Source organism: Hypanus sabinus, chromosome 6, assembly GCF_030144855.1.
Source record: "Hypanus sabinus isolate sHypSab1 chromosome 6, sHypSab1.hap1, whole genome shotgun sequence".
Taxonomy (NCBI): Eukaryota; Metazoa; Chordata; class Chondrichthyes; order Myliobatiformes; family Dasyatidae; genus Hypanus; species Hypanus sabinus.
This window is the reverse complement of record NC_082711.1, coordinates 57,398,926-57,521,206: the sequence shown is the minus strand read 5'-3', so window position 1 is coordinate 57,521,206 and position 122,281 is coordinate 57,398,926. Positions and strand designations below refer to the sequence as shown.

The 122,281-nt window shown below is 41.6% G+C and overlaps 2 protein-coding genes across 8 annotated transcripts; both read right to left on the bottom strand.

The window, feature by feature from the left end:
• Positions 1 to 18,810: 18,810 nt before the first annotated feature.
• LOC132395495 (metalloreductase STEAP2-like) lies at positions 18,811 to 74,479 on the bottom strand. Of its 4 annotated transcripts, none has more exons than XM_059972199.1 (6): positions 74,382 to 74,479; positions 54,182 to 54,235; positions 51,007 to 51,500; positions 36,984 to 37,511; positions 25,875 to 26,039; positions 18,811 to 20,175 (listed from the first exon to the last, which is right to left on the bottom strand). In XM_059972199.1, exons 3-6 carry the CDS (start codon positions 51,496 to 51,498, stop codon positions 19,891 to 19,893), a joined length of 1,470 nt encoding a protein of 489 aa, XP_059828182.1. In that variant the 5' UTR covers positions 51,499 to 51,500; positions 54,182 to 54,235; positions 74,382 to 74,479; the 3' UTR covers positions 18,811 to 19,890. The 4 variants fall into 4 exon arrangements, with proteins under 4 accessions (XP_059828182.1, XP_059828181.1, XP_059828183.1 ...); XM_059972198.1 differs by having other exon boundaries at positions 74,270 to 74,461; XM_059972200.1 differs by lacking the exon at positions 54,182 to 54,235 and having other exon boundaries at positions 74,270 to 74,461.
• A 13,329-nt stretch (positions 74,480 to 87,808) lies between these two features.
• On the bottom strand, positions 87,809 to 106,214 carry LOC132395494 (metalloreductase STEAP1-like). Of its 4 annotated transcripts, none has more exons than XM_059972195.1 (5): positions 106,096 to 106,214; positions 105,238 to 105,338; positions 97,702 to 98,193; positions 92,240 to 92,404; positions 87,809 to 91,586 (listed from the first exon to the last, which is right to left on the bottom strand). In XM_059972195.1, exons 2-5 carry the CDS (start codon positions 105,319 to 105,321, stop codon positions 91,272 to 91,274), a joined length of 1,056 nt encoding a protein of 351 aa, XP_059828178.1. In that variant the 5' UTR covers positions 105,322 to 105,338; positions 106,096 to 106,214; the 3' UTR covers positions 87,809 to 91,271. The 4 variants fall into 4 exon arrangements, with proteins under 4 accessions (XP_059828178.1, XP_059828176.1, XP_059828177.1 ...); XM_059972193.1 differs by lacking the exon at positions 106,096 to 106,214 and adding an exon at positions 105,799 to 105,884; XM_059972194.1 differs by lacking the exon at positions 106,096 to 106,214 and adding an exon at positions 105,691 to 105,774.
• Positions 106,215 to 122,281: the final 16,067 nt, after the last annotated feature.

Here is a 122,281-nt window from a genome sequence, read left to right as displayed (position 1 = left end):
GTTTCTCAGTTTCTTCACCTCTGCTATATCTGTTCACATGACCAAGATTTGTTCCAGGACATCAGAGATAGAGATGTGTTGAAGATGTGTTGGCTGATGGGGTGGTAGGCAAGGACAAGAGGGACTGTTAAGGCGGCAGGAAGATGAGAAAAGTGCAGATGTTCTGGAAATGGAAGAGGTGTGGATGAGGGCGGCATCAATAGTAACAAAGATTTTTACTCCTCATGTATGTGAAGAATGTAAGAAATAAAGTCAATTCAATTCACTTCAACCAATAAGATTCAAGACCTGTACTCAATACCTCCTTGTGCAACTAGATCCTCGATTTCATCACTTAGAGATCCCAGTCAGTTCAGACAACATCTTCTCCACAACCAGCATCAGCATAGATACACCATAAGACTTTGTGTTTATCCCCTGCTCTACTCACTTTATTTATAAGTGTGAGGCTAAGCACAGCTCCAATGCCATACTTAAATTTGCCGATGACACCAGTGCCATTGACTGAATCAAAGGTGGTGAAGAAGATTAAAAATCTGGCTGAGTGGTGCTGAACCAATATCTCACTCAATGTCTGCAAGATCATGGAGCTGATTATTGATTTAAGGAGGAGGAAACAAGAGGTCCATGAGCCACTCCTCATCTGGAGATCAGAGGTGGAGAGGGTCAGCAACTTTAAATTGCTCAGTGTTAACATTTCAGAGGATCTGTTGTGGGTCTACCATATAAGTGTCATTGTGAAGAAAGCACAGCAGTGCCTCTAGAAATTTGTGAACATTTGACGTCATCTAAAACTTTGACAAACATCTGTGGATGGATGATGCAAAGTATATTGAATGCTTGTGTCATGGCGGGCATGGAAAGACCAATGTCCTTCAATGGAAGAGCCTACAAAAATTAAGCCCAGTCTATCACGGGTAAATTCCTCCCCACCATCGAGCACATCTACACAGAGTGCTGTCATAGGAAAGCAAAATCCATCATCACGGACCCCACCATCCTGGACATGCTTTCTTCTCACTGCTGCCATCAGGAAGAAGCAACAGAAACCTTAGGACCTTAAACCCCAGGTTCAGGAATGGTTATTACCCCTCAACCATCAGTCTCTTGAACTAAAGGAAGTAAGTTCACACTCCCCATCACTGAAGTGTTCCTATAATCTGTGGACTCATTTTCAAGGACTCTTCATCTCATGTTCTCAATATTTATTGCTAATTTACAGTATTATCATTTTTTTGTTTTTGTATTTGCAGATTGTCGTCTATTGCTCATTGATTGGGGGCAGTCTATCATTGATTTAATTGTTTCTTATATTCGCTGTTTGAATGCTCACAAGAAAATGAATTTTAGGTTTGTACTTAGTGATGTATATGTACTTTGATAGTAAATTTACTATGAACCTTGATCTTTCAAACTTGTTAGTGTGGCAAAGTGGTACTGATATCAAAGTTTAGCCATAATATTATTGAATGGCCGAACAGGCATGAGGGGTAAATATTGATGCAAAGTACTTGTTTAGGACCTCACACTCATCCACTTTTAAGCACATGTCCCCTCCTTTATCTTTGAGTCATCCTATCCACTCCCCAGTTATTCTCTTGCTCCTAATGATTATATGTATTGCCATGGAATTATCTTTAATCCTCCTTGCCAAGGACTGTCATGTATGGTTCTTGTTTTCATAATTCCCTTATTCAGTTCTTTTCTGACTTTTTATCCTTAAGGGCTCTGTTAGCTTCCTAAACCTTTATGTACACTCAGTGGCCACTATATTTGTTACTTCTTGTACTTAATAAAGTGGCCACTGAGTGCATGTTTATGGTGTTCTGCTGCTGTAGCCCATCCACTTCAGGTTTGACATGTTGTGCATTTAAAGATGCACCCCTGCACTCCACTGTATTAATGTGCTGTTATTTGAGTTACTGTCACCTTTCTTTCAGCTTGAGCTAGTCTGGCTATTCTCCTCTGATCTCTCTCATTAACAAGGTATTGTCACTCACAGAACTGACCTCTCCATGATGTTTTATTTTGCATGATTCTCTGTAAACTCTGGGGAATGCTGTGTGTGAACATCACAGGAGATCAGCACTTTCTGAAACATTCACACCACCCCATCTGGCCCCAACAATCATTCCACAATCAAAGTCACTTAAATCCTGATTCTAATGTTTGGTCTAAACATCAAGTGAGTCTCTTGATCATGCCTGCATGCTTTTATGCATTGATTTGCTATCACATGTCTGGCTGATTAGATATTTGCATTAATGAACAGGTGTAGCTAATAAATTGGCCACGGAGTGTACATTTCCTTGTTCTTCACTAAATTCAATTCTCAACATCCAAGTTTCCCTTACTTTGCCATTTTGTCTGTCCTTCTTACTGTAACATGTCTGTCCTGTTCTTTGTGCAATTGATCTATAAACACCTTTCTCATATCAGATGTGGACTTGCCCAAAAAGAGCTGTTCCAATTAACCCTCAGTTGTTGGCTAATATTCTTGTATTTTACCCTATTCCAATTTAATGCTCTCCCACAAGGTCCATACTAATCTTAAAACTGGAGTTGGTAATCACAGTTTCATAGAATCGCAGATTGTTCTTTAATATATCTTTATCATTATTTTTTGAATGTTTCAAAATTTATTTAGTGTTTCTTATCAGCCGATTTAATTTTCAGATTTATGTCTCATATGGTTCACAGGTTTTAGCTCTTTGCAACACCTTGACTTGGGAGTATCCTGACAGAGGATCTAAATCTAAAACATAAATTTTTCTTTCACAAATGTGTTGGACCTTTTATAATACATATCAACATTTTCTGGAAGGCTATAAGAGTCTGGTCCTAAGACAAATGTTACTATACAAAGTGTTGGAATGCCTTTTCGGTCAACAGAAAAATATTAAAACAATCAAACAATCTCCTTCAGTACAGAAAGGTCATTATGACTTTAGGGATTTTTTTTTTGGTAGCCAATATCACCCTGCAATGAATTACAATGCAAATTCTGTTATTTTCCAACCGGCTTCTAATGAATTAGTCATTGGCTGCTAGATTTATGTTATTTTGTTGTGCTCAGTGACTGAGTCTTATCTTAGCTGATATTGACATTGAATGAATAAAAGAATAAGGATTATAATGTTATTGTTGATTTCTATTTTAAATTACATTTCATTGTAAATCACATAATCTATTCCGTCATCCAGTGTGTTAGTCATTCAGTCACATGCTATTTGATCTTAACTGTACTAGGACAACTGATTAAATTAAAAATATTATTTATGTGTTTCATGTGCTTTCTGGTGATACTCATCCTGTACAATATCTGGCTCATGCATTTTTATTGCCAATTTCCTTTGAACTTCAACTTTTCATGCAGAGACAAGCAAGTATTTTAAAGAATGTAGCTACTACTGGAACAAAGAAAATGTTGGATGTTCAGAGATCTTATAGTGATCTATATTGCTATAAATTCAAACATTTATACATATTTATCACATGACTCATTAGTCTGCTATATTCTATGAAGAAAGCTTACATCTTCCTCTTGATAGCATGTAGCCTGTAACATAAAAAATAAACATGATGTAAAGCACTGATATGTCTTAAGATCTCAATCACAAAAATGATAGATAGGAAGTCATTCAGCCTGTTGACCTCATAAGGCTTTGTGTAGAGCAATCCAGCTAGTTCTACTCCACTGTCTGCTCCTCATAACCATAATTTCCTTTCCAAGACTTATCCAATGCCCTTTTGAACTCCCATGAATCTCTCTCAAGGTGACAGCCTGACCAGACCTTGACAGAATATGTTGTACATATGTGTGTCCAGTTTGGATTAGGTATTAAAAGATTATAAGCCCTTGCCCTTGATTCAGGTTCAGCTTAGTTTTTAATTTCATACTGAACTGGAGCTCAACTCTTGGCAGTATTTCACAGACTGTCTCAACTCTGGATTTGAATCCCAAGCCCCCTTTGTTTATCAACATTTGTAAGTATCCTGCCATTTACTTTATTTGCATCCTACGCCTATTTGACTGCCCAAAATCCATCGCTTGCACCCCTTGTTGGGATTAAATTCTATTTGACAATTCTCTGCCCTAGTACAAGATGGCAAACCAATAGCATTTGTAATCAAAGTATACACAGGGGTAGGAAGAAAATAAACTAACATGGAAGGAGAACTATTAACCAAATTATGGATGTAAAACATACCCCAAATTCAAATTCGTGATGGACAATTATCATTGATCTACAGAATAAAGTTGTATAAAAAGGTTCTATCTAGAACAAGGTTATTCCCAATGCTTCAAAGTTACGATTTCACTCTGAAATATGTACAAACAACAAACCTCAGGATTTCCACGTTATGTGCAAAATGAGACATTTTAGAGAAATTTGTGTGTGGCAACAGAAGACTTAGAAAAAATTTAGAGAGTTTTCTAAGTGATAAAAGTTCACCATTATGACCCTATCTAGATGACAAGGTTTCATAGAAGGACATTCTCAAACAATCAAGAGGATCCCTATCAGATGCAAAGAAGTGAAGAAACATACAAACTTGCCTTATTGTCTCTCTGTCTCTCTGGTCTGTCTCTTAACACCAACATAAAAATCACAGCTGTGTTACCAAATTGCATAAAATATGGTACATGGTAACTTTGCCAACCAAAAATTAGAACAATGGCTGACTGATATATAAGTGCTAGAAGCCAATAACCATAACCATGCTAAGTTATTAGACCATAAGACCATAAGCCACAGGAGAAGAATTAGTCCATTCAGCCCATTAAGTCTGCTCTGCCATTCCATCGTGGTTGATCCCAGATCCCACTCAATCCCATACACCTGCCTTCTTACCATATCCATTGATGCCCTGACCAGTCAGGAAACAATCAACTTCCGCCTTAAGTATATGCACAGACTTGGCCTCCACTGCAGTCTGTGGCAGAGCATTCCACAGATTTACTACACTCTGGTTAAAAAAATTCCTCCTTACCTGTGTTCTAAAGAGTTGCCCCTCAATTTTGAGGCTGTTCCCTCTAGTTCTAGATAACCCCACCATAGGAAACATCTCTACATCCACCCTATCTAGTCCTTTCAACATTGGATAGGTTTTAACACTCTCTGTGTTACTGAGAAGCCAAGCAGTGAATGCACAGGGGACAACTTTGAAAATCTGGAATCCAGTCAAAGTTATGAATTAGGTTGCTATCGTACGATGAAGGGATCATTAAGGCTTAAATGGACAAGCTGAGCAAATCTCTTTCTGGTCAACGCCTGATTTGATAAATACAGTATCAATATCAAATCATCAGCAACGACAGCAACATCAAGTGTAACTTTTACAGTAATGAGATTAATAGGCAGCAACTTACTAATACAATGCAAGTATAGTGTTATTGTGCAGTGTGTTGAAACTCTGACTAAACATCAAGTTAACCCGGAGCCAATGAAGACAGAGTTGCAGTTAGATTAACCGTTTACTGTTCACTCTTCCACATTATTGTATGGTGAGAACTGTTGATAAAATAATACAAAATATATACAGTATCTATTTCATTCTTGAGACCATACACACTCTTTTCATTTAGTGTCTTCAGCCACTCAGGGGAGGGAGGGGCTCTTGTCAAACCGCCACTGGGCTCGAGCTGACCCCGTGTTTGAAATTGAAAATCCGCCAAGCACGCTGCTCCAACCGCCGCTTCCTTTAACAGAATCCACATTCATATTTTTGCTTCAAATACTGTTACATGAACTTACGGCGTTGCTTCTCTAATGTTTCTTTGTGGGTAGACACGGAGCTCTTCACAATCATGCTGCACACACGAACCCACCTTTCCACCTTCTCCGAACCGGAACTTACCCACAAGATGCAGCGAAACCAGGGGTGACGTCATTACATGCTGCGATATACCATAGACAATGAACTTTATCTTTAACTAGAAAATAGTTACAAACAAATTATTTAAAGTGAAATCCAACAAAGCTAAACAAATGCCTCAAGGGCAACACAGCAAGAACTCATTACTGAAAGAGTTGTCCATGTTTAATCAGAATCAGGTTTAATATCACTGACATACATTGTGAAATTTGTTAACTTAGCTGTAGCAGTACATTACAATACATGATAATTATAGAAAAGAGAATAGCTGTTAGTTGGCATCTATCTGTCTCAAAGGACAATGGGTGGTGATGATGATCATCACAAGCCTGGGCGGTAAGGTATGGAGATTCTGAGATGCCCAGTGGGCAAGATCCCCCTCTCGGCTTCAGCAGGGAAAGCTAATGAAGCAATACATTTGGCACCAACTTAGCTGCAGGAGCTTCCGGAAGGATGTTCAATGACGTCCAGCCAACTCAGGGGCTCCACTCCAGATTTGCTGTCTGGGTTTACTCCCACACCCTTCATCTCTCCCAAGGCTGCCCACAAGGCATGGGGCTATTTACCATAGCTGGGCATCTTTTTCACGAGCACCAGGGCATGTCCACACACTGGTGGGCCTTCATCTAGCTTGTACAGGAGCCAGACCTTCTCCTCGTTCTCTTTAGTTCAGCCTGAGTCTGAAAGGAGTTCAGTTTCTGTGTGGTGCCAATGAGGAGAGGCTACATACTGGCAGGGAGAGGCTTGCTGTTGGAGAGGTTATGTACTAGCAGGGAGAGATTTACACATTCATTTCTCCTTTCTGCAAGACTGCTAGCCAGCAGTGGAAGCTGAAAGTGAGAGCGACAAGCTCTAACTACTACACTACCACACTAGACACATCACAACAACCATTTTGACACCAGAAAAAAAAAGAGAATAAATATATAAATAATTGTGTGTGTGAACTCTGAGTTAATGTACATGGGTTCAATGTCCATTTAGGAATCAGATGACTGGGGGAGAAACTGTTCCTGAGTCACTGAGTGTATGCCTACAGGCTTCTGTACCTCCTTCCTGACTAACAATGAGAAGAGGGCATGTCGTGGGTGATGTGGGTCCTTAATGATGGACACTGCCTTTCTGAGGCATTTTCTGTAGCTTCTTTTGACCCTGTGCAGTAGTCCCTTCATACCAGACAGTGATACAGCCAATTAGAAGGCTCTCCATGGTACATATGTTGAAGTTTTTGAGTGTTTTAGGTGACAAACCAAATCTCCCAAACCCCTAATGAAATATAGCCACTTTCAAGTCGGTGAAATGGAGATACAACCACCTGAACGATACCAGAATAAGACCTTAAAACATGTAATAAAGGAGTTTAAGATTTAAAAACAGATCTTTGAAGATTAAATATTTAAAGGGAAGGCTATATTATAGAATAGTAAGAATGAATAACTGTATGTAATTTAAGTACAGTATATTTATACACTGCATACAGCATTCATATTTATATTACTCACTAATGTACCATATATATCCTTGACTCTACATGATCTAGACTTTTAAAAATAAACTTGATTTGACTCAGCTGAGGGAATACCGGCACATAACATTCTTGTGATCAAGTGAATATAAGGATAATATTACTAATTCCTATATAGTATTGTAATAGAAGCTCAATTTCCCACAAACTGTACACGTATGATGCACTGAGGAGAATGCCCAAAGTTTCCGTCTAACATTATGTCACTCTTTTGCTCATTTGTATGGTAATACATTTCTGAACCTGAATGTTGGTTTGTTCAAACATGCTGATTCCATGCTGTCTACAGTTTGATTTCAATACAAATCACATCTGAGATGTCAACTTTCCTAGATTCATAGAACTGCACGGCATAGAAAGCGGCTCTTTGGCTCTCCATATCTATGTTAACCTTTATGTTTATCAATATTCATCCTACTTGTCAGCATTAATTTCAAATCCCTCTATGGCCTGCCTAATTTAAGTCCCTGTCCAGATGTCCCTTAGATGTTTTTACTGTTCCTGTCTCAACCACCTTCTCTGGCAGTTAATTCTAGATACCAGATATTTTTTGTATGAAAAATTTAGCCCTCAGGTCCTTTTTAAACCTCCTGTATCTCACCTTATACCTATGCCCCTAGTTCTAGAGATGCTCACCATGAGAATCAGACTTTGGGTATCTACCCTATACTTGCCTCTCATAATTTTATATACATTTATCATTCACATCTCAGCTTCCTTTGCTCCATGGGAAACAGATCCCAAAGAATCCAGTATCTCTGTACAACTCTAGCTCTTCAATCCAGGCACTATTTGAGAATCTTTTCTCCACCCTCCAGTTTAGTCACAGCTTTCCTGTAGTCTGGAATCCAGAACTGCACAAAATACACAAAATATAGCCTAGCAAGTTATTTTACAACTAATATGATGTCCCAATTCTTGTACTCTATACCTTGGTGAATTAAAGTACGAATGCCATTCTCCTGCTTCACCGCCCTGTCTTTTCAGACCACCATGTACAATATTTGTTACTCAAGCTCTCGGTTTAATAACACCCTCATGCCATTCACTGTGCATGTTCTGCCCTTGTTTATCTTCCCAAAATCCATCAATTTGCACTTGTCTGAGTTAAATTCCATCTGCTAATCCGTTGCCTGCTTTTCTTTGATCTATATGCTGATGAAGCCTCAGCCAACCTTCTTTATAATCCATTATGCCACCAATTTTTGTTTTCATCTTCAAACTTACCATGCCATCTCCGTTCACACCAAGTCATTAATATAGATCCCAAAAAAGAACAGGTCTGTACAGCACACCACAGGTCATAATCCACCAATCTGATAACCAACCCTTTACAATCTCCTGCTGATTCTTACCACCACATTAATTTTGTATCCGATTGGCTAATTCTGTATTTCACGTGTTCTAACCTTTCAGACAATCCTCAAAAGCCTTGCTAAACTCCACATAGACATCATCTACCACCCTATCCTCATTGATCCTCCCAGTCACCTCTTTAGAATCACAATCAAATCCATGTGACATGATTTCACATGCAGAAAGCCATGTTGACTGTTTGTACAACACACACTAAATGCTGGAGGAACTTAGCATCTATGGAAAAGAGTAAACAGTAAATGTTTTGGTCCAAGGCCCTTCGTCAGGACTGGAGAAATAAGTGGTGAAGTCAGAGTGAGAAGGTGGGGGGGGGGGGGGAGGGGAGGAAGAAATGCAAGGTAGTAGGTGATAGGTGAAACTGGAAGGTGGGACACGGGTGAAGTAAAGAGCTGCAAAGTCAATTGGTGAAAGAGATAAAGGGCTGGAGAAGGGAGAATCTAACAGGAAAGGACAGAAGGCCATGGGAGAAAGGAAAGGGAGAAGAACATTTGAGGGAGGTGATGGGCAGGTAAGGGTATAGGTTGAGAGAAGGAAATGGGAATGGGTATGGTGAGGTGAGTTGGAAGGGGGATATTAACAGAAATCTGAGAAATTGATGTTCATGCCATCAGGTTGGAGGCTACCCAGCTGGAATACAAGGTGTGGCTCCACTAGCCTGACTGTGGCCTCATCAGGGCAGTATAGGATGCCATGGGCTGATATGTTGGAATGGGAATGGGAAGTAGAATTAAAATGGGTGGCCACTGGGAGTTCCCGCTTTTTCTGGCAAAAGACGCGAAACAGAATCCCAAGCTATGTCGGGCCTCACCAATATACAGGAAGCCACACTGGGAGCACTGGATACAGTAGATAACCCTAACAGATTCACTGGTGGATTGGTGTTGTCGGCAAATTTAATTAGCAGGTTAGAGCAGTGGGTGGCAACACAGTCATGGGTATACAAGGAGTGAAGGATGGGACACCGTACGCAGCCATGAGGGGCTCCTGTATTGAGGGGTGGAGGTGAGGGAGCCCACTCTTACCATTTGCTGGCAATCTGACAAGATGTCCAGGATCTAGCTGCACAAGGTAGGGTCAAGGTTGAGGTCTCTGAGCTTCTTGTCGAGCCTGGATGGAACTATGGTGTAATCCAAGAACAGCATTCTCACATAATTTGTGTGTGCTGCTTGGATTTCCAGCATATGCAGATTTTTTCTTGTTTGTGACCTGACTACTCATAGTAGTTTTTACCTTTCTGAATTTTAAATCTAAATCCTGTTTCTCAGAATCCCTTCCAATAATTTTCTCACTGACATAAAGCTATTAGCCTGTAGTTCCCAGCTTTATCCCTTCTGCTATTATTAAATTGAAGCACAGCATTAGTCATTCTCCAATCTTCTGATACCTTCATCTTTGGCCAAAGAAGATACAATATCTGCCTGGGCCCCACTAGTGTCCAATATTGTTTCTCACAGTGCACCAGCATTCTTCTGGTCAGATCCTGGGGATTTATTCACCTTTTGTGCATTTCATGGCATCCACAACCTTCTCTTTTTTATGTTGATATACTCCAGGATATTACTGTTCCCTCACTTGAATCCACCAATTTTTATGTACTTCTCCATTCAAAGTACTGATGAGAAGTAATCATTTGAGACCTCACCCACTTCCCATGCCTTACACATATAGTCAGTGGCCATTTCATTAGATACCTCCTGTATCTAAAAAGTGACCACTGAGGGTAAGTTCAGGTTACACACACAAAATGCTGGTGGAACACAGCAGGCCAGGCAGCATCTATAGGGAGAAGCACTGACGCTGTTTCGGGCCGAGACCCTTCGTCAGGATAGATGCTGCCTGGCCTGCTGTGTTCCACCAGCATTTTGTGTATGTTGTTTGAATTTCCAGCATCTGCAGATTTCCTCGTGTAGGTTCAGGTTCATGGTTTTCTGCTGCTGTAGTACATCCACATCAAGGTTCAATGTGTTGTCCATTCAGGGATGCTGTTCTGCACACCACTGTTGTAACATGTGGCTATTTGAGTTACTGTTGCCTTCCTGTCAACTTAAGCCAGTCTGGCTATTCTTCTCTGAGTTCTCACATTAACAAGGCATTTTCATCCACAGAACTGCCTCTTCCTGATTTTTTTTTTGTTTTTTGCACTTTTTTGTTATAAATTTTGGAGAATGTTGTGTGAGAAAATCCCAAGAGATTAGGAGTTTCTGAGATGCACCAATAATATTCCACCGTCAAAGTTACTTAAATCAAAAGTCTTCCCCATTCTGATGTTTGGTCTGAACAACAATTAAACCTCTTGACCATGCCATCATGCTTTTATGCATTGAACTGCTGCCACATTAGATATGCTGATTAGATATTTGCTTCAAAGTTCAAAGTAAATTTATTATCGTACATACAGAATTTGTCTCCACATTCAACTCTGATATTCACTTTCTTGTGGGCAATAACAGTAAATACACAAAACACAATAGATTCAATGAGAGACTGCACCTAACAGGACAGTCAAACAGCCAGAGTGCAAAAGACAATAAACAAAATGCAAAAAGAAAGAAAAGTAATAATAAAAAAAAATAATAATAATAATAATACCAGACTGAGGTGCAAGCAGTCACTATACTCTGCACCGCCCATCTATAGATGTTTGCCGAAGTTTTAGCTAACATGCTAAATCTTTGCAAACTTCGAAGATAGTAGAGGCTTTTTTCTCAATGGCGTAACCAGCAGATGTACAGGTGTACCTAATAAAGTGAACGCTGAATGTTGATTACCACACTGTTTCTTATGTGGAGTTACTCGCTCCCTAGCCTCCCGTATATACTTAATATAGAGCCTAGAAGAAATGTAAATATACATATTGCAGATGTAGCCTAAATGTATTTGCTGTCTGTTTACATGAACTTTTCAGCTGTTATGTTGATCTTAAGCCCAAAATCACAGTTCACTAATGATCATTGCAATACTTTTTCTCAACCATATATTAGCTCTTGAAAAGAAAGCATGGAAGAGAGTTGTTTTTCAAAATTGCCAGAATGTTCAAACATTCTTCTTAAATATAAGAAGTACATTGTTATATAGCATGCACCCCCCCACCCTCACCCCAAAATATCTGTCTGGTTGTCTTTAGTTTCTGCAGAAATCATCATAACATATGCTAAACTTCCAAGCAAGTCAAAACAACCTGGCTCATGACACGCATTTCTCATTTCCATCTATTAGCTGAAAGAAATTTCTGAAAGCAGCATAACTAAAGTAAATAAAAAGTCAGAAATGAATTCTAACAAGGGTGTAGTTGACTGCTTCCTTTATACCACAGGTATTCATTGCTTTGTGACTCATTTGTTCAATGTGCAATTTAACTTTGCATTAACACAAGACCATAAATGGCAATCAAGTGTGAAACCGTATTCAAAAGAGGAACAGTTAATTTAGTGCATTAATCAATTGTAATGCATAAACCTGTCCTTCATTGTTACTTCAACATAAAAATGTCAATAAATCTTTATTTTCTTCTTTGAATTACAGATTAACAAATTCCATTTGATTTTACAGTATACATCCATAGGAGTACTACTGGCAAGATCAGGATTTAGAGCCTGTATAAAATTGCCTGTGCGAAGGCAGCAACAACTAGTCTTAATACACACCGAGTAAGGGCAATGTTTTGATGGGATTGAGGTGCACACATTTGTTGTCACTGCACGTTCCTAGGCATATGGAAGATATTCCATTATGCTGTCTATCTGTGCCTTGTAAATATTGAGCCAAATTACGGGAATAACTTGAGTCATTTACTGCAGATTACTTAGCTCTTCATTTTTTTTGTTCTAATTGTGTTCCTTGTTTCATTCACGATTTTTTTTGTAAATGGTACTTATATGATGCTATGTGCTTCTAATGTTGCTGTAAATAAATTTTTCTTTGCAGTTGTGCCTACTGTATGACAATGAACTTGACTTATGCCTTTCTATATTCAACCAAGGAATGCTGGCTTTGCATGCTAAGCCAATATTTAATTGTCCATCCCTTGAATGAGAGTAAGTAGCTTTCTTAAATTTCTGCTGTCCTTGAGGTACGGATATATCTACAGTGCTAAAAGGGAGGGGTTTCAAGGAGTTTGACTTAGCAATATTGAAGGAATGATGATATTTTTTCAAATCAGGATGTTGTGTCAATTTCCAGTCAGTGGTGTTTCCATGCTTTTTCTGTCCTTCTTCTTCTAATTGGTAAGGGGCCATGTCTTTGGAAGGCGCTGTCTAAGGAGTCTTGATGAGTTGCTGCATTGCATCCTGTAGATGGTACAAACTGCTGTTGCTGTGTGTTAGTGGTGTACTGGGTGAATGATTGTGGATGAGATGCTATGTAACAAATGGCATTGAACTTCCTGAGTATTGCTAAAGTGCACACATCCAGGGAAGTGAAAAACATTCAAACACACTCCTTTTCTCACTGTTACCATCAGGTAGGAGGTACAGAAGCCTAAAGACGCACACTCAACAATTCAGGAACAGCTTCTTACCCTCTGCCATCCGATTCCTAAATGGACATTGAACCTATCAACACTACCTTACTTTTTAAATATATCCTATTTCTGTTTTTGCATGATTTTTAATCTATTCATTATATGTATACTGTATTTGATTGATTGACTTATTATTATTTTTCTTCTTCTATATTATGTATTGCTTTGAAATGCTGCTGTTAAGTTAATGAATTTCACGACACTCACTGGTGATAATAACCTAATCCTGATTCTGAATCTGATTCTTGAGTATTGTAGATGGTGGACAGGTTTTGGGGAGTTAAGTGTGTTAATTGGCACATGATTCCACAACTTTGTTCCTCCAGGTCAGTTTCTGGTCAATGGTAACCTCTAGGACATAAACTCTGGGGTTTCAGTATCAAATAGTGCCGGGGTGAAAGCTGGATTTTCTCTCATTGGTCATTGTGGTTACCTGCCACTTGTGTAGAGTATATGTTGCTCACTACATGCCAGGCATGGATATTGTCCAGATCTTCCGACATTTGGTTGTGGGATTGTTCCATTTTCTGAGGAGTGATGAATGGTGCTGAACATTATGCAGTCATCAGCAAACATCCCAACGTCTGACCTTACAGTTAAAGGAATGTCATCGATAAAGCAGCTAAAAATGGTTCTGTCTAGGACACCGCTCTGAGAAATTCTTCTCAGAGATGTCTTGTGGCTGAAATAATAGGCCTCCAACCACCAGAACTATATTCCATTGTTAGGAATGTATGTGCTATGTATGACTCCAACCAGTGGCAGTTTCTCCCTGACTTTTCATTGACTTCAGTTTAGCCAGGATTCTTTGATGCAATACTTGATCAAGTGCTGCCTTGATGTCAAGGGCTTTCATGCCAGCTGTAGAATTTAGCACTTTTGTCCATATTTGGACCAAGGTTGTAATGAAGGAAGGAGATGAGTAAAGGAGATGATCAGACTGAGCTTCTGTAAACAGGGTGTTGCTAGGCGAGTGCACACCCTTGTACCATTGATCATCCCTTTCAACACTGCTGATGATGAAGTGTAGACTAATTGGCCAATAACTGACCATGTGAAATTTGTCCCGCTTCCTGTAGAGTGGACATAACCTGGACAATTCTCCACATTGTCAGGTAGACATCTGTGCACAGGTGTAGTACAACAGTTTGACCAAGAGCACAGCAAGTTCTGGAGCTCAACTCTTCAGTATTATTGTTGGGATGTTGTCATATTGCATACAATGCCTTTAGCCATTTAGACCTTAAGACATAGGAGCAGAAATTGAGGCTCCACCATTCCCTCATGGCTGACTTGTTATCTCTCTCATCCTCCCCCATTCTCCTGCCTTCTCTCTATATCCTTTGACACCTTTACTAATCAAGATCTGTTCAACCTCCACTTTAAGTATACCCAATGACTTTGCCTCCACAGCTGGTGATGGGCCAAATGGACTAATTCTGCTGCTTTGTCTTATGGTCAATGAATTCCACAGATTTACCACCCTCTGGCTAAAGAAATTTCTCATCTCTGTCCTAAAGGGAACTCCTATTCTGAGGCTGTGTCCTCTGGTCCTAGATTCCCCCATTATAGGAAATGTGCTCCACATCCATTCTGTCTAATCCTTTCAATTTTCAACAGGTTTTAATGAGATTCTCCCTTTCCCTTCCTTCTTTTAAACTCCAGCAAGTACAGGCTTAGAGCCTCAAATGCTCCTCAGGCATTAACCCTTTCATTCCTGGGGTAATTCTCCTGAACCTCCTATAGACCCCTTCCAATGCCAGCATATGCTTTCTTAGATAAGGAGCCCAAAGCCGCTCATGATACTTCAAGTGCAGTCTGACCAATGCTTTATAAAGCCTTTGTATGAAATCCTTCCTTTTATATTCTAGTCCTCTTGCTAGCATTGCACTTGTCTTCCTTACCACCGATATCATGTGGATTGAATCTATTTGGCTAAAGACAGGCACCTACCATTCTGGGGACCAATGGAGGAGTCCGAAATGGATCACCAATTTGACACTTACGGTCGACGATTCTTTCAGATGCTACATATTTGGGTTTTTTTGCACAGGGAATGGGGATATTGCAGTAGCCTACTCCTCCAGTGAGATGTTTAATTGTCCACCACCATTTACAATTGGATTTGGTAGGACTGTAACATCAGACCTGATCGGTTGGTTATGGGATCACCTAGATCTGTCTTTAAATGTGTTTTATATCAATTGACATGCTAGTAATTCCATTTTGTAGCTTCACCAGGTTGACTCCTCATTCCGAGGTATTGCCTGCACATTTCATTGAACCAGTTTTGATCACCCAGTCAATGGAGTTGTTAGAGCAGGGGATATGCCAGGCCACAAGTTTGCAGATTGTGGTTAAGAATATTGCTGCTGCTGCTGATAACCCATGGCACCTCATGGAAGCCCAGTCCTGGGCTGTTAGATCTGTTCATAATTTGCTCCATTTAGAATGGTAGTGGTAGCATATGATACAGTGAAGTGTATGTTGTCTGTGATTATGGGATTTTGACTTTACAAGGACTGTGCTGTGGATGGTGCTACTGATACCATCATGGCAGATTTATTTGCTCCCAAAAGATTGATGAGGCTAGGATCAAATAAGCTGTGAACACAAGAGATTCTACAGATGATTACTGATGAAGGGTCAAGGACCAAAACATTGTCTATTTATTACCCTCCATGGAAACTGCCTGATTTGCTGAGTTCTTCCAGTATTTTCTGTGTGCTGATTAAGTGGGTTGTCTCATTTTGTTGTATGACATCAGGATCACTCTGCTTTCTGAAGACCATTGTGTGATCACCATTAGATATCTCCAGGCTCCAACCATCTTATTAGAGATAGACACTAACATAAACACAAGAGATTCTGCAGATGCTGAAAATATAGAGCATCTGCTCTTTATGAGATCTACAGTGCCTAAAACTTTTCACCATGAATATTGCTTTCCAACATGGTTCTATTCCTGAAAACGTAGACGGTAAATGGTGCTTAACAACACTGTTGACAACCATCTCAGTCACTTTGCTGATGATTGAAAATAAGCCAAGAGTCCAGTTATCATCAGGATTGCAATTATCTTTCTACTTGCGGATAGCTGACACCTGAACAATGTTCTACTTCTATTCCTGATGAAGGGTTTCGGCCCAAAACGTCATCACACTCCTGATGAAGGGTTTTGACCCAAAACGTCGCCACTACCTCCTCCCATAGATGCTGTCTGGCCTGCTAAGTTCTGCCAGCATTTTGTGTTTTTTGTTCTACTTTGTGTTGGGTAGATGCCAATGTTGCAGTTGTGTTTAAGTATTTCTTGTGGTGTATATCTGGCATTTTTTGGAACTTCAAGTTGCTTATCACTTCAGTTCTCCATCCATTTTCCACTCAGATCTATGAATCTTTGCACCCCCCCTCCCCTCCGCTGCACTGCTCTGAAGAGGTCCCATACTCTGTCTGGTCATGTTGCTGCCTTCAGGTTTATCCTTTGTGACAGAACTGACCAGTTTTGCTGCAAGGTTGTCCATCTATAATATTAATTGATTTTCTCTCTCCGTGAATGTGGGCGGAGATGCTGGACTTTTCCCAGCATCCTTCCTTTGACTTCAGGATCAGAAAACAATCTGCCCTGCAATATACAGCTTTACGTTTCCCTTGGTACATTACTGTTTCCAGTAACCCTAACTGATCAGAAGGTGGATTCGAAAATGTTGGAACCACCTGGGCACCGCTCTCCTTACCCTACCAGGAATATTCTCTCTGTCCTATTAATCCCCTCCCCTCGCCACATTCTCTTTGCAACACATTTGTTTTTACATCTTTCTCAGTTTTGGAGAAGGGACATTTGATGTGAAAGGTAAACTGCTTGTCTTTCTGCAGATGCAGTTTTTAACCTGCTGACAGTTTCCAGCATTCTTAGCCTTTATTTCAGCTTCTGAAACAAGGTCCACTTTGCGAAATGAGAAATACTGCGTTTGAAAGTATTTTTGTGAAGTAGTAAAATTATGCATCATTCAAAAAGTCAAAGTACATTGCAGCAGATACATTTAATAGGAAGCTATCATGTAATAGGTAGAGTCCTTTGGCCCATAAAATCCAGGCCAATTTATGTACACCAATCCAACACTAATCCCATTTTAATCACCTCACATGCCCATTGGCTACTCCTAGTTTCTACCACTCACCCACATACCAGGAGTAATTACAGCAGTCATTTAATTTACAATCTGTATGGTTTTTGGGATGAGGGAGGAAAATGAAGTACTTGGAGGAAACCCAGAGGCTATAGGCAGAATAAGCAAACTCCTCACAGATAGCACCCAAAGTGAGGATCACTGGAGCCAAGAGGCAGCAGCCCCACTCTGCTCTCAGTTTCCTTGGGGATTCTACAAATACAATTACAAGACAAAAATAGGACTTTTGGGATTTTGTTAGTGCTAATGCAGCAGATTCTCCAGACAATGGAGGTTACTCCTATTAATACCCAAGAAAACACTCATTTCAATTTTTCTTAACATATTGTAGCTCAAGTTCAATTCAAGTTGAATTGTCATTCTACCGTACACATGACTACAGTCAAACGAAACAGTGTTCGTCTGGGGTCAAGGTGGGGAACCATCTATCACACACACCATATATATCACATGTAATTATGATAGCAAAAACATACAATTACAAAAAAATTAATATAACCCATATCCCTGAGGGTCATGTCCTATAGATTAATGGTGTGTGGCTATTGTCCTGGATCAAGGGCATCACTGATGGGTGGGGCCAGCCCCTCACCCAGTGTGCAAGCCAGTGTCACACAGCCAGCTTCTGCGTCTCCTTCCTCGGCAGCTGCAACAAGCGACCCCAAGGCGTGAATGAGAGCCTGGTCCGGGGCCACGCAGCTCCCCCGCTGCTGGTCTCACCAATGAGCCAGCGAATTGGACTCTCAGTATTCTACATTACCAAAGTCCAAAAGAGTCTTTCAATCACAACAAAAATGTCCCAAGACAATCACCTGCAGCGTCCATGGGATTGCGCTCTGAGTTTGTGGCTGAAGTTGCACAGAAATCCACCTCCACACTATCCAGCAATTCACTTCTGGGACAGACCTGCAATACTTGATGTTCTTCAAAATCAGCAACGTCTCACAACTGTGACAAAAAAGTGAAGGATGAGCAATTATACCTTTGGTATAATTACAAAATCTTACAAAATCAGTCGTACACTAAATATTCCAGTGAACCCAATAAATATACAAGTGCAAACATACTTCTGTTCCTGGCCCTTGGTGTTTTGAGAAAATACCCAGCCCACAGACCAAACCTGGCCCCTTCAGCACTCTGAGCACCTGCTTCCAGCTGTTCACCCTGTTTGTGGTTGAACCTCATCTCTGATTCTTGAATAATCAGTGATCCAGATGTTGGACCATCAGGATTTCTAAACAATTGGATGCTGGATCACTGAAATTTTACTAGACAAAGATTACATGCGAAAGTAATCTTTTAAATACCAATGAGAAAGTATATACTGCAGATTCTTTTTAATAGTAATACATTTAAAAGTTAAATACAAGTTTGGAAAGGAAGTAATCTTTATTGCAGTAACTAAATAGTTAGTCTATTGGACCATCAAGTTAGTCAAGGACAAATGTAAAATTATAACATTGATAGACAATAAAAAAAAACAGCCTACAGCTTGTTACACTTGAACAGAAACAACCATACAAGTTAACAACATGTGAAATTTAACCATAGCAAAGATAGGGGATAAGCTAGTTTTAACAATGTAGTGATATGTCATGGTAAACAACAACTTAGAAAATTTAAGCTTAAGTTTTTGATATAAACTGTAAAATTATTTCCACAGGCTTTACTTTCAGTGACATACACTCTTATTCCTCAGAAAACAACAAAAAAGGAAAAAATAATCAATGTACTTAATTATAATACCAGTTGCACAAATATTCTGTTAAAATTTATTCAGTGTGAGTATCACCCATATGACTGATACCACAGATTTCAGAGTAATTTCAAATTAAAGCATGCTGATATTTAGACAAATAATCATCCTAATTTACCAAATTAAAAAAAAATACAGATCAGGGCTCAAAGCCAGGACTTCAAAATATATACAGCACAGTACAATAATGAATCTTAAAAACGGATCCAGTTTCTTCAACCATTTTAAAAGTTATTGCTAAAAGCTTTAAGTGTGTTACTCTACATACATGTTGGGGTATTTTGGTGTCTGTGGTCTTGATTGTAAAGCAATATTCTTGGCAACATCAGATAAAGAACAAGTTCATCATCCTTTGCATTACTACAGACACGATCACTTAAAAGATTCTTCTTAAAGAATCTCGACATTAAATTGGTAAAATAACTTTAATCATATAGTTCAAAATAACTTTAAAATATCACAGTCACCTGAAACAAAACCATCATACATTGTTTACTATTATGTACAATATATATTCTCATCATTAAACACGAAGAATACAAGGAACTAAAATTTCTAAAATGCTTAACCTAATTACATCAAATTAACTCAACTGTCCCCTCATAATGCTGAATTCTTTAAATGGAAGGCAATTTCTGACAAAATCTCACATAACAGTAACACTTTCTGGAGATGCTTGAAGAACTACAGTTGAAAAGTCATCTGTGAATTGACTTTTTTCCCAACCTTTGCGTATTTTTCTCAATCTCGTCTTAATGCATGGAAGCAGCAAAATAATTTTCCCAAGGATGACAATGAAAGGTAGAATTAGTGCAAGGACAAAGGTTGGTGGTGTGTAAAACCTGTAGTACTGCTCCTCAAAAGCTCGTTTCCATCCGTAAATCAGGACATGAAAAGCACTGATCAACAGAGCCACAAAACCAAGAGTAGACTAGAAGAGAAAAGAATGGATATACTTAGTAACATCGATTTCCAATTCCTTACAATATTAAATAGTGCATAGATATTCCAATAATATATGCCCTTCCCTTAACTTCCTTTGTCAGCCATGGTCACGTAACCATGCTATTTGAGAACAACAACTTCTGTAGGGCATACCTATCCTGTGCCTTGTGAACTATTCACAGAAACTTCGGTCATCTCTGCACTTCCGGCAATCCACCTGGGCAAGCTCCTCTCTCATGCCACTGTAATTCCTATTATTCTGTTGCAGTATTGATACATCTGACTTATGTTTCTCCCTCTCAAATTGTAGTATGAATTCAATCATATTATAATTACTGCCTCCTAAGGGTTCCTTTACATTGCTCCCTAATAAGATCTGGGTTATTGCACAACACCCAATCTACGATAGCCTTTCCCCAAATAGGCTCAAGCACAAGCTGTTCTAAAAAGCCAGGCGTGCAACAAATTCCCTCTCTTGTGATCCGACACCAACCAGAGTTTCCCTATCCCCTTGCATATTGAAGTCCCCATTACAATTGTGACATTACTCTCATTATATGTCTTTTCCAGCTCTATTTGCAATCTCAAGTCTACATCTTGGCTACCATTTGAAGACCTATATATGATCCCATAATGTTTTTTTTAAAACTACATAACTGCACATGAAATCATTAACTGTAGTATTTAAAGAGTACAAAGTTCATTATTGCTACCAGTTTTCTACTGGTTAAGAATACAATGATGGGGAAGTCATCAATGTAAAGATGACTGAAAAAGGGAGGTGTATTTAGTTAAAATCTACTTATGCTACCAAGGTAGCTATTGTAGATTTCATCACTCTCATTACAAGGAGATGAATGTTAACATAATGTCATGATATGAAGCACTTACGACATTATTATTTGCTTTTTGTTACTATTCTAAACAGAAGAGCAAAACTTTGAACCCTTAGCCATCAGTCCTTAAGTTTCAATTAACCATTTTCCCCCTTGCCTGTTAGAGATCACAGGAACCACCAGGATCTAGTTGCAAACCACCTGCATTTATTAGAATTATGGCTGCTTTCATTCACAGACGGGATTTCTGAGAGGAAAAGGAAGTGTGTACTTATGTATATACAATTGCTGAAGTGCATATGGAAACTACCAAAGGCATTTGCTTGTTTCAACATTCTTTTGACAGAGAAGTAGCAAAAAAAATTGATCATGGTATTGATGAATTGAAAATGCAGGGTTGTGACCGTCTCTGTCCGAGAGGATAGTACTGCATGGTTTAGTACAGTTGTATCATTAATAGTCATGACAAACTTTGCATCAATACTGGTATTCAGGATCCTTCTTAATTTATGACTGTGTAAGGAAATATTTGTATGGTGTAATTTCTTTTTGCAAAGAAGATTCATAAACATTTCTGCTGGAAATCATTAACAAGCAGTAGTTTTAAATTGTTCTAAATGTTACAAAACATTCTTTGTCTTGTAAAGGCTAAGTACTGTCCAAATCAGTGTAAAATTAAGAAATCCAGCAATAAATCTTTAAAAGCAAGAATGTGAGTCATGAACAAACACGAGGAAACATATTAATTCTCTGTGACTTCCGCCACCTCCAAAGGGATCCCACTACCAAGCACATTTTTCCCTCCCTCCCTTTCTGCCTTTCACAGGGATTGCTCCCTACGCGACTCCCTTGTCCACTCGTCCCCCCCACCATCCCTTCCCACTGATCTCCCTCCTGGCACTTATCCTTGTAAACAGAACAAGTGCTACACCTGCCCTTACATTTCCTCCCTCACCACCATTCAAGGCCCCAGGCAGTCCTTCCAGGTGAGGGGATACTTCACCTGTGAGTCGGCTGGTGTGGTATACTTTTATATATTGTTGACTGGGAGACCGTTTCGCCGAACACCTATGCTTGGTCCACCAGAAACAGCAGGATCTCCCAGTGGCCACGCATTTCAATTCCACGTCCCATTCCCATATGTCTATCCATGGCCTCCTCTACTGTCAAAATGAATTCAAACTCAGGTTGGAGGAACAACACCTTATATACCTGCTGGGTTGCTTCCAACCTGATGGCATGAACATTGACTTCTCTAACCTGTTAATGCCCCTCCTCCCCTTCATCCCTGACATATTTAGTTGTTTGCCTGTTCTCCATCTCCCTCTGGTGCTTCCCCCCCCCTTCCTTTCTTTCTCCCGAGGCCTCCAGTCCCATGATCCTTCACCTTCTCCAGCTCTGTATCACTTTCGCCAATCACCTTTCCAGCTCTTAGCTTCATCCCACCCCCTCCTGTCTTATCCTATCATTTCACATTTCCCCCACCCCCCACTACTTTCAAATCCCTTACTATCTTTCCTTTCAGTTAGTCCTGACGAAGGGTCTCGGCCTGAAATGTCAACAGTGCTTCTCCCTATAGATGTTGCCTGGCCTGCTGTGTTCCACCAGCATTTTGTGTGTGTTGTTGTTATGTGAGTCATGAGAATGACTCTCCATTCTAGCATCTATTTTATACCAACGCCAAGGCATCTAGACTGCATAATAAAGGAGTAATGCTAAAGTAAATTCAATTTATCTTTTAATGATAGTGGTGAACAAAGTTAATAATAAAATTATCTTGGATGAACATCAGGCATCTGATCTAAATGAACATTTAATGCACATTATATTCATGAGCAATGCAGCTCCATTTTGATATCAAATGAGTATTTTGACTTCAGAGATGTCTTTAGCTGACATGTGATCTTTGTACAGAATACCTTGCTAATATTTTCTTTATTATAAACTTGTTAATCTTTTCCTTTCCCATCCTCCAAATAAAGGGCCATGATCATTCGCTTAGAAATAATGTGCAGTGATATGAAGCATAGATCATTACCTTTTCACATATGAAAAATATGTTTTCATAGAAAACATAGAAAGATAGAAACCCTACAGCACAATACAAACCATTTGACCCACAAAGTTGTACCGAACATGTACTTACTTAAGAAGTTACCACTGGTTACCCATAGCCCTCTATTTTTCTAAGCTCCATGTACCTATCTAAAAGTCTCTTAAAAGATCCTATCATACCTGGCTTCACCACTGTTGCTGGCAGCCCATTCCACGAACTCACCATTCTTTGAGTAAAAAATTTACCCGTGACATCTCCTCTGTTCCCAATCATCATAAACCTGTGCCCTCGTGTGGCAGCCATTTCAGCCCTGGGAAAAAGCCTCTGACTATCCCCACGATCAATGCCTCTCATCATCTTATGCACCTCTATCAGGTCACCTCTCATCCTCCGATGCTCCAAGGAGAAAAGGCTGAGTTCACTCAACCCATTTTCATAAGGCATGCTTCCCAATCCAGGCAACATCCTTGTAAATCTTTGCACCCTTCCTACATTTTCCACATCCTTCCTGTAATGAGGTGACCAGAACTGAGCACAATACTCCAAGTGGGGTCCAACCAGAGTCCTATATAGTGGCAACATTACCTCTTGAAATCAATTCCACGGTTGATGAAGGCCAATGCACCATATACTTTCTTAACCACAGAGTCAACCTGCACAGCAGTTTTGAGTGTCCTATGGACTCGGACCCCAGGATCCCTCTGATCCTCCACTCTGCCAACAGTCTTACCATTAATACTGTATTCTGTTGTCATATTTGACCTACCAAAATAAACAAACTCACACTTATCTGGGTTGAACTCCATCTGCCACTTCCCAGCCAAGCTGTGCATCCTATCAGTTTCCCGCTGTAACCTCTGACAGCCCTCCACACTATCCACGATACCTCTAACCTTCGTGTCATCAGCAAATTTACTAACCCAGCCATCCAGTTTCTCATCCCGGTCAATTATGAAAATCTCAAAGAGAAGGGGACCCGGAACAGATCCCTGAGGCACAACCACTCTTTGTCTTCTGTGTACAAATCAGTTCTGGATCCACAAAGCAATGTCCCCTTGGATCCCATGCCTCCTTACTTTCTCAATAAGCCTTGCATGGGGTACCTTCTCAAATGCCTTGCTGAAATCCATATACACTGCTCTACCTTCATCAATGTGTTTAGTCCCATATTCAAAAAATTCTATCAGGCTCGTAAGACATGACCTGCCTTTCACAAAGCCATACTGACTATTCCTAATCATATTATGCCTCTCCAAATGTTCATAAATCCTGCCTCTCAGGATCTTTTCCATCAACTTACCAACCACTGAGGTAAGACTCACTGGTCTGTAATTTCCTGGGTTATCTCTACACTCTTTCTTGAATAAGGGAACAGCATCTGCAACCCTCCAATCCTCCAGAATCTCTCCCATCCCCATTGATGATGTAAAGATCATTGCCAGAGGCTCAGCAATCTTCTCACTCGCCTCCCACTGTAGCCTGGGGTAGATCTTTCCAAGTCCCAGTGACTTACCCAACTTGATGCTTTCCAAACGCTCCAACACATCATCTTCCTTAATGTCTACATGCTCAAGCATTTCAGTCCACTGTAAGTCATCCCTACAATCACCAAGGTGTTTTTCCGTAGTGAATACTAAAACAAAGTACTCATTAAGTATCTCTGCTATCCCCTCTGGTTCCATACACACTTTTCCACTGTCACACTTGATTAATCCTATTCTCTCACATCTTATCCTCTTGCTTTTCACATATTTGTAGAATACCTTGGGGTTTCCCTTAATCCTGCTCGCCAAGGCCTTGTCATGGCCCCTTCTGCTCTCCTAATTTCATTCTTAAGCTCCTTCCTCCTAGCCTTATAATTTTCTAGATCGCTACCATTACCTAGTTTTCTGAACCTTTCGTAAGCTTTTCTTTTCTTCTTGACTAGATTTTCAACTGCCTTTGTACACCATGTTTCCTGTACCCTACCATCTTTTCCATCTCATAGGAACGTACCTATGCAGAACGCCATGCAATTATCCCCTGACCATTTGCCGCATTCCTGCTGTACATTTCCCTGAGAACATCTGTTCCCAATTTATGCTCCAAGTCCCTGCCTGATAGCTTCATATTTCCCCTTACTCCAATTAAATGCTTTCCTAACTTGTCTGTTCCTATCCCTCTCCAATGCTATGGTAAATGAGCTAAAATTGTGATCACTATCTCCAAAATGCTTGACCAGGTTCTTTTCCCTATACCAGATCAAGTACAGCCTCTCCCCTTGTAGGCTTATCTACATAGGTGTGTTCAGGAAAGAGGAGCTTGCTGAAGGCAAGAAATGCTCCAATTTTGAATATATATGGTGGGTTCAGACACTTAAAAATGGATGTTCCTGGCTCTTCCTTCTTCCTGGTTCTTGTCCTGTTAATGACAGGACTGGATACGCCAACTCAAAAGAGCCTCAGTCGTGGATTAAATTATGTTTATAGTTTACTGCTTCTGATCTTTAGCATGCATGTAATCCTGTTAAATAGTTTCAGGTCAATACACCATTTTCAGATGTGTGCCTGGTTCAGGTCCTCTAACCTCTCACCATATGTTCAATATAGTTATTGTCTTTAGCCTCCTGATAGGAATGAATTCTTGGTGACAACAAATAAAAGATTTTGATTAGAACCATGTTAAATGGAAAAATATTGTACACTATTCCATTGAAACTGACTCTAATGTAATACATCAGACAAAAATAACCAAAATAGGACGCTGAAGGTTAAACACTACACATTATTTGTGGATATCAAGGGGAAAACATACATGAATAAAGCTGAATTCCCTCCAATTCACTGAATTACTGACTGATGGTATTGAAGTCACCGCTAGGAGCGACAGTAAGCCTAGGCTCATTATCCCAAAGGATATATACATTTCCATTCTCCACACCTCTTCTTCATTCCAGGAATTTTCATTATTGAGATGTACCTAAGAAAAAACACAAACGTTTTTGACAAGAATTTGAGGCCATTAGCAAGACACTTAGATGACACACAAAAAAATAACTTCAGGCATTCCAAGGCTTAAATGAAGAAATTATGGCTCAGTTAAGAACGTACTTTGACACACAACAAAGCAGTCAAGAGAGTGTGGTATGCGGAAGAAGTGTTATCACTTGTGGTTTGTCTTCAGGGCCCTATATGAAATGAGTGAGTAGTCTGAGTTTAAGACCTTTGGTGTATTCAAAACAAGAAAATGCACTTCTTGATTTGGAACTACCGTGGGTTCCAGTTAATTGGACTCATTGAGACCAGTACATTTTGGTCCAATTAAGCAGGAGGCCCAATAAGCTGAAATTTCATGGAAATGGTTAACAAGGTCTAAAAAAAGACAAACAGCTTAACTGAGTAACAAACAAAGTATTTAAATGAAATACAAAACAAATTAGAACACCACCAATATTACTACAGCTCTATAAAACTGTATTAGTTCTTAATGGTCATCAACGGAGGAACTCATTGAGTTTCCACTGCTATATCCTATTGATTGAATGTAATTGAACAAAACCAGCACAGGCACCTAGTGCAGATAATGGACTGCCTTCATAGCCTTCCTACATGAATTAATGTCATTATTCAACAATAAACTTCCTGGCATCCTGTGTAGTCACTAGCCCAGGTTCAATGTCATCCTTATCACTATTCTTGTCGTCATATTCCTTTCCTTAGTGTTTTAATGCAATTCTTTCAACAATTGCGTCCTTTTGGAAGAAAGAAATCTATGGCTGTATTCCATTAGAAAAAATTACTTATAATTTAAGAGATAAATATTGAACATTTCTGAAAATTTGGAGCCCTTATTTACAAAAGACAGGATTAAATATATAGATGCTCTGAAGATGAAACAATTGGTTATTAGGGGAAAGAAATAAATATACATATTAAAGTTATTACGAATTCCATGGAGCATGTGGAGATCTTCCAACAACCAGGCATTCTTTCTTTCTTTCTTTTTTTTTCTTTCTTTCTCTTTTTTTTCTATAGGGCAGTTGGGGGGAGGGGTTAAGGGGAGGGGTTAAGGGTTATATACATTTTTTTTCATACTTTACTTTGTAACTATTTAAAAATGCAATAAAAAAAGTTTTCAAAAAAAACAATTGCATCCTTTAAATTTTCACTTTTACTGTAACATTCAAGATGATTGTTGATACCTTTAAATTCTTCATAGTTCCTAACTTGTTGAAGTAATGAAATAGCTTCATTTTCATTCATGGCTGTTTCCTTCACTTACAAGCCAGAATGCTTGAAACCATAGTGAACAAAACGGTTCTGAGTTGTCTTGCTGCTTGCTTATCACTAGCTCATTGACGATCTGTACTGCCTGTAAAAGGTTAACCGTTGCACTCACTTCCTTGGATGTTGAAGAAGAGGTCAGTAGACATGCTTCAATTGCTATGAGAATGTGGTTTAATGAACTTTCCATAATAGCTTTAATTTTTTTTAATGATTCCCATATGCATTGGCTGCCCCAAAATTGTTGTATTGGCAGGCAGAAATTCCAGCTGGATGTTTCTCAAACATATGGAGTGCTGCACCATTGTCAACAAACGGAAGAATTTTGCTTGATTTCCACAGTAGGTCCATATCCCAAACCATCAGTCATTTCTTAAAAATTTCAGAAGCCACCCATGCATTCTTGATAGCATAGTACTCTACTGGTAAACTACTCATTCTAAGCCACTTAAAGCTTTGAGATTTAATGTTTTTCCCAATAATCCACAATTTCATTTTATCAGTTCCTGACATATTTGAACAACACAATTATTTTATCTACTGCTTTTTTTTTTAACCTGAGTGTTGCGTGCTTGTAGCAAATTGAATGATATGGCCAGCATGGAACAACAAAAAGGTCTGTTTCATTAGCATTGTAGATATGAGGGGTAATTGATAAGTTCGTGGCCTAAGGTAGAAGGAGATGACTTGTGCAGGTCAACTCCTTGAGTGCAAATGCAGAAAGTTTGAAGTTAATAACGTTAGGCCATAAACTTATCAATCACATCATGCTATGGATCACTTCTGGAGGTCCAAGACGCCGACTTCTACAAAGAAGGGATCCATAAGCTCCACAACCGCTGGACTAAGTGTGCAAATGTATGAAAAACAAATGTGCTAGGTTTTCTAAAATCGACTCCTTCTACCTTAGGCCACAAACTTATCAATCACCCCTCGTACATCTGCACAAAGTTTTTGAAGCAAGCCATGGAGTTTTGTAAATCTCCATGCGTCTGTACTCCCTTTCTTGAATTTCATGTGGTGCCCACATTTCCATCAAGCCACCAACAGTCTGTTGCATTCAAGTTTTCATGCCGTGGCAACTCAGCTAGCCCAACTGACTTGTTTTTTTTTTAAAAAAAGACATTGGTCCACTGACACACACGCTCACCTCATCCAGTTACAATGAAAAACCGTTGACAGAGGGCCTCTTCAACATCTGGTAGGTGGCTTTTAACATGATCCAGTAGGCCAGTGTCAGATCTTTTCACGGCATCTTGGCAAGGTCTCAGAACTTTTTTTAAAGTCAAATTTTAAAAAAAAAGTAGCTGCCTTTTGATTCGACACCCATTGGCCCAAATGGATAATAACATAAGCACATACAAATGATGCAAATGTTCACTCCAAGCACAATGTAGTGTCCAGTAGCCACACAAGTGCAAATGACTGACAGTCTCCTACCCCAATAAAGCAGCGCAGTGTCCCAAATAAACAAAGGACCTCCTGCTACGTTCTTGATTCGTTTTTTCGTTAAGAGTTGTCCAAAATAAGTGGCTGCCCTGATTAAACAATAGACCAATTAACCAGAATCCACTATAACTGCAAATCTCTTCGAAGTCAATGATTGTTGTGGAAAACAAAAAATGCATTAAGGTTAGGTTGACTATGCATTAAGCTGCTGAGACTAGAGAGCAGCATTCTTGATTCTGTATCCAAATAGGGAATAGTTGCCATCAATAAAGATGACATGGCTCCCTAAAATGGAAAACTATCATTCCTCTGAGAGAATAATTTTCCAACTTCACAATCACATAAAAGCAACATGAAACTTTAATAATACTGTACTCTTGTTTACCATTGTATTTTTAGAGTTCCTGATCAGCTCATAGGAAAAACAAGTCTGCAGGAAGTCTAATTAAACAGATTGGAAAACATAGGCCATGAGTTAAGCAGGTAAATAACGTAGATAGGAACTCAGATGGGAAATTGGCCTTTATTATTCAGGACATCAAATATGGAAGTGGGTAGACTATGCTCCCTTTTTTAAACCATGGTAAACTTCAGCTGGAGTACTGTGAGCAGTACTGGTTATTGAAGCAGAGAAAGGGTGTAATAGCACTGGAGAGGGTGCAGAGGAGATTTACCAGAATATTGTTTAGAATAGATCAGTTCAGTTAGAAAGGAGCGGAAAATAATTGTTGAACCGGAATCAGGTCAGCCATTCGGCCCATCTAGTCTGCTCCACCATTTAATCATGGGCTGATCCAATTCTTCCAATCATCCCCACCCCCCTGCTTTCACCCCATTTTGTGTGTTCCCAGAGTAGAGAGATTTGGGTACTTGGGTTGGGGTCTGTCCGTGCTGTGAAATTGGTACGGGGGCCAGGTTGCCGAGCCATTCGCGTAGTCTGTCCAGGACTGCTGCTGGTTCTTCCTCTTGCCCCCTTGGGGCTGGTATGAACTCTCCTGGGATGGCCAGGGGTGCACCGTGCAGGTTTGCAAAGTCCTGTATGTGCGGCACGGGGTAGCAGTCTGGAGTTGTAGCCTCGTTCAGTCTGCGGTAGTCGCTGCATGGTCTCCAAACCCCAGCTGCTTTGGGCACCATGTACAGGGGGGAGGCCCCTGGGCTGTCGGACCCAATTCCTCCATCCCCTTGAACTCCTCCTTCGCCAAGCGGAGCTTTTCCGGGGGGGGGGGCCTTCGTGCGCGGGCGTGGAGGGGTGGTCTCTGGGTCGGAATGTGGTGCTGTACTGAGTGTCTGGGCATGGCTGCCGTGAACCGTGGTGCCAGAATTGATGAGAAGTCCTCCAGGATTCTTGTGAATTCGTTGTCAGACATCGTGATGGAGTCCAGGTGTGGGGCCGGCAACTTGGCTTCACCCAGGGAGAAAGTCTGGAAAGACTCGGCATGTACCAGTCTTTTCCCTTGCAAGTCGACCGCAAGCTGTGAGCTCGCAAGAAGTCCGCCCCCAGGAGTGGTTGGGCCACGGCGGCCAGTGTGAAGTCCCACGTGAACCGGCTGGTGCCGAACTGCAGCTGCACTGTGCGGGTGCCATAGGTCCATATCATGCTGCCATTTACGGCCCTCAGGGTGGGTCCTGGCTTCCTGTTGCGGGTGTCGTACCCCGTTGGGGGCAAGACGCTGATTTCTGCTCCGGTGTCGACCAAGAAGCGGCGTCCCAACTGTTTGTCCCAGACGTACAAGAGGCGGTCCTGGTGGCCAGCCGCCATAGTCATTAGAGGCAGCTGGCCCTGGCCCTTGCAGGGCAGGCGACAACGGCAGGCTTTAGTACCCCACTGCTGCTGGTAGAAACACCACTGTTCATTGTCCTCTTCACTCCTGCCTCTGTGTTGTGTGCACCCCCCTGCTGGGCCTGGTCTGGTCCGCTGTTGGGCATGTGGCCTGGTAATCTGACTGACGGACGCCACACTCTCCCTCTTGGCTTTCCACAGCACGTCTGCCCGGGCCGCCACTTTCTTGGGGGGGGGGGCGGGGGAGGGTCGCTGAAATCTGCGTCGGCCAGCAGCAGATGTATGTCCTTGGGCAGTTGCTCTAGGAACGCTTGCTCCAACATGAGGCAGGGCTTCTGTCCATCAGCCAGGGCCAGCATCTCCTTCATCAATGCTGACGGCAGTCTGTCTCCCAAACTGTCCAGGTGAAGCAGGTGGGCACCCCGCTCATGCTGTGAGAGGTCAAAGGTCTCAATGAGCAGCACTTTGAATGCTTCATATTTGCCTTCTTCCGCGGGTGACTATATGAAATCCGCAACCTGGTCAAGGGCACTCACCACGTGGTAGTAACGTGTGGAATCAGAGGATATCTGCCGAATCTGGAACTGGGCTTCTGCTTGGCTAAACCACATGCGTGGTCGCAGCGTCCAGAAAGTCGGCAGTTTTAGCGAAACTGCGTGAACAGATGAAGAGTTGGTCATCTTTGGTCCAAATCCCGTTTGGACTGTCGGGGTCACCAATGTAGCGATGTGCTACACACAGCGCTGAAATAACGATATGCAGTCGGTAAGTCATTTCGACACTAGTTTATTCAAACTTCGCGGCGCTGGCATTTAATCCCTAGCCCCCGCTCTCTCCGGGCGGAAATGACATCAGAGGTGCATTACCATAGTCTCCCCCGTGCGCGGGCTATTTGTAATCTGGTTCACCTGCACAGAAAGTGGGTCGCCACAACGTAATATTTATTAGAATGCCGAAATTTAGGTTAAAATAAAAGCAGATAAATAAAAAGGCCAAAAACCACAGATGTTGAAATCTTTGGCTGGAACCATGAACTCAGCTTCTCTTTCCACAAAAGCTGTGGCAAGTTGTTCAGCAAATTTTGATGTTATATCAGATTTACAGAATTAACTCCACTGCCCCCCCCCCCAAAACACTTTATCATTCACAGATGGTGGAAAACCTGAAATACACAGAAACTCTTGAAATTACTCGAGGCCACACAACATTGACAGAGAGAAAAAACATTGACTTTACAAATAGATGAGTTTGGTTATTTAAAGTTGTTGAATTCAGTGTCGAGTGCCAAGATGTGTAACATGCCTTGTTACAAAGTGCTCTGTTCTGTGCTTCATCAGCAGGTTTCATTTGGTTAACTTAGATATTACAGCTGACCTTGTTCCCCTGAAGCAAGGCTCAAAAACTATAATTACAGTTTTACAGGTTTGTTCTTGGTGCAGAGTTGGTCCTTCTGGAAAGTGATCATGCGCATTTTTCAGCTGAAAAAATCAACAGAGTTTGGGCAGGAACTGGCATCTCTGTTGTTGCTCTGCCCAGACAGAGAAGGAGGTGAGAGAAGAGATATAGAAAATAGATGAAATGCAGTTAATGACTTTGTCCACTAAAGTAGAGAGTTCAATGTCCAGACTCAAATATTTCAACTTTGGATAACTTACCTTTACTTTATTTCTAGCTCTAACAGAATCAGCCAGTTCTGTCCGTCACCATTTTGGCTTTTTATTACCATTTTCAATTTGTATACAGTCGGCCCTCCTTATCCGCGAGGGATTGGTTCCGGGACCCCTCGCGGATACCAATATTCGCAGATGCTCAAGTCTCTTTTTCAACCTGTCTCAATATGGTGGACCTTAGGACCCAGCGGAACCCAAGACCTTAATTAACCTGTCTCAGTGTGGCGGACATTAGGACCCAGTGGCAGAGATCTGAATCTGCAGTGTTTCTGTTCACAAAAATACTCAATAACGATTGAAAATAAAGTGAAAATAATGAAGGGATCGGAAAGAGGTGAAACGCCATCGGTCACTGGAAAAGTGTTAGGCTACGTCAGTCAACGATCGGAACAATTTTAAAGGATAAAGTGAGAAAGGCTGTGCCCCAATGAAAGCTACAATTATTACTAAGCAACGCAGTGGTTTAATTATTGGGTTTTGGGTTTTTGATCCTCCACATCAACCTGGCACAGTGGAGAGTGCGCTCGGAAGTGGTCTGTCACTGGATCGAACTCGGGAACTTCCCGAGCCCGGTGCTGAAACATACGTTCTTAAGTGTTTTATATGCATAGAAAGGTAAAATATATACCTTATACGAATGCAAACGTTTGACTAACTGATACTAAATAATACCAGATGTAGTTGTTCTGACTTACATAGTAAGAGAACTTCCGATTTTTTTCAATCCCGATGCACAATAACCCACGCACGTCCTCCCGTATACTTTAAATCATCTCTAGATTACTTATAATACCCAATACAATGTAAATGCTATGTAAAATAGTTGTTATACTGCATTGTTTAGAGAATAATGACAAGAAAAAAAGTCTGTACATGCTCGAACAACAAGTGCTGGAAGAGCACTTCCGGGTCTTTGCGATTTGGGGTTGGTTGAATTTGCGGATAAAGAGGGCTGACTGTAGTGTGGCCTGCTGGGCATGTTCCACAGCCTTGTCATTTACACATTAAATAGTTAGAGCCACATGCCACATAACTGGAATTTTAATTGATATCCTAATCACTCCATTAATCCAATTGGTCTCCTATCGAACAATCCCTTTGTTCTAGCCATCACTTCCCCAACTTCTTTGCTACTGAAATCCAACACGTTTTCCCTCTTTTCTAGAGTGACAAACAGAAACATTAATTCTTTTGTATTCCACAGATGCTGTGTCCTTATCTATTGTTTTCCATTGTAACTTATATACATCCAGAAGAGGTTCACCAGGAAGTTGCCTGGATTAGGGAGTTATTAGATGCCAAAGGAGGCTGGAGAAACTTTAACAGTTTTCTCTGAAGTGTAGGAGGCTGAGGAGGCCTGATGGGAGTTATATACAGGCTTCCAAATAACAGTCAGAATGTGGGGTACATATTACAATGAGAGATAGACAAGTCATCTAAAAAGGGCATGCTACATAGTTTCAGGGGATTTCTGGTTAGAGAAAATCAGGTTAGTGCTGGATCCCAAGGGAGGGAATTTGTAGAATATTTATGAGCTGTCTTTTTAGAGCAGCTTGTGCTTGAGGCCACTAGCAAAAAGGTAATTTTCAATTACATGTTGTGTAATGAACCAGATTTGATTAGGGAACTTATGATAAAAGGAACCCTTAAGAGCCAGTGACCATAGCATGATATGGTTCTCCCTGCAGATTGAGAGGGAGAAGCTAAAATCAGATATATTAGTGTTACAGTTGTTTAAGGGAACTACAGAGGCATTAGAAGAGAACTGGCCAAAATTAGTTCAAAGGGGACATCCAGCTGGGATGAAGGCAGAACAGCAGTGGCTGGAGTTTCTGGGAGCAAGCCAGAAGGTGCAGGACGATTAAACCCAAAGAAGTTGCAGTATTCTAAACAGAGGATGAGGCAGTTGCGGCTGACAAAGGAAGTCAAAGACAACACAAAAGCATAAGAGAGGGCATATAATATAGCAAAAATTAGTGAGAAGCTTTTAAAAAAACAACACAAAAAACTAAAAAAAGCAATAAGGTTAGAAAAGAAGAATCAGGTTTATTATCATCTGCATGTGTTGTGAAATTTGTTAACTTAGCAGCAGTAGTTCAATGCAAAACATAATACAGAAGAAAAAATAAAATAATATAACCATGTAACAATTACAGCACGGAAACAGGCCATCTCGGCCCTTCTAGTCTGTGACGAACGCTTATTCTCACCGAGTCCCACTGACCCGCACTCAGCCCATAACCCTCCATTCCTTTCCTGTCCATATACCTACCCAATTTTACTTTAAATGACAATATCAAACCTGCCTCTACCACTTCTACTGGAAGCTCATTCCACACAGCTATCACTCAATGAGTAAAGAAGTTCCCCCTTGTGTTACCCCTAAACTTTTGCCCCTTAACTCTCAACTCATGTACTCTTGTTTAAATCTCCCCTACTCTCAATAGAAAAAGCCTATCCACGTCAACTCTGTCTCTCCCCCTCATAACTTTAAGAATCTCTATCAAGTCCCCACTCAACCTTCTACGCTCCAAAGAATAAAGACCTAACTCGTTCAACCTTTCTCTGTAACTTAGGTGCTGAAACCCAGGTAACATTCTAGTAAATCTCCTCTGTACTCTCGCTATTCTGTTGACATCTTTATCTTAATCTCCCTAATCAAATCTGATTCATGACCCAGCACCCAATCCGAACATGAGGAAATCTGTAGATGCTGGAAATTCAAGCAGCACACACAAAATGCTGGTGGACAAAATGCCAGTCCTGACAAAGGGTCTCGGCCTGAAACGTCAAAAGTGCTTCTTTCCTATAGATGCTGCCTGGCCTGCTGTGTTCCACCAGAATTTTGTGTGTTACGCAATCCAAAATTGCCTTTCCCGTTTTGGATTCAAACACAAGCTGCTCTAAAAAGCCATCTTGTAGGCTTCCTACAAGTTCCCTTCCTTGGGATCCAGCACCAACCTTATTTTCCCAGTCTACAAGCATATAATTATTTAACAATTACAGCACGGAAGCAGGCCATCTCGGCCCTTCTAGTCTGTGCTGAACACTTACTCTCACCTAGTCCCATAACCCTCCATTCCTTTCCTGTCCATATACCTATCCAATTTTACTTTAAATGACGACACCGAACCTGCCTCTACCATTTCTACTGGAAGCTCATTCCACACAGCTACCACTCTCTGAGTAAAGAAATACCCCCTCGTGTTACCCTGAAACTTTTGCCCCCTAACTCTCAACTCATGTCCTCTTGTTTGAATTTCCCCTGCTCTCAATGGAAAAAAACCTATCCACATTAACTCTAATAAATTAACTCTATCCCCCTCATAATTTTAAATACCTCTATCAAGTCCCCCCTCAACCTTCTAAGCTCCAAAGAATAAAAACCTAACTTGTTCAACCTCTCTCTGTTACTTAGGTGCTGAAACCCAGGTAACGTTCTAGTAAATCTCCTCTGTACTCTCGCTATTCTGTTGACATCTTTCCTATAATTCGGTGACCAGAAATGTACACAATACTCCAAATTTGGCCTCACTAATGCCTGGTACAATTTTAATATTACATCCCAACTCTTATACTCAATGCTCTGATTTATAAAGGCCAACATACCAAAAGCTTTCTTCACCACCCTATTAATAATAAAGTAATCAATTACAGTATACCTATATTGAATAGATTAAAAAATGGTGCAAAAAAAAAGCAAAAATAATATGTTTAAAAAGTGAGGTAGTGCTTAAGGATTCAATGTCCATTTAGGAATTGGATGGCAGAGGGGAAGAAACTGTTCCTGAATTGCTGGGTGTGTGCCTTCAGGCTTCTGTACCTCCTACCTGATGGCAACAGTGAGAAAAGGGCATGCCCTGGGTGTTGGAGGTCCTTAATAATGGATACTGCCTTTCTGAGACACTGCTCCTTGAAGATATCCTGGGTACTTTGTAGGCTAGTGCCCAAGATGGAGTTGAATAAATTTACAACCCTCTGCAGTTTCTTTTGGTCCTGTGCATTAGCCCCTCCATACTAGACAGTGATGCAGTCTGTCAGAATGCTCTCTGTGGTACATCTATAGAAGTTTTGGAGTGTATTTGTTGACATACCAAATCTCTTAGAACTCCCAATGAAGTATAGAAATATTGAGGTAAGCTAGTAAATAATATAAAAGAGAATACCAAAAGTTCTATTAAAGAGTGAAAAAGCAGAGAGTGGATATTGGACCACTGGACAATGATGCTGGAGATGTCATAATGGGGGATAAAGAACTGGTGGACAGACTCAATAAATTGTGGAAAACCCCAGCAGTATGCCAGAAATTTGAGTGTGTCAGGGGGCAAAAGTCAATGTAAATTAATAGCACCTGGCCCATGCTCCAGATGAGGTGGTGGAAGAAAATATTGCAGCAACTTTCAATAGGTGTTTCGACAGACACATGAAAAGGCAGGGAATTGAAGGATAGAACATGACTAGTTTAAACTGGCATTACAGTCAGCACAGACATTATGGGCTGAATGGCTTGTTCCCCTGGCATTTTGTGTTCTGGACAGTGTGGGGTCTGTGGCTCAAGCAATAATATCAACAAAGCAGGAGTAAGATAAATACCTCATCCAGTTTATCTCAGTTTATCATGGACTTCAAAGGCACATGTGCAACGGTGGCAGGTTAACTATCTCAGCAATAAATAATTTCAACAACAAATTGATTTTAAAAAAAGAGAGCAAAGTTCAAATGTCACTTATTAAAAAATTACCTGCTGGTAAGCCATGTTGAGGTAGAAATATCGTTCTGAACGTCGCATTGGAAGGCAAAGACTGTATACTGCATGAACAGAGGCAAAAAAGAAGCTCAAGAGCCCAAGCTGCTTCCGACATTGCAGCCAATGTTCCAGCCAGACAGGAAACCGACGATATTTAGTTCCAGAATTCAACTGAAAAGCAGCTGCTAGCAATCCAGCCAGGTACACAAGTGAAAGGAGAGTAATAGCAACAACAGGCAAAGTCTTGTTCACTATTTCGATTGGAATTTTATAGAAGTTGCTTTGTTTGTTCTTCACATAGGGGTGTACAATGTCACGGATGAACGAGTATATGTAGAAGAATATGGCTAGGCCAATAGCCACAAGCACAGGGCCTCTCCAGTGGGTGAAGAGATGTAGGGGCATATTTTCTATTTCCTTAGCTGAAGACAATGTTCCCATGTCAACAGGAATAAAGCCCAGCTGCCGAGTGAGTTCAATTATCAGTTGTCGGGCTTCCACCACATTGCTGCAAATGTATATCTGATAGATAACAGAAAACAAAGCAAGTGTGAGCAAATCCCAAACTATTTTCCATTAAAGACATCATGTTAAAGATGCAATCAAATATCATCTCAAAAACAAAATAAAATATTTTTTCTATTACATACAATGAATCTTAGTATCAAATCACTTTGCAGACAAAACATTAAGAAAGCAGACAATGAGGTATTGCATGTTAATTCTTAAATTTATGAGTAGATTTTCCTATGAGTAGGCTCCTTAAGGTTGTTACAGTTGGAAGGTAATGGTGGTAAGCTCCCACTACCTATTAAATGCTCCCAACGGCATGTACCTCAGATAGCCTCTGACAACCAAGTCCAGCTCCTGGCCTTCACGTTTGGCTTAGCTACTAAGCCCGGTGGAACCATTTCGACTGACAGGAGAAGGGGCAAAGGTGGGTTACAGCTGCCTTAAAACCAGTCGCTTTAGGCAGATGGGGTTCATCAGCCATGGTTGGCAGCTCGTCTAGCAGAAGGAAAACTGATTTCAAGCCTCCGCTGCCTTGTGGATATACCTGCTCATGGGGAAGGGTTCAGGAATAAACCCCGAGGGAAAAATCCAGAGCTGGAGTCCCTAGGGCAGCCCTACATTGAGTTCGATGTTGGCATGCAACTCCTGCAACACTGCTGGTACCAAACAGTATCGATCACTGCCGTTCCTTTGGGTTCATCAGCTGCATGGAGAGGGGAGCTTGCTCTCCATATCGTACTGCCCAGACAGCTAGGATGCAATATCCATGGTCAACTCTGACTGACAGAGGCCCTCACCTCACGCGAGTAGATTTTCCATCACACGCTGAAAAGTCAAATGATTATAAAACAAGGCTAAAATTAAGAAATAGAGAAGAAATAATCTTATTTTTAAAATTTGAATTTTAAACATACAATTAAAAAGTCAAAATGTTGTGGCTCAGAACTACTTTCATACTACTTAAGTAAGCACTTAAGTCTGCATTATGCACATTGACACCGCTACCCTGATATTGTTGCCATGTTTTTTAAGACCACAACAGAGATAATAATTAAAAAATGCTGTAGGCCTAGGTGAGGCCTCACTTGGAGTATTGTGAGTAGTTTTGGGCCTCTCATCCCAGAAAGGATATATTGACACTGGAGAGGGTTCAAAGGATGTTCACGAAAATGGTTCCAGGATTGAACAGCTTGTCTTGTGAACAGCATTTGATGGCTCTGGTCCTGTGTTCACTGCAATTCAGAAGAATGAGGGGTGAATTAATTGAAACCTATCAAATGGTGAAAGGCCTTGAAAGAGTGGATGTGGTGAGGATGTTTCCCATGGTGGGAGTGTCTAAGACCAGAGGACACAGCTTCAGAATGGAGGGCGGGGGGTGGGGGGGATGTCCTTATAGAAAAGATGAGGAAGAATTTCTTTAGCCAGTGAGAGGTGAATCTGTGGAATTCATTGCCACAGTCTGCTGTGGTGGCCAACTTTTTATGTATTTTTAAGGCAGAGGTTGATAGATTCTTGATTGGTCAGGGCATGAAGGAATACAGGGGGCGGGGGGCAGGGGGGAAGGAAAGCCTGAGTTTGATGTTGAGAGGAAAAATGCTTCAGCCATCATGAAATGGTGGAACAGGTTTGAAGGCTCAAATGGCTTAATTTCTGCTCCTATATTTTAATTACTACAATGTACATTTTTTAAAATTATTATAGTTTGGGAGTAAGAATTGACTTTAAGAAATCTAACAATAAAAAGGGAATTACTTACACATTGAAGGCAGGTGGGGTAAAAATAAACTGATTAAATGGTACTTAAAATGAAATTTAATAAGAACTGTAAATGGTAAAAATATGAATTAAAATACAAAATGCTGGATTCAGTTCACAGTCAAGCAGCATGTGTGGAAAGAAAAACTGAGTTAACATTTCAAATGTGAGAATGTTGTCTCTCCTTCACAATTCTGTCAAGTTAGTTTTAAGATGCAGAGAGAGAGAGATGAATAGGACAAAAAAGATTTTCTCTTGAAGGGTATACCCAGGGTGACTGCAGCAATAAACTGTTGAAGTCACTTATTTCATAAACTAATGGTAGCAGTTAGAAAATACAGAAAAGGGACACAAAAGCTATGATAAACAGGTCTTAAAGAAAATGCTCAGCCTGTCTGGCTGTACTAGTGGAGAGAATACAAAACCAATATTACTGATAAATTACTACAGCAGAAATGGTTAGTCCTAACATGGAGAAAGTTAGACATGGTTGTTGAATTGGATACCAAATCCTGAATGCTGGAAATGGGATACAATTGATAAAAGTGTGGGAAATTGAAGGAATGCAACCAGGTGCTCTGAAAATCATTGCGGCTGGGCAGTCACAGTTCAGAAGCAGGAAGACGCTTCAGGAGCAAAATGCTGGGGAAACTCAGCAGGTCCGGCAATATATGTGAAGAGGAATAAAGAGAGTCAATATTTGGGGTCATGACCCTTCATCAGGAGCACCCATGTTACAAGTCAACACAGATTCAAAGGAGACAAGAACTGGAAGAATTAATGGAGAAGGTAGAGTTGGAGAAAGTACAGTGAAGCTAGCTATGGCAGTCTACCTGCATTCAGTCCAGACGGTGGCACAAAGCCTCCAGACGCCTGCCACTTTAATTTTCCATCCCAGTTCCAATCTGACTTGATGTCTGAAGTCCATTGTAGGCTTAAAGAACCATTCTTATCTCCTATTTTGGAAAATTGCGTCCTGGACTCAATCAAATTTGATTACTTTTTAGGTAATCCAATTTCTTCTTTTATTTCAGAAGAAATCAGTTCTGGTTTAATATTGGTTCAACTGGTCTTATCCTATTAGAAATATTCACTATCCGTCACTCCCTTCAACCTTTACACATTTAAAACTAAATTGTCCTCTCTGCTTCCCAGTCTCTTTGACCAGAAAAGAGAACTTTCTCTTGCTAAAATTGCCTGACCAGCTTTGCTTCCATTACTTTGTTTCAAATGGAAAGTTGATATTTCAGCTATATACTGCCCTTGAAGCTAAGGCTATCAATTATTCCCCCCCCAACAAAAAAAATAAATTACATCATGGCTTGAAAAAGGGGCACCTTATAAAAGGAGGGAGTGGGATGAGCACAGTGGAAATGAGACTGAATGGGATTGCTGTGTGCTGAATAGTCTGAGAAAGCAACCATTTGTCCGAGTTAAAGGCTATACATACCTCCAAGATTACACTTGAAAAGTTTAGAGCAAATTAGATGAGTTTATTTTGTAACTGGCTATTCAATGTTTTAAATGTACATGTGTTTAAAAGGGTCTCTTATTGGAAGGATGGTACAGTGGTGCATGCATTATGTATTTTACTGATCCAGCAGTAAAACACCTCATTCTAATAAATCTCATGCATCCCGTGATTCAGTAGCTAATATGCTGAGAATATACGAGATGAATGTTTGGGTGCAGTTATAGCTGCTTGTAACTGCTTACTTACGAGATGACAAATGGTTGGAAAGATACAAGGCAATTGTATTTTTCCCTTAACATTTTAAAAGTGAAAATGCTACCAGTCATATATATTTATTCCCTAATGGCTTGTCATTTACAAATTACCATAACTCATTGCCTTGATATTTAAAAAAAGCTCTACTACTAAGGATTTGGTACTGCTCCTTTGATTCTCCACATTCAGATAATTGTTGCATGTTAGCTCTTGCTGCTGGGAATTCCATACATTTGTTTATTTACCTTTGGTGCTGACTATTTACCATTTTTAAATGACACAGATCGAGGTGACAAAATAAGAGTAAATGCTGTCTAAAGCATGGGCAAAAGCTGAGATCAGCTGAGAAAAGAGTACAACTGGATCTACGGTGCAAGAATCTGGCTTGGTTTGTAATGTACTGTGACAGCTTCTATTGCAGAGAACAGGCTGTACTTTGCTAATTGAATGCAACATATTCTCGTTATTTGTTTATAAACTTTAAGCTATAATTTCATATTGGAAACCAGGCGCCAGATTCTGAGTGGTTAGAAGTACCATGTTTTTTCCTCAAGATTTTCCTATGTGGGGTGGGACAGGATGAGGGCTGGACAGAGTTAAATATATTCTCAAGTTAAATAGTGACACAACTACCTAATAGTGGGGATAATAAAATCAAACTATATCATTGCAATATGCCAAAAATCTGAAAGTAAAAACATTACAAAGAAACACAAACATCTAAAAAAGTATAATATTTATGACATTATATATAGACAAAAGACTGCATGTACTGAAATCTGGAGCAAAAAAATCTGCTAGAGGAACTCACAAGGTCAGGAAGCATCTATGAAGAGATACGCACAACTGGTGAGACCCTTCATCTGGATACACAAGATAGTAAAAAGACCAAGCTGCTGAGATCAGATGTGAAACAAGGGGTTAACACTTTCGTAATCCTTTGAGGTGTTAGTGCCCTGGAATAGGCGTCTGATAATGTTAATGAGTATAAAGAGTAATGATGTTTACAAGTTCACATTTTTGCCACATGATTAATAACATGACAGGAAGTTGTATAGTGTTATATTTTTAATTAATGTCAATACATTCTTGAAGGAATATCAGTGATTTGCTGTAAGCTTATAATAGTATGATTTGGAAGTCATAATTAACCAAATCACCCAGCTGAGAAGTTTAAATACTAATGCCATTTATGTCCAACTGAATCGAACTTGTTAATTTGTGGCCAATAATCAATGTTATTCCTGCCAGAATGGTATAAGGGATATTGTTAATGGATAAATAACATTTCAAAAGTCAACGTTAATTTATTCCAACTCAGAATCTAATGAAAATGTTAATCAGTTATATTTAGTCCCTAATTGTTTATCATTTTACAAATTGCTCCACCTTAACCACAATAGATTTTGCAGACGCCGGAAGTCCAGAGCAACACATAAAATGCTGGAGGGACTCAGCAGGTCAGGCAGGGTTAAAGGAAATGAAAAAAATAATCGGCATTTTAGGCCCAGAATCTTCATCAGGGCTAGAAAGGAAGTCAAGCGAGATGATAGGTGAAGCCAATTGGGTGGGAAAGGTAAAGGGCTGGAGAGCAAGGAATCTGATAGGAGAGGAGAGTAGACCATGGAAGAAAAGAAAGAGGAAGGGGTATCAGGGGAAGGTGATAGGTAGGTGAGGTAAGAGGCTAGAGTGACAAATGGGAGGGGAAAAGAACTTGATGTTCATGCCATCAGGTTGGAGGCTACCTACACAGAATATAACACTTTGCTCCTCCACACTGAGAATTGCCTCATTGTAGCAGAAGAGGAGTCCATGGACTGACATGTCGGACTGAAATGGGATAGGAATTTAAATGATTGGCTACTGGGAAGTTCTGCTTTTGGCAGACGGCATTGAGGTGCTCGGCAAACTGATCTCCCAACTTACTTTGGGTCTTAGTGGTGTGGGAGCCATGCTGGGAGCACTTGAAACAATAGACAACACCAACAGATTTGCAGTTGATGAACTGCTTTGCCTAGAAAGACTATTTGGGACCGTGAATGAGGTAAGGGAGGGTGAGAATGGGCAGGTGCAGCATTTCTCTTGCTTGCAGGGATATGGGCCGGGAGGGAGATTGGTAGAGAGGGACAAATGATGTCTTCACCTACCATTCTCTTGGTCATTCATCCCTGCCCATTTCCTTCCTGCAACCGAGAGAAGTGCTACACCTGCCCATTCACCTCCAGTCAAACCCCAAACAGTCCTTCCAACTGAGGTAACACTACCTGCAAATCGGCTAGGGTCATCTATTGTACCTGGTGTTCCGATGTGCTCTCCTCTACATTGGCGAGACCCAACATAACTTGGGGAACTGCTTTGTTGAGCACCTCTGCTCAGTCTGCCAAAAGTAGAATTTCCTAGTGGCCAACAACTTTTAATTCCTATCCTTATTCCTTATGACATGTTGGTCCATGGTCTCCCCTTCTGCCATGAAGAGGCTGCTCTCAGAGTGGAGGATTATCATCTCATAATCCATCTATGAAGCCTCTAACCGAATAGCACGAACGTCAATTTCTCCATTCGGTGATTTTTAAATTTCTCCTTTTTTTCACCCTTCTTTCCTCTTCTTCCATTTTCTACTCTTACCCTTTCTTCTCACCTCCTCATGGTGCCTCTCCTTCTTCCCTTTCTCTCTTGGTCCACTCCTTTCCTTCCCTTCCAGTCCTGAAGAAGGGTCTTGACCCAAAACGTCACCTGTTTATTCATTTTCATAGAAGCTGCCTGACCTACTGAGTTCCTCCAGAATTTTATGTGCATTACTATACTTTGACTTCATATTAATAAAAAGCTCTATTCCTAATATAAGTGGCAAGATGGCGATATGTCTCTACCAAAGGAGATTTAAGATGCTCCTCCCCTTCACTAGCCTGCAAGTCACCCTTGGGCAAGATACGGTACTCTTGCTTAGCCACCCTGATCAGGGTCATATTAAACCTTGGAGCAGGTGGTGGATGGTCGTATGAGTAGCTGGTTCAGATCATAAGTCCTGGTTATGTGACCACTAGCACCAGGCAGACAATCTCTGAAGCGTATTGATAATGGCTGGGGTCACCTGTCTTGTAAAGACATTGCCCAGAGGCAATAGCAAACCACTTCTCTAGAAAAAATTGCTAATAACATTCATAGTCGTGAGAGTGTGATTGCCTACGTCATCTGGCACAGCACACGATGATGATGAAGGTGACAACTACTAACCTTGCACTGCTCCTTCAATTCTCCATCTTTAGATAATTCACTTTTTCTGACTTCATGTAACTGGCCATTTTTGCCTATCATCTTTATTTTCTTTGTACAACCTTTCCTACTGCAATAATTTTCAACTGCACCTCGATCAGATTGCTTCTCCCTTCCCTAGTCCTGGGTTTGAAATGTTAACTATTTATCTTTTCTCCGTTGCCTGGCCTGCTAAATATTTCTAGGTTGTTCTTTATTTAGATTTAGATTTCCAGAATTTGCATTTTTTTTGTTTTATTTCCACTTCAGCTTAGCGCATTTTTAGATTAATACACAGACATTAAAAAAATTCAACTGAGCAGTTGCATCCTACAAATCATTACCAATCAAGAGCAACAGCAAGAGTACTGTCAAATTCTGTGTTGACATTTGATACTGTTATGAGTGCTGAACAGACCTGATGGAAATGGGGTGCAGAGTTAACCATTCCCCCCCCCTTTGAGAACTATGAAATATTGCTATTGCTATGCTGCTAATGGGGGAGAGGGGGAGAGAGAGAGAGAGAGAGAGAGAGAGAGAGAGAGAGAGAGAGAGAGAGAGAGAGAGAGAGAGAGAGAGAGAGAGAGAGAGAGAGAGATATGAAGCACAGAGATAGGGACATCTGCTACAGATAAGAGAGAGAGAGACACACAGTTGATTTATGTATTATGGCTTCCTGGATTGTTTACCTTTCGCTGCAAGGACGTTTCTTTGCTCGTTAACATTTCTAAGGAGACAGCAGGAGTGGCCTGATTTGATGGACATGGTCATTTTGAGTTGATGGATGGCTGATACCCCGTCAGTGGGGATAAAAGACAGGTGTGGAGAGACACCCTCAGACACACCAGTGGACACTGACCGAGTGTTGTGCACCCACAGGAAGGTGGGGGCTTCGAGGACTGAATCAGGAGATCAGTCAACAAAGCTCACAGTGTGACAGCAGGACTGGTGGGGGCTTGTGTGTGTCCACTCACGCCAGAGTGACGAGTCTACCACAGAAGAACGGTCTAGCCGAGAATGGAGGGTTATAACCAAATGACCACAACGGTACGAAGGAATAAGAAGACAATGGAAGGTTTTCCTGGTTCAGAGACCTTCTATAAGATTAAAAATGATTGGGAAAGAGAACTTAACCTTACTATCCCTATTGAGAATTGGGATAAAATTCTTCAATTAGTTAATTCATCATCTATATGTGCTAAACATTTATTAATACAGTTTAAGGTTGTGCATAGGGCTCATATGTCCAAGGATAAATTGGCTCATTTTTATTCCTATATAAATCCTATTTGTGACAGATGTCATTCTGAGATAGCATCTTTAACTCATATGTTCTGGTCTTGTCCGCTTTTGAAAAAATATTGGAAAGACATTTTTGATATTATTTCCATGGTATTGAACATTGATTTACAACCTCATCCTATTACTGCAATTTTTGGTTTACCAATGATGGACTCAGTCCATTTATCCTCTTCTGCTTGTCGAATGATTGCATTTCTTACATTAATGGCTAGAAGATCTATTTTGTTGAATTGTAAAGAAATTAATCCTCCTACCATATTTCATTGGTTTTCTCAAACTATGTTATGTCTAAAGTTAGAAAAAATTAGAAGTGTTGTATTTGATACTTCTATTAAATTTGAAAAAATATGGAGACCATTTATTCAATATTTTCATATGATGTAATGTGACCCTGTTCCAAGCCTATTTGTTTTTCCAGTTTTGATTTTACATATGTTGAGAGGATCAGAGTTGACGACACTGATGATTTTGTATTTTTGTTAGATATTATAAACAGCTCTTTTTTTCATTTTTTCTTTTTCCCTTTTTTCTTTTTTCATTTTTTTCCTTATTAGTTATTAGATTGTTAGATTAGTTTTTGGAAGACAAATCTATATTGTAACTATTGCTTATGTATTCTTTCATGTTTAGTTGAAATCTGTATGTTTGTAATCCCATTATCTATGTATCAATCTTATTATGCTGATATTAATAATAATAATAATAAAAAGATTGAAAAAGAAAGAAAGGTTTGACTGCTGCAGCTGTTACATCTCCCTCGCTCTCTCTCTCCAACAAATTACAATACAACAACCGCAACTACCTCAGCACACATGAACTGAACTGAACTCTATATTCTCTTATGACAATTCATTTACCCCTAGACATTGGTAGAGCTTGTTTATTATTGTTGATTATTATTCCTACACTTCTATGTTTATTATTGCTAACCTGTTTTATATGTATATTTGCATTTTTGATATTGTATTGCTTAGTTTACTAATAAACACCTTTAGTTTTCGGTGCCACCAGACTCCAACATATCCTTCCATTTCTGCTGGTCTGTTAACCCAGTTACGGGGTACGTAACAAATTGGGGGCTCATCTTGGATTTCATTATCAAACGGGGGGGGGGCCAGTGAGTCGGGTTAGAATTCCCTTAATCTGACCTGGTTGTTTGAGACAGACAGCAAACAGCAGAAATGGATGTTGACGAGTTTCTGTTAAGTCCGGGCGCAGTGGGTTTCCAGAAGGCTAAAAAGTCTGAGTTGTGGGATATGGTGGAGACCTTGGAACTCAAGGAGGTTAAGAGAGGGATGACGAAGGCTGAGATACAATGTAAGATAGCTGAACAATATGTCACAAGGAAGATATTCAAGCCGGAGGTGTTAGAACACTTTCCTGTAGGGAAAGGGGACGTCCAGTTACGTCTAGAACAGATGCGGCTGGAGAGAATTAAGCCGGACGTCAAGGAGGCAGAAAAACAGCGACAGTTCGAGAGGGAGAAATGGCAATGTGTGGATAGCGGGGCAGACCGTAGGGAAAAGTTTAATGTTAGTAAGGAGATTAGGTTGGTAACTCCGTTCGAGGAGACGGACATTGATTGGTACTTGCATTTTGAAAAAGTAGCCGCGAACCAGAATTGGCCTAGAGATAAGTGGGTGGTGTTGTTACAAAGTATAGTTAAAGGGAAAGCTCAACAAGCATATGCTGCATTGTCTGCGGAGGTTGCAGAGGATTATGAGGAAGCAAAACTGGCTATCCTTCGGGCCTATGAGCTGGTACCCGAAGCGTATAGACAAAAGTTCAGGGACTTAAGGAAACAGTGGAATCAAATGTTCACAGAGTTTGCATATGAGAAGTGTGTACTTTGACTGCTGGTGCACTGCAGAAGGGTTGGAGGAGGATTTCTATTGCCTGAGAGAGTTGACTCTGATCGAAGAATTTAAAGGTTGGTTTCAGATGGTATCCGGACATACCTGAACGAGAAGAAGAATAAGTCCATATCAGAATCTGCCAAGCTAGCAGATGAATATGCCTTAACCCACAAGATAAAGTTTCCCCCAAATAAGAGCTACCAAAGAGGCAGTAGGGGCGGTAGAGAAAGCCCACTGGCTAAGTCAGAGAATAAGCCGGGGACTACCGGAAAAGGCAAGGAGGAGGAAAAGCAGGCTGGCAAGATGGTTCCCAACTTTATGTGTTATAATTGTGGGAAAGCTGACCACATAGCAGCTGTGCTTTGCTCCGAAGAAGGAGACAGGAAAGGGAAAGACGGCAACTCCGACTGGTTGCATTGAGCCAGTCAGCAGACCGATGAGGAAGGCGAGGTTACATAGAGCCCAAGAGGGGCGTGAGAGGTTTATCTCGGAAGGGACGGTGTCTGTGAAGGAAGGAGAAACCCCAGTTCCAGTGCGGATCTGGAGAGATACTGGGGTTGGTCAGTCATTGATTCTAAGGAAGGTGTTAGACTTCTGTCCTGAGACCGAGACTGGGGAGGTAAATGTGTTAAAAGGTATCGGAAAAGGAACTGAGGCCATACCTTTGCACAGGATATTTCTGAAATGTGACCTGGTATCTGGACCAGTTGAAATAGGGGTGCAGTCTGAACTACCGATGGACAGTGTGGACGTCCTACTCGGTAATGATCTTGCAGGTGGTGATGTGTATTCAGCAGTGAAGCTGACAAGCAAGCCTGTGAGTGCTGAGGACCCGCCCAAAGATTCCAAGATTTATCCCGCCTGCGCAATAACTCGCAGCATGTCTAGAAAGGCGGCTGAGACAGTAACCAGTTTAAATGAGCTCAGTGTTGATTTAGCAGAGACGTTTTTACCGATCTTGTATCAAAAGGGGTTACCGGATGAAGAAAAAAAGAGTAATGGAGCTAAGGAAAGTAAGGGAGACAAAGCAGATTTAGTGTTGTCAAGGAATAAAATTTTGAACCTGGCCCATAAGATACCCCTAGGTGGACACTTGGGAGAGAGGAAGGAGGTTATGGAGGCACAGAGCCAAGTTGAGAAACAGATGTGGCAGCTAGAAGGTCCAGGGTTGGACACTGGTGACTTATGTAGCTTGAAAGAGCTGGTTGTAATTGAAGAAGTTAAGTGTGTTCCCGATTATATAAGGGCAGTCCGAGGTGAAAAGGATGCCGCTACCTTGAGGGAGTCTGCTGGGTTAGCTATATCATAGTAGATTGACTGAATGTTAAGTTTAAAAGTAAACCACTTCTGTATTATATTAGACTCTATAGTGTGCTTTACTCGTTAATTTTCACCCTGGTGAAAATTCCTTGAAGGATGGGGGTGTTATGAGTGCTGAACAGACCTGATGGAAATGGGGTGCAGAGTTAACCATTCCCCCCCCTTTGAGAACTATGAACTATTGCTATTGCTATGCTGCTAATGAGAGAGATAGAGAGATGAAGCACAGAGGGAGAGACATCTGCTACAGATAAGAGAGAGAGACACACAGTTGATTTATGTATTATGGCTTCCTGGATTGTTTACCTTTCGCTGCAAGGACGTTACTTTGCTCGTTAACATTTCTAAGGAGACAGCAGGAGTGGCCTGATTTGATGGACATGGTCATTTTGAGTTGATGGATGGCTGATACCCCGTCAGTGGGGATAAAAGACAGGTGTGGGGAGCCACCCCTCAGACACACCAGTGGATACTGACCGAATGTTGTGCACCCACAGGAAGGTGGGGACTTCGAGGACTGAATCAGGAGATCAGTCAACAAAGCTCACAGTGTGACCGCAGGGCCGGTGGGGACTTGTGCATGTCCACTCACGCCAGAGTGACGAGGCCACCACAGAAGAACGGTCTAGCCAAGAACAGGGGGTCATAACCGAATGACCACAACGGTACAAAGGAATAAGAAGACAACGGAAGGTTTGCCTGCTGCAGCTGTTACATCTCGCTCGCTCGCTCTCTCTCTCTCCCCCCAACAAATTACAATACAACAACTGCAACTACCTCAGCACACATGAACCGAACTCTATATTCTCTTATGACAATTCATTTACGCCTAGACATTGATAGAGCTTGTTTATTATTGTTGATTATTATTCCTACACTTCTATGTCTATCATTGCTAACCTGTTTTATATGTATATTTGCATTTTTGATATTGTATTGCTTAGTTTACTAATAAACACCTTTAGTTTTCGGTACCACCAGACTCCAACGTATCCTTCCATTTCTGCTGGTCTGTTAACCCAGTTATGGGGTACGTAACAATACATCTGAATTTAGGGCAATGAAAACTAAATCCCTAAATATTGCTGATTCAATTAAAATACACTTATTTATTTACTAATTAATTTGACCACACATTTAAAATTTGAATTCTACTTAAAGCCAAAAATTGCAGCAATAGGGTGAGGTTGTAAATCAATACTCAATACCATGGAAATAATATTGAAGATATCTTTCCAATATTTTTCCAAAGATGGACATGACCAAAGCATACGAGTTAGAGAGGCAGTCTCAGAATGATATCAGTCACATATAGGATTTGTATGAGAATAATAATGAGCTAATTTATCCTTGGACATATGAGCCCTGTGCACAACTTTAAACTGTATCAATGAATGTTTGGAACATATAGAGGATGAATTAACTAATTGAAGAATTTTTTCCCATTTCTCATTAGAAATAGTAAACTTAAGTTCCCTTTCCCAATCATTCTTAATTTTATAAGAAACCTCTGAATGTATTTTCATAATTATATTGTAAACATTTGCTAATACACCTTTCTGAAAAGGATTTAATTCTAAAATTTTCTCCAAAATACCCATAGAATCCAAAGCCAATTCATTTATCTCCTTCAGCTTATCGGATGATTGCATTTCTTACATTAATGGCTAAAAGATCTATTTTGTAGAATTGGAAAGAGATTAATCCCCCTACCACATTTCATTGGTTTTCTCAGACTATGTTATGTTTAAATTTGGAAAAAATTAGAAGCGTCATATATGATCCTATTAAATTTGAAAAGACTTGGAGGCCATTTATTCAATATTTTCATATGATGTAATTTGACCTTTTTCCAAACCCATTTCTTTCCATTTCTGATTATATATATGTAGAGAGGATTGGAGTTGATGACACTTAAGATTCTTTTCTTTTCTCAGATATTATAAACAGCCCATGTTTCTTTTTCTTTCTCTTTTTTTAGTTAGTGGTTAGCTTGTTAGAGTAGTTTCTTTTTTTTTGTTTTGTTTGGGGTATAAAAAATTTCTTTTTCTTCTTTTTCTGTTTTTTTTCCATATTGTTACACCTAGTTTTCTTGACTTGTACACATTATATTTGTATCATGTATGATTTTGGGAGACTTAATTCTTTTGTACCTATTGTTTATATATCCATCTATGTTAACTTTTAATTTTGTAATCTGAATAATTATGTATCAATTTTTATTATCTTAATATGTTGATATTAATAAAAAGATTAAAAAAGAAAAGCTACAAATATTACATATTCTTACCTGTCGGTTAGCATTTTGTGGACCAAACTGGAGTGCCCACGCAGATATTACATTAAAGCCTTTTACCACTGTGGAATCTGGGAATAGCGAAGCAAGATATTCGGCATTGGCTTCTGAGTACTGGTTTATTCGTACATTGTTACTCACGTCCACAAGGATTTTGCCGATCAGCAAGTGCTTGAGGTCCCACAAGGAAGCATAATGCTCACGATGTATGGCAACAAATATGAGATTGGTTCTTATAACAGCATCCTCCCGGTGCATGATTTCAGCAAGAGGAGGGAAGTATCCAATAGCTCGTTTGGGATTTCGGCTTCCTATGATAACCGAGTATCCAGACCGTATACATCTGATTGCCAACGATTTGGCAAAATCTCCACTTCCCAAAATCCCTATGGTAGACTTGGATGATTCCTTAAAGCTGTTTGTGCCATTTGGCAAGAGGGTTTCACTGGCTTCTTTCATATTTCTCACAATGGAGATCAAGTCCATTGCTGAAAGAAAGAGAACTTATTTTAGTACATGAACAAATTTTAATACAACTGATTTTCCTCTTTAACTAAAAGGGCTAAATTGGTAGAAATGGCAGGAAGATGAATGGGAATGTTTCAAGCCACAAAGAACTCTTCGATACAGTTTGGCCCAAATCCAGAAAAGTCCCATTTCAAAATGCCAGCTTCAAAAAAAGAAAAAACATGCCTTGCAAAGCCACAAATGACCTCATAACCAAACATGTTTTTCCCTTTTCAAAACAAGAACCTTTTCAGTATGTAAACATTGCAACTTTATCCATGGACACATTCATAAATGCAAATAGTCGCAGGTTCTTCATGAGCTAAGGTGCATCCACCCTTTCACTCCATGAACGAGATAGCTAGGGAATGGACATACAGCCATTCGTGTGAAAGCTAATACTTTCTTTAACTGTTCATTGTAGTTACAGTAGTATAGAACACAGAATAATTCCGCACTGTTCAGGCCCCTCGGCCCACAATGTTGTGCTGACCCTTAAACCCTGCCTCCATATATATCCCCCCCACCTTAAATTCCTCCATATACCTGTCTAGTAGTCTCTTAAATTTCACTAGTGTATCTGCCTCCACCACCGACTCAGGCAGTGCATTCCACACACCAACCACACTCTGAGTAAAAAATCTTCCTCCAATATTCCCCTTGAACTTCTCACCCCTTACCTTAAAGATATGTCCTCTTGTATTGAGCAGTGGTGCCCTGGGGAAGAGATGCTGGCTGTCCACTCTATCTATTCCTCTTAATAGCTTGTATGCCTCTATCATGTCTCCTCTCATCCTCCTTCTCTCCAAAGAGTAAAGCCCTAGCTCCCTTAATCTCTGATCATCTCTAAAGCAGACAGCATCCTGGTAAATCTCCCCTGTACCCTTTCCAATGCTTCCACATTCTTCCTATAGTGAGGTGAGCAGAACTGGACACAGTACTCCAAGTGTGGCCTAACTAGAGTTTTATAGAGCTGAATCATTACCTTGTGACTCTTAAACTCTATCCCTCGACTTATGAAAGCTAACACCCCATAAGCTTTCTTAACTACCCTATCTATCTGTGAGGCAACTTTCAGGGATCTGTGGACATGTACCCCCTGATCCCTCTGCTCCTCCACACTACCAAGTATCCTGCCATTTACTTTATACTCTGCCTTGGAGTTTGTCCTTCCAAAGTGTACCACCTCACACTTCTCCGGGTTGAACACCATCGGCCACTTCTCAGCCCACGTCTGCATCCTATCAATGTCTCTCTGCAATCTTCGACAATCCTCTACACTATCTACAACACCACCAACTTTTGTGTCATCTGCAAACTTGTCAACCCACTTTTCCACCCCCACATCCAGGTCGTTAATAAAAATCACGAAAGGTAGGGGTACTGGAACCGATCCTTGTGGGACACCACTAGTCACAACCCTCCAATCTGAATGTACTCACTCCACCACGACCCTCTGCCTTCTGCAGACAAACCAATTCATCTTTAATAATTTTTGATTTCACCTCTTCTGTTAAGGCAAGTGGATCTTCCATTGATTTGTTTCACTGTGTGCATTTACCAGATGTTTTACCCAGGGTAAAATATCTAATACTAGAAAGCTTAGCTTTAAGATTATTGGGGTTAAGTTGAAAGCAGATTTGCAGAGTATTTAAAAAAAAAAGAGGGGTAGGTGCATGAACATGTTGTCGGGGAGTGGTGGAACAGGCATCTGCAAAGGCACAGGAACATGCAGGGAATGGAGGGATTTGGATAATGAGCAAGCAAAAGAAAGTTTATTTTAATTTGTCACTGTGGGTGACACAGGCCTCATGGGCCAAAGGGGCTGTTCCTGAGCTGTTCTATGCTCTGTCTCCAAATCCACAGAGGAACTGACTATGATAAAATGAAACATACTGCTAATGCTAAAAATATGAAATAAAAACAGGAGATTACAGGTGTACACAATGTTCATTACTGTAGTCTATTTATAAGGCATGCTTCTATTCTTTTCATTCACCTAACTATACCAACCTCAATCTCTCTCTGTAATGTATGCCTCTTGGCATTCAATGGTGCACATAATTATAACACTGATAAAGTATATTAAAAATAGTACCTTGGTAGTTTATATTTTGTTGTACTGTAAAGTCAGGAAAATGAATTTGGTGGAAAGTATTTAAATATTTATTTGCTAAGTTGAAATTTTCATCTTTTGATGCCTTTTTCTTTAAAACAGCACAAGTGAACTAAACATACCTCAGCCAATGCAAATTTTATTACCCGCCTTATACACTTTCAAAAACACATTCACTAAAACAGGTTCTTAAAATTAAACTAGACACTGTCAGATTGAAAACTGAACTGCACAATGTAGGATCCAGAGCAGTATATCTCCACCACAACATTTACACAAGTTCAAGAGTAAATGCTTCACTTCATTGGAGTACACTGCTATTCATATTAATGCATTTACAATTTTAAACCTGTCGATAATCTCAGTTTAAAATAAGAGATCACAATCACAAGTGCATCTTATTTTTACAATGTTTTGTGAAAATTGCAAACAAATAATAAAAATACTTAATCCAAAATTCTTAATGCTGCCAGCAAAGAAAAATGACAAAAAAAAGGTAATTACGAGCAGAACATTGCTTTGAGAAGGACTGATGCAGGAACTGACCTTATTATATTGTTTCCCTGATCTTCTCAGATAATTGATAAGACTGTCTAATGTCTGGCAGAGAGAAAATAAGGAAGGCATTGTTAATATTTGGATGATGAAATGTGTGACCTTGAAAAATTATTTTCTTGTTCTGAATAATTATATTTTGTTGAGAAAGAACATCAGGAACTCATCTGTATGGATTGTTTTGCCCAGCAATATGTCACAGTTCTACAGAATGAGTCATAATGTCCTTCTTTCACTTCTATGGTTTTCTGTATTTTATGGCTATCTGGAAAGACAAATCTCAGAGTAGCATTCTGCATATATTCTTTGATAATAAAATTAACTTTGAACTCTTGATGAATCATTCCATACCATTATGCTTTCCTCTCTCCTTCTCACATTCTTCTGTGCCCTCACAACTCTTGGCATAGGATTATACTACCCATTAAATCAATAAAACTCTAGAATGTAGACATTATGTAGCAAAACATTATTAAACCTTGCACTTAATTCACTAATGGATTTCCAAATTTTGCGTGGATTGGCAAACAAGGGCCTGTCCTATCCTGAAACATTTTAGTGCTATTGACCCTCCTGTCCCAAGTTTAACAAGGTACGTACTCCACTCTACTTTAAAGAAAACATGGGTGCTAGTTGTGCCATGCTGACCCTTGCCCTCTACTGAAGCTCCATATCCAAGAATTACCCCAGGGACTGGTGAAGGTAGGCCACCTATCAGGGCAGGTACCTAAATTTAGTTCAGCTGCTCAGTTTTGAAATGTGGAGTTTATGGCTCCACACTGGCTACCACTTTTCCTGAGAATGGTAGCACCTAACCTTCTGTGCACATGCTGCCTAGTTCTTATAGTCTCTCTTATCACCTTTCATCAAACGTGATTGGTGCTTCCTCTTCTCTTTAGATGGCTAAATGGCTTTTCCCAGCTCACAGATTCATCTGGTTTCAAAACAGCTTCCAGTAGGCCATAAAGTTTTTGTTGCTGATATCAAGAAAACCTGTTGCTAATGTATCATATACTGTAATACAGTCCCTTCCCACCTATATCTGAGACACTTCTCATGCCCTCAATCTTCAGTAACTTTCAATTCCTTAGCCCTACGAAACTGCCTCATCTTCACCATGGATGTTCAGTCCCTATACGCTTATATTTCCAACCCCCATCAAGATGTCCTCAAAGACCTCAACTTCTTTCTTGAAAGAAAAACCAACCAATCCCCTGCCACCACTACCTTCTTCCGTCTGGCAGAACTGGTCCTCACTGTTGGTTCCTCGACTTTTTCCAGAACCAAGGGGTAGCCATGAGCACTCGCATGGGCCTAAGCTATGCCTGCCTCTTCACTGGTTATGTAAAACAATCTATGTTTGAAGCCTTCCCTGGTTATGCTCCCCAACTCTTCCTCCACTGCACTGGCGCTGCTTTATGCACCTATGTTGAGCTCGTAAATTTAATAAATTTTGCCTTTAGCTTCCATCCTACCATTTGGTCCATCTTTGATATGTCCCTTCCTTTTTTTGATCTCTCTGTCTCCATCTCTGGAGACAAACTGTCAAATGACATATTTTATAAACCCACTGATTACCATAGTTATCTCAACTATACTGCTTCACACCCTATCTCCGGTAAAAATGCTGTTCCCTTTTCTCAGTTTCTTAGTCTCTGCTGCATCTGTTCTCAGGATGTAGCTTCCTATTCCAAAAGTCCTTCTTCTTTAAAGAACAGGATTCCCTTCCCTCGATGATTGACTCGGCCCTCACCTGCATCTCCTCCATTTCCAGTACTGTACTCAACCCATCTTCATGGTTGCAATAGTAATAGAGTCCCTCATGTCCTTATCTACCACCCCATCAGCCTCAATGTCCAACACTTTATCCTCCCCAAAATCTACCATCACCAAAGGAACTCTAACGCTACATCTACACTACACCGGATAAATCCGTAACCAAAGCTTTTTCTCTTCGTTTTTACCCTCCATCCACACTAAAACAGCATTTTCGTCCCCCGAAACCGGAGCTTTTCAGAAACGCTTTCCAGGGTGGGTATTTCTGAAAACACAGCTTGGGCAAATCAGTGTGGATGGGGTAACAGGAGACTTCTGAAAATGCTATCAGATGGCAGTGCGCTATTGCACTGTTTTCTTGAACGCAACCTAACAACTTCAGAACAGACGGCAAAGAGACTGAAGCCAGAAGAGTTAGAAATGTACTCATCAAATACTTTGACCCATAACTTACTGAATAAATAAGTATACTGCACTCACTCTGCCGTTTTCCGTCCTTGCTCGCATGAAGGTGGTTTACCTGTTTATGCAAGTACTTCTCTGACAATAGATGTGTAACAGCCTAATGTAACATTGTACAGAAATACAAGATAACACTGATGCAGACATGTTTTACACATTTAACAAGCTGCTTTTTTAATACAACAGAGTTAGTCAGTTTTTCAATGTTCGTCGTCAGCCGGGTCAATCTGTCCGTGAACTCCCTGTCCGTTGCAGCCATACACTCCAGTATTTGTTTTTTTTAGTTTTAAGTTCTCCTGTGCGAGAGCCAACAGCTGTCCATCGTTTTAAGTTTTTCTAGTCTGTAACTACACAAATGCGCACTTTTACGGTGAGATTCGACACCAAACATGTCGCTTGTTTTCGTCAGATGTGTCCTTTGCATGCACAGCAGGAGGAGATTCGCTGAAATCTCCGTTTCAGTGTGGATAGAGATATTTTCAAAAACGCATAGTGTGGATGCCTATTGTTTTTATGCAAAACCGGCGTTTTCAAAATTATCCAGTCTAGCGTGGATGTAGCCCAACATTAAAAATATCTTTACTAACTCCACTGTCCACTTCCCACAGGATTGCTCTCTCCACAACGTCTGTTCATCCCTCCCCTCTAATCTCCCTCCAGGCACTTATCCCTGCAAGTGGCCGAAGTGCTATAACTGTCCATAGATCTCCTCCCTCACCTCCATTCAGGGCCCCAAAAAAATCTTTCCAGGTGAGGCAGTACTTCATCTGCGAACCTTCATCTGAACATTGAATTCTCCAACTTCTGATAAATCCCTCCCTCTCCCTTCCCCATCCCAGTTTCACTCTGCCTCCTCCTCCAGCTGCCTAACACCACTCTCATGATTCTGCCTTCTACTACACAGTACTTTCCCCTTACATTCCTTTTATATCTTTCCTGCCTATCCGCTCCCTGCTTCCCCTACCCCTTGATCTTACCTCTGATTGGTTTTTCACCTGGCACCTACCAGCCTTCTCCTTCCCACCCTCATCCCACCTTCTTTATAGGGCCACTGCCCCTTCCCTCTCCAGTCCTGATGAAGGATCTCGGCCCGAAATGTTGGCTGCTCATTTCCATGGATGCTGTCTGGCCTGCTGAGTTCCTCCAGAGTGTTGTACGTGTTACTTCATCTGAAAATCTGCTTGTGCTGTCTATTGAGGTCAGTGCTCCTATTGAAGCCTCCTCTACATTGATCAGACCCATCATAAATTGGGGGTCCACTTCATCGAGCACCTACGTTCCATTTGCCGCAAGCAGGACTTCCCAGTGGCCAAACATTTTAATTCCAATTCTCATTTCAACATGTTGATCCATGGCCTCCTCCTGGGCCAAGATGAGGCCATCCTAAGAGTGGAGGAGCAACACCTTATATTCCAATTGGTTACCCTCCAACTTGATGGAATGAATATCTGTTTCTCCTTCTGGTATGCAAATCCCACCCTCCCTCCTCTATTCCCCGCTCTGACCTTTTACTTATTCTCACCTGCCTATTACTTCCTCCCAGGTCCACTCCTTCCTCCTGTGTCCACCCTCTTCCCTTATCAGATTCTTTCTTCTCCAACCATTCCCACCCACCTGACTTCACCTAACCATCCAGCTAGCCTCTTTCCCCTCCCTCACCAATAAATTCAGACATCCCGCTCCCCTCCTTCTCCCTTCATCCTGAAGAAGGATCTTGGCCCAAAATGGCAACTGTTTACTCTTTTCTATAGATGCTGCCTGACCTGCTGTGCTCCTCCAGCATTTTGTGTATGTTACATATAATACAAGACTTTAATCTTAAAAAACTTTCATCCAATTTACAATTTCAGCATTAAAAATTTTCTTTAAAATGTAAAAAAGTTCTTAAAAATGTCAAGAATTCTCCACATTGTAATGACCACCAAGTCATTGGATAACTCCAATGATTTCAGAGTAAATTTCTCAATTACATGATTTCTAATCAGCAATTTTTAAAAATCTACCTAGTTTCTTAATAAAACCATGCCTCTGCTGGTACTTAATGACTCACCTTTCAACTCCATTGCCAAAATTCTGACCATGATGATTTTTGTTCTCTCCCACCTTTGTTATCTTATATCCATTGCCATTTTCAATTTATTTCACTTTTTGTAAATCATCTTACTGTAATTTAATTAATTTCATGCACATTGTATACTTGCTATAAACAAGAGAAAATCTGGGGATGCTAGAAACGTGTGTGTTGTATGCTTGCTTTGATCATTACCTTTGGATTTCTGTAGGAGCTCTGACAGCAAAGATTGGAGATTATTTTCCCGATTAATTTACAATCAGAATGTATGACGAGAGTAGGGGGAAAATTCTAGCACTCAAAATACTTTGCCTTAGAAAAGTTTGGTTTAGACAAAATTCATTACACCTCAACATTCAGGCAAGACCAGATTTGTAAGTGTCACCCACCACCCTGGCACTAATTTCCAGTCTACTTCTGCTAAATGACCTCTTAATGTTGTAAAAATCACCCTGGAGGACTTTTGCTCCTGGGAGTGTGTATATTTAGATTTATATTTATGATTTTGGTGAATAACACAGAAGGCTTGTTGAGCTAAGTGGTTTATTCCTACTACACAAGCTTCTATCTTTTATGCCTCTGGATTTACTTTACTCAGAACAATTCTTGGATAGTGGGTTATTATTCCCGATTTGATTTGATCACTGGAGCAAGAGTTGAAATTGCAAGTATGGATTTGGTTTATACAATGGTGCAGTGAAAAAGTAGTCTGGAATGCTGTTCACACAGATTAAATCATTACACAATGCAGTGAGATAGCACAAGATAAAACAATAACAGAATGCAACAGCCCCAGAGAAAGTGCAGGGCAGGTAGACAATAAGGTGAAAGATAATAACGAGGTAGACTGTGAAGTCAAAAGTTCATCCATCTTATTGGAGAACCATTCAATAGTCTTATAAGCAGGGTAGAAACTGTCTTCAAGCCTGGTAGTCCACACTTACAGACTACTGCATCTTCTTCTCAATAGGATAGTGAAGAAGAGAAAGTCCAGGATGAGTGGAGTATTTGAATTTACTGAGACAGAGGAAAGTATAGATGGAGTCCATGAGGGGATGTCTTGAGCTATGTAAACAACTTTTGGTGGTCTCGTGGCCACTGTTGTCATACCAAGCTGAGGTTCCTTCAGATAGGATGCTTTTTATGGTTCATTGAGAAAAATTAGTAAGGCTTGAGGCAAACATGCCAAATTTTTTTAGCCTCCTGAGGAAGAGGGTTTGGAGAGCTTTCTGGTCATGGCATCAACATGGTTGGATCAGGGCAGTTCAGAGTCAGAATCAGGCTTAATATTACCAGCATATGCCGTGAAATTTGCCGTGTGTGTGTGTGTGTGTGTGTGTGTGTGTGTGTGTGTGTGTGTGTGTGTGTGTGTGTGTGTGTGTGTGTGTGTGTGTGTGTGTGTGTGTGTGTGTGTGTGTGTGTGTGTAGTGCAAAAACAGAAATAATAAAAGTGAGATAGTCTTCATGGGTTCAATGTCCACGTAGAGATCAGGCAGCAGAGGGGAAGAAGCTGTTCCTGAATCGCTGAGTGTGTGCCTTCAGACTTCTGTACCTCCTACCTGATGGTAACAATGAAAAGAGGGCATGCCTGGGTGATGGGGATCCTTAATGATGGACACCACCTTTCTCAGACACCGCTACTTGAAGATGTCTTGGATACTATGGTGGCTAGCACCCAAGATGGAACTGGCTAATTTTACAACTTTCTGTAGTTTCTTTCCATCTTGCATAGTAATCCCCCCCCCCCCCCACCCCAACATACCAGATAGTGAAGCAGCCAGTCAGAATGTTCTCCATGGTATATCTGTAGAAGCTTTCAAGTGTATTGGGTGACAAACCAAATCTCCTCAAACTCCTAATGAAATATAACCGCTTTCTTGTCTTCTTTATAGCTGTATTGATATGTTGGGACCAGATTAGATCCTCAGAGATCTTGACACCCGGGAACCTGAAATTGCTCACTCTCTCCTCTTCTGATCCTCTGTGAGGATTGGTTATTCATGATACTCACTCCTGGGAGCTTTAAGTTTACAACCTCAGTTGTCACCATGACACCATGTTATTTAGCTCTCAATCTCCTCCATGTACTCTGATTCTATGTTATTTGTGAAATGGCCTACTTCATTTGGTCAGGGTCAACCATTGATATTGCGTCCTAGTTGTCTGTCCATGTGATATGCAGGCTAGTACACAAGCCAGGCCAGTATGGCATGGAGAACAAACGTTTGCCCATGCACCAGGCTTTCCCTTCATGCAGCTGATAAATCCAAAGGAACTGCAGAAGCTGATACTTTGGCACCAGCAGCATTAAAGGAGTTGCCAGTCAGTGTTGAACTCAATGTACGCCTGCCTTGGGGACTCCAACTACAGATTTTCCCCTTGGTGTTTACTTCCAAAGCCTTTCCCATGAATGGGTATAGCCACAAGGCAGCAGAGGTCTGAAGTTAAGAGTTTTCTTTCTCCTGGATGAGCTGCCAGCCACGGCTGACAAGACCCATCTGCTTGATGTGGCTAGTTTTAAGGTTGCAGTAACCCACCTTTGCCCTTTCTCCCAACAGCAGAAACTGCTCCTCTCCGGTTTAGTAGTTAAACCACACGAGAAGACCCAGAACTGGACTTGGTTGTCAGAGGCTATCTGCAAACTTGCAGATGGAGTTAGAGCACAATTTTGGCCATGAGTGTGCATGGAGATGGGAAGGGGGCTGAGGATGCAACTTTGTGGGACACTGGAGTACAGAATAATCATGGTGGAGGTGCTGCTGCCTTTCCTTACTGATTGCTGTTTCTTAGTCAGGAAGTCAAAGATTAGTTGCAGAGGGAGATTTCACATCTAATCAGATTCTACCAATAACCCTTAGCAGACGTCATCGGCAAGACGACACAATTACCTTCTACCGACCTATCAAAAATTTTTCTGAACTCCAGGCCAATAGAAGCCCAGTTTCCTCAAAGGTCAATGCCCTCGTGTCAAAAAAAATAGTCCAGGGAACCTTTGTTGCAAATTTAAAAGTCCAAAATGAATGTGACTTTTTGGGTACATAACATAACTAACGGACAAGCCCAAGATACAAAATAATGTTAATGATGCTGGCAAACAAGTTGAACCAGTTAGGTCTTTATTCTTTGGAGTGTAGAAGGTTGAAGGGGGACTTGATAGAGGTATTTAAAATTATGAGAGGGATAGATAGAGTTGACGTGAATAGGCTTTTTCCATTGACAGCAGGGGAGATTCAAACAAGAGGACATGAGTTGAGAGTTAAGGGGCAAAAGTTTAGGGGTAACACGAGGGGGAACTTCTTTATTCAGAGAGTGATAGCTGTGTGGAACGAGCTTCCAGTAGAAGTGGTAGAGGCAGGTTCGATGTCATTTAAAAAAAATTCGACAGGTATATGGACAGGAAAGGAATGGAGGGTTATGGGCTGAGTGCAGGTAGGTGGGACTAGGTGAGAGTAAGCATTCGGCATGGACTAGAAGGGCCGAGATGGCCTGTTTCTGTGCTGTGATTGTTATATGGCTATATGGTTAAAACCAAGGGAAATTCCTTCAACTACAGATCAGTAATGGGCTATTAGAGGCTTTCAACATTAAATGTTATCCTACATTAAACAAGGACTGATTTGTTAATGGATGGCTGGGAAGCTTCTGTGTTCAATCAATAGCTAAGAACATTGCAGATACAGCAGAACATCATGTAGAAAAATGTGAGGTTATCCACTTAGAAATAAAGAGAAAAAAAGAGGCATGTTTTATTTTAAAAAGGTGAAAGATTAACAATAGTTCAGTGGGAACTGAATGGATGTCTTTATACACAAATCATTATAATGAATAGGGAATTCAAAAAAGGGCCTGCAATTGAAATGTTAATTGCTTCTTTTTCTACAGATGCAGTCTGACTAGATTTTTGTTATTTAAAGTAAATGGCATGTTTGCTTTTATTACAAGAGGATTAGAGTACAATCAAACAAATACCTTACCATAAATACCCAGAGTCCTCAGAAATCTGTATGGAGAACTGGTTTCCGATTAACAAATTGGACAGAGAGGACCAAGTTAACAAATTTCATGTCACGTGCCAGTGATATTAAAGCTGATTCTGATTCTGAGTGCAGTAAAAAGTTTGCCACTATGATTCTAGATTACTGTGGAGTGACCAATGAGAGATTAACCCTTTATCTGGCCTTAGAAGAATAAGGGGTTGTAGCAGTGTGCTACATGCAGCGCTAAAATTACGACACGGAGTCGGTAACTGCAGTCGAAGGAAAGACTTTATTCAAAATCCTCAGCCTCACTTTTAAGCCTCCCTCAACCTGCCCCCCATGGCACAGAGGCTCCAAAGCTCTATGCTCGCAAACCCCCGTAGGCTATCTAATTGTGAGCCGGTTCGGATGTGCTAGGAAATGGGTCGCCACATAACCCCCCCCCCCCCCCAGAACCGGCGATACACCCCCCAATGTCCACAGTCTGGGCCGGAACCTGCTTGGGAGGTCGGCCTCTGCGCCGAGGTGCCGGAAACTCGGCCGGTTGCGCCAGGTCATGGGCCGGTTTGAGGCGGTCCACCGTGAAAACCTCCTCTTTCCCCCCCAACGTCCAGCACGAACGTGGACCCGTTGTTCTGGAGCACCATAAACGGTCCCTCGTATGGCCGCTGCAGCGGTGGCCGATGCCCGCCCCTTCGTACAAACACAAACTTACAGTTCTGCAGGTCTTTGGGTACGCAGGTCGGGTTCCACCCGTGCTGTGAAGTGGGTATGGGGGCCAGGTTACCGAGCTTCTCGCGTAGTCTGCCCAGGACTGCTGCGGGATCTTCCTCTTGCCCCCGTGGGGCTGGTAGGAACTCCCCGGGGACGACCAGGGGCGCGCCGTATACCAACTCTGCCGACGAGGCGTGCAGGTCGTCCTTGGGCACTGTGCGGATGCCGAGTAGGACCCAGGGAAGCTCGTCCGCCCAGTTGGCTCCTCGCAGGCGGGCCATGAGGGCCGACTTCAGGTGACGGTGGAAACCCTCCACTAGCCCGTTCGACTGTGGGTGGTAGGCAGTTGTGTGGTGCAGCTGAGTCCCCAAAAGGCTGGCCATAGCTGACCACAGGCTGGAGGTGAACTGGGCGCCTCTGTCGGAGGTAATGTGGGCCAGTACACCAAAGCGAGATATCCAGGTGGTGATCAGGGCTCGGGCGCAAGATTCGGAGGTGGTGTCGGTGAGCGGGACCGCCTCTGGCTATCTTGTGAACTGGTCCACGATAGTCAGGAGGTGCCGCGCTCCGCGTGACACTGGCAGGGGGCCCACGATATCCACATGAATGTGGTCGAAACGCCAGTGGGCAGGATGGAACTGCTGTGGTGGGGCTTTGGGTGTGCCGCTGCACCTTGGCCGTCTAGCAGTGATGCACGTTTTGGCCCATTCACTGACCTGTTTGCGGAGTCCGTGCCAAACGAACCTGCTGGAAACCATCCGGACAGTCGTCCGGATGGAGGGATGCGCCAAGTTATGAATGGAGTCGAAAACACAGTGCCGCCAAGCTGTCGGGACGACGGGACGGGGCTGGCCGGTGGCGACGTCACAGAGTAGGGTCCTCTCACCCGGGCCTACGGGGAGGTCCTGGACCTGCAAACCGGAGACTGCGGTTCTGTAACTCGGAATCTCCTCATCTGCCTGCTGTGCCTCTGCCAGTGCCTCAAAGTCTACCCCTTGGGAAAGGGCATGAACGATAGGGCGAGAGAGCGCATCCGCCACGACATTGTCCTTACCCGAGACGTGCCGGACATCCGTCGTGTATTCAGAGATGTAGGACAGGTGGCGTTGCTGGCGGGACGACCAGGGGTCGGACGCTTTCGTAAATGCAAAGGTAAGCGGTTTGTGGTCCGTGAACGCGGTGAAGGGCCGACCTTCTAGGAAGTACCTGAAATGCCGGATTGCCAGGTAGAGCGCCAACAGTTCCCGGTCGAAGGCACTGTACTTGAGCTCAGGTGGCCGCAGGTGTTTGCTGAAAAATGCCAGGGGTTGCCAGCGACCTGCGATGAGTTGCTCCAGCACCCCACCGACTGCCGTGTTAGATTCGTCCACTGTGAGGGTGGTAGGGGCGTCCATTCTGGGATGTACTAGCATTGCGGCGTTCGCCAAAGCTTCCTTCGTTTGAACGAAAGCGGCGGCGGACTCCTCGTCCCAGACAATATCCTTGCTCGGACCCGACATCAGGGCGAACAGGGGGTGCATGATCCGGGCAGCTGAAGGGAGGAAGCGGTGGTAGAAATTGACCATACCTACGAATTCCTGAAGGCCTTTGATCGTGGTGGGTCGGGGGAAGTGGTGGACCGCATCTACCTTAGCGGGCAGAGGGGTTGTCCCATCTTTAGTAATCCTGTGCCCCAGGAAGTCAATGGTATCGAGTCCGAACTGGCATTTGGCGGGGTTGATTGTAAGACCGTACTCACTCAGTCGGGCGCAGAGTTGACGGAGGTGGGACAGATGCTCCTGACGACTGCTGCTGGCTATGAGGATGTCGTCCAAATAGATGAACGCGAAGTCCAGGTCCCGTCCCACCACGTCCACAGACTGGAACGTCTGTGCGGCATTCTTCAGGCCGAACGGCATGCGGAGGAACTCGAAAAGGCCAAACGGGGTGATGAGAGCCGTTTTGGGGGTGTCGTCAGGATGCATCGGGATTTGATGGTACCCTCGGACGAGGTCTACCTTGGAGAAGATCCGTGCGCCGTGCAAGTTTGCTGCAAAGTCCTGAATGTGCGGCACAGGGTAGCGGTCCGGTGTGGTAGCCTCGTTCAGCCTGCGGTAGTCGCCGCACGGTCTCCAGCCTCCCATCGCTTTGGGCACCATGTGCAGGGGGGAGGCCCATGGGCTGTCGGACCGCCGGATGATCCCCAATTCCTCCATCCTCTGGAACTCCTCCTTCGCCAGTCGGAGCTTGTCCGGGGGAAGCCGCCGAGCGCAGGCGTGGAGGGGTGGTCCCTGGGTCGGGATGTGGTGCTGTATGCCGTGGCGGGGCATGGCCACTGTGAACTGCGGTGCCAGAACCGATGGGAAATCCGCCAGGACCCTGGTGAAGTCATTGTCGGACAGCGTGATGGACCCGAGGTGAGGGGCTGGCAACTGGGCTGCACCCAGGGAGAACGTCTGAAAGGTCTCGGCGTGTATCAGTCTCTTCCTGGACAGGTCGACTAGTAGGCTGTGAGCCCGCAAAAAATCCGCACCCAGAAGCGGTTGGGCTACGGCGGCCAGTGTAAAGTCCCACGTGAACTGGCTGGAGCCGAACTGTAGCTGCACCTGACAGGTGCCATAGGTCCGTACTGTGCTGCCGTTCACGGCCCTCGGGGGGGACCCGGTGCCCTGCTGCGGGTGTCGTAACTCGTCGGAGGTAAAACGTTGATCTTGGCACGAGTATCGACCAAAAACCGGCGTCCCGACCTTGGGGTTGGCGGGCTCTGCGGCCGGGCCTGGACTGGTTTGCTGCTGGGAGCGTGGCTAGGAGATCTGTGCGATGGACGCCCCGCTCACCTTTTTGGCATTCCACAGCAAGTCCGCCCGGGCTGCCACTTTCCGGGGGTCACTGAAATCCACGTCGGACAGCAGCAGGCGTATGTCCTTGGGCAGCTGCTCCAGGAATGCCTGCTCAAACATGAGGGAGGGCTTGTGTCCTCCGGCCAGAGACAACATCTCATTCATTAAAGCCGATGGAGGTCTGTCGCCCAAGCCATCCAGGTGCAGTAAAGGGGCAGCCCGCTCGCGCCGTGAGAGTCCGAAAGTCCTGAGGGGCAGGGCTTTGAATTCCGTGTACTTGCCGTCTGCCGGGGGCAACTGTACGAACTCCGCGACCTGGGCCGCTGTGTCCTGGTCAAGGGAGCTCACCACGTAGTAGTACCGGGTGTCTTCTGAGGTGATCTGGCAAATGTGGAATTGGGCTTCAGCTTGCTGGAACCATAGGTTCGGTCGCTGTGTCCAGAAACCCGGCAGTTTCAACGAAACCGCATGAACAGAGGCGGCATCGGTCATTTCTGGCCCAAAAATCGTTTGGACCGTCGGGGTCACCAATTGTAGCGGTGTGCGACACGCAGCGCTAAAATTACGACACGGAGTCAGTAACTGCAGTCGAAGGAAAGACTTTATTCGAAATCCTCAGCCTCACTTTTAAGCCTCCCTCAACCTGCCCCCCGTGGCGCAGAGGCTCCAAAGCTCTGTGCTCGTAAACCCCCGTAGGCTATCTAATTGTGAGCCGGTTCGGATGTGTTAGGAAATGGGTCGCCACAGGGTAATATCATCAAACTGCACAGAAGCATTGTGTTCAGCATGCCACTATTACAGTTTGGAGCTTTCCAGTGTTCGGAATTCAATTCTGTTGCCATCAGTAAGAAGTTTGCCTGAACCCACCATGACTGTGTGGGTTTCTCCTGGGTGCACAGTCCAAAGGCACACTGGTTAGTAGGTTAATTGGGCATTGTAAATTGACCTGTGATTAGGCAAGAGTTAAATATTGGTGTAGCTCATTGGGCTCAAAAGGCCAGTACTGCACAGTAAATAAATAAATATAATTTCATCCTCTTTTAAGAGAAAACAAAGCTAGTCAGAGCAGATAAGGTGACGTTTCCCTTAGCTGGGCTGTCTGGAACAAGGGAGTTATTTAATTACTATATATATTTACTGTAATTCAGTTTTTTGCTATATTATCATGTACTGCTGCCACAAAGTTAACAAATTCCACAACATATGCTGGTGATATAAAACCTGATTCTGATAAGCACTGTCCCGCTTGGTGGCGCAATAATATCAGCGCTGGACTCCGGAGCGAAGGTTCCTGAGTTCGAATCCAAGTCGGGTTGAGCATCGAGTTAGCAACTTGACCTCATAAAAACAAGAATAGTTTGCTATGGAAACACCATCATGACGGTGCCCCGATAACTCCACTGCCGAGTTAAGGGCTATTCTTCTAATGACATTCTCTAATGATAAGCATTATTCAGCTACAATACCATTTTACACAGGCAGGACAGAGGAGACCTTCCTTCAAAATAATGCTGCTAAATCTTTGAAACTCTGATTAGTCACCAAAGTTCAAAGTAAAGTTATTATCAAAGTGCATATATGTCACCATATTGAAACCAATAATAACCATAGCAGTTTCTTTGGCATTCAATGAGTGTGCATAAAAATGAACTATGCAAAAACAAAAGAAAGAAATAATAATAATTAAGTAAGCACTGAATAGAGAACATGAAATGAAGAGTCCTTGAAGGCGAGTCCATAGGTTCTGGGAACATTTCAATGATGGGACCAGTGAAGTTGAGTGAATTTATCCCCTTTGGTTCAAGAGCCTGATGGTAATAACTGTTCTTGAACATGGTGGTGCAAGTCCTGAGGCTTCTGTACCTTCTTTCTGGTGGCAGCAGTGAGAAGAGAGCATGTCCTGGGTGGTAAGATTCTGCATTTCATATAGATGTGCTCAATGGTGGGATGGCTTTACCCGTGATGGACAGGGTCATATCCACTGCTTTTTATAGGATTGTCTGTTCAAGGGCATTGGTGTTTCCATACCAGGCCGTGGTGCTGCAAGTCAATCTACTCTCTAAACACAACTATAGAAGTTTGTCGAAGTTGTAGATATGCCAAATCTTCACAAACCCCTAAGGAAGCAGAGGTGGCGCCATGTTTCTTTGTAATTACATTTACATGCTGGGAATAATAACACCGAGGAATTTAAAATTGCCAACCCTCTCCACCTCTGATTCCCCAATGAACACTGGCTCATGGATCTCTGGTTTCCTTCTTTGGGAATCAATAATCAGCTTCTTAGTTCTGCAGATATTGAGTAAGGGATTGTTGTTATGGCACCACTCTGCCAGATCCTACATGCTGATTCATCACCACCTTTGACTCAGCTTACCACTGTGGTGTCATCAGCAAACATGAGTATGACGTTGCAGCTGTGCTTAGCCACACGGTCATAAGTGTAAAACAAGTAGAGCAGGGAGCTCAGCACACAACCTTGTGTGCTAACGGAGACTGTGGAGAAAATGTTGCTGCCAATACAAACTGACTGGGGTTTGCATGTGAGGAAATCAATGATCCAATTGCATAAGAAGGCATTGAGGCCAAGGTCTTGGAGCTTGTTGATTAGCTTTGAGGGGATGATGGCATTGAATGCTGAGCTGTAGTTGATATGGAGCATCCTGATGCATGCATCTTTAGTGCCCAGATGTTCCAGGGTTGAGTGAAAAGTCAATGAAAGGGCATCTGCTATGGACCTGTTGCTCCTGTGTGGATCCAAGTAGTTTCTCAGGCAGGAGTTGATATGTTTCATCACCAACCTCGTAAAACTCTTCATCTCAGTGGGTCTAAGAGCCACTGGACAATAGTCATCGAAACAGGTCCTGACACTTTTTTTTGGGCGCTGATACAACTGAAGCCAACTACAAGCAGCTGGGTACCTCAGACTCCCAAAACAAGATGGCACCAAGATTTTTGCAGACCCTGGCAAGTTCTTCCAATTTGTTTGTGAATCAGCTAATTCTTCTTTCTTCATGTCTCTTTTTCCTTTTCAAGGAGGCTGGGGTCCTGTTTGAGTCTGTGCTGTACAGCTGTAGCTCAAAATATGGCTCTTCACGGCAGAAAGCAGGCTCCTGCACTTGAGCCATATCTATCTGTATACCTCTTTCTATATCTCTCATATATATTTGCTGGAGTAAGTGAGGGAAGGTTGATGCTTTTGCTGCTGCTTGTGCATGGGATCGGGATGCTAACATTTTCTGTCATTAATAGTCTGGGTTTGTTTTCTGTTTTCTGGATGATTGCAAATAGCAAGAATTTCAGGTTATAAATTGTATATATTCTCTGATATTCATTTGAACCATTGAACTGATTAATTGTGCCAGTTAATCAGCACTGGTCTTTAGTTCTTTAGGTCAGGTACCCCGTTTGGGATGGATGCTTTCGTGGGTTCACCTTCCTGAAGGCTGCTCGCATGGAGCTTCACAGACAGAAATGACAGGGTCATCGGGGGCTGTGGAAGTTTGTGATGGTTCCTCCATGCTTTGATGATCAAATTGAGCACAGAAGGTATTGAGCTCACCTGGAAGCGAAGCCCTGTTGCACCTATGTTGCTTGATTTAACTTTATAGGAAGTGATAGTATTCAAGCCCTGCCATAACTGTTGAGCACCCTTCAATGATTCAGGTTTAGTCCAAATATATTCAAGACAAAGACTGCAGAATTTTGGCTACTATGAGAATTATGGGATACAAGGGTAGTACAGAAAGCTAGTGCAGAGGTAAAAGGTCAGTCATGATCTGATTGAATGGCATAGCAAGACGACAGCTTGTATAGCTTACTCCAAATCTATGACTTATACTCTTATTCACATGCTGATGCTAATTTCAGATGCATTGAAAACCAAGTGTGTATACAGTTTTCTATTTCAATTACAAATCAAAACAGGTACATCGCAATTTGTTTCCTCCCATTATCAACCTTGCTTTCTGTGATACTGAGAGAACCAAAGATTTGATTGTCATGTCAAATGATTTCATGCCGAAGGTGCAGAATTCTAAAGGAAAGATTATGTAACCGTGGTTGACAAGGGATGTCAAAGACAGTACAAAAGCAAAACAGAGGGCATACAATATAGCAAAAGTTAGTGAGAACCTAGAGGACTAGGAAGCTTCTGACCTCAATGACTGGGAAGGTGTTGGAGTCTATTATTAAAGATGAGGTTTCGGGGGACTTGAAGGCACATGATAAAATAGGCCAAAATCAGCATGGTTTTCTAAATGGGAAATCTAGCCTGACAAATTTATTGGAATTCTTTGAGGAAGAAACAGGCAGGGTAGGCAAAGGAGAGTCTGTGGATGTTGCTTATTTGGATTTTCAGAATGCCTTTGACAATGTGACATACTTGAGGCTGCTTAACAAGATAAGAGCCCATGGTATACTCTGTAAGATTGGCTGACTGGCAGAAAGAATAGCGTGGGAATAAAGGGAGCCTTTCCTGGTTGGCTGCCAGTGACCAGTGGTGTTCTGCAGGAGTCAATGTTTGGCTGTTCAGAACCATAGAACATTACAGCACAGAAACAGGCCTTTTGGTTCTTCTTGGATGTGCCGAACCATTTTTCTGCCTAGTCTCACTGACCTGCACCTGGCCCATATCCCTCCATACACCTCTCATTCATGTACCTGTCCAAGTTTTTCTTAAATGCTAAAACTGAGCCCGCATTTACCACTTCATCTGGCAGCTCATTCCACACTCCCACCACTCTGTGTGAAGAAGCCCCTCCCCCCAATGTTCCCTTTAAACTTTTCCCCCTTCACTCTTAACCCATGTCTTCTGGTTTTTTTCTCTCCAAACCTCAGTGGAAAAAGCCTGCTTGCATTCACTCTATCTATACCCATCATAATTTTATAAACCTCAATCAAGTCTCCCCTCATTCTTCTATGCTCCAGGGAATAAAGTCCTAACCTATTCAACCTTTCTCTGTAACTCAGTTTCTCAAGTCCCAGCAACATCCTTGTAAACCTTCTCTGCACTCTTTCAACCTTATTAATACCCGTCTTGTAATTCGGTGACCAAAATTGTACACAATACTCCAAATTCGGCCTCATCAATGCCTTATACGACCTTTTTACATTTTATGTCAATGATTTGGATGATAGACTTGATGGCTTTGTGGCCAAGTTTGCAGATGATACAACGAAGAGTGGCAGCTAGTGTTGAGGAAGCAGAAGGACTTGGATAATTTAGGAGAATGAGCAAAGGAGTGGTAAATGGAATCCACTATAGTGCAAGGAAGTGTGTGGCTATGCACTTTGGTAGAAGGAATAAAGGCATAGACTATTTTCTAAATGGGGAGAAAATTCAGAAATCAGAGGTGCAAAGGGAATTGGGAGTCCCAGTGTAGGATTTCCTAAAGGTCAACTTGCAGGTTGAATCAGTGATAAAGAAGTCAAATGCAGTGTTAGCATTCATTTTGAGAGCAAGGATGTAATGCTGAGGCTTTATAAGACATTTACCAGACCCCATTTGGAGTTTTTTTGTGCAGTTTTGGGCCCCATATCCAAGAAAGGATGCACTGATGTTCGAAAGGGTCCAGAGAAGGTTTACAAGAATGATTCAAGATTTAAAATATTAACACATGCAGAGTATTTGATGGCTCTGGGCCTGTACTCACTGGAGTTCAGAAAAATTAGGAAGGTATAGTATTGAAACCCACCAGTTATTCAAAGGAGTAGGTAGAGTGAACTCGCCAACCTAGAGGGACTTGCCGACCTAGGGAGAGGGGGTTCACTTGCCCTCTTCTATGGTGTCCACAGACTATACATCTGCCTAATGGACCACCGGGCTTCATGCATGGAGTGCACTAACCTGGACCCTGGCTCCTGCCCCTGACTCTTCATTTGCTCCCTCCAACCTCTTACTTCCCCCTATCCCTGTCCTTAAACTTTAACCTGATCTTAACACCCACAACACCATAAAACCATCTCTACGAATGTTAGAAAACAACCAAGTCTAAGCCATAACCATGAGAACATTGCAGCTTGGCACCATATTAATCAGAGTGGGGAACTCTACTGAATATTGAATATAGAGTGGAAGTGGAGAGGATGTTTTCAATAGTGGGATAGTTAGAACCAGATGGCACAGACTTAGAATAGAACAGAGATGAGAAGATATTACTTTAGCCAGACAGTGATGAATATGTGGAATTCATTGCCTCAGGCAAGTATATTTACAGTGGAGGACAATAGGTTCTTGATTTGTAAGGGTGTCACAGTTTATGGTGAGAAGGTATAAGAATGTGGTTAAGAGGGAAAATGAATCAGCCATGATGGCATTGCAGAGCCAACTCAAAGGGCCCAATAGACCAATTCTGCTATGTCTTATGCTTATGATTCAGATAAATTAATCACATGCATGTCAAAATATACATTGAAATGCCTATGACTTGCACAGTACAGTATATTGGTTTAAATGGGAAGGTGATTGGGAAACAGAAATAAGAGTACTTAGCTTTATATTAGTGCAGTAGTATTAGGTGTTGTTTGGTAAATGTAAAGACAATTTACAGTACTGCGGCAATACCAAGCAAAACATGCTGACCTGGATAATGACCTAGTCAAGAAGGCGCAGCCTGACACAGAATTGATCAGATTGAACAGCCAACCCAAATCCACAAAGTCTCTTGGTTTCTGGTAAAGTCTCATCACATTCACTCAGTCAGTGGCTGAGAGCATTGTATACAAAGGGCTAAACACATTGTTGAGGATCCCTACCACCCATCCCACAATCTCTCTAGGACCACCAGACGGAGTAACAGCTTCTTTCCCCCAGGCTGCTGTGAGACTAATGAATACTCTGTCATCACAAGGTCTTGTCACCAGCACAGCAAGCTGTTTGTTATTTACTGTCAAGTGCTTTGCACTTCCCATGCATTTTGAAATATATTTTAGTAACTTATTTGTGGTAATATTTTGTTTCATGTGTTGTGTGTGATATATGTATTGTGGGTACACCACAGTTGTATATATGTAAAGTCAAATAATAATAAACTTGAACACAAAACCTGCAGTGACTTGTGTACCAGAATATTCTGCCTCCTTTGAAATCAACATCTTTCAGTCACTCACTTTAAAATAAAATCCACCTGTTTTTCTATCATAATGGATGACTTTAGGATTATATTCCATCTACCATCTACCTGTTAACCTAGCTTGAAATCTCTCTGTATACTCTTCATACCCATGCTTAGTATCAGCAGCAGACTTGGGATAATGGTACACGTGAGTGCTTCACTGATGTAGGAGGTTGGGTCACCAGCATCACTCTGTGATATTCCATTGATTGTACCTCCCCACTCTGCAAATAACATGTTTTACTCCTTATTAGTTTTCTTTTTGTTAGCTTCCAATTGACACTAGTCTATTAATCTCCACAGCCATCTGTTCTAATTGTGTTTAATAACTCTTAGGTTGAATTTGTATCAAATACCTTCTGAAAATCCAAAGGAAGCAACTACTAGTTTCTCCATTTCTATTCTGCTAGTTACAGCTCAAAACAAATTTCTCAAAAATGTTTGGATCCGCACTGAATCTGTCCAATCCTCTTATATTTTTTCCAAGTGCACTATTAATCACTTCCTTTATAACTTATTTCAGCATTTTCCTACAACTTTTGCCAAGTTAACTAGCTCCCCACTTCTCACTCTTTTAAATAATGACAATATCACCTAAACATGATAATAAATTTACTTTGAATATGTGGCCTCTGTTACTAAATTGGACAAGGCCAGCAGGTGCACAGGAACACTAATGTCTGCAGACTTCCCCTTATGTTACATATATCCCAACTTGTATCACTCTTCTCCCCGATCTCATAGGCGCTGCTAACGCTAAATCCTGGATCATTCCTAAACAACACCTTCAGGAGTACAGTATTGTAATGGGTCACTACGACTGCCTGGGTGGCAATACTGTAAATCCTGGCCTTGGCAGTGACTCTATTCGTCCGCTCACCGCCGGCACACAAATGAGAAATGAAAAAGATCCGCTCCCAGCCACCACTACACTCCACATCGCAGAAGTCAGGCTGATTGCGTAAGGCATTACCGAGTTTACAGCACAAAGCAAACCAGCGCCCAGCTTTTGTTAACATTAAACTGTTTCCAAGGAAACCGCAGTCAGCCCTCAAGTTAACTAGCATTCGCCCTGGATGCCTCACAACCACTACGGATACCAGAAACCCCGGGTAGCTGTTTGAATTAGGCTCAAGGGTTCTTACCGGTGGTCGGTCGATTTCTGTCTGTTCTTGAACATGATTGTCCTATTAGCAAACTGCAACATATCTCCGTATCTTCACTGGTACCCTCTCCTGCTCTCTCGTCTCTACTTACCCGCTATAACCACCGTAGTCACTGTCAATGAGCTTCCCTATATAACCGCGAACAACCTTGGGAAGAACGGGCCACTTCCCTTCCCCCTCTCATCCCAATTGTCGGGAAGTATCCATTCCACCTCCCAACTGAGGGGTGATCTCTCTATTTAAATAAAGGTTAGAATCCAAGTGCTGTTACAACACACCAGTGAAGATACTTAAAACCTGCTCTTGAATTTTAGATTAAAATAAAGCGCCCACATCCGAAGCAAGAACGTATATATACATACATATATCTAAAGTGGGGACTGGGCCCGATAGCTACTTCCCCCGCTTAGTCTACGGAATGAATGTCGCCCGTGTCGTTTTTTCCTAAATGCTTCCACCTTCAGAAATTTGAACTAAACAATGTATTTGTCACCACAAGTGATGCCTTTGCTTTGAGGTGATTTAGAGGTGTGGAGATTAGTTGCTTTTTGTTTGTTCAATCCAGCTATAATTTAAGCAATTCTCCTTTTAGGTCAGAATGTTGTAATAATCCTGTGACCATTTGCACGGTGGAGATAGCACCCTTGTGTCACTGTCGCCCCTTTCAGATTTCACGCACCACACGCTGATAATGTCATCCAAAATCTTAACCCTATCCCTAACCCTAATTCAGTTCTTGATCAAGATTCAGGATAGTTTCATGCCATTTCCAGTAGACTAGTGTAAAGGAGAACGACATAATTGTTACACCGGAACCGATGCAGCAAACAAAATTAACCAAATAAAATCAAGAAAACGATAAAAACACAATAAATATAAACGCATAAAATAGCTTAAAAATGGGCACACTCAACCGCTGAAGATATATATATTGAATACTACGGCAAACAAACAAAAATTCAATATATATAGAAAGATTATATGTCTACAAAGTGACACGGGGCACAAGGCACTGAGCCATGAAAATGGAAGGCAGCCTGCACTGTACAAAAGGTCGCGTCATAGCATCAATGGGCGACCGCTTACTGTCACACTAACGCACTATGTTATTCCGTTGATAAACGGTTGAAAACTAAAACATAGCTTTCCAGCCGGCCCCTGTTCAAGCTGCTTTGTAACTGATGCACCATCAGTTACCACAGTAACCACAGTAACCACTGCCTAAACTTGATTACAATCCATCATGGAAGGAGTTCCAAAATAAGGCAGTTTCGGCGGCTGAGTGTGCCCATTTTAGTCTTGATCTGAGCGAGCGTGGGGACAGCTTCAAGGACTCGTTGGTGTGCTTCGACTCCAATGTTCCGTTATCCTAAAGCAATTCAGAATATCCGATCTCAGTTCATGTTTAATGGTAAGCACCAAACAAGTAGATATCACTCATGGGTTCCATGACCCGTTGACAGTGGGGTGCAGTTCCTGTTTAAAGCACACGTTACAATTCACTTCAAGAGAAGAGAGGAGAGAGGAGAGAGGAGAGAGGAGAGAGGAGAGAGGAGAGAGAGAGAGAGAGAGAGAGAGAGAGAGAGAGAGAGAGAGAGAGAGAGAGAGAGAACACGAACTTTGAAATAGTTTCCTCAAAATCCAGCTCCTTCATCCTAGCTGCAAACGCTAGATAACCAAGGGCGGTTCAAGTGGGAAGGTATGCCCCCCGTTCTTGAAAACACATTAATGATGCGGGTATCTACGCGTGTTCAATATGAGGCAATTTAAAGTGTTCTCTAAAAATGTTAAATGTATATTAGCATATCCGCTTCAGAGGCTCTGTTGGGAAGAGCCTCAGTTTCGGCCTTCGCATCAATCCACACTGCGGGACAGGAAGCTGTGTCAAATCTCTATAGGTACTTTGCTGGAGCAAAATATGGTGCCATTGCAACCAACTGTGAATGGAACGACATAAAGTGTACTACAAATGACCGCACGAGAATTCTAACCACAAAAAAAGAGAAAATCTGCAGATGCTGGAAATTCAAGCAACACACACAAAATACTGGAGGAACTCAGCGGGCCAGATAGACCTGCCGAAGGGTCTCGGCTCCAAAACGTTTTTCCATTGATGCTGCCTGGTCTGCTGAGTTCCTCCAGCATTTTACGTGCATTGCAGGAGAATTCTATATCATCTACCTTTGTACGTTTTTTTCTTAAAGTATATTTATAGAAAAATGCAAATTTCTGGCCTCTCCAGTTGTAATTAGCATGGGAAAACGTTGTAATCTATAATGAAGGATTAACAAGCAGGAACACAGAATCATTGGAGGATGCAGCATGAAAACATGTCTTTAGACCAACTGGGTCCACTTCAACCTTCCACCATATTAATTTTAATTCTTATTTTTCCATATTTTAATTAACTATGATTCTACACCCATGTACGCACATGTCAACCCCAAAATCCCTCCTCCTGCTCGAAAAAAACTAACAAACAGAACAAGCACATCAACCCCCAAATCCCTTTTCCCGCACAAAAAAAGAACAAAACAGATAGACAATGGACAATAGGTGCAGAAGTAGACCATTCGGCCCTTCGAGTCTGCACCGCCATTCTGAGATCATAGCTGATCATCTACTATCAATACCCGGTTCTTGCCTTGTCCCCATATCCCTTGATTCCCCTATCCATAAGATACCTATCTAGCTCCTTCTTGAAAGCATCCAGAGAATTGGCCTCCACTGCCTTCCGAGGCAGTGCATTCCAGACCCCCACAACTCTCTGGGAGAAGAAGTTTTTCCTTAACTCTGTCCTAAATGACCTACCCCTTATTCTCATACCATGCCCTCTGGTACTGGACTCTCCCAGCATCTGGAACATATTTCCTGCCTCTATCTTGTCCAATCCCTTAATAATCTTATATGTTGCAATCAGATCCCCTCTCAATTTCCTTAATTCCAGCGTGTACAAGCTCAGTCTCTCTAACCTCTCTGCGTAAGACAGTCCAGACATCCCAGGAATTAACCTCGTGAATCTACGCTGCACCTCCTCTACAGCCAGGATGTCCTTCCTTAACCCTGGAGACCAAAACTGTACACAATACTCCAGGTGTGGTCTCACCAGGGCCCTGTACAAATGCAAAAGGATTTCCTTGCTCTTGTACTCAATTCCCTTTGTAATAAAGGCCAACATTCCATGAGGCTTCTTCACTGCCTGCTGCACTTGCTCATTCACCTTCAGTGACTGATGAACAAGGACTCCTAGATCTCTTTGTATTTCTCCCTTACCTAACTCTACACCGTTCAGATAATAATCTGCTTTCCTGTTCTTACTCCCAAAGTGGATAACCTCACACATTCACATTAAACGTCATCTACCAGGTATCTGCCCACTCACCCAACCTATCCAAGTCACCCTGAATTCTCCTAACATCCTCATCACATGTCACGCTGCCACCCAGCTTAGTATCATCAGCAAACTTGCTGATGTTATTCTCAATGCCTTCATCTAAATTGTTGATGTAAATAGTAAACAGCTGTGGTCCCAATACAGAGCACTGTGGCACCCCACTAGTCACCACCTGCCATTCCGAGAAACACCCATTCACTGTTACCCTTTGCTTTCTATCTGCCAACCTGTTTTCTATCCATGTCAATATCTTCCCCCCAATGCCATGAGCTCTGATCTTACCCACCAGTCTCCTATGTGGGACCTTATCAAATGCCTTCTGAATCTCCTATGTGGGACCTTATCAAATGCCTTCTGATCAGCTACATCGATCCCAAATGCCCCCTTCCCATGTTTCACTTTGCTAAAATCAGGACACAGTCTGTGACTGAGGGACATGCATTTTAGGGCAGAGATGATTTTCACTCAGAAGATGATGAACATTTGCAATTCTTTACCTCAGCACACAGTGGCGCCTTGATGCGTTTGTTCATTCAAAAGAGAGATCAGTATATTTCTGGACTTTGAGAAGAAAGGGATATGGGCATAGTGCTAGAAAATAGCACTGAAGAAGATCAGCCTTGATCTTAATGAATGGTGGCTCGTGATACATTCCTGATCCTTTTTCTTAGATTCAGTTGATAAGCATATACTCAATTAATAGGCCAATGCATTTGTTGCTGAGTATCCTACAACCTTAGGGGGATTGTAGTATCTCCAACAGCAACTTTGCCCTTAACTATTGTGCAGACCCCAGAGCATTCAGTCAAATTCTCTTAATTAGCCTCATTGTTATTCTTATGTCAATACCAAACAAGGTATCAAGGTTAGATCAGGAATAAAGAAACAGGTTAATTAACTGAAACCATAATATAAATACTGATTTAAGAAAGATGCCTCAGATCTATTTAATGCAAGGAGTATTATGAACAAAGCGGATGAGCTTAGAGCATGGATCAGTACTTGGAGCTATGATGTTGTAGCCATTACAGAAACTTGGATGCTCAGGGGCAGGAATGCTTACGTCGAGTGACAGGCTTTAGATGTTTAGCTGTTATTTCTTCAGCAGTTTGATCGAGGCATGACTGCACAAGCACGTGGATGTCAGCCAGTTAGACCAGCAAGAAGAGTTTAAAAGGAGACAGTTTTACCAAGCGGGCTATGGAGTAGAGGGAAACAGAGTAGGAGAGCTTTGGCTTAAAGGTGCTTCAGTGATAACGGGCAAGGCAAGGCAAGGTAGATTGCCTGTGTAGAATTCAGACAGGAATTATATGTGTAAGGCCGGTGTTCTGTGCTTGGTGTCAGATGTGGGATGTCCAGGAGATGCGCCAGGTGCATTGAGCTGCATTTCCTAAGGAACTGTGTTAGAGAACTGGAGATGCAGCTCGATAACCTTCATCTGGTCAGGGAGAGTGAGGAGGTGATAGATAGGAGCTATAGGCAGGTAGTCACTCTGGGGCCTCAGGAGACAGCTACGTGGGTAACAGTCAGGAGAGGAAAGGACAGGAGTCAGAGGCTAGAGAGCACCCCTGTGGATGTCCCCCTTAACAATAAGTACTCCTGCTTGAGTACTGATGGGGAGCGATGGCCTACCTGGGGGAAGCAACAGTGGCTGTTCCTCTGGCACAGAGTCTGGCCCTGTGGCTCAGAAGGGTAGGGAAAGGAAGAGGAAGGCAGTAGTGATAGGGGACTCTATAGTTAGGGGGTCAGACAGGTGATTCTGTGGACACAGGAAGGAAACGCAGATGGTAGTTTGACTCTCAGCTGCCAGGGTCCGGGATGTTTCTGATCGTGTCCAGGATATCCTGAAGTGGGAAGGAGGACAGCCAAAGGTCATGATACATATTGGTACCAATGACATAGGTAGGTAAAGGGAAGAGGTCCTGAAAGCAGACTGCAGGGAGTTAGGAACGAAGTTGAGAAGCAGGACCACAAAGGTAGTAATCTTGGGATTACTGCCTATGCTACATGACAGTGAGTATAGGAATAGAGTGACGTGAAGGATAAATGAGTGGCTGAGGCATTGGAGCAGGGGGCAGGGATTCAGATATCTAGATCATTGGGACCTCTTTTAGGGCAGGTGGGATCTGTACAAAAAGGATGGGTTGCATTTGAAGCACAGGGGGACCAAAATCCTGGCAGGGACATTTCCTAAGGCAATTGGGTAGAGCTTAAACTAGAATTGCTGGGGGGTGGAAACTGAACTGAAGAGATGGAGGAAGTGGCGGTTGCCTCACAAATAGAGAAAGCTTGGAGACAATGTGAAAGGGAGGATATGCAGGTGATGGAGAATGGAGAAGATCAGACCGATGGTTTGAGTTGAGTATATTTTAATGCAAGGTTATTATGAACAAAATGGCTGAGCTTAGAGTGTGTATCAGTACTTGGAGTTATGATGTTGTGGTCATTACAGAGAATTGGATGGCTCACGGGCAGGAATAGTTACTTCAAGTGCCTGGCTTTAGATGTTTCAGAAAGGACAGGGAAGGAGACAAAAGAGGTGGGGGCATGGCATTGTTGATCAGAGACAGTGTCACAGCTGCAGAAGAGGAGGAAGTTATGGAGGGGTTGTCTATGGAGTCTTTGTGGGTGGAGGTTAGGAACAGGAAGGGGTCAATAACTCTACTGGGTGTTTTTTGTACACCACACAATAGTAACAGGGACTTCAAGGAGCAGATAGGGAGACAGTTTCTGGAAAGGTGTAATAATTACAGAGATGTTGTGGTGGGAGATTTTAATTTCCCAAATATTGATTAATTTCTCCCTAGAATGAGGGGTTTAGATGGGGTGGAGATTGTTAGGTGTGTTCAGGAAGGATACCTGACACAATATGTAGATAAGCCTACAAGAGAAGAGGCTGTACTTGATCTGGTATTGGGAAATGAACCTGGTCAGGTGTCAGATCTCTCAGTGGGAGAGCATTTTGGAGATAGTGATCACAATTCTATCTCCTTTACCATAGCATTGGAGAGGGATAGGAACAGATAAGTTAGGAAAGCATTTAGAGTAAAGGGAAATATGAGACAGTCATGCAAGATCTTGGAAGCAAATGTTTGGGGGATATTTGTCTGGAGTTCTGCATAGGTACGTTCCAATGAGACAGGGAAAGGATAGTAGGGTACAGGAACCCAAAGAAATTGGGAGAGCCAGAAGGGGTCATGAGAAGGCATTGGCAGACAGGATTAAGGAAAACCCCAAGGCATTCTACAAGTATGTGAAGAGCAAGAGGATAAGATGTGAGAGAATGGGACCGATCAAATGTGACCGTGGAGAAGTGTCTATGGAACCAGTGGAGATAGCAAAGGTACTTAATGAATCCTTTGCTTCAGTATTCACAACGGAAAAGGATCTTGGCAATGATAGGGATGACTTACAGCAGACTGAAAAGCTTGAGCATGTAGATATTAAGAAAGAGGATGTGCTGGAGCTTTTGGAAAGCATCAAGTTGGATAAGTCACCGGGACCGGGTGAGATGTTCCCCAGGCTACTGTGGTAGGTGAGGGAGGAGATTGCTGAGCCTCTGGCAATGATCTTTGCATCATCAATAGGGAGAGGTACCGGAGGATTGGAGGGTTGCAGATATTGTTCCCTTATTCAAGAAAGGGAGTAGAGATAACCCTGGAAATTATAGAACAGTGAGACTTACCTCAGAGGTTGGTAAGTTGATGGAGAAGATCCTGAGAGGTAGGATTTATGAACACTTGGAGAGGCATAATATGATTAGGAATAGTCAGCATGGCTTTGCCAAGGGCAGGTCGTGCCTTACGAGCCTGATTGAATTTTTTGAGGACGTGACTAAATACATTGATGAAGGTAGAGCAGTAAATGTAATGAATATAGATTTCAGCAAGGCATTTGATAAGGTACCCCATGCAAAGCTTATTGAGAAAGTAAGAAGGCATGTGATCCAAGGGGACATTGCTTTGTGGATCCAGAACTGGTGTGCCACAGAAGGTGAAGATTGTACATGTACCACACACTGGAGGAACTCAGGAGTTCGGGTTGAAACGAGTATTCAACGAGTAGCATCTATTGCATCCTGTGCTCCCGGTGCGGCCTCCTCTACATCACCGAGACCCGACGCAGATTGGGGGATCGCTTCGTCGAACACCTCCGCTCCGTCTGCCCCAGCAGAAAGGATCTCCTGGTTGCCACCCACTTCAACTCTGCCTCACATTCCCATTTGGATATGTCCGTACATGGCCTCCTCTACTGCCATGATGAGGCCAAACTCAGGTTGGAGGAGCAACACCTCATATACCATCTGGGTAGCCTCCAGCCCCTTGGTATGAACATTGAATTCTCCAACTTCCGGTAATTCCCTCTCTCTCCCTTCCCTCATCCCACTTTCACTCCGCTTCCTCTTCCAGCTGCCTATCACTTCTCTCATGATTCTGCCTTCTTCTACTACCCCCTTACATTCCTTCTTCACCTTTCCTGCCTATCCCCTCCCTGCTTCCCCTCCCCCACCCCTTGATCTTTCCCGATTGGTTTTTCACCTGGCACCTTCCACCTTCCACCCTCCCCCAACCTTCTTTATAGGGCCCCTACCCCCTCCTTCTTCAGTCCTGACGAAGGGTCTCGGCCCAAAATGTTGACTGCTCGTTTCAACAGATGCTGCCCGACCTGCTGAGTTCCTCCAGCTTGTTGTACGTGTTGATTTGACCACAGCTTCTGCAGTGTACTTCGTGTTTGCTAAAGAGTGATTGTTGACGGGTCATATTCTTCATGGAGGTTGGTGACCAGTGGTGTGCCTCAGGGATCTGTTCTGTGGCCCTTACTCTTTGTGATTTTTATAAATGACCTGTTTGAGGAAGTGGAGGGATGGGTTAGTAAATTTGCTGATGACACAAAGATTGGAGGTGTTGTGTATAGTGTGGAGGGCTGTCAGAGGTTACAGTGGGACATTGATAAGATGCAAAACTGGGCTAAGAAGTGGCAGATGGAGTTTATCCCATAAATGTGTAGTGGTTCATTTTGGTAGGTCATATATGGAGGCAGAATATAGTATTAATGGTAAGACTCTTGGCAGTGTGGAGGATCAGAAGGATCTTGGGGTCTGAGTCCATAGGACACTCAAAGCTGCTGCGCAGGCTGACTCTATGGTTAAGAAGGTATATGGTACATTGGCCTTCAGCAACCATGGGATTGAGTTTAAGAGCCGAGAGGTAATGTTGCAGCTATATAGGACCCTGGTCAGACCTCACTTGGAGTACTGTGCTCAATTCTGGTCACCTCACTACAGGAAGGATGTGGAAATCATAGAAAATGTGCAGAGGAGATTTACAAGGATGAAGGGTCTTGGCCCGAAACATCAACAGTGCTTCTCCCTATAGATGCTGCCTGGCCTGCTGTGTTCCACCAGCATTTTGTGTGTGTTGCTTGAATTTCCAGCATCTGCAGATTTCCTCAAGTTTACAAGAATGTTGCCTGGATTGGGGAGCACACCTCATGAGAATAGATTGAGTAAACTCGGCCTTTTCTCTTTGGAGCAACAGAGGATGAAAGGTGACCTGATAGAGGTGTGTAAGATCATGTGGATCACCAGAGGACTTTCCCCAGGGCTGAAATGGCTAGTACGAGTGGTCACAATTTTAAGGTGCTTGGAAGCAGGTACAGAGGAGATGTCAGGAGTAAGTTTTTTACACAAATTTCTAAGGTAAGGACATGTTCGGCACAGCTTTGCAGGCCGAAACATACTTTTTCTATGTTCCTAAAGGTGGCATCCATAATTAAAGACTCTCATCATCCTGGCTATGGCTCTTTGTGCTACTACCATCAGGGAAGATGTACAGGAGTCACACTCAAAGTTTTAAGAATAGTTTCTACCTCTCTGCTATCAGATTTCTGAATGGTCTATGAACCCATGAACATGATCTTGTTCATACTTACACTATTCATTTATTTTTGTAAATTATACCACTATTTTATGTCTTGTATTATACTGCTGCTGCAAAAATGATAATAAATCCGATTCTGATTTTGAATTGTTTCTGAATGAATGTGTCATCTCCAGCTATTTCGTTAACTGTGTGAGAACTATCCATAGTGCCTCTGTAAGTCACATCAAAATAATATATCAGCTGAAAGTCAGAGCACAAACATGGCTTTTTCCTAATTTCTTAACTGAGCAATCGATCAAATTCCTAAGAAAATAACATTACCTCTTTTTATGACTGAATAATGATTAATTCTGAGCCCTCCACTGCCAAATTGTAAAGCTCTTAGTGACATCATGTAGAAAATGCAAGCCTTTTTGGTTGTGAAAAGCTGCTAATGTTTACAAAGTCATCGAAACGAGGCTGGGACAAGGAGTTAAAAAGACAAAAGCTAAGATATTGTAATGCAAAGGCGTAATTTTTCTACAGAGGAAGCAGAGTGAGTAAGAAAACCATTTATTGTAAAACAGAACATGAATATATCAGTTAATGAATCATTTACACAAATCAATAAATTATATTTTGACATTTTTCTGTGAATTCTTACCATATTTTACTAAACTGTGCTTTGGCAGAGAGCAAGTGTCATTTATATTCTGGGCCACAGGCATGGTAAGAAACTTTACTTATCTCTAAAGTACAGCATAGACAAAAAAGCCTTTCATCACTTCTTTTTATTCTGAACACACCTAAGCTCCTCCACTTGTACATCAGTAATTTTGAAAAGTAATGAAGGGGTTTTCATCTCAGCCACCTCATCAGGAAATTCACTTCATATCTGCCTACTGCCTATGAAGAAAAATCTCTCAGAATGAAGACTTAAACACTCTTAGTTTGTTCGATTTATGTTCTTTGGTTTGTTTAATAGCATTCTGGATAAACATCTTCCATACATTTTTTTGTTTTATATTTGTTAATAAGAACTGTGTTTGTGTGGCTTTATTGGCTTCTGATAAAACACTGGGTAAACAAACTACCCTATGTATACCACTTACTATTTTATATACTGTTCCTCAATCCTGTCTCCTCTTAGCTTCTTCCAATCCATGGAAAAGCAGGCCTATCTTCTTCAATCTCTCCTCAGAGCTGAAATGCCCCTTCCCAGGCCACATCCGTCTCAGTAATCTCCTCTGCACCCACTTTATAGCTATCACATCTTACCTATGGTACAGTGAACAGAGCTTCATGCAGTGCTCCATCTAAGTTCTGCTCAAGGTTTTTATAAAGGGGTATTAATTCTCTGCTCATGTATTCTATGCTCTGACTAATGAAGGCCAGTATCTGGTCTTCAGAGAATTGAATATGCCTTCTTAACCACATTATCTACCTTTGCTGCTACATTCAAGAAATGTTGGACTTGGAATGCCAAGGTCCCTCTGTTTCTGAATTCCCCCAAGGATTCTTTCATTAATAGTGTGGGCCCTAACCTCATGAGTACACTCAAAATGGATCACCTTTTATTTACCTGGATTAAACTGCTTCGGCCACCTCTCAGCCTATTTAATCAACACTTTGATATCACCCTGTATGTATGAGTATGCTCTGCACTGCCCACAACTCCAGTAGTCTTTGTTCATCTGTAAACTTACTGATCATGCCTCCAATATCTACCTCCAAATTATTCATACATTCTAAACAGCAAAGTTCCCAGCACCAATCCCTGTGGAATGCCGGTGAAAACTGCAATTTCTTCTTTGTCAAATCCATCTGCCCAAGATGGATATGCTTTTCATTACAACGAGCGTTTGAACAGGCAGCTCCTGTTCTTTTAAGCAATTCAAGCTATCACTAAAGACATTAAAGACAAGCTAAAGACATTGGTGTGCATCATGATGACACTAAGATTGGGGGAGTAAGAACAGTGAGGAAGTCTACCCATGGCTTGCAAAGTGATCTGGACCAGCCAGAAAAATGTGAGATGATATAATGCAGGGAAGTATGAGATGTGCACTTTGGGAAGAGAAACCATAGTAGGATTGATATAATGGATGGGAGAACATTGAGGTGGGGGTAGAACAAAGGGATCTGGGGATACAGATCCACAATTCCTTGGAAGTGTCAACACAGGCAGATAGAGTTGTAAAGAGAGCTTTTGGCACCTCAACCTTCATACTCAGAGTATTAGGTACAGGAGTTGGGATGTTATGTTGAAGTGATATAAGACATTGGTGAGGCCAAATTTGGAGTGTTGAGTGCAGTTCTGATCATTTACCAATAGGAAGGACATCAATAAATTTGAAAGACTGCAGAGGAATTTTCACAAACATTGCTGGGACTTGAAGACCTAAGTTACAGGAATAGGTTGAACTGGTTATGATTTCATTCCCTGAAGTACTGGAGAATGTGTGGAGAATATCTTATTGAAGTATACAGAATTGGTTCCTCGAGGTTGTCAAAACTGGAAGGAGGTAGTGGGGATAAGCTCCCACTAACTATTAAATGCTCCCATTGGCGTGCAACTCAATTAGTTTCTGGCAACCAAGTCCAAATCCCTGGCATTCATGTGTGGCTTAGCTACTTATCCTGGCGGAATCGTTTCTACTGATGGGAGAAGGGGCAACGGTGGGTTGCTGGTGCCTAAAAACCAGTCACTCTGGGGAGATCAGCCATGGCTGGCAGATCAGCTAGGAGAAAACTAATTTCAAAACTACACTGCCTTGTGTCTATACGACTCATGGGGAATGCTTTGGGAGCAAACCCCCAAGGAAAAATCCAGAGCTAGAGTCCCTAAGACAGTCCTGCTTTGAGTTCAATGCTGACTGGCAACTCCTGTGATGCCACTGGTCCCAAACTGTATCAGTGTCTGCTGCTCCTATGGTTTCATATGCCACATGGAGATGGGGTGCCTGCTGCCCGGACGACAGCTTGCTCCCCATATTGTACTGCCCTGGCTTGCATATTGACTTCGACAGCGAGGACACAACATCCATGGTCGACCCCAAACAATGGAGTCCAAGATATGAAGTTATGAGGGACAGAGGTAGGGTGAATACATACAGGCTGCTTGGATAAGACAAGAACTACAGGTTATATGCTTAGGGTGAAAGGTGACATGTTTAAGGGGAATCTGAGGAGGAATTGCTTCATGTAGAAACATAGAAAATCGGTGCAGGAGTAGGCCATTCGGCCCTTCGAGCCTGCACCACCATTCAGTATGATCATGGCTGATCATCCAACTCAGAACCCAGTACCTGCTTTCTCTCCATACCCCCTGATCCCTTTAGGCACAAGGGCCATATCTAACTTCCTCTTAAATATAGCCAATGAACCGGCCTCAACTGTTTCCTGTGGCAGAGAATTCCACAAATTCACCACTCTCTGTGTGAAGAAGTTTTTCCTCATCTCGGTCCTAAAAGGCTTCCCCTTTATCCTTAAACTGTGGCCCCTCGTTCTGGACTCCCCCAACATCGGAAACAATCTTCCTGCATCTAGCCTGTCCAATCCATTTAGAATTTTATACGTTTCAATAAGATCCCCCCTCAATCTTCTAAATTCTGGTAAGTATAAGCCTAGTTGATCCAGTCTTTCTTCATATGAAAGTCCTGCCATCCCAGGAATCAATCTGTTGAACCTTCTATGTACTCCCTCTATGGCAAGAAAGTCTTTCCTTGAAGAGGGTGGTGTGAGTGTGGAATAAGCTGCCAGCGGGTATGGTAGGTGTGGGTTCAATTTAAGATGTTAGGATTGAAAAGAGGGGTATGGAGGGCTATGGTCTGGGTGCAGGTAGATAGCACTAGATGGAGGATCAGACCAGTACAGACTAGATGGACCGAAGGGCCTGCTTCTAAGTTGCAGTGCTTTATGTGAAAGTATAAGGCATGTATTTTACAAAAGTAACCATATAACATTCAAACTAATGTCTATTTCACAGGTAAATACAACCATTAACAGCAAGAGTATCAATTTTTTGTTTTAGACAGAGAAACATTGGAAGAATTTGGTTGTACTAAATGAAACTCTTTACATGATAATATTAGAGAATAGTGCAGTAAAACACAAAATATCGATGTTCCTCAATACCAAAGCCACCCTGTCCCTGATTTTGTGAGAAAAAGTGCAATGACTAAAATCTATCAAACATTTAATTTTTGGTTTCTTTATTACAGAATTTCACAACCAAGTATAATAATTAACATGAAGTCAGGCTTCAATATTGAAGAGCTAAGAAGTTTTATTTTTAACATTACAGTAATCAGCTTACACACTGATGACTAAATTTTTTAAAAATAATACTTGGTTACTGCACAACTGGTAGCAAATATGAAGCAACTTCGTCTTATTCTGATATTTTAATCACAATATACCAGTATATTTATCATAAGACTACAAGATCATAAGATGTAGGAACAGAATTAGGCCATTTAGCCCATCTATTTTTCTCTGCCAAAAGCAAGTTCTGCTTCGACACTCGCATTTCTGGAATTCTGCTAGCATCTTCCATAGTGGAGAATGATTCAAAATACTTACTAAGTTCCCCTGCCATTTCCTTATCCCTCAAAATGACCGCTCCAGTGTCATTTTCCAGCAGTCCACTATCTACTCGTCTTTTTTTCACTCTTTATATATGAGAAAGCTTTTTGTGTCTTATTTTATACTATTGGCCAACTTACCTTCATAATTCATATTTACTCTATAAGTTATTTAGCTGCCTTCTGTTGGTTTTTAAAAGTTTCCCAACCCTCTACCTTCCCATTAATTTTTGCTATATAATAATCCCCCTCTTTTGCTTTTATGATATCTTTGTCTTCCCTTGCCAGCCACAGTTGCCTCATCATCCTTTCAGAATACTTCTTCAACTTAGGGATGTATATATCCTATGCCTGCACCTTCCGAATTTCTGCCATAAACAACTGCCTCTGTTCTGCCGTCATCCCTGCTCGTGTCCCCTTCCAATCAAATTTCGGCCAGCTCCTCTCTCATTCCTCTTAATTCCTTTGCTCTACTGTAATACTGATACATTCAATTGTATCTTCTCCTTCTCAAACTGTAGAGTGGATTCTATTATATTATGGTCACTGCTTCCTAAGGATTCTTTTACCTGAAGCTTCCCAGTCAAACCTGGTTCACTACACAACACCAATCCAGAATTGCCATTGCCCTCGTGGGCTCAGCCACATGCTCTAAAAAGCCATGTTTCTACTAAATCCCTCTCTTGCGATCGAGCACCAACTGAATTTTCTCAATCTGCCTGCATATTGAAATCCCCATGACTATTGCAACATTGCCCTTTTTACTTGCCTTGTACATCTCCCTTGTAATTTTTAGCTCACATCCTGGCAACAGTTCAGAGGCCTGTATATAGCTTGTGTCAGAGGCTTTTCACCCTTTTGTTTTTTTTTAAAAGGTACCCACAAGGATTCTACATCTTCCAATCCTATGTCTCCCATTTCCAAGGATTTGATTTCATTTTGTATCAATAGAGCTCTTCTGCCTACCTATCTGCCCTTTCGATACGAGTGTATTCTTGGAGGTTAAGGTCCCAACTGTGACCTTCTTTCAGCCATGACTCAGCGATACCCACAGAATCAAACCTGCCACAAGATAACCTACTTGGTATAGCGTGTGTTTAAATACAACTCCTTCAGTCCTGTATTCATCACCCTTTTTGATTTTGGCCTCATTACACTTTAACTCATCCTACTGCCTGCTACTTTACCCCATCATCTGCCTGTCCTTCCTCACAATCTCACTACACACATCAAGTTGTATACCAACTACCCATCCTTAGCCCCATCACTCTGGCTTCCAACCTGCTGACAAATTTGTTTAGACCCTCCCCGACAATGCTTGCTAACTACGAGAATATTGATTCTCCTCGGGTTCAAGGGTAATCTGTCCTTTTTGTACGGGTTGTACCTTCCCCAGAAAAGCTCCCAATGAACCAGAAATCTGAAACCCTGCCCTTTACACTAATTTCTCAACCACACATTCATCACTGTTACTATTGCTGGTGAGGAGTTGGATATGGTGAGGGCCTACAAGTATTTGGGTGTGAACCTGGGTGACAGACTTGAGAGGAGCACCAGCACTGAGGCTTGGTATAAGAAGGGTCAGAGTTGCCTCTACTTCCTGAGGAGACTGGGGTCCTTCGGAGTACACAGGCCATCCCTTCACATGTTCAATCTTCTATGTGTTGCTGTGCTGGGGCAATGGCATCAACATGGGTGATGTCAACAGGCTCAATAACCTGATTCAAAAGGCTGGCTGTTATACGAGTTAAACTACACATACTAGAGGCTGTGGTAGAACAAAGGACCCTATGGAAAATCCTGGCAATTTTGGACAATGTTTCTCACCCTCTGCATGCCACTTTGGCTGAAAAGAGGAGCACTTTTAATAGACTAAGAAAGCCCCACTACTCCAAAGAGCACTATATGAGGTCATTCTTACCCTCAACCATTAGGCTGGATAATGTGACAACCTGTAGCTGGGGAAGTGTTGACCCCCTCCTTTTGGACTGTTTGAGGTAACTTATTTTTTATTTTTTATTACTTCTCTTCTGATATTTGTGCACTTGTAATGCTACTGTAACACTGTAATTTCCGTTGGGATCAATAAAGTATCTATCTATCCACCAAATCGTCCTGTTCTTACCCTCACTGGCATGTGGCACAGGCAGCAATCCAGAGATTAGTACTCTGAAGGTCCTGCTTTTCAGCTCACTGCCTAACTCCCTATATTCTCTCTTCAGGAACTTCTTCTTTTCCTTCCTGTCACTGGAACCAATATGTACCACAACTTCTGGCTATTCACCCTCCCTCTTTTGAATGCTGTGGACCCAGTCCGAGACATCTGTGACCCTGAATAAACATACCATCTGGTTATCTTTTTCATGTCCCCAGAATCTGCTCTCTTCTCCTCTAGATATGGAATCCCCTATCACTAATGCACTCCTCTTCTCCCATTCCCTTCTCAGCCAGAGACATTCTCAGTGCTAGAGACCTGATTGCTGCAGCTTCCGCCTGGTAGGTCAACCGCTCCCCACCCGCCCCCACCCCACCCCGCTCAACTGTATCCAAAGCAGTAGACTTATTACTGAGGGGAACAATGTAATCTGCACTGGCTGCCTATTCCCTCTCACTCTCCTGACAGTCACACACGTACCTGCCTCCTGCAACCTAACTACCTTCCTGTAGTTCATCTATCACATCCCCATTTTCCATACGAGCCGAAGGTCATCCAGCAGTGGCTGCTGTTCCTTAACACAGTCTCTATGGAGCTGCTGCTCGATGCACTTCATGCAGATGTAATATCAAGGAGATTAGAGGACTCCTGAATTTCCCACATCTCACTCAAGGAACATACCATTATCTCCAGATCCTTTCTCAGTGCACTAGCTATGTACTATCAGGAAAAAAAAACTTACTAGAAACTTTCTTACTTACCTACTTAGAATCTCCACCTATGCTTGCCCAAGCTTAAGTAATGTAGTACTACATTTGTACAGTATATACTTCATATATTTAAACAAATCAATGAGAAACAATTAATGTGAAGAAAGATTTCCAGAATAAAGGGTGCAGCATATAAAGATAAACATGCTTTCCATATATACATAAGTTATAATACTCGGTTGCAAGTTCAATTCATGCAAGTAATTCCTATGGGGTCACTGTTGATCTTCCACTTCATGCATTGATCTTTTTGCTGGCACCTCATTTTCCACGGCATCAGTAGAAAGAGAGAGATCCATTTTATATTTCAACTTCCATTCCCATCCTCTTCGAATTCTACCCAACCTTTTTGCAAGGCACGGGAATAGAAATATTGTTTTGCATAGCAAAACAATAATAGGCAAAAAAACTGCAATTATAAACGTTGGTGGTGTATACCAGACAAAGTACTTGAGCTCCACCCATTTTCTCCAAGCATACACGAGAGCATGAAGAGTACATAGGAATAATGCGCAATATCCCATCTTGGACTGTAACAGAGACATGGCATAGATATGTTAAGGTCTTGATTAAAATAAGCTTTACTGCTATAAAAAGTGAGTTTCATCTAGATGCCACACATGGGGGTGTACAAGATAAATGCTTCTCTGAGGAGGATTATATCGAGATAAAATGTAAGTTCCCCAAATGTGATCGATATTGGTATACATTTATTGCATCAGTTTATGCTGTTAAACCTATGTAGCTGTCATTTATATCTGGAGCCAAACCATTGTGTACAAGCATTTGGACTGCTTGAAATTTTCTGGCATTATTAGATCTGGTGATTATATAAAGGAGTCCATGTAATGATATCTAGAATGGCTTTGTTTTACATACTATTAAGATCAACTCTACTGATGTTCAATGGTCAAACTTGATGTTTGCCCATGGATATCATGTCATCCTGGGCATCCATAATTTTGCTACATTAGCCACTGGAGATTTACAAATATTTGGTTAGCAATAATCTCCTACTGATCTTCTATAAGCACTAGAGAGAAAGCTTGGGTCTTCTATTTCCCCAGAACTACATTTTTATTTAATTATCTGTAGATATGTAATCCAGTGTATTTCCTCATTCCATGGCTATGGTATCCTACTCAAATATACGCAAGCCATTTGATAATGGTTAAAGAGTTACCTGTATACATTGGAATTCTCTCCAATTCAGTGTATTACTGACAGAAGGAACTGAAGTCACAGCCAATATAGCAAGAATTGCGAGACCTAAAATTCCTAAAGAAACATAAATTTCCATTCTCCAGACATCATCTTCAATCCAGGCATTTTCTTTGTTTTCTTTCACCTGTTATAGCGATATGCAAATAATTATTTACAACTTAAGCATTGACATATATTATTCAGAAAGTACTCTGTAAATGTAAGTTCTTTGTAGTCGCAAAATATTGTAATATTAAACTATAGAAACTGTTGTATTAATAAACACATGCTTTATTTTTGAAGAGCTGCTCCCATTATAAATTCTCCCATAAATTAAGTCCGAAACATCCTGCTGATTCTGATTATGGGCTATAACCAGCACATAATCTTGCATCCTGCAATTATCTAGCAAGGTAGGAAGTTCTAGGCGGCCTTGCAATTTACAGATAATCTTAGAGAACAACTCTGAAGACTTCTGAATCTAGAAGGCCCAGCTTTGCTTTGCCCCGTCTTGTCAGTCTGGTAACAGTGGTAACAGTCTGGACGAGCTTATGTACTGGGTACCAAGGATGATGATGTAGTGGCAGTTCTGATATGAAAATCATCATCCTGAGAGAACAAGGCTGGTTCTTGGTGAATGAATGCAATTCTAAATCTCTGAGATGGTTGCTCAGCAATCCTGGTAACTTGTTGGAGAACTGTTGGAAGACGTATGACAGGAGTGCAGTGATATTCTCAAGCCCTTTTTGAACACCAGTTTTCAGAGTTGTAACAAAAACAGTCTGAAACTACATAGCAGATTTTGCTGATTTCACTGTAGCAGCCCAGACACTGGGTCCTTTCTGCTTATGCCACATTGGAAGCAGACACATTAGCAAGTAAATACCAAAAGCCATTTACTGGAAATGACGGGATCCAGATTCTCCTCTTTCTTGACATCTCATGCATGCTTTATAGTCAAACCTGTCACTAGAGCAAGCAGTTAATTATGAACATCCAAGAACCAGTGGCTGTAGTTTGTTATTTTGAAAGCTTCAAAGGAGTCTTCTCTGGAGCAGAACACATGGGAGATAGCTGGAATGGACTTTCTCCTATACTGCTGCAATGACTCAACAACCACAGATTCTTCTTCTAATCTATCTTCTGGTAGGTGACATATCAGTATTTGACCTAGCAGTGTTCAAGACAGGATTGGGTGATGGAGCACGATTGCTGTTGTCTTATTATCTGCAACATTACCAGGTGAGAATCGCTGCTCATTGCAGAGAAGACTCTTAAAGCAAGGGTGTGGTGAAGGGAGCATGCAATGTTTGTGGTTTCAACAATTTACAGGTCAGGATTGATTGTGGGTGAGAGAAGAGACTTTAGGGATGAGGATATTGTCACGCTCAATGGTCTCAGCTTCACCACAGTCCATGGATTTTGTGGCAACTGCTCCAGTAGAGGGCTGCATTCTTTCCTCTGGAAGGGAAAACATCAGTATGACATTGATTGTCCTGTATTTAGAGTCATGGGGCAGAGGGTCATTGGGACAGAATTACATCCCAAAATCTGAATCAGGTTTATTATTACTAACGTACTAACTAACATCATGAAATTTGATGTTTTGCAACAGCAGTACAATGAATTACATAAAAAAATTACTAAAAGTTACAATAAAAATATTAAAAAATACGTTGTGCAAAAAGAGAGCAAAAGGTAGTGTTCGTGAGTACATTGTCAGTTCTGAAATCTGATGGCAGAGGGGAAGGAGCTGTTTTCAAAACATTGAGTGGGTGTCCTCAGGCTCCTATACCTTCTTCCTGTTGGTAGTAGTGAGAAGAGGGCATGTCCTGGGTGGTAAGGGTCCTTAATTATGGATGCCTCTCCTTCAGACATCACCTATTCAAGAGGGCCTCAATGGTGGGAAGGTTAATACCAATGATAGAGCTGGCAGAGTTTACAATTCTCTGAAAATATTTTCAAATCCTGTGCATTGATGCCTCCATACCAGACAGTGATGCAACCAGTCAGAATGCTCTCCATGATACATCTGTAGAAATTTGCTTGGATCTTTAGTGACATACCAGCTGTCCTCAAAATTCTAGTGAAATATAGCTGCTGGCATGGCCTTCTTTGTATTTACATCAATATGCTGGGCCCAGGATAGATCATCAGAGATGTTGACAGCCAGGAATTTGTAGCTGCTCACTAATGCCATGGCTGACCCCTCAATGAGGACTGGTGTGTGTTCTCCTGACTTCCCTTCTGAAGTCTACAACTAATTTCTTGGTTTGACATTGGCTGCTACCCCACTCAACCAGCCAATCCATCTCACTTGGTATGCCTCCTCCTTGCACTCCAGACCATCAGCACTAATAATCAATCATCCATTTATATTAATACTATATTAATCCAATTCATTATTCTTCCCACATCTCATCAACTGCCCTTAGATTCTACCTGCACCAACAACGGGGACGATTCTCAGAGGCCAGTTAAGCTGTCAACCTGCTCATATTTGGGATGAGAGGAAACCAGAGCATGCAGGGGAGCCCAGCACAACAGGGAGAATGAGCAAACCACACAGGCAGCACGAGAAGTGAAGATTAAACCCAGGCGACCAGCACTGTAGGTGCACAGCTCTACTATCTCTAAGGCCCTCTACAGCCAGTAGTGTGCCTTTCTCTTGTGAGTCAGAGATAAGTTGCTAGTGAGTGTTTTGCAATGATTTTAGGTGATGCGCCTGCCCGAGTTGGAAAGCTGGCAGCATATAGACGTGGGTAAGAGGCTTGGGGTAAGCCCCAAGTGATGGGGGATTTGTTCTGCCTGAAAGCAAAGGGAAGCTGCAGATACAATGCAGAAGTCAGAAATTCAGGTCTGAGTGACAAATGCAGAAATGAGGTTCATTTTGGTGAAACTGACTAAGGAGCAGATATCATCCAGTAGACCAACAGAACTCCTCTAATTAGCCTGTAGCACCGAAGAGTTAATGTCTTGGATCATTGTCAGGAATAGGCAAGCTGAAGTGACCAACTTGGGAAATATTCACCACAATGACTCATTAATGTATTGTGCAGAAACCAATGTGTATCCCACACCACAAAAAATTCAGAACATTGTTGAAAACTTAACAAAATCCTAGTTGAAAAGAAATAAAGAAACTAAGGCATTCAGAATTTGAGAACTTATAATATAATCAGAAGTGAAATAACTAGCTTGCTCAACAAATGTCCTTCATGGAATGAATAACAGCATTTGTGTGCTTAAATAAAATACACTTAAAAGTACTTACACAAGAAAGGAAGTATTAAGAAAGAAGCAAAAAGAAGTTGGATGGAAGACAAATTTAGGATAGACAAACAAGATTATTTTGGCAGCAGGGCCATTACAGCAAGGCATAGTGGTTTTTGGAACAGTTTTTCAGATTTTTTTTATGATTGAATACATATCATTAATTATGGTTTGATGGAAGGAAGGAAAGAAAACTGGAAATAATAAGATAATGAATATTCAGGCAAGCAAAGGGAGAAGAGAGGTGAGAGAGCATCATGGGCTTGTTTGAAAATACAATATCTTTAAGTCAATTATTGCAATGAGGAGGGTATAGATTGCTAAATGAAAGGATATTTGATTAATTCCGTGAGGCTGTGGAAGGGCATTGTGGCAGCATAACTATGGAACAACAGAAGTTTACAAAAGTTATAAGATAGCCTAGAAAGCATTTACAAAGTCATTCCTGTGGTGATTAATTCACTGAGATTTCAGTAATGCAAACAGAAAAAATATTCTTGCAGTGAAAATAAGAGATAGTTTTGGCATTAATGCAGACGCAGGGTATACATTTTAGATATCAGTAAAAGAACATCAGTAGAAGCTGCTGCAGACTAAATATGAGGGAAATGAATTGATTAGCAAAGAACTGAGGGCATTAGTTTATCAATGTGGAGTTGTAGAATCTCCCAAACCTTGGCCAGATATGCAGTTAGATTGTACAATAGCACATCTGGATTAATGACAGCAACAATATTGACTGTTTTGCCATTCTTCAGCAGACAGAAGCTACATGAAAGTGATGGAAGAAGTGCACCAACATCTCCCCAGCCTGTCAGGTAATTTCTGTCCTATCTGTGGAATGGAAGAGCCTCCAAATCCTCCATTGGCTTCATCATTCACCCCAAAACCCACAAAGCTGGAGACGAGGCCTACAAAGACAGTTTGCTATCATCCATCTTCATGGACACAAAACTTATGATTTTGTTGATATCATTAACAATAGCATGTTGATGAAAAGAACAAAGGATATTAAACTCTAAACTCTCAATCAGTTCAAATTAAATATCTGAGATTAAAAAAAATCAAATTACAGTAAGCAAATTAAAACCATGGCTTTGGTTAGTCAATGTCCACAACCTCATGAACTTTTACTCCACCTGTTCATAACCATTACACATATCACATAATTGGGTGTAAGGAAAAGAACAAGGAGAGAAAGGAGGACAGGAATGGGCTCATGTTCAGGGAGAGGAGAGAGTGGATTGATTAGTGAGACATTAAGCACACGAGGCTGGAGATATGCTTTCAGAAGATTAGTAAGAGTGGGGGCTGAAGAGCACGAGTTCTGAGAATGAATTTGGAAGGGAGTGAATAGCGACGACAAGGAAGATGCTCATGGTCCCAAGGACTTTACGGTATGGAGTGTGGATTGGGGGCAAACAGTTGGTCAATGGCAATCTCTTTAAAAATAATTGTCCAGCTGGAAGACGACGCACACCTCAGACTTGACAGAAGCAGATTAAATGAGGCCGCATCCTCTTTCAATAATGTCAAACATACCTCAGTCTTCAATCAGGGCAGATGTAAGGGTCTGTGGTAACTTGTAGAGTATGAAGCCTGTCCAGTCTTAACTCAAAATTATTTTGCATGAGTGATTTCATAACATGTATGACTCACTATATTATCTTACACATTGAAGATCTGCATAACAAAATCCAGAAAGGCAGTATTGGTGCACTGTGTACTTAGTTACATTTAGCAATAGGGTTTCTGGTAAAGTTCCATTGCAAGGCACACAAAAAATAGTGTGTTACACAATAGAACTTCAAGGTCTTTCATGCCCCACTTGGGCTGAGATCCAGTTTATGTTGATCAGAACAAACTACAGGAGGATTAATACAACAGCATGAAATGACTGAGTAGTCATCATCTCTAAAGGAGGAAGAATTATAATGTCCACAAATAGGCACAGGCAAATTTAATCCTATAATTATGTAAAGCAAAATGTTGTATATGGCTGCATTCTGTGACAACTAGCATTATATCCATGTTTGATGTTAAGCGTTGATCTAAAGAGCAGAAATTAATTCCACTCCCTAGGAAAGTATCAACCTTAATTTTAAAGAGATTTCACAAAATAGCCACATAAAACAAATTCATACACTCTAATGTTACAGCTCTTCTTACCTGTTGATAAGCCCAGTTCAGTAATTTATATCTATACGATCTTCTCATAGGATAGCACAGACTGAAGAAAGCATGGAGAACAGCATAAAAAAAGCTGAGGAGTCCAAGTTGTTTCCGTGATAACATCCAGCAAGCTAGCCATTGAGGAAACTGTCTATACTTAGTGCCAAAATAAAGTTGTAAAGTAGCTGCCAAAATTCCTGGCAAATAAACTAAAGCCAAAAGTATGATGGCAACAACAGGCAGAACTTTGTTCATGACCAAAATCGGAATTTTATAAAATACATTTTTGTTTTCCATCATAAAGGGATGAATGATGTCCCTGAGCAAAGTGTAAATGAAAACAACTATGGACATGCTTCCAGCCAGTTTGATAGGAAAACACCATTGAGGGAAAAGCTCCAGTTGTCTGTTCAGTTGTTGTGGATATTCAAAGTTATCAAAAGGAAGATGATTAGATGATGCCAAATTTCCTGTTGGTATTCTAGAATTCTGCAAAACAAATTAGCTAGAATCAATTAACAAATAGACGAGGTGGAATAACAGGTGAAATATTTATCTCAATTTCTCCAGAACAAATGTGCAGTTATGAGGATTCATTTGGGTGCAAGACATGCCTAACTTTCTGTGGGGTATTTAGAACAGCCTCTGTTTCAGCCCTGCCAAAGGCTCTCGGCCCGAAACGTTGACAGTACTTTTTTCCGTAGATGCTGCTGCCTGGCCTCCAGCATTCTGTGCGGGTTCCTCGGATTTCCAGCATCCGCAGACTTTCTTTTGTTTTTGTTTCAATCCTACTTGGGCCCACTCTCTCAGCTTATTTTCTGGTAGCTCAAAGACTGCATTGGTACCAATCCTTCATTCCTGCCAAGCTCAGAAGTTTCCTCACTTTTGCTTCACTATCCATCTTGCACTTCCCTCCAAATCCATCCACCTCTAGATCTTTTCCTATCTTTCAGCAAATCTCCAGCTCTCTCTCTGATAAGTTAACCACCAACATACACTACAAGCCCATGGTGTCCAATAGCTATCTTGATGATATTACTTCCCACCCTGTCTCCCCTGGAGATTTCATTCCATTTTCTCATCTCTGTCATCTCCAGCCATTTGCTTCAGTGATGAGACATTGCACTTGGGTGCCCATGAATTGCCATCCTTCTTCCAAAACCATGGCTTTTCCCCCTCTACAACAGTGCACAGAGGTTTTAGCCAAATTTCATCTAATTGCCACACCTGTGTACTCCCCAGGATTTTCAGCTGTGCATGCGTTACCTGGAGGCTGCTTGTGTAGATGATGTTCATATGCAAGATCTGTGTCAGGGTTACTTCAGCATTACTTAAAGGGTTCATACCCAAGCAGGTGAAAACCCAATGGCTGGGAACCACAAGACCATAAAAAATTGTAAGACAGGAGCAGAATTAGACCATTTGGACCATCGAGTTTGCCCCATCATTCCATCATAGCTGATTTATTACCACTCTTAAAACCATTCTCCTTCCTTCTCCTTATCTCAGTTATGATCCCTTTAAGTAATGTACTTTGGCAGCTCTCTCTTACTCAGGCCTTCTCCCAGATCTCAACCCGTGCCTGAACAATCCCCATCCCAGGTTTGACTATCTGCATCTTATCATCTGTAATTAAGACATCTGCAAAGCTCTGTGCAGGAGTGGAGGCATGAGTCTGAGAGGAATGCGCTTCTAAAAAGTGATGTCACAACCATAATGGAATAATTGCCCAAGGATATATCTTTTGCGGATCTATAATTCCATAAAATGTTAAGTTGTAAAGGCCATTTAATCTACATCAATTACATCAGCATTTCCACCAACCACAGATTTGCTCTAACTTTGGCAGTTTCTTTACAGATTGGCACTTTAATCAAACTGTTCTAAATTTACACTATTTCAATATTTGTCTATTTGGACATACTGATTTGTTAATGGTTTAAAAATTTTGTATAAAGATGTTCTCATTTTTTCATTTATCATTATTCTGAATAAACTCATTCAGAGATTACCCCCAAAAATGCTTTGGCAAGTGCCATTTTTCTCCCCATACTATCCCATTACAGTTTAAATTTGAAAGTTCATAGCTGCTGGAAAGTGGCAACACAAGTGGATCAGGTGGTACAGAAGGTATACAACATGCTCGTCTTCATTGAGTATAACAGGCAGGAAGTCATGGTGCAGCTGTCTAAAACTTTAATCAGGCCACAATTGCGACACTGTGTACAGTTCTGGGCACCACACTATAGGAAGGATGTGGAGGCTTTGGAGAGGATATAGAAGAGTTTAACATGACTTGCCTGGTTTAGAGTGTGTTAGTCATAAGGGGAGGTTGAACAGACTTGGAATGCTTTCACTGGAGCGTTGGTGGCTGAGGGGAGACCAGATGGAAGTATTGTACATACAGTTAAGAAACACAGTTTAGATAGTCAGAATCTTTTGTTAAGGTTGAAAGGTCAATTACTAAAGGTTATTAGTTTAAGTTGAAAGGGAGAAAGTTTAAAAGAGATTTGTGAGGCTTTTCATTTTACTGAGCCACATGCCAGGGGAAGTGATGGAACAGATATGATAATGACGCTTAAGGTGCAGTAACAAGCAGGGAATATTGTGGTATGGACCACGTGCAGGTCAAGAGGATTAGTTTAGATTGGCATCATGGACGACACAGGCTTCATAAACTGATGGGCCTGTTCCTGTGCTGTAACGTTCTGTTCTATAATTTAATAGATATATTTTGTGATAGCTTATATTAAGTACTATTTTAAGCAGTTGTATTACTCTAATCATTAAAATACAAGGCAAAGTTCTTTCTCAGTTGATGTAATTCATGAGAGAATTATACAGAAAAATGTGCACATTTAAAATGATAGTCCAAATCCAATGTAAAAACTACAATGAAATATAATACAGGCCATTGTGTCCACATCCTGAGTATTAAATCATGACACAAATGCCTTTAGGCAATGTCAAGGCTTAAAATGAACTGTATACAGAAAATACAGTTTGAAATATGTGCCCTTCAAAATATTCACATGAATGCAAATGAGGTAAGACTTGCTAGACCTTATCCACTAAAATAAAAAAAATCAAATGCAAGCTTAAAAGAATTCGGGATTTTTCCTTTCATCCTATTTAGAATGTTGATCATTCTAACCTTGATTTTTTCCCAAAAATCTGCTCAAAACATATTTATCTGCAGTTTTACATAATATTCCTCATGACACCTATTTAGAATTAGGCATAAGTCATACCTATGCAAGTAGCCTTGGATTAAATTTAAGACACAGAAGTTCTGATTTTTAAGAATGCAGTCGAGGTGACATGAGGCACATGACCTCACATGATCTCACTGTTCTACTGACTCATTTACATTTTATGGATTGTCATTGGCTGAGCACAACAATGGAAACTTAATTCACACTGGTATATTGGACAACAAACAGGAAAAGAAAACCGATCTCACTATGGTGACTAGTGGTGTGCCTCAGGGATCTGTACTGGCTCCAATGTTGTTTGTCATATACATTAATGATCTGGATGATGGAGTGGTAAATTGGATTAGTAAGTATGCAGATGATACTAAGATAGGTGGCCTTGTGGATAATGAAGTAGGTTTTCAAAGCTGGCAGAGAGATTTAGGCCAGTTAGAAGAGTGGGCTGAAAGATGGCAGATGGAGTTTAATGCTGATAAGTGTGAGATGCTACATTTTGGTAGGACTAATCCAAATAGGACATACATGGTAAATGGTAGGGCACTGAGGAATGCAGTAGAATAGAGTTATCTAGGAATAATGGTGCATAGTTCCCTGAAGGTGGAATCTCATATGGATAGGGTGGTGAAGAAAGCTTTTGGTATGCTGGCCTTTATAAATCAGAGCATTGAGTATAGGAGTTTGGGATGTAATGTTAAAATTGCACCGAATTACAGGAAAGATGTCAACAAAATAGAGAGAGTACAGAGGAGATTTACTAGAATGTTACCTGGGTTTCAGCACCTAAGTTACAGAGAAAGGTTGAACAAGTTAGTTCTTTATTCTTTGGAGCGTAGAAGGTTGAGTGGGGACTTGATAGAGGTATTTAAAATTATGAGGGGGATAGACAGAGTTGACGTGGATAGGCTTTTTCCATTGAGAGTAGGGGAGATTTGAACAAGAGGACATGAATTGATAATTAAGGGGCAAAAGTTTAGGGACAACACGAGGGGTAACTTCTTTACTCATTGAGTGGTAGCTGTGTGGAACGAGCTTCCAGTAGAAGTGGTAGAGGCAGGTTCAATTTTGTCATTAAAAAAAAAAATTGGACAGGTATATGGACTGGAAAGGAATGGAGGGTTATGGGCTGAGTGCAGGTAGGTGGGACTAGGTGAGAGTAAGCATTCGGCACGGTCTAGAAGCGTCGAGATGGCCTGTTTCTGTGCTGTAATTGTTATATGGTTACTGGCTCATTGCTTATGCAATTGTTTCCTCTTAACTGCGTATACAATATCATCCATTTACATTATAGCTAAAATAAAATTTATTTTAAAAATATATTACTTCTATTCATAAAAATACATCTACTGGAGATATTCATAAATTAAACGAAAGCTTTGTGAATTAACCTGCTAAATTATGACTAGAGAATTTACATAATTCATTGCGACTTGCATTGACCTACTCAGTGCAGATTTGCCTGCATTCCTGGGCACGTCACTGCCATTTGGCATCGGTCTTGTGGGGAGACCTGCAGTGCAGAGGAGGTACAGACAAGTGAGCATCTGCCTCCCCTCACAACATCACAGCAGCAACATACAAGCACGGGCATCCAAAATGGATGATAGTGGTTGGTTCTCTACAGAACTGCTGCCCGTGAGCATACATGAATAGGCTCCATGTGGAGTCTATAACACTGTACTTCTCAGATTTATAGTGGGAGTCTGTAAGACTGGAATTTCAGACTATTAGAGGTCAAGTTGAAATAAGACATCTGGTGCCATGTGCCTGTTTTACTATCCAATAAAATCACAAATGATACTTTAGATCACTGCCAATATGCAGGCTCAACAAGCAATTAGGAAGGCAAACAGTAGGGTTGTCTTTGTTGCAAGAGGCTTTGAGTACAAGAGCAGAAACACCATTCTCTAACTGCACTGACCTAGAGAGACTGGAACTGTGTATATAGTTGAACTCCCTGTATAACAGAGGAGATGCATCTGATCAAGAAAGTGCAGTGAAGATGTACCAGATTGATATGTGAAATGGTAGGATTGTCAATTGTAGAGATATATCATGGAGACTGGGTCTCTAATCTCCAAGTTTCAGATAGGGAGCTGATGCTTCTTCTGTCTGTGGTGTCCATATCTGGGGGTGGGGTGGGGTGGGGGGAGGAATGGTCACAGATTCAGGGTGATGGCATGAGAAGAAATTTCTTTATCTGGGGAATGCTGATGGAGAAATTCTAGGGGAGGTTCATGAGAATGATCCCAGAAGTGGAAGGGTTAACATATGAGGAGTGTTTGATGACTCTGGGCGTGTACCTGCAGGAGCTTAGAAGAATGAGAAACATAGAAAATAGGTGCAGGAGTAGGCCATTTGGCTCTTTGAGCCTGCACCACCATTCAGTATGATCATGGCTGATCATCCAACTTAGAACCCTGTACCTGCTTTCTCTCCATACCCCCTGATCCCTTTAGCCACAAGGGCCATATCTAACTTCCTCTTAAATATAGCCAATGAACCGGCCTCAACTGTTTCCTGTGGCAGAGAGTTCCACAGATTCACCAATCTCTGTGTGAAGAAGTTTTTCCTCATCTCAGTCCTAAAAGGCTTCCCCTTTATCCTTAGACTGTGACCCCTCGTTCTGGACTTCCCCAACATTGGAAACATCTTCCTGCATGTAGCCTGTCCAATCACTTTAGAATTGTATATGTTTCAATAAGATCCCCCCTCAACCTTCTAAATTCCAGTTAGTATAAGCCTAGTCAATCCAGTCTTCCTTCATATGTAAGTCCTGCCATCCCAGGAATCAATCTGGTGAACCTTCTTTGTACTCCCTCTATGGCAAGAATGTCTTTCCTCAGATTAGGGGACCAAAACTGCACTCAAAATTCTAGGTGCGGTCTCACCAAGGCCTTGTATGACTGAAGTAGAACCTCCCTGCTTCTGTACTCAAATCCTTTTGCTATGAATGCCTATGAATGAGGGGGAATATTATTGCAACCTATCAAATATTGAAAGGCCTAGATAGAAAGGATCTGGAGAGGATGTTTCTTGTGGAGGGTAAGTCTTGGAGCAGAGGGCACAAACTCAAAATAGAAGTACCTCCCTTTAGAATAGAGATGAGGAAGTATTTTTTTAGCCAAAGAGTGGTGAATCTGTGGAATTCATTGCCACAGTCAGCTATGGAGGCCAGGTGATTGGGTATATAGGTTCATGATTAGTAAGGGTGTCAAAGATACGCAGAGATGTTTGGAGAATGGGTTTAAAAGTAAAATAAATCAGCCATGATGAAATGGCGGAACAGACCCAATTGTCTGAATGGCCTTATTTTGCTCTTATGTCTTATGGAATCTCTGGAATTATTTACCCAGGAGCCTAAATCATCAGCAGCATTCAAACAGGCAGGAAATAAACATGTGAAAGATCAGGGAATTGAGGTTCTTGAGGAAGTGGCACAAAAGAGGAGTTTATGCCTGGATCAGATTAGCCATGATGAAATTAAGACCATAAGACCATGAGATACAAGAGCAAAATTTGACTATTTGGCCCATCGAGTCTTCTCAACCATTTCATCACAGCTGATCCTTTTTCCCTCTCAGCTCCAATCTCCTGCCTTCTCTCAGTATGCCTACATGCCCTGATCAATCAGGAATCTATCAACCTCTGTCTTAAACATATGTAAAAACCTGGCCTTCACAGCCATCGGTGGCAATGAATTCCACAGATTCTAGGACAAGAGGGCACAAATTCAGTATTGAAGGATGTCCATTTAGAATAGAATTGCATTGGATTTACTTTAGTCAGAGGGTGGTAAATCTGTGGAATTTGTTGCCACGAGTGGCTGCGGAGACCAAGTCATCAGATGCATTTAAGGCAGGAATAGACAGGTCCTTGATTAGCCAGGGCATCAAAGGGTATGGGGAGAAGGCTGGGGAGTGGGATAACTGGAAGAATTGGATCAGCCCATGATTGAATGGCACAGCAGACTCAATGGGCCAAATGGCCCGCTTCTGCTTTTATGGTTATATATGTATACATATTGAAATCTGTCTTGACTAAAGAACCCTTTGGGACAATGACTTGCAAGGTTTCATTCTCCTCTGATTAACGGAGACTGGGTGCACCTGGTCTTTTAGCTTCAGGTTTATCAATTTAGGCAAAATTCAGGACTATCACCAATTGTAATTACAGTCACCTTTGGAAAATAAAAAAAAACATCTGCTCGTATTCAATATTTTTCAGAATGAGGGTCTCAAACTACACCATTGCTTGGAAAAGTTTGCCAAACTTTCAATAAACAATACTTCTGAATGAAATTAGTTCTATTCTATCTCACCCTTCTTATGCCATCTGCTCCACACTCCATTGTATACATTTCACTTTCCTTATTGCGCGCAGGGCAAGCACTCTCAACGTCCATTGGGTCAGTATTAATACCTGGGAAAAATACCAATAAAACGACGTGCATTATCGCAGGTTCTACTACAAACTCAAACTGAGCATAACGCTTTAAAGCGCCATTACTTTGGTCACAGACAAAAAAGAAGCGATCGCTCAAATATATCTGAAATTGAAAGTCTAGAACTGGAGACATTTTACAGTTGGATGAAATTGGATAGTCAAATGAAACAAATGTAACTAACACCAGCCGAACCATTCGCGCCGATTCTCCTGTGTGTGGCTAACTCACAATTCCACCGATTTGTCTTTTACCCGAGCACCACCGTGGCGTCGCTGTACGGCGAAAGATAGCAAAGTGGAATAGACAGAGTGAACCAGATTTACTGACTTGTTGCCCCACGCATTCCCAAGTGCTGTCAGCCGGAATCAAGCATGCGAATGAGATAGGGAAAGACCCTTATCAGTTTTAAACTTCCTCGCCTGCAATGAAACTTACCAGAGTGTAGGTCACGTTCATTCCATCCACTGTCATTCATTCTCCAAACCACGCCCTCCTACAACTTGATTGGCCCAGGCACCCTGTCAATAACACCCACCCAAAAAGCCAGATTTACTTATCCCAGTTTCCGGGTGGCATTGCAAATGATATCATATTTGTCAGGAGCTGAACTCTCCCGCACCGCAAAGTGTCGTACAATAAAAATCAGCAAAAGCTGCCTTCAAATTGAAAACGTATGTCCAAGATCCCGAGATCTTGAAAGGCGCTAGATAAATGCAAGTCTACATATCGTACCTGCTCGAATTAATCTTCAACTTTGTACCAGAAATTACAGTGTGATTAATTTCATAGCAACGTAAATTGTGAGGGAGTTGGTGGTTACCGGCAACAGTGAAGTGTTGCAGTCTCCTTTGACTTCATAAAAATAACGTTTCTAAAATGGCGTATGGTCATTCCCACCTAAAACTGATTTATGGCAGATAATCTCCATAAAAAACATGCGTATTATCCATCAGTTTCTCAAACACTGGTAATTCCTTCAGATTGTGTGTTTTAGGAAATGTTAAATGATTTCTCATAAAATGCATGTCTGATCATGATGCTGTCTTAGCCCTTTGCTCTGCATCTGTGCACCCGGGACATCGGGTGAACACACACCAGTCTTCACTGTGGAGTCAGCAGTGGAGCCCCTTCAACTAGTTTCTTGGTATCAGCTTCTGCCAACGTCAGCTTGAGCCAGATGTTGAAGGGTGTGAGGGAAGAGAAATGAGTTCAGTTACTACTACAAGGGAGAAAGTGCTCAAAAAGCTGAAGGACCTAAGGGTAGGTAAGACATTTGGAGCAGGTGAACTGCATCCTAGGGTTCTGAAAGAGGTAGCAGTAGAGAACGTGGAGGCATTAGTAATAATCTTTTAAAAAAATCATTGAATTTTGGCATGGTGCCAGAAGACTGCAAATTTGCAGACGTCACTCCACTGTTTAAGAAAGGAGGAAGGCAGCAGGAAGGAAATTATAAATCATTTATCATGACCTCAGTGGTTGGGAAGATGTTGGAGTAAATTGTTAAGGATGAGATTATGGAGTATTTGGTAACACCGGACAAGACAGGACAAAGTCAGCATGGTTTCCTTAAGGGAAGATCTGGCCTGGTGAAGTTGTTGGAATACTTTGAGAAGATTACAAGTAGGAGATAGAGTGGATGTTGTATATTTGGATTTTCGGAAGGCCCTTGACAAGGTGCCACACATGAGGCTGCTTACTAAGTTAAGAGCCCGTGGTGTCACAGGAAAGTTACTAATGTGGCCGATTGGTAGGAGGCAGCGAGTGGGAGTAAAAGGATCCTTTTCTGGTTGACTGCCAGTGACTAGTGGTGTTCCTCAGGGGTCAATGTTGGGAGTGCTCATTTTTATGCTGTACATAAATGATTTAGATGATGGCTTTGTTGCCAAGTTTGCTGATGATACGAAGATAGATGGAGGGCAGGTAGTGCTGAGGAAACAGGAAGGCTGCAGAAGGGCTTAGTCAGATTAGGAGAATGGGCAAGAAAGTGGCAAATGAAATACAATGTTGGAAAATGCGTGGTCATACCCTTAGGTAGTAGAAATAAATGTGCAGACTACTTTCTAAACAAGCAGAAAATCCTAAAAATCTGAGATTCAAAGGGACTTGGGAGTTCATTTGCTGAACACCCTAAAAGTTAATTGTAGGTTGAGTCGGTGGTGAGGAAAGCAAATGCAATGTTAGCATTCAGTTCAAGAGGTCTGGAATACAAGAGCAGGGATGTGATGCTGAGGGGCTTTATAAGGTACAGTCAAGACCTCATCTTGAGTATTGTGAACAGTTCTTGGCTCCTCATCTAAGAAAAGATGTGCTGGCATTGGGGATGGTTCAGAGGAGGTTCACAAGGATGATTCCAGAAATGAAAGGGTTATCGTGTGAGGAACGTTTGATGACTCTGGGTCTATACTCACTGGAATTTAGAATAATGAGGGTGGATTTCATTGAAACCTTTCAAATGTCCAAAATAAAAACAGAAGAGCTGATTGTGGATTACAGGTAGAATGGAGACAAGCTCACTCCAGTCAACATCAAAGGGTCTGCAGTTGAGTGGGTGAGTAGTTTCAAGTTCCTCGGTATACACATCATCAAAGATCTCACCTGGCCTGTGCACACTGGCTGTGTGGCAAAAAGAGCACAACAGCCTCTCTGCCACCTCAGGTGACTGAAGAAGTTTGATATGAGCCCCCAGATCCTCAAGACCTTCTACAGATACACCATTGAGAGCATCCTGACTGGCTGCATCACCACCTGGAACTGGAGCTGCACCAACATGGATTGCTGGGCTTTGCAGAGAGTGGTACAGACAGCCCAGCACATCTGTGGATGTGAACTTCCCTCTATTGAAGACATTTACAGCTGCAGGTGCAGAAAGAGGGCCTGGAAGATCATGGGGGACACCAGTCACCCAACCATAAACTGCTTCAGTCAGCTGCTTCCATCTGGCAAATTATACCACAACATTAAAGCCTGTGACAGCTTGGTGACAGCTTCATTCTACAAGCCATTAGATTTATAAATTCACGTGTCTGTACATCGCAACAGAGACATAATGCAAATATTTTTATTCCCTCATGTTGTGGGATGGATGTAAGATTTAAATAAGTTCAAATTCAAAATGTTGAAAGGCCAAGATAGAGTAGATGTGGAAAGGATGTTTCCCATGGCTGGTGAGTCTGGGACAAGTGGGCACAGCCTGAGGATAGAGGGACGCCCATTTAAAACAGAGGTGTAGAGAAATTTCTTTAGCCAGAGGGAGGTGAATTTGTGGAATTTGTTACCACAGGCAGCTGTAGAGGCCAGGTTGTTGGGTGTATTTAAGGCTGAGCTTGATAGGTTCTTGATTGGACATGGCATCAAAGGTTACAGGGAGAAGGCCGGGGAGTGGGGCTGAGGGGGGAACAAAAGGGTTCAGCTATGATTGATTGGTGGAGTGGACTCAAGTCAAGTCACTTTTTTTATTCAAGTCAAGTCACTTTTTATTGTCAGTTTGACCATAACTACTGGTACAGTACACAGTAAAAACAAGACAACATTTTTCAGGACCATGGTGCTACATGAAACAGTACAAAAACTACATTGAACTACGTAAAAACAACACAGAAAAAAACTACACTGGACTACAGATCTACCCAGGACTGCATAAAGTGCACAAAACAATGCAGGCATTACAATAAGTAATAAACAAGACAATAGGCACAGTAGAGGTGATGCACCATCAATAACTCACACTGAGACGTAAGGCGAGATATCGGCTTTTATTGACTGGAAGAAGGAACCAGGAGTGAGTGTCTATCATACAATGTCCTGGAGACTGAGGCCGAGCGTCAGGCCTCAGATCACCTTTATACAGGGGTCTGTGGGAGGAGCCACAGGAGCAGTCAGCAGGGGGTGTGTCCAGACAGGCACATAGTTCACCACAAGAGAGCAGTAAGTTGGTGTCAGTCTAGGCTCTGGGTATTGAGGAGTCTGATAGCTTGGGGGAAGAAACTGTTACATAGTTTGGTTGTGAGAGCCTGAATGCTTCGGAGCCTTTTCCCAGATGGCAGGAGGGAGAAGAGTTTGTATGAGGGGTGCATGGGGTCCTTCATAGTGCTGTTTGCTTTACGGATGCATCTCAAAATTAAATTAGAAGATTAAATTAAAGGTCTGAGAGGCCGCTGCTGCTATGCCACACTGCCTGCTAGGATAAGGCTTGATGGGCTAAATAGCCTAATTCTGTTCCTATGTCTTATGGTCTGCTCAGAGTATCTATCCTGAGCTCAACACATTGATACAATCACAAAGAAGGGGCTGGAGGCTTGATGAGATTTGTTTTCTCACTGAAGACCTGCAAATTCCTCTAGGTGTAGGGCGGAGAGCATTCCGACTGGTTACATCACTGCCAGGTATGGAAGCTCAAGTGCACAGGATTGCTAGAGCCCTCAGCCAGGTCCATCACCGTCAAGCCCTCCACACCACTGAACAAGTCTACAAGAAAGCAACGTCTGTCATCAAGGGCCCCTGCCATCCAGACCATGCTCTTCTCTGGCTGCTGCTTTGGGAAGGAGGCACAGGAGTCCTTGTTTCCACACTACCAAGTTCAGGGACAGTTATTACCCTTCAACCATCAGACTCCTGAAACAATGTGAATGATTTCCCCCAACACTGAGCTGTTTCACAACCTATGGATTCACTTTCAAGGACTCTATAACTCATAGTCTCATATTATTTATTTATTTGTTTACTGATTTATTCATTATTTTTATTTTTTATTCTCATAGTTTGTCTTCTTTTGGCAATTGGTTGTCAGTCTTTGTATGTTATTTTTCATTGATTATGTTGTACTTGTATATTCTACTGTGAATGCCTGCAAGAAAATGAATCACAGGGTGGTTTATGGTAACATATACTACTTTGATAATAAATTTATTTTGAATTTTCAACATTGAGGACAGATTCAAAAGGTGATGCCTCAAGAAGGTGGCATCCATGATCAAAGACCCTCACCATCCAGGACATCCTTACTACCATTGGGGAGCAGCAGGCACTCCTCTTTCATTCACCCCTCTTCTGCATGTTTATTTGCTAATTCTTTTCTTGGATTGGGTGCATAAATACATTTCTGGATGACATATTCATTGAGATCTAAACAGCCAATTTTTCTCCACCATCATCGTCTCCCATTTTCAGCTACTTGAAGATATGTGACTGCAGCTGCTGGGATCTGTGTGGATTGGAAATAACATCTCCATCACACTGACAATTAACACTGGTGCTCCACAGGGGTGTGTGCTTAGCCCACTGCTCTACTCTCCCTACACCATAACTGTGTGGCTAGGCATAGCTCAAACAGAATCCATAAATTTACTGATGATACTGTTATTGTTGGTAGAATTTCAGATGGTGACTGACTTCCAGGAGTGAGATATACCAGTTAGTTGAGTGGTGTCATGGCAACATCCTTGCACTCAACGTTGATTGTGAACTTCAGGAAGGGTAAGATGAGGGAACACAAACCAATCCTCATAGAGGGATCAGATATACAGAGAGTGAGCAATTTCAGGTTTCTGGGTGTCAAGGTATCTAAGGGCCCAACCTGGAAGCAACATAATGATGGATTTATAACAAAGCCAAGGCAGCAGCTGTATTTCATCAGGAGTTTGAGGAGATTCGATTTGTTAAGTTAAACACTTGAAAACCTCTACAAATCTGCAGTGGAGAGCATTCTGACTGGCTTCATCACCATCTGGTACTGGGGTGAGCATGGTAGGGGTGTGACTGCAGTTGCAGAAACTTGGAAAATTAGTCAGCTCCATCATGGGTACTAGCCTCCGTACTATCCAAGACATCTTCAAGGAGTGGTGCCTTAGGAAGGCAGCGTCCATCATTAAGGACCCCTACCACCAGGACACGCCCTCTTCACACTGTTACCATCAGGAAGGAGGTACAGAAGTCTGATGGCACCCCCTCAGCGATTCAGGAACAGCTTCTTCCCCTCTGCTATCTGATCTCTAAATGGACACTGAACCCATGAACGAGACCTCACTACTATTTATTTCTGTTACTTTGTACTACTTGTTTTAACTTAACTATTTAATAACATATAAATACTTAATGTAACTATATTTTTCTCTTTATTTATTTATCATGTATTTTGTTTTACTGCTTCCGTAATGTTAACTAACTTCACGACATATGCTGGTGATGTTAAATCTGATCCTAATCTGGAGTGAGAAGTGAACTATTGGGGTAAAAATTTGCGTATGCCGGTTTATGGCTATTTTTAACTTTACAATCTCAAACCTGATACAGGATCTCGATCTGAAAGGTTGACCATCCCTTTGCTTCCATTGGCCCAGCTTGTTTGTTGCTTTTAGACACTTGTTAAGTTTGTTCATTAAAGGCATTCATCGCCCAATAAATTGGAGGAATAAACTCTGGGTCAGTAGTTCAGGTGGGTACAAGCTTGATCTTAAATTGACCTTTCTAAAAGCATTTCAATGTTGAAACTAAATGAGGAGATCACATGTTTTGGCATGCTAAATTTTTGTAGGATTATTTTGCGCTAACTTAGATCAAAACTGTTTACATTTTTATGTTAATTATCTTTCATAGAATCATAACAACATACATCCCAGCTTAAAATTGCTGACCATAACTCCATTTGCTTGCAGAAGGCCTTTTCTACCTAATTACTCTTTCAAAAGACTTCTGAATTTTGGAATTATATCTGTCTCTACCACTTCCTTTGGTAACTTAGTCCAGTTATTCAACACACTCTGTGTGAAAAATTTACCTCATAGATCTCCTTCAAATTTCTCCAATCTCATGTTAAACCTCTGACCTGGAAAAACTATTCTGATTATCTGTTCTGCCTATGCCCCTCACAATTTTATAAAATCCTTATCAAGCTCTTATAAAACTATTGTCATTCTACACATTCCAGTGAGAATAAATCCAGCCTATCTAATTTTCTGTTATTACTACGGTCCTCCATTCTGGCACAACTTCGCTCATTGTGTTTAAACATAGACTCTGTGGTATTAGAGATGTCTAGACTGGTGGCTGACACAAGTTAATTTTGAGAAGCAGGAATTTTTTCCTAGAGCTACAGTTCTGATTCATGAATGTCAATGTTGTTTTATGTACTTACTGATCCCACAAGAGGGGAAAGGTCTAAACTTTTAGGAAGGGATTTGAAAACTCTCCAACTAATTCACAGAGGGCAGCACATTACATAAACAAGTGGCCACTTTATTGGGCACACCTGTACACCTGCTTATTAATGCAAATATCTAATCGGCCAATCATGTGGCAGCAACCCAATCCCAAAAAGCATGCAGGCATGGTCAATATGTTCAGTTGTTGTTGAGACCAAACATCAGAATGGGAAAGAAATATGATCTAAGCAACTTTGACTGTGGAATGATTGTTAGTGCTAGATGGGGTGGTTTGTGTATCTTACAAACTGCTGATCTCCTGGGATTTTCACATGTGACAGCCTACAGAGAATAGTGTGGAAACAAACAAAGAAATCCAGTGAGAGGCAGTTCTGTGGGCAAAAACACCTTGTTAAAGAGAAGTCAAACAAAACTGGACTGGTTGAAGCCAACAGGAAGGTGCCGGTAACCAAAATAACCACACATTAGAACAGTGGTGTCCAGAAGAGCATCTGTGAACACAAAACACATTGGACCTTGAAATGGATGAGCACAGCAATGAGACCACAAGCATACATGAATACACTCAATGGCTACTTTATGAGGTAAAGGGGGTATCTAATAAAGTGGCCACCAAGTGTATATCTCATCAAGTTGGACAGAGACTACTGTTGCAATAATCCACTTCTTGCAAAGTAACACTTCTGTTTCTTGACTCTCCAGTTTAAGGCTGTAAGTTATTGTCAGAAACATTGGTGATAATAACTTACTGAATTTACATGTAGTTGTTTTGATTGCTGTTCCATAAGTTATGTTTAATGATTTTAAGATGGATTGCAGCAAAGAGAAATGAATAGCGACACATAAACTGCAGATAATAGAATCAGGAGCAAAAAATAAACCCCAAAACAGCCAGAAGAATGCAGCAATTCATGCAATGTCTATGGAGAAGGAAATTGTTAACATTTCGGGTGAGACTGTGCATCAAGACTGAGAGTGGAGAGGGGAGAATAGTCAGAATAAGGAGGAGAGGAGATGAGTTGGGGGGCTGGTGGTTGATAGAGGGACCAAGTTGATAGGTGGGGGATAACGGGCAAATGGACCCAGGTGAGGGGACTGGTGGGTGGGAAGGTGGAATTTAGGAGAAAGACACAGGTGAATAACAGAAGAAGTAGACAATGGAAGAAAGGGGACAAATGAAGCCAGATAGGGGGAAGGAAAGATGAAGGTGGAAAGAGTTGCTGGATGATGATAAGCAAGAACACAAAGTCTACCTGTGCTGGAATTTGATAAGTAAGGAAGATGATAATGGATAAGGGACTGATATGTTATAGAAAAGGCTTTTCATTATAATACTTGTAACCGAGTTGCATAATGGTATCACATAGTTACCAAAATCAGAATGGTCTTGTATTAGCCTATCATCATATGTTAATGCCAGGTATGTAATGCACTATTATGAATTTCTAAAAGAAGTAAAGCTACTCATTGATTTCCACAACTCAGGATTGATGTCCTTGTGAGAAGGAGCAATGGCTTTTTAAAATAAGTCTACAAAATTGAACCAATCAAAATATATGGGGGAAACAATTGTGACAGAATAAATCCATTACAGTTTCAAAACCAAAGTTGACAGAAAGAGGAATGATTTCCTAGAAATGATGCTGCATCAAAGTGCATTGTTTGTAGTGAACTAATGACAATTACAGTTGTAGTGATGTGGAGAGTAAGTATATGTAGCTCTGAACAGGAATCAAAGTCAGGTCAATGTTCAGGTGTAGGGAAGGGTGAAGGGTGAAGGATGAAGGGTGAGGGAAGGTGATGATCAGTAAAAGGGTCCGAAATCAAGTAGTCAGTGGGGATGGGGCCTCCAACATGCAGAGATGGGAGGGGTAGTGAAAACAATTGTCTTGAAGATCTGGTAAGGGCCTAATGTTGGGTCAGCAATCAAGTACGATATTACGAGAGTTAGGGTTACAGTGAAGATCAGGAACCTTCCACACTCCATCAGGAACCTCCATGGATTATCAGGCTGATAGCCTTGGTGAACTGGAAGATCAGAAAGGGGTGATATCACTGGGTGAGGAAGCTGGGGAATCACTGTGCTGAGTGCCAACTGATTGGCAGTTGGTAGAGAAACCAGAGGAGATCCATAGCAATGGGAAAGTGTCGCTGGAAAAAACTGTAAATATGAGAATCACTTTAATGTTAATCTCAGGAGAACAACACTGACCTTTCCAGTCTGTGCACTTAAATAATTATAGTGCAGAAATAAACCATTTGACTCAATGAATTTATCCTGGCTTCAGCGAAGAGTGATCTAGTCAGTCATCATCGGATCTTCCCTTCTGGCCTTGCAAGTTTCTTTTCACTTTCACCCGTTTCTATCCAATTTCCTTTTAAACAAAATGATCACACATATCCAGCAGTGAATTTCAGATTACGATTACCAGCTGTAAAAGAATATTTTCTCAATCTCACCTCTAGTCCTCTGATCCTTGAATTTTCCATCAGTGGAAATAATTTCATGTCACTCATTTTCTGTATAATCCTGGTGAGTTTTCAACATCCTTCCAAGTCACCTCTCAATCACTTCTAAGGAGAAAAGTTTCACCTCGCTAACCACTTAACTCCATTCCTTGATCTCTGGGGACCATTCTGCTAAATCTATTCTAAACCTTTTCAAGAAACTTGACGTCGTTCCTGTGGTGAGATGAGCTTTATCATTGAAGCCATTGTTGTAAATATCTACCGCAACTTCTTGGTCAAAGTTTGAGATGATACTACTGCTGGCATTGATCATTATGGCTAAAGAGGTAGCAGAAGTTTATTATCTCTCAAATAAAATAACAAATGTTATTTTAGTCTAATGTCTCGAGTCATCACATTTAAGATTTTATACGTATTTAAATATAAATACAATATTGCACTGAATGTAGTCTTAATTCCAAATGGTGTCAAGCTGATTGTGAAATCTCTCAACTTGCATTAATACAAATTAATTCTGAGGAAAGAAGTGTCCTAAAATATAGAAATGTGAAAGCAGGATTAGGAATTAGATGTATTAGTAATAGGGATTGTGTATGAATGTGGATAATGAACAATGTATAACAGCAATAGCAAACTGATATGAATGGAAATTAAATTTAGCCCTATAATTGCTTGAGGCATTCTACTCTCCATAATGTCATGCATAAAGCTAAAAAATTAAATTAATTGGAGGTGCGGATGAGCTTTTTGAGGCAAAATTGAAAAAGATTGAGAACTACCTGAATTATACTTAAATGAGACCCTAAGACTGTAAGACATTGGAGCAGAATTAGGCCATTTGGCCCATCGAGTCTTCTCTGCCATTCAATCATGACAGATCCCCTTTTTCCCCATCTTCAGACCCACTCTTCAGCCTTCTTCCTGTAACCTTTGATACCACGTCCAATCAAGCTCTGCCTTAGGTACACCCAACAACGTGGCCTCCGCAGCTGCCTGTGGTAACAAATTCCACAAATTCACCACCCTCTGGCTAAAGAAATTTCTCTACATCTTTGTTTTAAATGGACACCCCTCTATCCTGAGGCTCTGCCCCTTGTCCTAGACTCCCCCACCATGGGAAACACCATTTCCACATCTACTCTGTCTAAGCCTTTCAACATCCAAAAGGTTTCAATGGCATCCCCCCTCATCCTTCTAAATTCTACAAGTACAGGCTCAAAACCATCAAATGTTCCTCGTATTATAACCGTCTCATTCCTGGAGTCATCCTGGTGAACCTCCTCCAAACCATCTCCAATGAAGCACATCTTTTCTTGGATAAACAGCCCAAAGCTGTTCACAATAATCAAGGTGAGGGCTCATCAGTGCCTTATAAAGCTTCAACATCACATCCCTGCTCTTCCTATCTAGACCTCTTGAAATGTAAGCTAACAGTCCTCACCACTGACTCACCTGCAAGTTAACCTTCAGGGTGTTTCGCACAAGGACTCCCAAGTCCTTTTGCATCTCAGATTTTAGGATTTTCTCCAATTTAGAAAATAGTCCTGCTATTTATTTCTTCTACCAAAGTGCCTGACCATGCATTTTCCAACATTGCATTTCACTTGTCACTTTCTTGCCCATTCTCCTAATCTCTCTAATCCTCTGGAATACTATCCTTCCTGTTTCCACAACACTATCTGCCCCTCCACCTATCTTTGTATCATCTGAAAACTTGGCAACAAAGCCATCTATTCCATTATCTAAATCATTAATATACAGGATAAAAAGAAGCAGTCCCAACATTGACCCCTGCTGAACACCACTGTTCACTGGCAGCCAACCAGAAAAGGATCCTTTTATTCCCACTCGCTGCCTCCTATCAATCTACCAATGCTCTAACCATGCCAGTAACTTTCCTGTAACACCATGGGCTCTTAACTTGGCAAGCAGCCTCATGTGAGGCACCTTGTCAAAGGTCTTCTGAAAATTCAAATATACAACATTTACTACATCCCCTTCATCTAACTTTCTTGTAATCTCCTCTAAGAATACCAACAGGTTTGTCAGGCAAGACTTTCTCTTTAGGAAACCATACTGATTTTGTCCTGTCTTGTCCTGTGTCACCAAGTACTCCATAATCTCATCCATAACAATTGAGTCCAACATCTTCCTAACCACTGAGGTCCGTCTAACTGGTCTATAATTTCCTCTCTGCTGCCTCCCTCCTTTCTTAAAGAGTAGAGTGACATATGCAATTTTCCAGTCCTCTGGCACCATGCCGGAGTCCAATGATTCTTGAAAGATCGTTACTAGTTCCTCCACAATCTCTACCGCTCCCTCTTTCAGAACCCTAGGATGCAGTTCATCTGGTCTGGGTGATTTATGTACCTTTAGGTCTTTCAGCTTTGTGAGCACCTTCTCCTTGTAATAGTAACTACACTTACGTCTCTCACACCCTTTAACACCTGGAACACTGCTAGTGTGTTTTACAGTGAATACTGATGCAAAATACTCACTTAGTTCATCTGCTATCTCTTTGCCCCAATTATTTTTTCTCCAGCCTCATATTCTATTGGTCCTATATCCACTCTCATCTCTTTTTTATTCTTTATACACTTGAAAAAGCTTTTTCTATCCACCTTGGTATTGCTTTCATATTACATCTTTTCCCTCCTAAAGATTCTCTTAGTTGTACTCTGCCCAATTCTCTATCTTCCCACAAATAGTTGCTTTATTATATGCCCTCTCTGTTGCTTATGCATTAGCCTTGAATTCCCTTGTCAGCCACGATTGTACTATTTTGCCATTCTTTGTTTTTGGAGTACATCTATCCTGCACCTTCCTCATTTTCCCCAGAAACTCACACCATTGCTGCTCTGCTGATATCCCTGTCAGCATCTTCTAATTTACTTTGGCCAACTCCTCTCTCATAGCAATGTAATTTCCTTTACTCCCCTGAAATACTGCTACACTAGACTTTACTTTTTCTCTATCAAATTTCAAGTTGAACTCAATCATATTGTAATCATTGTTTCCTAAGGGTTCTTTTACCTTAAGCTCCCTAATCACCTCCGGTTCATTACATAACACCCAATCCAGTATAGCTGATCCCCTATTAGGCTCAACGACAAGCTGCTCTAAAAGAAACATCTCATGGGCATTCAAGAAATTTATTCTCTTGAGATCCATCCCTCCAATAAACTGTGTAACCTTGGACGTTCAGCTCCCAACTACAACCATCCTTCAGCCATGATTCAGTGATGGCCACAATATCATACCTGACAATCAGTAATAGTATAACAAGAACATTCAGCTTATTTCCTATCCTCCGTGCACTGACATATAACACTTTGAGTACTGTTTTTGCTGCCCTTTTTGATTCTGCATCACCAATACATGGAAAGACACTCTTGCCATAGAGGGGGTACAGAGAAGGTTCACCAGATTGATTCCTAGGATGGCAGGACTTTCATATGAAGAAAGACTGGATCGTCTCAGCTTATACTCACTGGAATTTAGAAGATTGAGAGGGGATCTTATTGAAACGTATAAAATTCTAAAGGGATTGGACAGGCTAGATGCAGGAAGATTGTTTCTGATGTTGGGGGAGTCCAGAATGAGGGGTCACAGTTTAAGGATAAAGGGGAAGCCTTTTAGGACCGAGATGAGGAAAAACTTCTTCATACAGAGAGTGGTGAATCTGTGGAATTCTCTGCCACAGGAAACAGCTGAGGCCGGTTCATTGGCTATATTTAAGAGGAAGTTAGATATGGCCCTTGTGCCTAAAGGGATCAGGGGGTATGGAGAGAAAGCAGGTACTGGGTTCTGAGTTGGATGATCAGCCATGATCATACTGAATGGTGGTGCAGGCTCGAAGGGCCGAATGGCCTACTCCTGCACCTATTTTCTATGTTTCTTTGTTTCTATATTCATCCTCTCATCTGCCTGCCCTTCCTAACAGTCTGACTGCACAATCCTTGTTTTTTTTAACATCCTATCCTGAGTCCCTTCACTCAGGTTCCCATCCCCCTGCCAATTTCCCAACAGCTCTAACAAACCTGCCCATAGAATATTGGTCCTCCTTGGGTTCATGTGTAACCCGTCCCTTTTGTACAGGTCATAGCTCCCCCAGAAGAGATCCCAATGATCCAAGAACCTAAAGCCCTGCCCCCTGCACCAGCTTCCCAGCCATGCATTTATCTGCTAAATCATCCTTTTTCTACCCTCACTGGCTCATGGTACAGGTAGCGATCCAGAAAATACTATCTTTGAGGTCCTGCTTCTCAGCTTTCTGCCTAGCTCTCTAAATTCTCTCTTCAGGACCTCTTTTGGTTTTCCTTCCTTTGTTATTGGTACTAATGTGTATGAAGACATCTGTCTCCTCTCACTCCTCCTCCAAAATGCTGTGGATGCAATCCGAGACATCCCTGACCCTGGCATCAGGGTGTCCCATTCATGTCCACAGAACTTCCTCTGACAATTGAGACCCCTATCACTACTGCTTCCCTCTTCTCCCTCTTTCCCTTCTGCATCAGGGACCCATGCTCAGTGTCAGTAACCTGGTCTCCGTGGCATTCCCCTGGGAGATCATCCCCCACAACAGTATCCAAAATGGTACACTAATCATTGAGAGGAATGTTCAGAGGGGTGCTCTGTACTAAACGTCTATTCACCTTCCCATGCCTTCTCCTGAAAGTCAGCCAACTACCCACCTCCTGCGACTTTGAAGTGACTACTTTCTTATAACTCCGATCAATGATCTCCTTGCTCTTCCATACAAGCTGAAGGTTATCCAGCTGCTGCTCCAGATCTCTGACACCGTCCTCAAGGAGTTGCAGCTGGAAGCACTTTACACAGATGGAGTTCCCTACTAGACTCTGGGACTCCAACATTCAACATGAAAAACACACAACGGGCATTTTAACTATACTAAGCACCCCTGACAGTAAGAAAAAAGGGAAACTTATCAGGACAACTTATCAGAGCCAATGCCTCTTCTGATCTGCAGTCTCCTTTGAGCCAAAAGAATTGTAGGAACAATCCTATTTCTAATCCTTTATCAAATTAGTCAGAATACTTCTTTGATTTGCCCTCAAGCTGCTTAAGTGCATTGAATTAAATAGATTAGGAAATGGTTCAGCTGTAGAACGCAGAGGTAGATAAACGTAAGGTAGGCAAGCACAGTAGTCTGTTGAAGGAGCAAGGGCAGTGTGGTCGTGCAATGGTTGGTGTAATGCCTTACCCTGCCAACAATCCGAGTTAAATGTCCTTTGTGATCTTTAAAGAGTTTGTACATTCTCCCCATGACCAACTGGGTTTCCTCTGGGTATTTCGGTTTCCTCCCATGTTTTGAAGTTGTCTGAGTTAGGTGGGCATGCTACGTTGGTGCTGGAAGCACAGTGACACTTGTGGGTTACCCCTGCACAGCTTTGGACTGCGTTGGTCATTGATGCAAACAATGCATTTCACCATATGCTTCAATACTTCGATGTATATGTGACAAATAAAGCTAATATTTCTTTCTACTAGTCAACACACACTGTACAAAGAACCAAGAATTAAATTACACTCTTGTCATTCATGCCACAGTTGAAAATATCTTTAGCTTTTGAATGAATGAAATTTTTCTGCTGTATAATAGCCACTCGTTTGCTGTTGCATGTTTAATATTTCAGTAATATGAAGTCAAGTGAAGTTTATTGTCATTTAAGTACATACATGTAGATAACATATATAATGTACTAGATATAGAAACAAGACATTTCTCAGAACCAGGGTGTAAAGCATAGTAAATATTTGAGTAATATTGTAAATATATTGTTTGATTAAGCATTCTTTGTTGTTTGTACAATGCATTGTGGGTTATGTGTAAAAGTACATAAATGGCATATATCATCATGCTCCTATGTGATACTTGCACCTCACATAAAGTAAAAACAAACTGAGACCTGTTCTCCAGCTCCCATTCTTTCCTTTCAATGTTTAATGTTTTGGAGTTACAAAACATAACAGATGCCATTGAATTTTGTATAGTTATTATTAATCTCATGTTCTATTCTGATCAGATCATTCTGACAAATAAACAGTACAACTTCTGATCATGAAATATTCTTCCATTGAATTCAGCATCAAAACATTATTGATGAGATGATCATGATCATTCACTAGCACAATGAAACAAGAATAGTCCTGGGATCTGCAAGAGTCTTTTGTAAAGGTTCATTAAGGACAATTTTACCAGAGATATTGCTAGACATTACCAACTTAATTTCATTTTTTCTATCAACAATTATGTAGTGACTAGTACTGCCATAACAAAATAACTTGGTCATTTTCTTAAACATATGTTCAATGCCAATTACAAATTGGCAGTCATATTTGTCAGTGGCTACACTTCAAACACAACTTCACTGAGCTCAAAATGGCTTTAGATACCTTAAGTTCTTAAATGGTCTGAAATAATCCATTGTTTTTCTTTAAAAGTCTTCAATAGCAGGCTGGTATTATTCTCTGTCTACTAACAATTACCCCTGAACAAATCACAAAAGAAATTTTTTTAAAGTAGCAATTCCGGTCTTCAAGTGTGCCCAAAATTTCAATACGATCATTGCTGTTCTGCCTTGTTCAGTCTACATTTTTACCCCGAATCTTTATCCCTTGAACCTTAGAGTGTTCCCAAATCTGTTTTTATTTCTGGACATCCAATAGTGTAGGACAGATAATTAGATAAGTTCATAAGCACATCTCAGTGGATCTATTCTGGATCCAAAATATTGATGCAATCATAAAGTCATCAAGCATTACAACACAGAAATGGCCATTTGACCCATCTAGTCTATGCTGAACTATTATTCTGTCTAGACCCATCAATCAGCACCTGGACCTTAGCCCTCCATAGCCCTCCCATCCATGTGCTTATCCAAATTTCCCTTAAATGTTGAAATCAAACCCACATGCTTGACTTCCACTGGCAGTTCGTCCGACACTCTCACTACCTGCTGAAACACATAGAAGATTTTATTAGGAGATTGAGGAACTGTAGTATTCTAAATACTAAAGACTTGAGCAAATTTCTGCAGGTATACTGTGGAGAGAATTCTAACTGTCTGCATCACCGTCCGGTACGGTGGTGGTGGGGGCGGGGCAGGGGGTATTCATTGTTCAGGATCGAAATAAGCTGCAGAAAATTGTAAACTCCATCAGCACCACCATGGGCACTAGCCTCCCCAGCATCATGGACATCTTCAAGGGGCAATGCCTTAAAAAGGCGGCATCCATCATTAAGGACCCCTATCACCCAGGACATGCCC

Bases quoted from the DNA above. Each gene is read 5' to 3' on its own strand.
- LOC132395494 (XM_059972193.1), bottom strand. From the start codon at position 105,838: ATGAATGACAGTGGATGGAATGAACGTGACCTACACTCTG. The intron at 98,194-105,237 runs GTGAGATAGAAT...TTTGTTTTGCAG, and splicing joins GAGCAGATGGCATAAGAAGG to AATTCTAGAATACCAACAGG. The intron at 92,405-97,701 runs GTAAGAAGAGCT...TCGCTATAACAG, and splicing joins TGAACTGGGCTTATCAACAG to GTGAAAGAAAACAAAGAAAA.
- LOC132395495 (XM_059972199.1), bottom strand. From the start codon at position 51,498: ATGGACTTGATCTCCATTGTGAGAAATATGAAAGAAGCCAGTGAAACC. The intron at 26,040-36,983 runs GTAATTTTTTAA...GTTTTTTCTTAG, and splicing joins TCAACATGGCTTACCAGCAG to GTACATCTCAATAATGAAAA. The intron at 20,176-25,874 runs GTATGTTTTCCC...TTTCTCTTCTAG, and splicing joins GGGAATTCAGCTTTATTCAT to TCTACTCTTGGTTTTGTGGC.